The sequence below is a fragment of the Patagioenas fasciata genome, chromosome W, assembly GCF_037038585.1.
Source record: "Patagioenas fasciata isolate bPatFas1 chromosome W, bPatFas1.hap1, whole genome shotgun sequence".
Taxonomy (NCBI): domain Eukaryota; kingdom Metazoa; phylum Chordata; class Aves; order Columbiformes; family Columbidae; genus Patagioenas; species Patagioenas fasciata.
This window is the reverse complement of record NC_092559.1, coordinates 14,312,901-14,457,079: the sequence shown is the minus strand read 5'-3', so window position 1 is coordinate 14,457,079 and position 144,179 is coordinate 14,312,901.

Below are 144,179 nucleotides of genomic sequence, written 5' to 3'. Positions count from 1 at the left end.
AAGCATGTTTTCTATTCTCTCACGAGAAGCAGGGAATAGCCCTGGGTGTACTGGCACAGGATCTTGACCCGTACCAATGAGCAGCGGCCTATTTCTCCAAACAACTAGGCTCAACTGCAACGGGGTGGCCTGCATGCCTGCAGGCAGTTGCAACAGTTGCAACAGTGGTACCTAACATATAGGAGGCCCAAAAATTTTCCATGGGTCAGAAAATGATTGTGCTAGTATCCCACACGGTGTCTACAGTTCTACAAGAAAAAGGGGGACATAGGCTTCCCCACAAAAATTTCTCAAATATCAGGATAAATCATCGTCGCTAACATTGTCAGCCCAGTTTCTTTCCTCAGTGGTAATATTGGAAAACCAGCTCATCATAATTGCCTGGAAACCATCAAAGCAACATAATCCAGCCGACCAGATCTAAATGACAGTCCTATGGAGAACACTGAGAACTGCTTTATGGACGAAAGCAGCAATATCATGAACGGTGAAAGGCATTCTGCTTATGCTATAATTACTAACCTTGAAGTGATGGAATCTGGACCTCCGTCTAGAAGTACTTCAGCACAAAAGGCAGAAATAATCACCCTTTTTCATGCTCTGGAAGTAGCTCAGGGTAAAACTGTGAACTTTTAAACGCACTCTAAGTATGCTTTCAGGGTCGTGCATGCGCGCGGAGCAATTTGGAAAGAAAAAGGACTCTTGAACTCTTAAGGCAAACATATCAAACATGCAGAAGAAATATTGGCAGCTCAACTTCCTAAGAAGGTGGCAATCATGCATATCAAGGCACACCAGAAAGTGAGCTCGAAATTAGAAAAAGGAAATGATCTGGTGGAGAGAGAGGCAAAACTGGTGCCCAAGCAAAAGGTAAATGTAGAAAGTGCCCCAGTCCCCGATGGCCAGGTCTCTTTAGAAGGTGAGCCAGAATATACTAAGGAAGACCGGAAACTTATTATAGTTCTAGAGGGATCATATAATTAGGAAGGGTGGGCTCACACCCCACAGGGAACAGCTATTGTTATCTCCTATTTAGTTTGGCCTTTAGTAAGAAAAGAACACAGAAAGAGACATTGGGGAGCAGAAGCACAGCAATGAAATCTTTGCCTCCAGGCTAATCCGAAGAATATATCCAAGACAGAAATGGGTCAAATTGGGAAAGGAAATGGACCGGGGCAACATTGGCAAAATGATTTTTTGAAACTCCCAAGAAAAGGGGGGTGCTGATATATGTTGGTACTAACAAATGACTTTTCAGGTTAGCCAGAAGCATTCCCTACCAGAACAGCAAAAACTCAAGAGGTAACTAAAGCATTAGTACAATAAATAATACCAAGGTTTGGAGTTCCAGCTGTTATATCCTCTGATAAAGGGTCACATTTTATTTCAAAAGTTGTAGAGCAAATCAGTCAGCACTTGGGAATAGCCTGGCAACTACATACCCCTTATCGTCCTCAATCCAGTGGCCAGGTAGGAAAAAAAAAAAATCATGTAATTAAACAACTAATTGTAAAACTGGGGCAGGAGGCGAATTTGGCTTGGCCTCAATCTTTGCCTTTGGTCCTCTTGCGTATACAAACAAGGCCAAGGGCAAAGCAAGGGTTGAGTCATTTTGAAATCCTGTATGGGAGACCCTATAATGTACAGAAGGGGATGTCTGCACAAGTAGGGGACAAAATTATGACTTCTTATATGATAGCATTGGGTAAAAACTTAACAAAATTTGGAAATGTGTTTGGAACTTGGAGCAGAGATTTGTATGGGCCAGTATATGACATCCAATTGGGCAATTATGTGTATGTGAAGTCTCTTACAAAAAATACTTTGGAACCACAGTAGGAAGGTCCATTTCATGTCCTCCTGACATCTTTCACTGCTGTCAAGATTAAAGAACAGAATGCCTGGATTCATCATTCTAGAGTGAAGAAAGCCTGCAAAGCACCATGTAGGGTAATCCAGGTGCAACCTGGAAAATTGTATTTCTTATTGTCCTGGTTTTGTTAAAAACAAGACCGGTTCTCTTTTAGTGATTTTTTTCAGCTAAGTTCTTCTAGGGGGGCTGTACTTTTCTGAGTTTTAACCTGCATATTTTTCCTAGGATGCTCTCCTTGGTGCTCATAAGAGACCAACGGAATGCTGAAGAAGCTCGTGTTTAGATTTATTACTATGGTAGCTAAGAAGGGCTGGTAAGTTTTCCTACGTTCTGTTGTGAGTGGGGCGTTTTTGAGGAGGGGTGGATGGAACAGGTGACTAGAACTGACCAGCTGAGGATCAACGGAAGTATTCCATCCCATAATCGTCATGCCCCCTATATAAGAGGGTGATCACGAGGGTCACGCTCTCTTCAACCATGGCCAGCATCTAGAGAGGACCCTCTCTGTTTGCCTGTGATCTACAAGCCTCAGGCCCTGCATCCCTGCAACCAGGTTCGAGTTTGCTGTGAAGTCCCGTCCATGACTTCCGGGGGCCTGAGCTGCACCTCCTGGATCCGCCAGCTCCGCACATCCACCTCCTGCTGCTGGAGTGACACCAACTTGAGATTGGTTTTGTATATTTTGTATGTATATTCTGTATTTATTAGTAGCATTAGTAAACCCTTTAAAACTCTCCAACCTGAAGTCTAAGTGTCTCTTCCTTTCCCCTTATCTTTCTTATCATCTTTCCAATCTAAAGGAAGGGGTGGTGGGAGGTAAAGTGGCTAACAGGGAGCGTCTGTCACGGTTTATTGCCACCTTACCTTAAACCGTGACACTTATAATCATAACCTTAGCACACAGGTGGGATGAAAATTGACATGGGCAAGATCTGAATAAAACTGTAGGGGGACGCTTTAAATTGGTTCTTTAGAATCAAACCAATCTGACTATATATATCACATTGTCCACTTCTGCAGAATGGAGTTTTAAGTTGGTAGTAATTAAACAAAACCTTTATGAAATTCTATCAAAAAATTAGGTTATGTCCACCTTGACATGTTTTGGTCCTTTTGGTCCTTCTGGGTGACCGACCCGGGTGACACTTACTACCTCAACAAAACAAAAGCCAAAAGAGAAGACAAATGCTACAGTTGCAGTCAGCGGGGTCACCACGCCAAAGAATGCAAGCTCCCATGGCAGTCCAGAAGATGTCGTTGCTGCCGGAGCACCAGTCATATGGTTGTCAGCTGCCCCAAAATTGCTCAGCAGCGCAGCGGACAAACACTGGGAGCCTGACTTTGGCATTAACATTAAAAATCTGTTTAAGGATAGAGATGGGTTTTCTCAGGTAGAAGTAGCCTTCTTACCTGTGGCCAGAGAAAACATAGATAAAGAATCATCTCATTAGTAAAATAATTTACTAACCTATTAGAAAAGTGGGGAAAAGATACAGGGAATTAACAATTAACTAATTAACACTTAAAGAGCTGACACTATACTTTAAAGGCTAACTCTTAGAAAGCTAACCCTTTAATGCGCATCCCTATTGCTTAGCCTTGCTTAACTCTGTGTAACTTATTGTATGAGAAACAGGAGTTCGCTGACACCTTGCAAAGACAATAATCCTTGGGTGCATCCTTGGTGCATCCTTGGGTGAACTAGATAACAAGAAACTTGGGCACAGGACAGGAGGTTCACTAGTTTTAACCAACTCAGCAGTTTGAGACCTAACCAACTCATCACACTGGACCAAAGGTGACCGTTTACAGAGAAGAGGACCCGGGTTCACGATCACTGAGCAGCTGCAACCAGGAGGAGCCGGAGGTGAAGACTATGGAAATGGTGTCCCAGAACTCACTGTAATAAGAACCGCCTTCTCGGGGACAGGTTATGAATATGTATAGGCATTCCTAAAACTTTCATGAATATGTAACACTTTACTGCATTTAACCAAGCTCACAGCTACTGTAATTTTACACACGTATTAGGTGAAATGATTCCCCGTGTGTCCGGTGCTGTAAATAAATAAGCAAATACATACCTTCTTAACAATCTGAAGGGTTGTAAGGTCATTTACGCGCCTCAGTAGGGCCTGACAGAGGCCGACAAAACGTGACAGGCGCTGTCAGGATTTGTCGAATGCTGTTGAGCTGTGTTGGGCTCTGGCAGGCGCTGTCATGTTCAGTCAGGCCATGTTGGGCTATGTCAAGTTTTGTCAAGCTCTGTTCTGTTGGGGTCTGTCATACTCTGTCAGGCCCTGTCAGGGTCTATCAGGTTCTGTCAGGCCATTTGAGGATTTGTAGGGCTCTGTTGGGTTTTATCAGGCTCTGTTGGGTATTGTCAGGCTCTGTCAGACTCCACTGGGTGCTTTTGGACTCTTTCAAGCTTTGTTGGGCCCTGTTGGCCTCTGTAAGGTTCTGTCGGAATCTGTAAGGCTCTGTCAAGCTGTGTCAGGCCCTGTCAGGTTCTGTAATGTTTTGTTGAGCTCTTTTAGTCTCTCTCGTACTTTGTCATCCTCTATTATGTCTTACCGGGCTCTATCATTTGCTATCAGGCGCTGTCAAGTTTTATTGAACCTAAAGGAGCTTGACAGAGACCGACAGATCTCGACAAAGCCACACAGAGACCGACAGGGCCTGAAGGAGCCTGACAAACCTGACAAAGCATGACAGGGTTTTACAGAGGCTGAAAAAGCCTAGTAAGGCAGAAAGATCTCAAAAGAGCTTGACAGAGCACAACACAGCCTAACAAAGCCAAAAAGAGACCTACAGATGTAGACAAAGCCACACAGAAACCGACAGGTTGTGACACAGCTTGACAGAGCCTTACAGATCCCGACAGAACCTGACAGAGCCTGACAAGGCCTGACAGAGCATGACAGGTCTTTACAAAGCCTGAAAAAGCCTGGTAGGGCAGAAAGAGTCCCAAAAAGCTTGACAGAGTCTGACAGAGCCCGAGAGAGAAGGACAGAGCCCAACAGGCCCTGAAAGGGCCTGAGAAAACCTGACAGGGATTGACAGAGCCCTACAGAGCCTGACAGAGCCTGACAAACCCAGCAGTGCCTGACAGATTGTGACAAAGGCCTACAGAGTCCGAAATGAGCTTACAGAGCCCCACAGGTTTTGACAGAAGCCGTCAAAGCCCAACAGAGACCGACAAAGCCTGACAGAAATCAAAAAAGAACAATAAATCCCAACATTGCCCAGCAACGTTTGACAGGGCCTGACGGAGCCCAACGAAACCCAACAGAGCCCGAGCAGACCCCACAGAGTCAGACAGAAGCTGACTAAGCCAAATAGAGATGATCACAGCCCAAAAATGGGCTAGAGAGCCCGACATAGATAGACAGAGCCCGTCACGGCCTAAAAGACATGAACAGAGCTTGACAAGGCCTGACAGGGCATGATACAGATTGACAGTGCCCTACATGCCCCATAAAAGCCTGACAAAGCCTGATATGGCCTGACAGATCTTGACAGAGCTTGGCAAAGCCTGAGAAAGCCCAAGAGATTCTGAGAAATCTTGACAGAAACTGACAGAGCTCGCCAGGAACTGACAGAGTGCATAAGAACCACACAGAACTTGACAAAACCCAAGAGAGCCTGACAAAATCTGAAAGATCCCAACAGAATCTGAAAAAGCTTGACATAGCCCACCAGGGCATGACAGAGCCTGACAGACTTCGACAAACTTGACAGAGCCCACCAGAACCTGACAGAACCTGAGAAAGCCTGACAGATCCCGACACAGTCTCACAGGGCTTGACAAAGCCTGACAAATCCCAACAGGGCCTAAAAGAGCCCAACAGAACTCGACAGGGCCTGATAGAGTGCGACAGAACCCGACAGAGTCTGCCAGAGACTGATAAAGACTGACAGAGACTGACAAAACTTGACAGAGACCAACAGAGGTCGACAAAGCTTGACAGAGCCCACCAGGGCCTGACAGAGAACATCAGGGCCCACCAGAGCTGATCAGGTTTTGACAAATCCTGACAGCACCTGATAGCAAATGATAGAGCCCAGCAGGACCTGATAGAGGCTAACAAAATGCGACAGAGACTAAAAGAGCTCAACAAAGCATTACAGAGCCTGACACAGCTTTACAGTGCCTTGCAGATCTCGACAGAGCCAGACAGGCCATGACAGAGCCCAACAGACTTTGACAAAGCTTGACAGAACCCAGCAGAATCTGAGAAACTTTGAGTGAGCCCGACACAGTCTCACAGGTTCTGACAGAAGCCGACAGAACTCAACAGGGCCCGACTGTGAGAGATTTAAGGGATTTTCTTAAGGTTGTTTTGTGGATGGGTTTCTGTTAGATAGAGATTTATTTCTGAACTAGACAAAGCAACTCCAAGGCTGGCGCGAAGGCTGAAAAACAACACCTGTTATGAGAGTGAGGTAATTCTATAATAACAAGACCTGAACATGGACAATATCCGATCAGCCAATGCGTGTTTGGAACGTGAATGTGTGATCAAGAAATAACTGCATATATAAGGAGGCTTGTCTCTGTAATAAATGGCTTTGCTTGAATTCATATTGGATTGTGGGGAGTCCATGATTTTTCGCCCTCGCACCCGACAAATCCTGAGAGCACATATCAGCAAACTATAGAGTCCAGCAGGGCCTGACAGAGGCGGACAAAGTGCGAGAGAGCCTGAAGGAGCTCAAAAAAGCTTTACAGAGCAGAACAGAAGCTGACACAGCTTGAGAGAGCCTTACAGATCCTGATAGAACTTGACAGAGACCGAGAGAGCCCAACAAAGCTTGAAAGAGCCCAACAGCACCCAATGGAGCCTGAAAGAGCTTGACGATACCCAACAGAGCCCGACAAAACCCGACAGAGCCTGACAAATCCTCAATAAGGGCAAGAAAGCCTGACAGAGCCTGACAGAACCTGGTAAGGCATAAAGAACCCAAAGGAGCTTGACAGAGACTGACAGCACCTGACAGAGCCCGAGACAGACCGACAGATCTCAACAAAGCCACACAGAGACCGACAGGGCCAGAAAAAGCCTGAAAAAGCCTGACAAAACCTGACACAGCTTGACAGACCTATACAGATCTTGACAGAGCCCGACAGGGCCAGACAGAGCTTGAAAGAACCCAACAGAACCTGACAGGAATTTACAGAGCCCAAAAGAGCATGACAGGGCCTGAAAGAGCCTGATAGGGCCTGACAGAAACTAAAAGAAACTGAGTGAGGCCACCAGGGCATGACAGAGCCTGACAGAGCTTGACAGACTTCGACAAAGCTTGACAGAACCCAACAGAACCTGAGACAGCCTGAAAGAACCCGACGCAGTCTCACAGGGCCCAACAAAGCCCGACAGAGTCAAACAGGGCCTGACACAGCCCAACAGAACTTGACAGGTCTCGACAAATCCCCACAGCATCTGACAGCAAACTATAGATTCTAGAAGGGCCTGATGAGGCTGACAAAGCATGACGGAGCCTGAAAGAGTTCAACAAAAAATTACAGAGCACGACAGGGCCTGAATAATGGCAAGAAAGCCTGAAAAAGGTCTGACAAAGCCTGACAGGGCTTTACAGAGCCTGAAGAAGCCTGGTAGGGCAGAAAGAGCCCAAAGGAGCTGGACAGAGCCTGACAAATCATGACACAGATTGGCAGTGTCCTACACACCCCAAAAAAGCCTGACAAAGCCTGATATGGCCCGACAGATCATGACAGTGCCCGACAAATCCTGAGAAAATGAACACGACCTGATAGATCCTGGAGAGAACCCAACAGGGCCTGACAGAGCATGCCAGGGCCCAACAAAGCCTGAGAGAGCCCGACAGGACCTGACAGAGCATGACAGAACTTGACAGAACACACCAGGGACTGATAGAGTATGCCAGGGCCTAACAAAGTTTGACTCTGTTGGGCCTGCTCGTGCTGTGTCACGTTCTGTCCATATCTGTAAGGCTCTGTCAAGCTGTGTCAGGCCCTGTCTTGCTCTGCAGTGCTTTGTTGAGCTCCTTCAGGCTCTGTCACGTTTTGTCGGCCTCTGTCAGGCCCTACTGGACTCTATAGTTCGTTGTAAGGTACTGTCAAGATTTGTCTGGCCCTGTGGAGTTCTGTCGGGCTCTATCAGGCCCTGTTGGTCTCTGTTGGGCTTTGTCAGGCCCCACTGTACTCTATAGTTCGTTGTAAGGTACTGTCAAGATTTGTCTGGCCCTGTGGAGTTCTGTCGGGCTCTATCAGGCCCTGTTGGTCTCTGTTGGGCTTTGTCAGGCCCTACTGTACTCTATAGTTCGTTGTAAGGTACTGTCAAGATTTGTCTGGCCCTGTGGAGTTCTGTCGGGCTCTATCAGGCCCTGTTGGTCTCTGTTGGGCTTTGTCAGGCCCTGTGAGACTGTGTCAGGCTCTGTCAGGCTTTCTCCGGTTCTGTTGGTCTCTGTCAAGCTTTGACGAATCTGTCAGGCTCTGTCATTCCCTGGCAGGTTCTGTAAAGCTTTGTCGATCATCTGTTGGGCTCTGTCGAGATCTGTCAAAATCTGTCATGCCCTGTCGGGCTCTGTGGGGCTTTTTTGGGCCCTGTCATACTCTGTCAGACCCTGTTGGGTTCTGTCAGGATCTGTAAGGCTTTGTCAAACTGTGACAGACCGTGTCATGCTCTGTAATTTTTGGTTGAGCTTTTTCAGGCTCTATTGTCCTTTCTCAGGTTTGTCAGGCCCTGCTGGAGTCTATAGTTCATTGTCAAGTGCTGTCAGGAGTTGTCAGACCCCGTCGAGTTCCGTCCAGCACAGTCAGGTTCTGTTGGGCTCTGTTGAGCTGCATGAGACTGTGTCTGGCTCCGTCAGGCTTTCTCAGGTTCTGTTTGGCTCTGTCAAGCTTTGTCAAAGTCTGTCAGGTTGTGTCATACCCCTGCGGGCTATCTTTGTTTCTGGTAGGCTCTTTCAGACCCTGTCATGCTCTTTCAGGTTTTGTCATACTTTATCTAGCTCCGTTGGGTCTTTGCAGCTTTATCGGGCACTGTCAGGCTTCGTTGGGCTCTGTCAGTTGCTGTCAGGTTCTGTTGGGAACTTTCAAGTTCTGTCTGGCCCTATTGGGCTCTGTTGGGTTCTGTAAGGCTCTGTCAAGCCGTGTCAGGCCCTGTCAGGCTCTGCAATGCTTTCTTGAGCTCTTTTAGTCTCTGTTGCAGTTTTTCAGCCTCTGTCAGGTCCTGCTGAGCTCTATCATTCACTGTCAGGCACTGTCAGGATTTGTCAAACCCCGTTGAGCTGTGTTGGGATCTGACAGGCCTTGTCGTACTCTGTCAAGGCCTGGTGGGCTCTGTCATGCTTTGTTGAGCTCTGTTGGGCTCTGTCAGGTTTTGTCGGGCTCCGTCAGGCTCTGCTGGGCTTTCTTGGGTTCAATCAGTCTCTGTCAGGCAATGTCAGGATTTTGTAGGGCTCTGTCGGGTTCTGTCAGGCTCTGTTGGCCTTTCTCAGGCTGTCAGACTCTGTAGGGCTCTGTCAATCCCTGCCAGGTTTTGCCAGGCTCTTTCAGGCCGTGTTGGTCTCTCTGTGGCTTTGTTGAGATCTGTCGGTCTCTCTCGGGCTCTGTCAATCTCTGTCAGGCTCCACTGAGTTCTGTCAGACTTTGTCAGGCTTTCTTGCCCTTAGTCAGGCTTTGTGGTGCTCTGTCGGGTTTTCTCAGGGTCTATCAGGCTCTGTCAGGCCATGTCAAGATTTGTAGTGCTTTGTTAGGTTTTGTCCGGCTCCGTTGGGTATTTTTGAGCTCTGTCAGGCTCCCTTGGGTGCTTTTGGGCTCTTTCAAGCTTTGTTGGACTCTATCAGTCTCTGTCAGCTTCTGTCAGGATCTGTAAGGCTCTCTCAAGCTGTGTCAGGCCCTGTCATGCTCTGTAATGTGTTGCTGAGCTCTTTCAGGCTCTGTCACGCTTTGTCAACCTCTGTCAGGCCCTGTTGGGCTCTATCGTTTGCTATCAAGTGCTGTCAGGATTTGTCGAACCCTGTTGAGCTGTGTCAGTCTCTGTCAGGCCCTGGTGGGCTCTGTCAAGCTTTGTCGATCTCTGGTGGGCTCTGTCAGGCTGTGTCCAGCTCTCTCAGCCCCTATTGTGCTCTGTCAGGCCCTGTCAGGTTCTGTCAGGATCCTTTGGGCCTACCTGAAACTGAGAGAGTCTACCAGGGCATGATAGAGCCCAACAGATTAATACACAGAATCAAAGAATTGACTGGGTTGGAAAAGACCTCAGAGATCATCAAGTCCAACCCTTGGTCCAACTCCGGTCCATTTACTAGATTATGGCACTAAGTGCCATGTCCAATCTCAGTTTAAAAACCTCCAGAGATGGTGAGTCCACCATCTCTCTGGGTAGGCCATTGCAATGCCTGACCACTCTCTCTGGAAAGAATTTCTTTCTAATATCCAGCCTAAATTTCCCCTGACAGAGTTTAAGCCCATGCCCCCTTGTCCTATTGCTAACTGCCTGGGAGAAGAGACCAATCCCCACCTGGCTATAACTTCCCTTCAGGTAGTTATAGAGACTGATGAGGTCACCTCTAAGCCTCCTCTTCTCCAGACTAAACAACCCTAGCTCCCTCAGCCTCTCCCCATAGGTCTTGTGTTCAAGTCCCTCCCCAGTCTTGTTGCTCTTCTCTGGACCCGCTCCAGCACTTCAATGTCTTTCCTGAACTGAGGGGCCCAGAACTGAACACAATACTCCAGGTGTGGCCTCACCAATGCAGAGTACAGGGGAAGGATCACTTCCCTTGTCCTGCTGACCATGCTCTTTTTGATACAGGACAGGATATCATTGGCCTTCTTGGCCACCTGGGCACACTGTTGGTTCATGTTGAGCTTCCTGTCAATTAGTACCCCCAGGTCCCTTTCTGCCTGACTGCTCTCCAGCCACTCTGTGCTCAGTCTGTAGCGCTGCAGGGGGTTGTTGTGGCCAAAGTGCAGGACCCGGCACTTGGCCTCGTTGAATTTCATCCCATTGGAATCGGTCCATTTTTCCAGTCTATCCAGATCCCTTCCAGCAGGTCGACACTCCCTCCCAACTTGGTGTCATCAGCAAATTTGCTGATGATGGTCTCAATCCCTTCATCTAAATCATCAATAAAGCTGTTAAACAGGACTGGACCCAACACTGACCCCTGGGGAACACCACTAGTGACTGGCCGCCAGCTAGATGCAGCCCCATTCACCAGCACTGTCTGGGCCCAGCCCTCCAGCCAGTTCTTAACCCAGCAGAGAGTGCACTTGTCCAAGCCATGGGCTACCAGCTTTTGCAGGAGTATATTATGGGAGACAGTGTCAAAGACTTTGTTGAAGTCTAGATAGACCAGATCTACAGCTTTCCCCTCATCCACCAGGGGGTCACCTGATCGTAAAAGGAGATCAGGTTGGTCAGACAGGACATGCCCCTCCTAAACCCGTGCTGGCTGGGTCTGATCCCTTGTCCATCCTGAAGGTGCTGTGTGATTGCATTCAGGATGATCTGCTCCATAACCCTGCCAGGCACCGAGGTCAGGCTGACAGGCCTGTAGTTGCCAGGGTCAACTTTGCAGCCCTTTTTGTGGATTGGGGTAACATTCGCCAATTTCCAATTGTATGGGACCTCCTCAGTGAGCCAGGACTGTTGGAAGATGATGGAGAGCGGCTTGGCGAGCTCTTCTGTTAGCTCCCTCATCATCCTAGGATGGGTCCCGTCTGGTCCCATAGACTCGTGAGGATCCAGATGGCTCAGTAAGTCACAAAGCTTGACAGAGCTCAACAGAACCTGAGAACGCCTGACAGAGCCCAAAACAATCTTACAGCACCCAGCAAAGCCTGACAGAGCACAACAGGGCCTGACAGAGGCTGACAAAGCGCAACAGAGACTAAAAGAGCTCAACAAAGCATTACAGAGCTTGACAGGGCCTGACACATCTTGACAGAGCCTTACAGATCCCGACAGAACCTTACAAAGCCCGACAGGCCCCGACAAAGCTTGAAAGAGCCCAAAAGCACCAATGGCATCTGACAGAGGTCTACAATACTTAAGAGAGCCCAATAAAACTTAACAGAGCCCTACAAATCCTCTGTACAAGTCTTTCAGGCCATGACGGGCTCTATCTATCTATCTATGTCGGGTTCTCTGTGGCATTTTCGGGCTGTGATGTGCTCTATCGGGCTTAGTCGTCCTCTGTCTGATTCTGTGGGGCCTGTTCATGCTCTGTCGGGTTTTGTTGGGCTCTGCCAGGCCCTGTCAGGCATTGTTAGGCAGTGTTGGGCTTTGTTGGGCTTTTTTGAATTGCTGTCGGGCTTTCTTTGATTCTATCAGGTTTTGATGGCTTCTGTCAGGACCTGTGGGGCTCTGTAAGCTCCTTTTGGGCTCTGTAGGTCTCTGTCACAATCTGTCAAGCTCTGTTGGTCTTTGCCAGGCTCTGTCGGTCTCTGTAAGGCTCTGTAAATCCCTGTCAGGTTTTGTCAAGCTTTTTCATGCCCTGTCAGTCTCTGTGTGGTTTTGTCGAGATCTGTCCATCTCTCTCAGGCTCTGTTGAGCTTTTTTGGGCTCTTTCTGACCTACCAGACTTTTTCAGGTTCTGTAAAGCCCTGTCATGCTCTGTAAGGCCTTGTCAGACTCTGTTGCATTCTGTCGGGCTTTGTCAGGATTTTTTGATCCCTGTTGGGGTATTCTCGAGCTCTGTCAGGCTCCATTGGGTGCTTTTGGGCTCTTTCAAGCTTCGTTGGGCCCTGTCGGGCTCTGTCAGGTTCTCTCAGGATCTGTAAGGCTCTGTCAAGCTGTGTCAAGCCCTGTTGTGCACTGTAATGTTTTGTTGAGCTCTTTCAGGCTCTTACGCAGTTTGTCGGCCTCTGTAAGGCCCTGCTGGACTCTATAGTACGCTGTCAGGTGGTGTTGGGATTTGTCGGGACCTGTCGAGTTCTATTGGGCTCTGTCAGGCCCTCTTGGGCTCTGTCAGGCCCTGTCATGCTCTTGCAGGTCCTGTACGCGTTATCTGACTCTGTTGGTCCTTGTCAACATTTGTCAAGCGCTGTCGGGCTTCGTTGGCTCTGTCAATTCCTGTCAGGTTCTGTTGGACTCTTTCAAGTGCTGTCAGACTCTGACAAACTTTGTTGAGATCTCTAAGGCTCCATCAAGATGTGTCAGGCCCTGTCAGGCTCTGTCATTCTTTGTTTAGCTCTTTTAGTCTCTGTTGCACTTTGTCATCTGCTCTCAGGTCCTGCTGGGCTTTATTGTTCGCTATCAGGTGCTGTCAGGATTTATCGAACCCTGTTGAGCTGTGTTGGGCTCTGTCAGCCCTGGTGGGCTCTGTTTAGCTTTCATAGAATCATAGAATGCTAGGGACTGGAAGGGACCTCTAAAGATCATCTAGTCCAATCCCCCTGCTGGAGCAGGAACACCTAAATGAGGCTACACAGGAACATGTCCAAGCGGGTTTTGAATGTCTCCAGAGTAGGAGACTCCACAACCCCCTGGGCAGCTTGTTCCAGTGCTCTGTTACCCTCACTGAGAAGTTTCTTCTCAAGTTTAAGTGGAACCTCTTACGTTCCAACTTAAAACCATTACCTCTTGTCCTACCATTGTTTGTCACCGAGAAGAGCCTGACTCCATCCTCGTGACACTCACCCTTTGTATATTTGTAAACATTAATAAGGTCACCCCTCAGTCTCCTCTTCTCCAAACTAAGGAGACCCAGCTCCCACAGTCTTTCCTCATAAGGGAGGTGCTCCACTCCCTTAATCATCTTGGTTGCCCTATGCTGGACTCTTTCCAGCAGTTCTCTGTCCTTCTTGAACTGAGAGGCCCAGAACTGGACACAATATTCCATATGTGGTCTCACCAGGGCAGAGTAGAGGGGAAGGAGAACCTCTCTTGACCTACTAACTACCCCCTTTCTAATACACCCCAGGATGCCATTGGCCTTCTTGGCCACAAGGGCACAGTGCTGGCTCATGGTCATCCTGCTGTCCACCAGGAACTCCAGGTCCCTTTCCCCTGCGCTGCTCTCTAATAGATCATTCCCCAACTTATACTGGAACCTCGGGTTGTTCCTACTAAGATGCAAGACTCTACACTTGCCCTTGTTATATTTCATTAATTTTTTCCCCTCCCAGCTCTCTAGCCTGTCCAGGTCATGCTGGATGGCAGCACAGCCTTCTGGTGTGTCAGCCACTCCTCCCAGCTTGGTGTCATCAGCAAACTTGCTGATAGTACACTCTAGTCCCTCATCCAAGTCATTGATGAATATATTGAACAGTACTGGCCCCAGTACAGACCCTTGAGGCACTCCACTAGATACAGACCTCCAACCGGACTCTGCTCCATTGACCACGACTCTCTGGCTTCTTCCCTTCATCCAGTTCGCAGTCCACCTCACTACCCGATTGTCCAGACCACACTTCCTCAGTTTAGCTATGAGAATGCTGTGGGAGACTGTGTCAAATGCTTTACTGAAGTCAAGGTAGACCACATCCACCGCCCTGCCATCATCTATCCACCTCGTTATATCTTCATAAAAGGCTATGAGGTTGGTCAAGCACGACTTCCCCTTGGTGAAGCCATGTTGACTGCCCCTAATAACCCTCTTATCCTTGACATGCCTTGAGATGGCACCAAGAATAAGTCATTCCATTATTTTCCCAGGGATGGAGGTGAGGCTGACCAGTCTATAATTATCCGGGTCTTCCTTCTTGCCCTTTTTGAAGACTGGAGTGACATTAGCTTTTCTCCAGTCCTCAGGCACCTCTCCCATCTCCCAAGACTTGGTAAAGATGATGGAGAGTGGTCCAGCAACGACGTCAGTCAGCTCCCTCAGCTCCTGTGGGTGCATCCCATCTGGGCCCATGCATTTGTGGATGTTCAGATTGCCTAATTGTTCCTTAACCCAGTCCTCATAGCTTTGTCGAGCTCTGTTGGGGTCTCTTGGCTTTCGTCAGGCTCTATCAGGGTCTTGCAGGCTCTTTCAGTCCCTGGCGGGCTCTATCAGGTTCTGTCTAAATCTGCCAGACCCTGTAGGGCTCTGTCGGGCTTTGTTGGGCCCTGTTGTGCTCTGTAATGCGCTCTCAGGTTCTGTCAGCATCTGTCGAGATTTCTTGGGCCCTGTCATGCTCTGTCAGGCCCTGTCGGGTTCTGTCAGACTCTGTCGGGATCTGTTGGGCTTTCTCAGGTTTTGTTGTGCTCTGTTATGCCATATCAGGCTTTGTTGGTCTTTTTTGGGGCATGTAGGGCACTGTCAAACTGTGTCATGCCCTGTCGGGCTCTATCATGCATTTTCAAGCTCTGTCCAGGTCTTTTAGGCCATGACGGGCTCTGTCAGACCCTATCAGGCTTTTTCAGACCCTGTCATACTGTTTTGAGCACTGTCACACTTCATCTGGATCTGTTGGGCCTTTTCGAGCTTTGTCGGGCACTGTCAATTTCTGCAAGGTTATGTTGGGCTCTTTCAACCTCTGTCTGGCCCTGTCGGGCTCTGTCAGGCCCTGGTGGGCTCTGTCAAGCTTTGTCGAGCTCTGTTGGGCTCTCTCGGGTTTTGTCGGGCTCTATGTGGCTCTTGTACACTCTGTCAGTTCCTGGCGGGCTCTGTGGGGTTCTATTGGGAATTGTCAGGCCTTGTTAAGCTCTGTTGGGCTTTGTTGGGACCTGTCGTGCTCTTTGAGTCCTTGTCGGTTTCTGACAGGATCTGTCGAGATCTGTTGGGCTTTTTCAGGCTTTATCGGGCTCCGTCAGGACATATTAGGCTTTGTTAGGCTTTTTTGGGCATTCTTGCCCTTATTCAGGCTTTGTGAGGCTCTTTCAGGATTTCTGGGGGTCTATCAGGCTCTTTCAGGCCATGTCTGGGTTTGTAGGGCTCTGTCATGTTTTGTCAGGCTCTGTTGGGTATTGTCAAGCTCTGTCAGGTTCCACTGGGTGCTTTTTGGCTCTTTCACTCTACAGTTAGGTGTCAGGTGCTGTTTGGATTTGTTGGGCCCTTTCGAGTTCTGTTGGGCTCTGTCGGGTTTTGTCGGGCCCTGTGAGACTGTTGTGCTCTGTCAGACCCTGTCATGTTCTGTCAGGATCTGTCATGTTTTATTGGGCTCTGTCGTGCTCTGACAAAACCCAAGAGAGGCCAACAGAGCTTGACAAAGCTAGACAGAGCCCACCACGGCATGACAGAGACTGAGAGAACCTGAGAAAGCCTGACAGAGCCCGACACAGTCTCACAGGGCCCGACAAAGCCCGACAGAGACCAACCTGGCCTGACAGAGCCCGACAGAACTCCACAGGGCCTGACAGAGAATGCCAGGGCCCAACAAAGCCTGAGAGAGCCTGACAGGACCTGACAGAGCACGACAGAAAACAACAGAGCCCGCCAAGAACTGACAGAGCCTGCAAGAACCTGATAGAGCACGACAAAACTTGACAGAGCCCATCAGGGCCTGACAGAGCATGACAGGGCCCACCAGAGCCCAACACAGCTCAATAGGGTTCGACAAATCCTGCCAGCACCTCAGTAGGGTTTGACAAATCCTACCAGCACCTGATAGCAAATGATAGAGCCCGGCAGGACATTACAGAGATTGACAAAGAGCGACAGAACCTGAAAGAGCTCAACAAAGCATTATAGAGGCTGAGAGGACCTGACACAGCTTGACAGAGCCTTTGAGATCTCGACAAAGCCTGACAGGGTCCAACAAAGCTTTAAAGAGTGCAACAGTGCCCGATAGAGTCTGACAGAGCTTGACAATACCCAACAGAGCCTGGCAAAACCCAACAGAGCCCTACAAATCCTGACAAGGCCTGAGAGAGCCTAATAGGTCCCAACAAAGCCCGACAAACCTGATAAAGCCTGACAGAGCCTGACAGAGCCTTGTAGGGAAGAAAGATCCCAAAAGAAGCTTGACAGACTACACAGAGCCTGGCAGAGCCTGAGAGAGATAGACAGATCTCGACAAAGCCAAACAGAGACTAACAAAGCCTAGAGAGAGCCTTACAAAACCTGACAGGGATCAACAGAGCCCTACAGAGCCCGACAGAGCCTGAGAAAGGTCAACAGAGCCTGACAGAACCCGACAGAGCCCTACAAATCCTGACAAATCCCAGCAGAGCCTGATAGATCGCGACGGAGACTGACAAAGCCCGACAGGGATCAAAAAAGCACAGCAAAGCCCAACACTGCCCAAAAACGCTTGATAGGGTCTGACAGAGCCCAACAAAACTGGACAGAGCCTGAGCAGGCCTCACAGAGTCAGACAGAAGCCAACAAAGCTTGATAGAGCCCATCGCAGCCCAAAAATGTCCTAGAAAACTCGACATAGATTCATAGAGCCCGTCACGGCCTAAAAGACCTGGAAAGAGTTTGACAAGGCCCGACAAACCCTGACAGGGTATGACACAGATTAACAGTGCCCTACATACCCGAAAATAGCCCGACATAGACTGATATGATCTGAGAGATCACGACAGAGCCTGACAAAGCCTGAGAAAGCCCAGCAGATCCCGACAGATCCTGACAGAACCTGACAGGGCCTCACAGAGTACGACAGAGCCCAACAGGGTTCAACAAATCCTGACAGCACCTGATAGCAAATGATAGAGCCCGGGAGGACCTGACAGAGGCTGACGAAGTGCAACAGAGACTAAAAGAGCTCAGCAAAGCATTACAGAGCCTGACAGGGCCTGATACAGATTGACAGAGCCTGACAGGGCCAGGCAGAGCTTGAAAGATCCAAACAGCCTGACAGGAATGCACAGAGTCCAACTAAGCCCAAGAGAGCCCAACAAAGCTCGACAAGGCCCCACAAAGCCAGATAAAGCCTGACAGAGCCCGAAAGAGCATGACAGGGCCTGAAAGAGCACACTAGGACCTGACAGAGCACAACAGGTCCTGACAGAGCCTATCAGAAACTGAGAGAGATCGCCACAGCATGACAGATCCTGACTGAGCCCGACAGGGCCTGACAGATCCTGGAAGAACCCGATAGAGCGCAACAGAGCTTGAAAAACCTTGACAGAGCCCACCAGGGCCTGACAGAGCACGACAGGGCCTGACAGAGCTTGAAAGAACCCGTCAGAACATAACAGGAATTGACAGAGCCCAAGTAAGCCTGACGGTGCCCGACAAAGCTCGACGGGGCCCGACAAATCCTGATGGCACCTGACAGTGAACTCTCAATTATAGCAGGGCCTGACAAGTCTGACAAAGCATGACAGAAACTGAAAGAGCTCAACAAAATATTACAGAGCACAACAGGGCCTGACACACCTTGACAGAGCCTGACAGGGCCTGACAGATTTTGAAAGAACTCAACAGAGCCCAAAAGAGCTCAACAAAGCTTGACAGAGTCCGCCAGGGCATGACAGAGCCTCACAGACTTAACAAAGCTTGACAGAGCCCAACAGAAACTGACAGAACCTGAGAAAGCCTGACAGAGCCTGCCACAGTCTCACAGGGCCCGACAAAGCCTGACAGAGCCGAACATGGCCTGACATAGCCCAACAGAACTCGACAGGGCCCAACAAATCCCCACAGCACCTGACAGCAAACTATAGAGTCCAGCAGTGCCTGACAGAGGTGGACAAAGCGCGATAGAGCCTGAAAGAGCTCAACAAAGCATTACAGAGCCCTACAGAGCTTGAAAAAGCTTGAAAGAGACCAACAGTACCCAATGTAGCCTGAAAGACATCGAAAATACTCAATGGACCTTGACAAAACCTGACACATCCAGACAAAGCCTGAATAAGGGAAAAAAAGCATGAAAAAGCCTGACAAAGACTGACAGAGCCTGACAAGGCCTGACAAGGCTTTACAGAACCTGAAATAGCCTGGTAGGACAGAAAGAGCTTAAAAAAGCTCGACAGAGACCGACAGCGCCTGACAGAGCTTGTGACAGACCGACAGACTTCAGCAAAGCCACACAGAGACTGACAGGGCCTGAAAGAGTCCGAGAAAACTCAACAGAGCCCTGCAAATCCTGACATGGCCTGACAGAGCCTGATCGAACCCCAGAAAGCCCAGTATAGCCTGAGCGAACCTGATAGAGCCCAACAATATCTGACAAAGCCCGAAAGAGGTCGACAAAGCTTGACAGAGACCACCAGGCCTTGACAGAGCACGACAGGGCCTTCCAGAGCCCAACACAGTTCAAGAGGGTTTGCCAAATCCTAACAGACCCTGATGGTGAACGATAGAGCCCGGCAGGACCTGACAGGCTGACAATGTGTGACAGAGACTAAAAGAGCTCAACAAAGCATTACAGAGCCTGATAAGGCCTGATACAGCTTGACAGAGCCTTACAAATCTCGACAGAGCCTGACAGGGCCAGAGCGAGCTTGAAAGAGCCCAACAGAATCTGAAAGAAATTGACAGAGTCCAACTAAGCCTGATAGTGCTCGACAAAGCTTGAGAAGGACCAACAGAGCCAGATAAAGCACAACAGAGCCCGAAATAGCATGACAGGGCCTGAAAGAGCCTGATAAAGCCTGACAGAGCACAACAGGGCCTAACAGAGCCTACCAGAAACTGAGAGAGCCTGCCAGGTTATGACAGAGCCTGACAGACTTCGACTAAGCTTGACAGAGCCCAGCAGTACCTGAGAAAGCATGACACAGCATGACAGAGTCTCACAGGGCCTAACAGCACCTGACAGAACTCGACAGGGCCCAACAAATCCCGACAGCACTTGGCAGTGAACTATAGAGTCCAACCGTGTTACAGGGAATTAACAGTTATCTAATTAAGACTTAAAGAACTAACACTTAAAGACTTAAAGAGCTAACAGCCTTCTCAGGGATGGGTTATGAATATGTATAGGTGTTGTTCCTAAAACTTTCATGAATATGTAACACTTTACTGCATTTAACCAAGCTCACAACTACTTCAAATTTACACACATATTAGGTGAAATGATTCCCCGTGTGTCCGGCACTGTAAATAAGTAAATACATACCTTCCTTACAATCTCAAGGATTGTAAAGTCATTTCCGAACCTCATTTTGGTGAACCAGGCAGGAGGGTGTTCTGGTTGGCTATGTGAATAGGTGAGAACGGCCAGCTTTGGCGTGCCCCAAAGTTGTTTTTTTTTTCGGAAAGATCTCCATTTGCTTTGTTCATTGCAGGAGCAGACAAAAGACCTCCAACAAAAACAACGGATAAAGTATGTTGTAATAAACTTCCATTTAATTGCATTTGGCGGGGAGCCAGTAAGCCGTGGAGAGATGTCTCACGAGTTTCTGCAGTCTCTTTGTGGGCAGCAGCTAGCAATCTTGAGAGCAGATCGAGCAACTCTGAGATTTCTGTGTCTCAATTTCGATGGCCAGGATGGACTTTTGGTAATGACTAATCTTAGCAAGAGTGAAGGGTAATGCAGAAATCTCTCTTTTGCAGCTGCTGGAAAAGGTAAAAGTCAGTGAAAAAGGAATAATTGGTCTACAACTGCGTGGTATTTTTGTAAGTGCCTGACATACCATGCATTCCATTCCAAATCATTAAGTAACTCGTAAATCATAAAACCAACCAGCCGTGTCTCTGTGAACTGTCTGAGTGTGTGCTAATTACAGTAATTACTGTTTATGGTGGTATGCTTTAGCCTGTGATCTGTATAAAGCAGAAGATGAGCTTAAAACACCTTGATTTAAGTCACGTGGCATGAGTTAAATTACAGTGTGCGCGGTGTAAGAAAGTATATGCAGATATGTTTTTCACCCTCCAAAATCAGGGACATAACAAAAAAATGGGAACCTGTTCCATTAGAATACTGAAGTACCATCTTGCTCTCCTTAGGATGCATCCTTACACATTAGAGTAACTTAGTGGGGAATCCTGATAAAAGAAAGTTTGAAACAATATTGTACTCACTTTGAGGCACAGAATGACCTTACAGCCCTTGAGGTAAATAAGGAAGGTATGTATTTATTTACGACGCCGGACACGCAGGGAATCATTTCACCTAATACGTGTGTAAAATTACAGTAGCTGTGAACTTGGTTAAATGCAGTAAAGTGTTACATATTCATTAAAGTTTTAGGAACGCCTATACATATTCATAACCTTTCTACGAGAAGGCGGTTCTTATTACAATTACTTCCGGGAGACCATTTCCATAGTCTCCACCTCCGGCTCCTCCTGGTTGCAGCTGCGCAGTTGTTACCAATCAGGACACATAACCACGGACGTAGTTATATGCGGTGCTTTATTTCAGCGCTGGGAAACCAGGGGTTTGCACCCAAAGCTGGCTTCGAACAGGTGATTCAGACTACACCTTATTATACAAGTTAGTCACATACATATTCATTACAACCCCTGACAACCATTAGCATATTCCACACCTATTCTGACACAAACTTCCTATCTAAAAGATGCTATGTTTACCAGTTATTTTCTAAGGTACCAACTTTAAAAGAATATATCGTAAATCTCTGTCCACCTTAAGAATTAGGCTCGGTTACAGTTACCTGCCTTATAAGAATATACCATAAATCTATGTCAACTTTAAGAATAGAGTTTGGTTACTGAATACAAGAATTCCATGGTTACAAGGTTGGTTGCTATCTTAATGTTAATCCAACTGTAACAGATCCAGCGATATCCAGGGTAGAGCTAGCGAAGGCCCATCCTGACCTGTTCCAAAAGGGAACATGGAAGGAAACATCTTGTAAAGTTGATTCTCCTGTTCCATAAAGGAACATGGAAGGAAACATCTTGTAAAGTTGATTCTGTTACTAACATCTCCCCCCTTTGAAAATGCTTTTCTTTAGACAATGCATTTTCACTTCAATCAACTTCTTCAATTATTGATTTGATTGGTGATTTGGCAAATGTGACAGTTCATAAGCTGGAGGGCTAGCTGGAGGACTGTCAAATATAGGATTAACATAATTCCTACTCAGGACACTGAAAATGCAATTATTCTTAGCATTTGTTTGACTAATCACACGTTTAATACCTACATGTAATAAACAAAGAAGTATAATCACAATTGTAAGTACAACTACACTTTCTAATAGTGAATGTACCCATCCTCCCAAATTTAAACCAAATGAATCCAACAGAGCTCCTATCCAGCTCTGTTCTGCATCCTGCTTTTCCTTTTGCAGCTCCATCTCTGTTTGGGTGAGTTGAGAAATGTCCTTCTCGACCTCCGAAGTTACGTTTGGAATATGGATGCAGCAATGATCCATTCTGTCTTTCAAATATCCACAGACACCATTTTCTTTCAACAACATTATGTCGAGTGCCATTTTATTATGTAAGGTCATTTTGGTCGTAGCCTGTAATTGTATATTAAGTTCCCGAAAACCTTTCTTAGTTATTCTAGCCAATCGATCCATTTGCCCGATCAATTTATCAATCATTTCCCTGTTTCTGTATGCCGCAATTGGTGCAAAGAAAGATTCTAGTGCCCAACCGAATTTAACACTGCTTGATGGTTCATGCCACACATCGTCTTCATCTATTTCTCATTTGTGCCTAACATGTAGAAGTTCTTGCCCATTTTTCAAGGGAGACTTTTTCCAAATAGGACATAGGGTTGGCAGTCCCAAAGTAATTTCCCTTACTGGTCCTGCTATTGGTAAATGTGTTGTCCAGGTCCCATCACTTAAGGCCCAAACCAGATGTCCCACACTACCTATAACGCCTCTACAATCAATTCTATTTCCATCAATACCTATCTTGATTCCTTCCTTTAGATCCAATTGTTTCTGACAAATGCAACCTGCAATTACCGCAACTTTAACGATGGATATTGGTATCTCTTTCATATCTGTCTGGCAAGTTATTACTCGTGAACAATTCCACCATGGTACTGTTGTTCCTCCTGTTACATTGGACCACCGTACACACCATGGAAATGCTTCACTATATTGGTATTGTTGTACAATACTCAATGTCCACATGTTACTCCATGATTCAGTTATATTTTTGTTATCCTGATCTTTGCATTCCCAGTAAGTCTGTTCAACCATTTGGTTTACTACTTTGGTGGTCCATGTGTCATAATAACACCAACCTATATTTTTGAATGGTCTGGTCATTCCTATTTTAACCCATTTCACCTCAGGTAATTTTAAACAATCCTCCTTTGGCCCTGGTGTTTTCCATTTTCCTTGTTCTTTTACCCTTTGTTCTGTTGGGATGACTTCTTTTCTAGTGCGGGATTCACATGCTATTTTACCAGTTCTGTTTATTTCTGGTAAGGTGGTAGATATTATTCCCCACTGTATTGGGTCTTCGGCCGATTTTGGAATTGGAAGGCAAGCAGTGATGCTACTGGTATTCTGAGTCAGTGCGAAATCTCGAATTAATCCTATCATAAGATTCTCTGCCTGATACCACCTGTGGTATCTGGGTACTTTCGTTATTATCTACTGCTCTTCGTGGTCTAATTTGCAATTCCATTTGAATAGTCCCATTTTCCCACTGTTTATCAGAGGCCTTGTGGAATAGAGTGGCACTTCCCTCTCCAGTTTTCAAAAGTACAAACACTCTAACCAAAATCACAATTTGGTAATGCAAACCAGACATTACTGCGATATAATCTTGAGCGAGGTAGGACCCACTATCTGCGATTTCCAGAGTCTTGGGACTCTTTTCACTCGGGTATAGTGTATCCAGGAGTCTACTCCAGCAACTTTGACTGTGGTGAATGTAGTTAGGAGTACTTGATAGGGTCCGTCCCAACGCTCTTTTAAGGGTTCTTCATTCCAAGTTCTTAGATACACCGTGTCTCCAGGCTCTATATCATGTACTGGATTCTCGAGCGCTAGTGGGCGATTCCACACTAGTGCGGATCTGAGTCGATTCAATGTCCTGCCAAGAGACAACACATAATTGTACAAGTCCTGATTTCCTTTCACATGTACCTCTGGGTTTGGGTTTGGTGCTTCATATGGTTTGCCATACAAAATCTCGTATGGACTTACTGACATTCCACTCCTAGGTTTAATCCTAATATGCAACAATGCTATTGGCAAGGCCTGAGGCCATTGAATTTTTGCGTCCTGACAGATCTTGCTAAGTTGCCTTTTTAGGGTTTGATTCATTTTCTCCACTTGTCCACTAGACTGGGGTCTCCATGGGGTATGTAACTCCCACTTAATTCCCAAACATCTGCTGATTTCTTTTACCAATTGTGCAACAAAGTGTGGTCCCCTATCGGAGGATATCCCCAGTGGTACCCCAAATCTAGGGATTATTTCCTTTAGTAACTATTTTACAGTTTCTTTCGCCTGGTTGGTGCGACAAGGGAAAGCTTCCGGCCATCCTGAAAAGGTATCTACCCCAACTAGTATATACCTGAATCCTCGGGTTCTGGGGAGTTCCGCATAGTCTCTTTGCCAATAATCCCCAGGTTGTATGCCTGTCTTTATTTTCCCCATTTCTGTTTTTCTTTTTACTAAAGGATTATTTTTCAAGCAAATTTCACACTTAGCTGTGATAGAATTTGCCATTGTTAACATCTGGACCGAGATAATGTTTTCTTAAATAAGTTACCAATACTTCTGCACCCCAGTGACACTTCTGGTGTTCCGTCTGAAGTATTCCTCTCATAATAGTGGTTGGTACCACAACTTGTCCATTGGTGGTTACATACCACCCAGAATTATTCTTACTGGTTCTTACTAGACTTGCCAATTTTTCATCTTCTGTAGACTATTTAGGTGGTTCTGAAGGTAATAAATCAATTGCTCTTACCTTCTGGGAGATAAGACCCATCATTGTCCTCACTTGCCGTGCTACTGACCGAGTTGTTTGATCAGCAAGCCAATTTCCCTCTATGATTTTCGATGTTCCACTTTGATGAGCTTTACAGTGCATTACAACAACTTGCGATGGTTTTTGAACGGCATTAATCAGATTCAGTATTTCCTCCTGGTACTTAATGTTTGTTCCTTGTGAAGAGAGCAGTCCCCGCTCTTTCCAAAGGGCTCCATGCACATGAACAACTCCAAAAGCATATTTTGAGTCAGTCCATATGTTAACTTTCTTGTTTTCGCTGAGTTCCAATGCCCTAGTTAAGGCGATTAATTCCGCTTTTTGTGCTGAGGTGTTTGGCGGTAAGGGTTTAGCCTCAATTACTGTCTTGGCAGTACTAATCACATATCCTGCATACCGCATTCCGTTCTCCACAAAGCTACTGCCATCAGTAAAGAGTTCCCAGTCAGTTTCTGCCAGCGGAGCGTCTTTCAAATCAGGGCGACTTGCGTGGGTGTATTCGATGACTTCCATGCAATCATGTTCCAGGTCTCCTTCTTCAGTACCTGCATCCAAAAACTCAGCAGGATTCATTAGGTTAGTAGTTTTTAGAACAACATCATCTTGTTCTGTCAGAATTACCTGGTATTTCATCATTCTGCTTGGGGAAAGCCAATGACCCCCCTTTTGTTCCAGTACTGTTGTCACCATATGGGATACAAACACTTCTATCCTTTTTCCCGTAGTTAATTTTCGGACCTCCTGGATCAGTATTACTGTAGCAGCTACCGCCCGTAAGCACGCCGGCCACCCAGTACTTACCGGATCTAGCTGTTTAGAAAAATAGCCAACAGGTCTTTTCCAGGATCCCAGTTGTTGGGTTAATACCCCCAAGGCAAGTCTTTGTCGCTCGTGTACAAACAACTGGAAATCTTTGCTCAAGTCCAGCAGGCCCAAGGTAGGCGCCTGCATCAAAGCCTGTTTTAGCTTTTGGAAGGCTTCACGTTGTGGTTTTCCCCACATGAACGTCTTATTCCCTTGTGCTTCGTATAAAGGTTTGGCAATCAACCCATAGTCCATAATACAAAGTCTGCACCATCCTGTCATTCCTAAAAAGGATCTTAATTCATGTAAGTTTCGTGGTTCTGAAATAGCACAGATAGCATGCACACGGTTTGTACCTAATTTCCGCTGTCCTTGAGAAAGCTCGCATCCTAAATAAATCACAGTCTTGGATGCAATTTGAGCTTTACTTTTCGATACTTTGTACCCATTCATTCCCAATTGGTTCAGTATTTCAATCGTTACCTGGATGCAGAGTTCTCGTGTCTCAGTCGCGATCAAAATGTCGTCTACGTATTGTAGTAACAGGTACCATTGTCGAGGGATCACGATGTGGCCTTTCGTAGTCCATTCCTCGAGTTCTTTGGCCAACTGATTTCCAAAAATAGTTGGGCTATTTTTGAATCCTTGCGGAAGACGTGTCCAGGTTAACTGAGTTTTCCTTCCATTGTATGGATTTTCCCATTCAAAGGCAAATAGCTTTTTGCTTTCCAGGTCGAGGGGTATGCAGAAGAAGGCATCTTTTAAATCAAGTACAGTAAGCCATTTATATTTCTCCTTCACAAATGTTAACAAGGTGTATGGATTTGCAACTACCGGATAAATGTCCTTAGTGATCTGGTTTACAGCCCGCAAATCTTGGACTAATTGGTAATTACCATCGGACTTCTTTACTGGAAAAATTGGAGTATTATATTCTGTTTCACATTCCTCTAGAATTCCATATCTCAAGAATTTTCAATTAGAGGAACTATTCCTAACCTAGCTTCTAATTTCAGTGGGTACTGTCTCAACTGTACAGGCCTGGCATCTTCCTTTAATTCCACTTTTACAAGCTGGGCTGTTTTCAATTTCCCAGGTATGTCAGTCGCCCATACCGTGTGGATCATAGCCTCCTCCACAGCTTGTGGTATTTCCACTACCGGGTTTTCTCTTAATAACAGAATTTGTCCCACCTTAGATTCTGGAATTTTCATTACCAGGTTTCCATTCTCAAATGTTATTACAGCATCCAATTTGGTCAATAAATCCCGTCCTAAAAGGGAAACTGGACAATCTGGAACATATAAGAACTCATGGGTTAATTCCTTTTCTCCAAAACGCAGATCTAAGGGTTGCAGGAATGGCCGTACTTCTTCCTTCCCTGTGGCACCAACAATCGTTGTCGTTTTATGACCTATTGTTCCCTGTAAAGAATTTAGCACAGAATAAGTAGCCCCTGTATCCACTAAAAATCTCACATCCTGGTCCCCCACTTGTATTGTCACAAGGGGTTCCTTATTCTGGGTATCGGTTCTTGTGCTGCCATATAGTCAACTGTTATTATTATATTCCCCCAACACCATAGTTTGTATTGCATTCCCTGCTGCACTTGGTACCTGACTCGTGGAGCCCGGACGGTTCGGGCATTCATTTTTCCAGTGTCCTTCCTCCTTACAATAAGCACATTGATTTATACCAAGCTTTACAACAGGTCTTAAAGGAGTTCCCCGAACATTCCGAAAACCGCGCCCTCGGCCGCCTGTAGTTCCTCTGCCACGGACTTCCATTCCTATTCCCCTGCCTTGTCCTTGGACCAGGGCCAACAAGTCTTGCTGAGAACGCCTCGACTGTTCCTTTTCTCTATTATTATAAACTTTCCAGGCTGTTTCTAACATGACATCCAGATCTCGTAATTGTGCCCCCTCCAGTTTCTGTAATTTCTTCCGAATATCATCCTGAGACTGCCCCAAAAAGATTAAAGCCAACTGAACCCTTGCTTGTTCTGTTTCAATATCTAAATCCATATATCTCTTTGCAGTTTTCTTTAATCTTTCTAAAAAGGCTGAAGGGGATTCATTCTTTTCCTGCCTAACATTATACAATTTTGACCAATTCATTTGTTTTGGCATAGCAGTCTGAACACCGATCAATAACCAGTCCTGATACCTCCGGAGGCTAAGCTGACCACCTCCAGTATTATAATCCCATCTGGGATCCTCCTTTGGAAAATTTTCATCAACATTGCCACCCACTATTCCATTCTGAATATCCTCCCTTGCTTTATCTCTTGCTACCCGTATAACCATATCCTTTTCTGTAGAATCCATTAATGTGTCAAGAATCACTTGTAAATCATCCCAATCAGGATTCTGCATTTTAATTATCATTTTAATTATCCTTGCAACCTTGTCCGGGTTTTCCCGGTAAGGACCGGCTGATTGTTTCCAGATCATTAAATCTCCTGGCGAAAACGGGATTTTTACATAAACCGTCTCTCCCCCCACTCCTACCGCTTGTCTCAGGGGTGCTATTACATTTGGCAGTCCACCCCCCTTTTGGGCTTCCTTTTCTCTGTGCCTAGTCCTGTGGGATATTGGTGTAGTTGTTACTCCTTTTACACCGGTTGCTGCCCCCTCATCCCCACTGGAATTGATATCACTTTCAGTGAGACGCACAGGTGCCGAGGGTTTAAGGGGTTTAGGTGCAGAGGGTTCAGTTTCTGGAGGGGCAACATCAAGACACGGCAAATCTAATTTTAAGGCATTACCGCAGCTGTTTTCTATTGCCAAACACGTCATGTATTTCTTTTCTGCCGTACAACCCATACATTTATCATTAGTACCGCCCCTCCATACTAATATTAACCCACATTCCTTCCTCCAGTCCTGTTTTTGTACAAGATAGAAAAAGAGATCCACGTACTGTACCTCATCCCATTTACCTTCCCTTTGACAAAACCTCATTAATTCATTAATAGTTCCAGGTTCTAAAGTACCCTCCGGCGGCCACCGTATTTCATTAGGCAAGTCATATTCAGGCCAGCAGTGAGTACAATATTCAGTTAACTTCTTTTTACTCATTGATTGTCCAAATCCAGCCTCCTTCCAATGTTTCAACAAACAGTCTAATGGTGACATCTTTGTATCGCTCATATCAACACAAAAGGGTAACACACAGGCGATTAACACAGAAGGATAACACACAGATAACTTTACCAGAACAACAGTAAAGACGGATCAAATCACCAGTTTCAACAGCAAATACAGATCAAATTACCAAGGCTACAGACCAGGTGCTGAACAACATAGATAACCAGACCAGGTGCACGCAAATAACCAGACCAGACCAGGTGCCGAGCCTGTGGCTTAAATAACCAAACCAGATGCCAAACCTGCAGAGGTTTCCCTCTAACGGACGGCTGCCTAGGCAATACCTCAGGAGCTCCCTGCCCAACTGAGCATGGCTTTCGCTGTGTCTGATCGACAGGCTACCAGATGTCTGACCAGCAGGCTACCAGACCAGAACCAGACCAGATGGGTACCCAATAATCCATGTAAAGCAACAGATAAAGCACCTTCTTACCAATCAGAGGTCCATCGTGAGCAGCGGAGAGCTGGTCGCGTCCGATGCACTCCCCAAGAATACCTCGGTGCTAGCTGGAGCAGGATCGAGACACGATCTGTCTCAGCAATGCCCGCGAGGTCCCATCTGGGTCACCAAAATGTTAGCAATCAGGACACATAACCACGGACGTAGTTATATGCGGTGCTTTATTTCAGCGCTGGGAAACCAGGGGTTCGCACCCAAAGCTGGCTTCGAACAGGTGATTCAGACTACACCTTATTATACAAGTTAGTCACATACATATTCATTACAACCCCTGACAACCATTAGCATATTCCACACCTATTCTAACACAAACTTCCTATCTAAAAGATGCTATGTTTACCAGTTATTTTCTAAGGTACCAACTTTAAAAGAATATATCGTAAATCTCTGTCCACCTTAAGAATAAGGCTCGGTTACAGTTACCTGCCTTATAAGAATATACCATAAATCTATGTCAACTTTAAGAATAGAGTTTGGTTACTGAATACAAGAATTCCATGGTTACAAGGTTGGTTGCTATCTTAATGTTAATCCAACTGTAACAGATCCAGCGATATCCAGGGTAGAGCTAGTGAAGACCCATCCTGACCTGTTCCATAAGGGAACATGGAAGGAAACATCTTGTAAAGTTGATTCTGTTACTAACACAGTGATTGTGAACCTGGGTCCTCTTCTCTGTACATGGTCACCTTTAATCCAGTGTGATGAGATGGTTAGGTCTCAGACTGCTGAGTTGGTTAAAACTGGCATATCTCCTGTCCTGTGCCCAAGTTTCTGTTATCTAGTTCACCCAGGGATGCACCAAAGAATTATTACCTTTGCAATTATTATTATCTTTATTATCTTTATTATCTTTAAATCTTTAAGTGTTAGTTCTTTAAGTGTTCATTAGTTAATTGTTAAATCCCTGTGTCATTCCCCTGTGGGAAACTACAGCAGGTCTGTGGAATCCTTCACAGAGAGTATGGGAATAGAGATCAGCCTTGAAGATATTAAGGTTTAGCCTTGAGAATGATGGGACTAAAGGAGTATCCAGAGATATTTAGTTGTACCCATGAGAGAGAAGGGATATACCCTGAGAGAGAAGGGATGTACCCGTGAGAGAAAGGGAGTAGAAGAGTAACATGGATGATAGCAAAATTAGCCAATGGGATGTTACTGCTGTACCTTGTAACCAATAGTGAAGAGACACATGAATTGGTAGAAATGTATAAAAATGCACTTGTAGCAAGAAATGGCATCTACTACTTTCATCCTGGAAGAACTTGGTCTATGTCATTTGTCCATCTCAGCCATGACATTCCCCCTGTGGGGGACTACGGTGGGTCCGTGGATTCCCTGACCGAGGGCATGGGAACAGACATTAGCCTTGAAGATATGAAGGCCTACCTGTGAGAAAGATGGGAGTAAAGGAGTATCCAGAGAAGCTAAGGATGTACTCGTGATAGAGAAGGGAGTAGAAGAGTAACATTGATGATAGCAAAAGTAGCCAATGGGATGTTACTGCTGTAACTTGTAACGAATAGTGAAGAGACACATGAATTGGTAAAACTGTATAAAAATGCACTTGTGACAATAAATGGCATCTACTACTTTCATCCTGGAAGAACTTGGTCTGTGTCATTTGTCCGTCTCATCCACGACATCCCCCCTTTTCTAAGAGGTTAGCAAATTCTTTTACTAAGGTGATGATTCTTTATGTTTTTCCAATGCCGAGATCACTTTCTGATGTGCCTTGATATGCGTGATTGCCACCTTCTTAGGAAGTTCAGCTGCCAATATTTCTTCTGCATTTTTGATATGTTTGCCTTGAGAGTTCAAGAGTCCATTTTCCTTCCAAATAGTTCTGTGTGCAAGCACGATCCTGAAAGCATACTTAGAGTCCGTATAAAAGTCCACAGCTAGTTCCAGAGCACAAGTAAGGGCGATTATTACTGCCTTTTGTGCTGAGATACTTTTAGGCAGAGGTCCAGATTCCATTACTTCATGGCTACTAATTATAGCATAACCAGCATGCCTTTCACCGTTCAGGATATTGCTACTTTCATCCATAAAGCAGTTCTCAGTGTTCTCCATAGGATTGTCCTTTAGATCTTGTTGGCTGGAGTATTTTTCTTCATTGTTTTCCAGGCAATTATGATGAACTGGTTTTCCAATGTGACCACTGAGGAAAGAAGTCGGATTGACAATGTTAGTGACCATGATTTAGCCTGATATTTGAGAAATCTTTGTGGGGAAAGCCAATGTCCCCCTTTTCACCTAGAACTGTAGACACTGTATGGGATACTAGCACAGTCATTTTCTGTCCCATGGTATATTTCCGGGCCTCCTGTATGTTCAGTACCACTGCTGTAACTGCCTGTAGGAATCCAGGCCACCCTTTTGCTTTTGCGTCTAATTGTTTGAAGAAATAGGCTGCTGCTCATCGGTATGGGCCAAGATTCTGTGCCAGTATACCAAAGGCTATTCCCTGCTTCTCATGAGAGAATAGAAAAAATGGTTTACTCACATCTGGGAGTCCTAAAGCAGGCGCTGTCATCAAAGCCTTACCAAGTTCTTCAAAGGCTTGTGTAGCTCCTTTATTCCATTGCAGGTGTTCCTGATCTGTGGCTGCTAGTACAAACAATGGCTTGACAAGCAATCCATAATCATAAATCCACAACCGGCACCACCCTGTCATGCCCAAAAAGGGTCCGTCATTCTTTTTCAGTTTGAGGCTTCGGAGTTTGGCATATAGGCTCCTCTCGAGCCTGTCCCAGGGTCCTTTGCCCTGCACTAATTTCATAGTCCAAATAAGTTACTTGTTGCTGCATCATCTGGGCTTTCTTCTGTGATACCCAATATCCTTGGAGCCACAAAAAGTTCAGTAGACTTACAGTTCAGGTTATGCACGTCTTATTTGTTCGGGTAGCGATCAAAATGTTATCCCCATATTGTAGCATCTGTCCTTCATCAGATGGGGCTTCCCAAGATTCAAGATCTTTAGCAAGCTGATTTCCAAATATTGTCAGACTGTTCTTAAATCCTTGTGGCAACAAAATCCATGTGAGCTGGGTTTTACATAAATATTATCTGGCTGACTTCATGGAGAGAGAGTCAAAAAGGTATCTTTTAAATCTAAAACTGTAATCCAAATCAAATTAGAGTTAATACAGTCAGTAAGTTGTATGGGTTTACTACCACCGGGCAGAGGTCCTCTGTTATTCTGTTTATAACCCAATTTGTACGAATTTCTCTATTACCAGCTGTGGAGGGGTTTGGTTATATGGAGATATGTTGTTGAATTAGTCAGGCCCAAAGGAATCTCAAGGCCACTTGGAGAAATTGAGAACAGAATCTTCTGTGAGAAAGAGGGGCGTTTCTTCATTAACAGGGCCTCAGCATGGCGTCAGTCATCGGATCTATCATCGGTGTGGCTCCAGCATGTGGACTGCCTGTGATACTTATTTAACGAATCCATGCTTGGAGCGTGGATGCGTGATTAGAGAATAGTTGCGTATATAAGGAGGTTTGTTTCTGTAATAAATGGCTTTGTGTGATTCACATTGAATTGGAATGCTGAGTCCTTTATTGCTCCAACAACCGACTGAATTAGGGATCAGAGTTCAACAACTTAAATACTTTCCCGGTCTCAAAATTATTAGATAATAATAAAAGCAAATTAACTTAAAGTGCTGTATCAAATCCTATTTTCCAAGTTCTGTGGAACAACATTTAATTGCCACTCATTGATATAAACCCACATTCAAACCACAAGTTGATACAGGGAATTGACAATTAACTAATTAAAACGCAAAGAACTAACCCTTTAACCCACATCACTATTGTCTAGCCTTGCTTAACTCTGTGTAACTTACTGTACAAAAAACAGGACTTCACTGACGCCTTCACTGCATTTAAACAAGCTCACAGCTCCTGGAAATTTACACACGTATTAGGTGAAATGATTCCCTGTGTCTCCAGCGCCGTAAATAAATATGTAAATACATACCTTCCTAACAATTCAAGGGTTTTAAGGTCATTTCCGTGCCTCAGTAGGGTCTGATGGAAGCCAACAAAACGCAACAGAGCCTGAAAAAGCTGAACAAAGCATTACAGAGCACAACAGGGCCTGAGAAAGCTTGACAGCGCCTTACAGATTCCGACAGAACCTGACAAACCCCGACCGGGTCAAACAATTCTTGAAAGAGCCCAGAAGTGCCCAATGGAGCCTGACACAGCTCGACAAAACCCAACATAGCATGAAAAAACCCAACTGAGCCCTACAACTCCTGACAGACCCTGACAGGGATCAAAAAATCCTGACAAAGCTTGGCAGAACCTGGAAAATCCTGGTAGGGCAGAAAGAGCACAAAGGAGCTTGACAGAGCCTGACAGAGGCTGACAGGGCATGACACAGATTGATAGTGCACTACATGTTCCAAAAAAGCCCAACAAACCTGATATGGCCCGACAGACCACAACAGAGCCCGAGAAAGCCCAACAGATCCCGGCAGATCCTGAGAGAACCTGACAGGACCTGATAGAGCATGACAGGGCCCAACAAAGACCAACAGAGGTTGACAGGGCCTGACAGATCCTGACAGAACCTGACAGAGACTGCCAGGAACTGAAAGAGATTGATAGGGCCTGACAGAGCATGTCAGGGCCTAACAGAGCCTACCAGAAACTGAGAGAGCCCGCAAGGGCATGACAGAACCTGACAGACTTCGACAAAGCTTGACAGAGCCCAACAGCACCTGAGAAAGCCTGACAGAGCCCGACACAGTCTCACAGGGCCCAAAAAAAGCCCGACAGAACCCAACAGGGCCTGACAGAGCCCAACAGAACTCGACAGGGCCAGACAAATCCCAACAGCACCTTACAGCAAACTATAGTGTCCAGTAGGGCCTGACAGAGACTGACAAAATGGAACAGAGCCTGAATGAGCTCAACAAAGCATTACAGAGCACGACAGGGCCTGACACAGCTTGACAGAGCCTTACAGATCCCGACAGATCCCCACAGAGACAGACAGAAGCCGACAAAGCCCGATATTGCCCATCACAGCCCGAAAATGCTCTAGAGAGCCCGACTTAGATAGACAGAGCCAGTAACGATCTAAGAGACCTAGGCAAGGCTTGACAAGGCCCTACAGAGCCTGACAGGGCAAGAAACAGATTGACAGTGCCCTATATGCCCCAAAAAAGCACGATAAACCTTGATATGACCCAACAGACCACGATAGAGACCGAAAAAGCCTTATAAAGCCCGACAGAACCTGACAGAGCCTGACAAGGCCTGACAGAGCATGACAGGGCTTTACAGAGCCTGACAAAGCCTGGTAGGGCAGAAAGAGCCCAAAGGAGCTTGACAGAGACCGACAGCACCTCACAGAGCCTGAGACAAACCAACAGATCTCAACAAAACCTCACAGAGACCGACAGGGCCTGAAAGAGCCTGACAAAACCTGACAAAGACTGACAGAGCCCTACAGACCCTGACAGAGCCTGACAAAGTCCAACAGAGCCCGACAAAACTCAACAGAGTCCTACAAATCCTGACATTGCCTGACAGACCCTGATCAAACCCGAGAAAGCCTAGCAGAGCCTGATAGAGCCTGACAAAACCTGACAGAGCCCAAGAGAGCTCCATAAAGCTTGACAGAGCCCACCAGGCCTTGACACAGCATGATAGGGCCTGCCAGAGCCCAACACAGCTCAACAGGGTTCGACAAATCCTCTTAGCACCTGATAGTGAACTATAGAGCCCAGCAAGACATGACAGAGGCTGACAAAGTGCGACACGAACTAGAAGAGCTGAAGAAAGCATTACAGAGTGTGACAGGGCCTGAAACAGCTTGACAGAGCCTTACAGATCGCGACAGAGCCCAACAGGGCTAAACAGAACTTAAAAGAGCCAGACAGAGCCTAGCACATCTTGACAGAACCTTACAGATTGCGACAGAACCTGACAGAGCCCGAGAGAACCCAACAAAGCTTGAAAGAGCCAAAAAGCACCTAGTCATGCTCTGTCAGGCCCTGTCGGGTTCTGTCCGGATCTGTCAGGATCTGTAGGACTCTGTCATACTTTGTCAGGCCCTATCATGTTCTTTCACGATCTGTAGAGCTTTGTTAGGCCCTGTTGTGCTCTGTCAAGCAATGTCAGGATCTGTCAGGATCTGTCGGGTTCTGTTGGGCTTTCTGCAGCGTTGTCAGGCTCTGTTGTGATCTCTCGTGCCATATCAGCCTATGTCGGGCTATTTTGGGGTATATAGGGCACTGTTAATCTGTGTCATACCCTATCAGGCTCTGTCAGGCTTTGTCAAGCTCTGTCCAGGTCTTTTAGGCCATCACGGGCTCTATGTATCTATGTCGTGTTTTTCAGAGCATTTTTGGGCTGTGATTTGTTTTATCAGGCTTTGTCAGCTTCTGTCTAAGTCTGTGAGGCATGTTCAGGCTCTGCCAGGTTTTTTGGGCTCTGTCAGGCCCCATCAAGCGTTGTTGGGCAATGCTGATCTTTGTTGGGCTTTTTTGATCCCTGACGGGCTTTGTCAGTCTCTGTCAGGCTTTGACGACATCTGTCAGGACATGTGGGACTCTGTAAGCCCCTTTTGGGTTAAGTTGGTCTCTGTCACAATCTGTCAGGCTCTGCTTGGCTTTGTCAGGCTCTGTTTGGCTCTGTAGGTCTCTGTCAATCCCTGTCAGGTTTTGTCAGGCTCTTCCAGGCCCTGTCGGTCTCTGTGTGCCTTTGTCAAGAAACGTCGGACTCTGTCAGGCTCTGTCAGGCTCTGTATGTCTCTGTCAAGTTTTTTTGGGCTCTTTCTGCCCTACCAGTCTTTTTCAGGCTCTGTAAAGACCTGTCATGTTCTGTCAGGCCCTGTTGGGTTCTGTCGGTTTTGTCAGGTATTTCAAACCCTGTCCAGCTCTATCAGGCTTTTTCAGGCACTGTCGGGCTTTCCTGCTCTTATTCAGGCTTTGTTGGGCTCTGTTAGTCTTCCTCAAGGTCTATCAAGCTCTGTGAGGACATTTCAAGATTTGTAGGGCTCTGTTGTGTTTTGTCAGGCTCTATTGGGTATTGTCGAGCTCTGTCAGGCTCTATTGGGTGCTGTTGGGTACTTTCAAGCTTTGTTGGGCCCTGTCAGGCTCTATCAGATTCTGTTGGGATTTGTAAAGCTCTGTCAAGCTGTGTCAGGCCCTGTCGTGCTCTGTAATGCTTTGTTGAGCTATTTCAGTCTCTGTCACTCTTTCTCAGCCTGTCAGGTCCTGCTGGACTCTATAGTTCGCTGTCAGGTGTTGTCTGGATTTATAAGGTCCTGTTGACTACTGTCGGTCTCTGTCAGGTCCCGTTGTGCTCTGTCAAGCTTTCTTGGGCCCTGTAAGACTTTTTTAAGCTCTGTCAGGCTTTCTCAGTTTCTGTTTGGCCCTGTAAAGATTTGTCGAAGTCTGTCTGGCTCATTCAGGCTCTATCATGCCCTGGCGGTCACTCTCAGTTTCTGGTAAACTCTTTCATGCCCTGTCAAGCTATTTCAGGCTCTGTCACGCTTTATCTGACTCTATTGGGCCTTGTCGAGTTTGTTGTGCACTGTCAGGCTTCGTTGGACTATGTCAGTTCCTGTCAGGTTCTGTTGGGCTCTTTCAAGCTCTGTCTGGCCCTGTCGGGCTCTGTCTACATCTGTAAGGATCTGTCAAGCTGTGTCAGGACCTATCAGGCTCTGTAGCAATGCTTTGTTGAGTTCTTTAGTCTCTGTCACACTTTTTTAGCCTCTCTCAGGTCCTGACGGGCTCTATCATTCGCTATCAGGCGCTGTTAGGATTTGTCGAACCCTGTTGAGCTGTTTTGGACTCTGTCACGCCCTGGTGGGCTGTGTCTAGCTTTATCAAGCTCTGATGGGCTCTGTCAGGTTTTGTCAGGCCCTGTCAGTCTCTTGCAGGATCTTTCAGTGCTTGGCGGGCTCTGTGGGGTTTGGTCAGGATCTGTCAGGCCCTGTCGGGCTCTGTCAGGTTTTGTCGGGCTCTATCAGTCTCTTGCGGGCTCTGTAAGTCCCTGGAGGGCTCTGTCAGGTTCTGTCAGAATGTGTCAGGCCCTGTCGGGTTCTGTCAGGATCTGTCTAGCTTTTTTGGGCTCTGTCATCCTCTGTCAGGTCCTGTCAGGTTCTGTCAGGATCTCTCAGGATCTGTTGGGATTTCCCAGGATTTTTTGGGCTCTGTAGTGATCTGTCAGGCCTTATCAGGCTTTGTCAGTGTTTTTTGGGACAGGTGGGGCACTGTTAATCTGTGTCATACCCTGTCTGGCTCTGTCAGGCCTTGTCAAGCTCTGTCCAGGTCTTTTAGGCCATGACAGGCTCCGTCTATCTACGTGAGGATCTCTAGGTAATTTTCGAGCTGTGATGGTCTCTATCAGTCTTTGTTGGCTTCTGTCTGACTCTGTGGGTCCTACTCGGGCTCTGTCAGGTTTATTTGGGCTCTATCAGGACGTGTCAAGTGTTGTTGTGCAGTATTAAGGTTTGTTGGGCTTTTTTGATCCCGGTAGGGCCTGACAGAGACTGATAAAGCATGACAGAGTCTGAAAGAGCTCAGCAAAGCATTGCAGAGCATGACAGGGCTTGACACAGCTTGACAGAGCCTTACAGATCTCGACAGAACCTGATAGAACCCTAGCAGGCCCCAAAGAGTAATACTTTGTTGTGCCCTGTCGTGCTCTGTCAGGTCCTGTCAGGCTCTCTCAGGCTTTGTTAGGCCCTGGCATGCTCTGTCAGGCTCTGTCAGGTTCTGTTAGGGTCTATCAGGTTTTGTTTGTTTTTTTCAGTTTCTGTCAAGCGATGTCAGGGTCTATAGGGCTCTGTCAATCCCTCTCAGGTTTTGTCAGGCTCTTTCAGGCCCTGTCGGTCTCTGTGTGACTTTGTCGAGATCTGTCGGTCTCTCTTGGGCTCTGTCAAGCTCTGTCAGGCTCTGTCAAGCTTTTTTGGGCTTTTTTTGCTTGATCAGGCACTTTCAGACTCTGTAGAGCCCTGTCAGGCCTTGTCAGACTCTGTGGGGTTCTGTAGGGCTTTGTCAGGCTCTTTCAATCCCTGTCGGGGTCTGTTAGGCTTTGTTAGGCTTTTTAGCCCTTATTCAGGCTCTGTCAGGCCATGTCAGGATTTCTAGGACTCTGTCGGGATTTGTCAGGCACTGTTAGGTATTCTTGATCTCTGTCAGACTACATTGGGTGGTTTTGGGCTCTTTCAAGCTTTGTTGGGCCCTGTTGGTCTCTGTCAGATTCTGTCGGGATCTGTAATGCTCTGTCAAGATGTGTTAGGTTCAGTGGGGCTCTGTAATGCTTTGTTGAGCTCTTTAATCTCTCTTGCACTTCGTCAGCCTCTGTCAGGTCCTGCCGGGCTCTATCGTTATCTATCAGGTGCTGTCAGGATTTGTCAAACCCTGTTGAGCTTTGTTGGGCTCTGGCAGGCCCTGTCTTTGTCTGTCAGGTCCTGGAGGGCTCTGTCAAGCTTTGTCGAGTTCTGTTGGACTCTGTCGGTTTCTGTCAGGATCTGTCAGGTCCTGTCATGCTCTTTCCTGGTCTGTTATGCTTTATCTGTCTCTGTTGGTTCTTTTGACCTCTGTCGGGCACTGTAGGGCTTAGTTGGGATCTGTCAATTCCTGTCAGGCTCTGTTTGGCTCTTTCAAGTTCCGTTTCGTGTTTATTTGGGCTCTGTGTGGCTCTTGCACACTCTGTAAGTTTCTGGTAGGCTATGTCAGGGTCTGTCGGGGTCTGTCAGGATCTGTCAGGCCCTATAAGCTCTGTTGGTCTTTGTTGGGCCCTGTCATGCTCTCTCAGGCCCTGTCGAGTTCTTTCAGAATTTGTTGGGATCTTTTGGGTTTTCTCTGGCTTTGTTGGGCTCTGTCATTATCTGTCAGGCTACATCAGGCTTTGTTGGGCTTTTTTGATCCATGTTGGGCTTTGTCGGTCTCTGTCGGGCTTTGAAGGCTTCTGTCAGGACCTGTGAGGCTCTGTAAGCCCCTTTGGGGCTCTGTCGGTCTCTGTTGCTATCTGTCAGGCTCTGTTGGGCTTTGTCAGGCTCTGTTGGGCTTTGTCAGGCTCTTTCGGGCTCTGCTGGGCTCTGTAAATCCCCATCAGATTTTTTCGGGCTTTTACAGGCCCTTTCAGTCTCTGAGTGGCTTTGTCAAGATCTGTCCATCTCTCACCACAAAATGATCTTGGAATCCCGAGGAATGGGATGGAAATATTTGGAGTGAATCCTCAGTCTCCAATATTGAGTTTTAATTTGATCCTGACTTAAATGGCAGGGAGGTGGTGGGAGCACAGCCCCCCATACAAATGATGTGGCAGCGGGAACAAGCAGATGAGGAGGGGCAGATCACGTGTACTCACTCTCCGAGAAGCAGAAGAGTGGGGAAGGAATACTGGCACGGATTTTGCCAGCTTGGGAGAGTGGAGATGCGTCTATCCATTTATTAGCAGATGAAAAAGTTTTATTAAGCCCTATAGCCAATGATGATCTGATACGAGGATATGCTCAACTGCAAAATGTCAGAGGTCCTGACGGGCAAGATATTATTGCACCTACGCTATGTCAGTGTTTGTGTGCTGCAGTTTTAACAGCATATGTTGAACCTGTTGAATGTGTGTTGTCCTGTGGAAACTGGTGCACAATGGAGGATGGTATTAATTTAGTGTGGTGGATGGGGGTGGCATCTGCATTGATTATGGGATCCGATCTGGACAGGGTAGCAGTGACAAGAAGTATTAAAATGCAACTTCTTAGAGGACCGCCTGCCTCACTAATACCCGTGATTCTGCCAACAGTGACAAATGCTACGGGCAATGCAGGCACTCTAGTAAATGCCTTGAGGGGAATTGGGGCTGTAATTTCAGGACCCTCTGTTTGGGTGGTGAATAAAGGAAAGCCAGCAAAACTGAAAGGAGTTACAGCACGGGTGAGGCGGACACAAATATGGAATGATTTTGTACAAGCTGGTATCCCATGATTAGAAATAGGTGGGATCACACCATCAGAAATGTTTTGCCGCTTGCAAAAGTTAATGTTTATGCAAAAAAATCAACCAGCCCTAGTCCCACTGCCAACACTGCACCCACCCCCCACCCCGCCTGTCACCTCAATGCAAGACCAGTTTGCCTTTACCTGGCAACAAAAGCAATACACTTGCCGAGTGTTGTCTCAGAGATACAAATACAGTCCCTCCGTTTGCCATCAAATCATAGTAGCTAATATAGCATTATGGTTGGGTACCATTACTGATTGCCATTATATTGATGATCTGTTGATTATGGCAGTGTCACAACAAGAAACTGAAGCAGCTGCTGAATTTTTGAAGGTGTATTTACAGGACCAAGGCTGGGCAATTAATCTGACTAAAACACAGGACCCTAGTGCTACTGTACTATTTTTAGAAATAGTTTGGCATAGGCAGCTTCGAGAAATACCAGATAAGGTATATCACACAGTCCAGCAGTTTTCTGTACCAGCTGCAGTAAAACAATTACATGCCTTTTTAGGATTTTTAGGGCATTGGAGAACTTTTATCCCTAAATCATCTGTGGAGGAGGATTCCCCTTGTGAAGGATTAATAGAAGAGCACAATAAAGTTGATTCACTTGAGCCGCAAAACAGTAAGGAAGCAGATAATATGACCTCTGCTGAACTTCATGCTCAAGCTCTAAGTATGCATATAGCTTGTGGACATGGATCAGCTTATGCTGCACAGGCATGGGACATTGCTCATAATCAACCCGCTTTGCTATTATATACTTGTAAAACATGCTCACATCATTGTGCCACTTGTACAAAGTTAATTTAAGGGCATTATATAGGCCATGGGGAAAGATAAAACGTGGTCAATGGGCCTTGAATACCTGTCAGGTCGATTATATCAGCCCCCTACTCCCCTCTAGGGGGTGGCAATATGTATACACTTCTGTGGACACAGTGTCAGGGCTAACTACAGAGAAAATGGAATTATTCACATCAATGGATTGTGAAGTGGGACTGCAACCTATTGATCTAGATGCAAAAATTTATATAATTCCAGAGAATACTGTATGGTTTTGCACGTTGACTTCTCTTCTTATGTTACATCCTCTGCTAATATCAGATTCTCGAGTTCTTGTATTTCAGGTATCTTCAGTGAACACGTGTTTTATCTAGAGGAGACAGCATTGGAACAATGTTCTTGGTGTCACAGACCCAATATCAAAGTGAAGTCCAATCTGAAAACGTGCAGGCCACGACTTTTCAGTCTGCATGGGCAATTACCCCACACCAGGTTGTTAAACCCAGGTTGTTAAACTAAAGGAGCTGGAGCAACAGCATATGTATTACTGGAAGGTGACAACACTCCTATTGATTAACTTAGATTTATCCTGGTAAACTTAGATCTGTTCAGCCTCTACTGTAGCCTAATCATTTACCTTTAATATTTAGGAGAAATTAACGGTTGCAGATCTCTTAACAATGTGTTTCACTAGCATGACAACCCTTGTAGCTGTATTACAGAATTGTGCCATGCTAAGGGATTTTAACATTAATGTTTCTTCTTGTGGTTTCCTCTAAGTAGGTAGTGGCTGCAAATGCTGCTTATTTTGAAGGCATGTGGTGCTTCAACATAATGATGAACTAGTCAACATGGAAGAAGACATCTCACATCTTTGGGATTAATGCAGCAAGTGAAACAATCTACTGATAATGCCTGGCTGAATGACTAATTCCTTGACAAAGTGAATGGGACACCTAATTTAAAACATTATTGTAGAAATATGTTTTTTTCTTTTTCTATATGTGTTTATTGTATGCCCCTGTAAATTGCTCTGTGCTACACCTCACAAACCCAAATGAACAACTCTGGCTTTGCTGGTCCTAGCAGAAGCTGTCCCCTGAGCAAGGGGGTGGAATGTATGGAAATTGTGCAAGAATGGCAAGGAGGCTAGGCGGTAGGTTGAGGGAGGTGATTCTCCCCCTCTGCTCTTGTGAGACTCCACCTGGAGTTCAGCATTCAGCTCTGGGACCCCCAACATAAGAGGGACATAGACCTCTTGGAGCAAGTCCAGAGGAGGTCCACGAAGATGATCAGAGGGCTGGAGCACCTCTCCTATGAAGAAAGACTGAGAGAGTTGAGGTTGTTCAGCCTGGAGAAGAGAAGGCTCCGGGGAGACCTTATAGCAGCTTTCCAGTACCTAAAGGGGGCCTACAAGAAAGCTAGAGAGGGACTTTCTACAAGGGCATGTAGTGATAGGAAAAAGGGGTAATGGCTTTAAACTGAAAGAGGGTAGATTTAGATTAACTATAAGGAAGAAATTCTTCACCATGAGAGCGATGAGGCACTGGAACAGGTTGTCCAGAGAAGTTCCAGATGCCCCATCCCTGGAAGTGTTCAAGGGCAGGTTGTCTGGGGCTTTGAGCATCCTGATCTAGTGGAAGGTGTTCTTGCCCATGGCAGGGTGGTTGGAACTAGATGATCTTTAAGGTCCCTTCCAAACCATACAGTGGGAACAGCAGGATGTGAGGTTCCAACCACTTGGATGATAAAGGAAGATAAATACTAACATGACCATCGAGATGGTCAAAGAAGAAATAATACTAACATGATTAAATCACAGCAATTAGTCAAAATATAAAGGACCTTGGTAAGGTTATACAGAAGTATGTTTTTCATTATTATAAGGAGTGATAGTCCAGGCTCATGAGAATGGTATCTTGGGCCGGAACACCGGCCCCAAGGATGTGTGATGTGTAAATGTTGTCAGGCTGTCCTGGAAGGTGGCTGCTCCAGTTTACAAAAGGAGCAGAAGAGATTCTGATGCTCTTGAAGGAACCTCTAATTCACACCCAGAGACTGTGCAAAACAGGAATTAGAGGTGTCCTGCCTCCAGCCAGGTGGAGGAAAGGGATAACAGAGTTTATTGGACTGTACAAATACTATGGCCTGGTACAACACAACCCCAGGAGTACAAAGCTTTAGTGGACACTGGTGCTCAGTGCACAATAATTCCTTCTAATTATAAAGGAACGCAATCCATCAATATTGTTGGAGTGACTGGGGGATCCCGGGAGCTGACTGTTGTAGAGGCTGAAATGAGCCTAACTGGAAAAAACTGGCAAAAGCATCCCATTGTGACTGGTCCAGATGCTCCGTGCATCCTTGGTATAGACTACCTCAGGAGAGGGTATTTTAAGGACCCAAAAGGGTATAGGTGGGCATTTGGTATAGCAGCTGTGGACACTGAGAAAATTGAACAGCTGTCTGATTTGCCTGGTCTTTCAGATGACCCTTCTGTTGTAGGACTGCTGAGGGTTGACGATCAGCAGGTGCCAATTGCTACCACAACGGTGCATCGCCGACAATATCGCACCAATCGAGACTCTTTGACTCCTATCCAGTAGCTGATCCGTCAATTGGAAAGCCAGGGTGTGATCAGTAAGACTCGCTCACCTTTTAACAGCCCAATCTGGCCAGTGCGTAAGTCTAGTGACGAGTGGAGACTAACTGTAGACTGTCGTGACCTGAATGAAGTTACACCACCACTGAGTGCTGCTGTGCCTGACATGCTAGAACTGCAATTTGAACTGGAGTCAAAGGCAGCCAAGTGGTATGCTACAATTGACATTGCTAATGCATTTTTCTCTATTCCTGTAGCAGCAGAGTGCAGGCCGCAGTTTGCTTTCACTTGGAGGGGCATCCAGTATACATGGAATCGCTTGCACCAGGGGTGGAAACACAGTCCTACCATCTGCCATGGACTGATCCAGACCACGCTGGAGCAAGGTGAAGCTCCAGAACACTTGCAATATATTGATGACATCATCGTATGGGGCGACACAGCGAAAGAAGTCTTCGAGAAAGGTGAGAGAATAATTCATATTCTTTTGGATGCTGGTTTTGCCATAAAACGGAGCAAGGTCAAGGGACCTGCACGAGAGATCCAGTTTTTAGGAATAAAATGGCAAGATGGCCGTCGTCAGATCCCAATGGATGTGATCAACAAAATTGCAGCAATGTCTCCACTTACTAATAAAAAGGAGACACAGACTTTCTTGGGCGTTGTAGGTTTTTGGAGAATGCATATTCCTGACTACAGCCACATTGTGAGCCCTCTCTATCGAGTGACTTGTAAAAAGAACCAATTTGAGTGGGGCCCTGAACAACGACAAGCCTTTGAACAAATTAAGTGTGAGATAACTCATGCGGTGGCCCTTGGACCACTCCGAACTGGACTAGATGTTAAAAATGTGCTCTACACCGCAGCCGGAGATACTGGACTTACCTGGAGCCTCTGGCAGAAAGCACCGGGAGAAACCCGAGGTCGACCCTTAGGTTTTTGGAGTCGAGGATACAAAGGATCTGAGGCCAACTATACTCCAACTGAAAAGGAGATACTAGCAGCATCTGAAGGAGTTTGAGCTGCTTCAGAAGTGATCGGCACTGAAGCACAGCTCCTCCTGGCACCTCGACTGCCGGTGCTGAGCTGGATGTTCAAAGGGACGGTTCCCTCTCCACATCATGCAACCGAAGTTACATGGAGTAAATGGATTGCACTGATCACGCAACGAGCTCGAATTGGAAGTCCCAACCGTCCAGGTATATTAGAAGTGATTACAGACTGGCCAGAAAGCAAAGACTTTGGGATGTCTCCAGATGAGGATGAAGTAAAACGTGCTGAAGAAGCACCACCATATAATGCGCTTTCAGAGACTGATAAGCAGTATGCACTGTTCACAGATGGATCCTGTCGTCTTGTAGGAAAACATCGAAGGTGGAAAGCTGCTGTGTGGAGTCCCACACGACAAGTTACAGAAGCCACTGAAGGACAAGGTGAATCCAGTCAGTTTGCAGAAGTGAAAGCCATCCAGCTGGCTTTGGACATTGCTGAACGAGAGAAGTGGCCAATACTTTATCTCTATACTGACTCATGGATGGTAGCAAATGCCTTGTGGGGGTGGCTACAGCAATGGAAGAAAAGCAACTGGCAGCGCAGAGGTAAACCCATTTGGGCTGCCACACTGTGGCAAGACATTGCTGCTCGGCTAGAGAGGCTGCCTGTGAAAGTTCGTCATGTAGATGCTCATGTGCCTAAAAGTCGAGCCACCGAGGAACATCTAAACAACCAACAAGCGGATCAAGCTGCTAAGATTAATGTAGCTGAGGTGGACTTGGACTGGCAACATAAAGGTGAACTTTTCCTAGCTCGATGGGCCCATGATGCTTCAGGGCATCAAGGTAGAGATGCAACATACAAATGGGCTCGTGATCGAGGGGTGGATTTAACTATGGACACTATTTCACAGGTTATTCATGAATGTGAAACTTGCGCCGAAATCAAACAAGCAAAACGGTTAAAACCTGTATGGTATGGGGGGCGATGGTTAAAGTATAAGTATGGAGAAGCTTGGCAGATTGATTATATTACACTTCCACAAACACGTCAAGGTAAGCGTTATGTACTTACAATGGTGGAAGCAACCACTGGATGGTTGGAAACATATGCCGTACCTCATGCTACAGCCCAAAATACTATCTTGGGCCTTGAGAAGCAAGTCCTTTGGCGGCACGGTACGCCAGAAAGAATTGAATCAGACAATGGTACTCATTTCAAAAACAGTACTATAGACAATTGGGCCAAAGAACATGGTATTGAGTGGGTATATCATATTCCATATCATGCACCAGCCTCTGGGAAAATTGAAAGGTACAATGGTTTGTTAAAAACTACACTAAAGGCACTTGGTGGTGGAACCTTTAAAAACTGGGATTCACATTTAGCAAAAGCCACTTGGTTGGTCAACACTAGGGGATCAACCAATCGAGCCGGGCCTGCCCAATCAGAAATTCTACGGACTGTAGAAGGAGATAAAGTCCCTGTAGTACACATGAAAAATATCTTAGGAAAGGCAGTCTGGGTTACTCCTGCCTCAGGCAAAGGCAAACCTATTCGTGGGATTGTTTTTGCCCAGGGACCTGGCAGCACCTGGTGGGTGATGCTTAAGGATGGAGAAGTTCGGTGTGTACCTCAAGGGGATTTGATTTTAGGTGAAAATATGCAATGCTGAACTGTATGATGTGAATTGCCGCACTAACAATGTTTAATAAGTGTCTTACAGATCAAGACAATGGTGATGAAACTAGAGCTAGCTTCTTCGAGTGGCGCCCGACACCTTCTTCGAAGTGGTGTCCTTAACCCACAGTGTTCATGAGATGCACTTGTACCATTTTTCCTGCCCTGGGAGACTGTTGTGACAAAATGAACTTAATGAACTTTTCAAAGGATGGTCCACTGATTAATTACTCCTGTGTATATATGTACATATGTATATATATATATAGTAGTAGTGATTAATTAGATTGTATTGATAGATTGTATTGATAAGTATTCAGTGAATGTCATATTATAAGGGGTGGAATGTCCTGGTTTTGTTAAAAACAAGTTTCTCTTTTAGTGAATTTGCCTGTCAGCTAAAGCCTTCATGTTAGCTGCATTTTCCTGGAGAACCCAACACATGTTTTGGTTAAACCTAGCAATGGAATGCAAACTTATTGATAAGCACAGATGGACATCTCACGAGAGGGGCAACAAGAAACTGATGACCGAGAGACTGACCAACGGTGTATAACATTCCATTCACGTGAATACTTCATATAAAAGTGGGAGATCACGAGGATCTCATCCTTATGCCCTTTTTCCCTTTTTTCCTCATGGCTGACATTAGGAGAGGACCTTGCTGGTCGTCCCTGCGAACTGAGGCCTGGTGACAGACTGAATCCAGCTCCGGTTGGCTACAGAGTCTAATCCAGGACTTTGGGTGCTGGCTCTGCAGTTGCTGAGACTTACAAGATTGGTTTTGTATATTTTGTATTATTTTCTCTATTCTTATTAGTAGCATTAGTAAAACATCTTTAACTTTTCCAACTCTCTTCTCTCTGTCCTTCTTTCCCTACCGATCGCCTGTCCTGAGTGGGAAGGGGGGAGAGGGAGGGGCAAAAGGGGGAAGTGGGGGGGAGAGGAGGTTAACAATACATCTGCCAGGGTTTGATTGTCACCCCGCAATCTTAACCCTCGACACAGGCCTGGGCTGTGAATGAGTGGGAATGTGACTGAACACAGTCACAACATGAGTGTGGCGTGTTTGGAATAACAATTATTGAAAAAACATCCTGTCTAACGTCTTAGTCCAGGTCCCTATCTGTAAATCTATAAATTGAGAATGGTTAATAAAAAGAGCCTCAGCTTGACTCAGCTTAGCTCTGCCTTGCTCTTTGTTCCCTGCTGAACATGACCTCTGCCTGTGTGTGCACGTCTTTATCTGCGTCCACGTGTGCGTCGTTCTTCATCGCCACACATACCATTCTATGATGAGTCTATTATTATATCAAGTCAATTAACATGCAGCACACTGAACTTACTGAACAACTGTGCTGCTTCCTTCTTGCTGCTGGTGAGATGCAAAGAATGTGAGCAGTCTGAAGAAAACAGGTTTACATCTTTCTGTGCAAACCATACCAGGTTGGGTACTCTGGAGGATGGAGGGCCAAGTAGTTCTTCTGTCTCTTCATTTCATCCTAGACACCAGAATGGCTGCTGAGAGATGAGACAACAAATACGCAGCATATTACATATATTATGATGGCTATAACTGACTGTGATCACACTTGATTTCCTGTGGCATTAAATGGCATCTACTACTTTCATCCTGGAAGAACTTGGTCTATGTTGTTTGTCCGTCTCAACCACGACATACGGTGACCCCGACCTGATCCTGTATGAAGAAGGATCTCGCATGAAGAAGAGACAGCGGTGAAGCTGTGGTAGCCGAAGACAAGCTGTGGAGACGGAGCCCGGTACAGCTGATAGAGCAGCAGGGGGGAGCTGCCGAAGATCCGGATCCTTGAAAAGACACCACGCCAAGAGTTGGTGAGCTACCGGGAACAGGGGGGTGGAACTTATCTAAAGAAGAGGGTATTATATTATCTACATGGAAGTTGCTTCTGAAGAAGCAGGGTATTAGCCCTCTGGAATTGACTTTACGAAGGAAGGACTGTGTTACTATGGGGCAAAGCACTAGTGAAAGATGCAAAGAAACAACTGAACTGTTAACAACATGGCACTTGTTGCTAGAGACTTTGAGAGGATTAAAAGAGCAATGGGAACATGCAGAGACAGGGGAGGGGGGTGGCTTCCCTGGACTAGATTTGAAAAAAAAAAAAAAAGAAAAAGGCCAAACCCCCCTGTTACTAATGATTCTCCAGCACTGTTCAAGTCCACGTTATCTGATGACATGGATGAAGATGAGGGTTTGCAGCATATTCTTGAAAAGTTAAAAGGAGTATGTGTACGAGTTGCCCCAAGATCAGATAAAAACCATGAAAGACTCAAAGCAAAATTAGACCTATGCAACGTAACAGCAATAGATCATTTCAGACAGAACGATGGGGATTCATTGAAAGGGGCAGGTACCCCCCAACTCTTGGAAGAGACACTAATTGGCATACCGCAACTACAGGCACAATAAGTTTCTGAAATCCTGAGGCAGTCAAGAGACCTCACATATCAAGCTATGATAAAGGTGCCTGAAACTGACAAAGCAGCCAAATCATTTGCAACTATTAATCAGGGTCCCAACGAGAATTACATGCAATTTATTGACCGTCTTCAAGAGGTCATCAATAAGCAGGTTCAAAACTTAGAAGCTAAGGAAGAAATGGTGTTGTAATTAGCAGTAGAGGATGCTAATGTTTGCTATCAACATGTTATCTGCGAGTTTTACAGTACATATTATGTGTTTCTGTGTATTGCCTCTCTGAAAATCAAGCAGCTTGTCAGGAACGTGAGTTTTACTGGTTGTTGTCAGAATTGTTTCTTTGTGGTATAAGTGTGCCGTAAAACCTTCTCCCCACTTTTCCCACTTGCGCTGCAAGCAGCCCTGTGCTTTCCCCCCCTCCCTCCCTCTTCTCATGGTTTTTACTTAGGAGATGGGGTTGGAAACGACTGTTTTCAGTCGTGTTGTTAAGAAATCTGTATTGGGAGGTGTTTTAAAACATAGGAAAGCACTTGAAATATGAGGAACGAAAATCTTGTGAAATATTGTAATTAATGGTGGCTGCTGTGTAAGTTTAATGATTGGGAAAAGTGTCCGGAGAATAGAACCTTGAAGTATAACACTTCGTTGTTTCTAAAGCGAGAAGAGCAGGAGAAAAATAAAACTCTACAAAGATCATTGAATCATTTCAGTTTTACAGGCAGGGCGGTTTGAACTTCAACAAACTGAGAGAGAGTTAACTGATAACACACAGGTCACAGTAAACTTGCTGAAGTCTGCAAGATGCTTTCTTCATTAACCTTCTTTGTGGGTATCTGTTTAAGCATGTTGCAGTTTTAGTAGCTCTTTGTTGTGTGGTGCAGTGATTTCACAGACTGTTAAATCATGAGAATCCATGGACTCAAAATGTGCATTTTGTGATAATACAGAAGATCATGAGTAATTTAGTTCTTTACTGCGTGAATGTGATGGTAAAATTTTGTGTGTAGTAGCTGTTATTTCTCTTTCTAGCATGCTAGCTTTATTCCGGCATTCAGACTTGCACAACTCTGTGATGGGCTGTGTTTCATCACTATGTACTAAATTTGGCTCTTGTGTGTCCACACCAAGTAAAGAACCCTGGTTTTGGGATAACAGTTGTAGCACCCCAGATGAGACGCTATTAAAAGCCTTGCCCGATCCAGCTTGCTGCAGTGGCGGGGGGGGCCGGTGCCGATGGGGCTCCAGCGCACACTGACCTGTTTTGTCAGGGAGACCCAGCGGCACCGCTACCTGGCTGAGCAGTAAGCAGTTCAAAGGTGCAATGCTAAAATCGAGATATTGTCTTCAGTAAGTATAACTGTGATCCATCTGCATATTTGAACTTGGTATTTGGTTTTCATATCTGAACTCAGTATTTTAGTTTGCGTATATATATGTTTGGTACCAAAAGAATTTTGTTTGGGGAGATAACTACAAAATGGGAATCGGTTCCACTGCTAAAATTCCACCTTGTTCCCCCTTAGGAAATATTCTGAAAAAATAAAACTTGAAATGATACTGTACTAAAATGTGGCTTAAATGTGGAATTCAGGGTTTCAGTGCTGTATTGCAATTAATTTGGTTTGCAGAACTTTGGAAAAAATTTGGTGAAGTATGGTACTGTAAGTTAATTTGCCATTTTTGAGACCAGAAAAGAATTTAAATTGTTACATTCTGATTCACATAGAAAAGAAAAGAAAAGAAAAGAAAAGAAAAGAAAAGAAAAGAAAAGAAAAGAAAAGAGAAGAGAAGAGAAGAGAAGAGAAGAAAAGAAAAGAAAAGAAAAGAAAAGAAAAGAAAAGAAAAGAGAAAATAACTAAATGCTATGATGGATGTGGCCTTGGTATTGTATGAGGTTGTATTTAAAAGTTGCTAGAATATGAACTAATTTGGATCTAGAGAAATGGAATAATGGATTGATGTTTAATATGCTGGTTTTTGACATCTGTAAATTTCAAAAGGTAAATGGGGCTGAGGAATGTAACTATTACTGAGCTACTTGGAATTGCGTATAAAGTGCATTATGGTTGGAATGAAATGGGAAAACAAAAAAGCAAAATATCCCAGGCCTGTGTCGAGTTGCGAGATAAACTCAGCTCATTGTAACTGAGGAGTTTTCCAGAGCCTCCCACTTCGTACCAGCGAATACGCCAGCTGCGTGGCCTTGGCTACATCTGAACTGTAGCAAGAAGAGAAAGAAGAAAAAAAGAAAAAAAAAAGGAAAAAACCCGTTTTCCCACTGCTAAGCGGAGAAAGGGGGGCTTTACTCCCCCCGCTCTGTTTTTTTTCTCTGGAGTATTGTCATCCATCCTTGTTGTGGCACTGTGTTGCTTCTCGGCTTTGAATCAGGGGTTGTTGGTGATGTTTCTTTTTGCTTCTATCTTGTCTCCTAGGTTTTGGCACATCTGGGGAGAGAGCTCATCCTTTTACCTCCTTGCTGAAGTCAGTCTTTTCACACTGGTCAGCTTTGGGGAGGTCAGAATGCTCAGTGCTTCTCTGGGTCAGAGTGGTACTGATTTGAGTGCAGACAGGTTGGTTTGATGTGGAGTTCGAACTGATTTGTTTTCATGCTAGACTGGAGATCCTGCCATCCCAGATGGGGGCGAGAGGTTTTATTCCGTCCCCCAGTAATGTTACTGCTAGAGAACTGTAATACTGCATGAAGGAGTCTGAGGGTTGAAATTTAAAGGCATTGCCAGTGGGTCCATAGTTCTAATGAAGCTGGGAAATTAAACCAAATTTTTTTTTTAATAGACTTATTTTGTGGTAACTGGTTGTAAGAGACTTCTTAGTAAATTCACCGTGTTAGTTTTTGAGGTCATGGGAGAGAATGAAAGAAAGGCCGTTTTGTGAGACCAATAGAATGCCAAATTTGGAACAAAGTTTTAATACATGAATTCTTGTAGTTGCCAGAAAGCCCTATACCTCTCTTGGATCAAGACTTGTTAAGTAAATTGTAAGCTCAAATAATGTTTTCTGAGAATCCTGTTCAGTTGCATGTCTTACAAGAAGCTGCTTGGATGGTGCAGATCTGCTTGCTGCAAGTGAGAAATCTCCAAGGAAATTTCAAATGCTGTATTTCCACTGATATTAACAGCCAATGTTTTGATAAAGCAAATACTACACTGATAGATCTGAAACAGGACTTCGATCCGGTAGAGGGAAAACAATATCCAATAAATATGACAGCTAAAATGGAGTTGGAAACTTTGAGGACTAAATTTATGACAACCTTGCAGGTTGACTGCATTCGATTGGACTTGCAGATTTGTCTGTTTATAGCTACAACATAGAAAAAACCTGTGGTTGTTGTGGGACAGTATGATGAGATTGCTAACAGACTGATATACTGATTGTTACTCTGATCAAGAAATGCAGGGAATGAATTTAAGTCTCAATAGACCATAATCCTTTTGTCATACATGTACCAGTTGTGAAATTTAATTTTGATGTTTTTATTTGCAATCTATGTCCTTGCAAATTGCACTAGCTGATTTTCTTAACAGCACAGCTTTTGGCATGCATAAATGTAAAATGTAAATTGCTGCAGAACCTGCAAGTCTCTAACATCAGGTCACAGACCATACTTGTATCTGGTCTGATCCTACATACTTGCACAGTTTTTGTTGATGGTTCTGGGAAGTCTCATAAAGCTGTAGTGGTCTGGCATGAAGATAACAATTGGCATCATTCTGTAAAAATTATTGAAGGTTCAACCCAATTAGCAGAACTTGGCACAGCTTTACATTACTTAGAGCTTTTTAAGGAGGAACCTCTAAATTTGATTTGTGATTTTGAGTACATAGTCAAGGTCCAGTGCACATATCTGATTCTTAACTGGTTTTTTGTTTTTGTTTTTTCTCTTTTTTTTAAACAAAAAGGGGGGAGAAGTAGGGAAAACACCACAAAACCAATTGTCAAAAGTATTGTATGTGATGAATCACTTATATCTAAGTGGTGCAGCCCAAATTTACCCTGTGATGAAACACTTTGCATGTGTGACCCAAAAAACATGCTAAATCAGAAAGAACCTACATTAGTGTGGCAGAATGCAAACCCCCCTTTCTTCCCCTCCCTCCTTCATCATGGAAGGAGTAGGCACATCTCCCTCTCTCTCTGAGGCTAACAGCTTCTTTTGTTTGGCCCCAGAGCACCCTGGCCAGGGCCATTAGGAGAAGGGATTGCCAAGGCGCCAGTGAGCCGCTGGGCACCTGTGACCAGTGTGGGGGATGTTTGGAGGCTTCAGGGGCACCCCACACACGGTGTGGGGGTGCAGAGAAGCTTCTAGAATGCCTACAGTCAGGTCTGATCAGCCAGTATAAAAACGGGACTCTCTCGTCGAGACGCGGCCCATTGTCACCGGTCTCTCGGAGCGCGAGCTGAAGATGCTGCCGCCGAGAGCCCCCCCTCCCCAGGATGGAGACTCCGCTTGCCTTGCAGCCACGTGTGTGAGTAAAACTTCTCGCAAGATTGCGAGTATGTTTATCCTTTCCGTGCATAACTTGTTACTTGGGAGAAGAGACTGACACCCACCTTGCTACAACCTCCTTTCAGGCAGTTGTAGACAGCAATAAGGTCTCCCCTCAGCCTCCTTTACTCAACAGCCCCAGTTCCCTCAGCTGCTCCTCATAAGACTTGCTCTCTAGACCACTCACCAGCTTCATTGAACCCTTTTCTGAACTACCTCCAGTACCTCAATGTCTTCCTTGTAGTGAGGGGCCCAAAACTGAATACAGTATTCAAGGTGCAGCCTCACCAGTGCCGAGTACAGGGGACAATCACTTCTCCAGTCCGGCTGGCCACACTGTTCCTGATACAAACCAGGATGCTGTTGGTCTTTTTGGCCACCTGGGCACACCGCTGGCTCATGTTCAGTCAACTGTGGATCAACAAAGAATCACAAAATAGCTGGGGTCAACACCCTCAGGTCCCTTTCTGCCGTTCAGCTTTCCAGCCACTCTTCCTGTAGTGTTGCATGGGGCTGTTGTGACCCAAATGCAGGACCCAGCACTTGGCCTTGTTAAACCTCATACAATTCGCCTCAGCCCATCAATACAGCTGGTCCAGATCCCTCTGTAGAGCCTTCCTACCCTCAAGCAGATCAACACTCCCACCCAATTTGGTGTCATCTGCAAACTTACTAAGGGTGCACTCAATGCCCTTGTCCAGATCATTGATAAAGAGATTCAACAGAACTGGCCCCAATACTGAGCCCTGGGGAACACCACTCGTGAGTGGCTGTCAACTGGATTTGGCTCTGTTCACCACAACTCTTTGGGCCCAGCCCTCCAGACAGTTCTTTACTCAGAAAGAGTACGCCCATCCAAGCCATGAACTGGCAGTTTCTCAAGGAGAATGCTGTTGGAAACAGTGTCAAAGGCTTTACTAAAGTCTAGGTACAGAACATCCACAGCCTTTCCCTCATCCACTAAGCAGATCACCTGGTCAAAAAAGAAGATCGGGTTGATCAAGCAAGATCTGCCTTTCATAAACCTGTTTTGACTGGGCCTGATCATATGGTTCTCTTGTAAGTGCCGTGTGATGTTACTCAAGATCATCTGCTCCATGACCTCGCCCAGCACCGAGGTTAGACTGACAGGTCTGTAGTTCCCTGGATTGTCCTTCCGGCCCTTCTTGTAGATGGGTGTCACATTTGTCAACTTCCAGTCAACTGGGACCTCCCCGGTTAGCCAGGACTTCAGATAAATAATTGAAAGTGGCACGATGAGCATTTCTGCCAACTCCCTCAGTACCCTTGGATGGATTCCATCTGGCCCCATAGACTTGAGTGTGTCTAAGTGGTGTAGCAGGTTGCTAACCATTTCCCCTTGGATCCAAGGGAGCTTCATTCTTCTCCCGCTTACTGTCTTCTGGCTCAGGGTGCTTTGCACCTGGACCACAACTGGTTGTACTATTAAAGACCGAGGCAAAGAAGGCATTAAGTACCTCAGCCTTTCCCTCATCCTCTGTCACTATGTTTCCCGATGCGTCCACTACAGGGCGCAGATTCTCTTTAGCCCTCCTTTTGTTGCCAATGTATTTATAGAAACATTTTTTGTTCCCTTTTACAGCAGAAGCCAGGCCCAGCTCTAGTTGGGCTTTGGCCCTTCTAATGTTCCCCCTGCATAAATTCACAGCGTCCTTGTTACCTGTCCCTTCTTCCGAAGGTCAGAAATTCTCCTTTTATTCCTGAGTTCTAGATGAAGCTCTCTGTTCAGCAGGGCTGGTCTTCATCCCCATCGGCTCATCTTTCAGCACATGGGGACAGCCTGCTCTCATGCCTTTAAGACTTCCTACTTGAAGAGCTACCAGCTTTCCTGGACTCCTTTACCTTTAAGAACAACCCCCCAAGGGGCTCCTAAACAGGTCAAAGTCTGCCCTTCAGAACTCCAGGGTAGTAGTTCTGCTGATCCCCCTCCTTACTTCTCCAAGAATAGAAAACTCAATCATTTCATGGTGACTATGCCCAAGATGACCTCTGACCATCACATCACCCACAAATCCTTCTCTGTTTGCAAACAGGTGGGGTGCCTTCCCCAGTTGGCTCACTGACCAGCTGTATCAGGAATTTGGACACTCCAGGAGTCTCCTAGACTGTTTCTTCTCTGCTGTGTATTTCCATCAGACATCTGGTAAGTTGAAGTCCCCAGTGAGAACAAGGGGTAGTGATCACGAGACTTCCCCCAGCTGCCTGCAGAATATTTTGTCTGCTTCTTAATCCTGGTTCGGTGGTCTGTAAGAGACTCCCACCAGGATATCTGCCTTGTTGGTCTTCCCCCTGATTCTTACCCATAAATGCTCAACCCTATTGTCACCATCATTAAGCTCTAGACAATCAAAACACTCCCTAACATACATGGCTACCCCACCTCCTCTCCTTCCTTGCCTATCCCTTCTGAAGAGTTTATAGCCATCCAATGTAGCACTACAACTGTGGGAGTCATCCCACCATGTTTCTGTGATGGCAACTACATTGTAGTTTTTCTGCCGCATGATGACTTCCAGCTCCTCCTGTTTGTTGCCCATGCTGTGTGCATTCATATAGATGCAGTTCAGCTAGGCTACTGATCCCACCAACTTTTTGCACTGAGAAGCCCTAATTCCTTTTTGATCCTTCTCAGGCTCTTCTGTGGTTTCTAACATCAATAACCCTTGTGCCTTTGCTACCACATGGCCCTCCATCCCCTGCCTCCAATGAGAGGGCAGACAAAAGGGCCTTGCTAGCACCCCATCCCTCACACTTTGGTATGGTACCCTTGGGTTTGTCTCTGTTGTGCCCAGTTTTCTCCTTTTCCCCTGTTACGATCCATTTGGTGATGGACTTGTGATGGTTCGTTTACCTTGATCTCGAAGCACAAAATTGAGGTAACCAAAATGCCAAGGGGTTATAATTGAATCAAACAGTGTTACTTTATTATTTTGCCCGTAAAGTAGCATGCAATAGAGAGAGAGTAGAGAAAAAGGGAAAGAAAAAAAGAAAAAAAAGGGAAAAAGAGGATTTTAATTACCACCACCGAGTCCCAAAGGTGTCCCTCTGGTCTTCGGTCCCGTAGAGTCCTGCCGGTCCTGCGTCGTGATCCGGGATCCTCTGGTGGGAAGATCTTAACCATGTCCAGTCGGGAGTCATCTTTTATGCTTCTTCACCCCCCCTCATTCCCATTGTTTGAGGCCAATCTCCACCTTTGTTTCACAATCCAGGCTTAATTGCGCAGGCCCAAAAAGTCCCCGCTTTGCTTGCCAGGACCCATCTGCGCCTGCGTTGCCTCGCATTCAGGGTGACCTCAGGATCCTTGGCGAGCTTCTGGGCATGCTCTTCTTCGTTGTCCTTAGTAACAGGGAGGCGGTGGGGGGCAAGTTTGGCTGAAGCAGCAGGTGAAAATCCATCTTCTGGACAACGGCTATTGTCCCCGGGTCGGAGAGACCTGTATAACACAGTTCCTTTTAGGAGGTGGGGACAAGCTTGGCTGAGGCAGCAGGTGAAGTCCACACAGCAGCTATTGTTACCAGTAGCCCCCGAGTTGGAGAGACCTGTGCAACACAATTATTCTCCTCGGGCCTCTCTCCAAGTCATTGTCCATCTGTTCTTGATGGTGATGTTCAGACAAATCTTCAGATCGACTCTTACACCACCCCGTGACTGAACATTGTTATCAGGAGCTCGTGGCAGCAACATGATCCTCAAAGAGAGACAGAAAGTATAGAGGAAGAAAAAGGAAAGGAAAAGTGGTTTATATGCACGCAATCCGCTTTGTATGAATGGTTTTATGGATGTCTCCATTGGAGGGCACACTAAACAAATTGTGTGCATTAAGTATAGATGTCAAATGTGTCAAACGCTTTAGCATTTTGCAATTCAAAACATACAATACCGCAGAGAGAACAAAACCTATCAAAACTAATACCAAGAGAACAACAATGGGGTGACACAACTTGTTCAGGATGCCTGTAGCAGTAGGTGACCACCTGAAAAGTATGTCCCACCACTTATATTCTGTGTCTTTTTCTACTCTTCTCAACACACTGTGAATTTCTTCAGCATTGTGGTGAACAGTTATCAAGGTTTTCTGTCCATTTACTCAAACTTCTTCAAAGATCTTGATCAAGTCTTGGTGTTGCAACAATTGCTTTACCAATGTGAGATTCATCCTGATAGATGTAGGCAGTAATTCATAAATCAGTGTGTAATTAGATTGCATAAGTTGATGAGATATGACTGGTGTTAAATAAGAAAAATCACATCCAGTAATTTTAACAAAATTACAAACACAAAAATTTGAATTATTTCTAATATTTACCATCACTCTATCTACTAATATAGAGTTACAAGTAGTCCTCAAGCACACACAACCTTTGCCAATATACACTAATACTTTGAGAGGCGGAGGAACACGCAGGTCGACTCAATATGAGTGATAAAGCATAGTTTGATTTATTAGCCCAAATAGCATATACTTATACAGTTCACGATAATTATGCATACCTGTGACCTACTAATTGGCTTAAGCTCTAACAGTCACATTTGCATGGTCCTCCTACTTGCAGCTGCTAGCTATGCTTATTCTACATTCTTGTGCTGTTGAAAGCTGTTTGTGAAACTCTGCGAAGGTCTCAGTGACCTTGCTGATTTTACTGAAACAGTCAGCGGTTCTCACTGCGGCCTAGTCTTGCTACTTATGCTAAGACCTTCAGAATAGGCTCTGCTCGCACAACTGCTTCGTAGACCCACATCCCCCATTTCCAAGCCATTCTCCAACATTTCCCCCTTTTTCTTTTTGTACAAGCAGAGCCTGATTCACTATTTGCTCAAACATTCTTTTAAAGCAAGAGAGAGCACAGCTTAAACACAATAACCCTATAGCTACTATAACTAAGATAAGCAACACACTTTGTAAAAAGCTCTTAAACCACCCTTCTAACCCTAGCCAGTTTGTTAACCCCTCCAAGCCGAAAAGCCCTATATCTTCTTGAATCTTCTGGGTGTAGTCCATAAGCTGTTGAATTTCCTTATGGATTGACTTCGATTTATCTTCCAGGTCTGTGAGCATTTATAACACTGAATTAGGATCCATGGTTTACATCTGAAACAGTCCTCACAGCTTATCTCCCTCCTGTCCATCTGCATCCATTGAATCTTTGTTGTCTTTATTTAGTCATGGCTTGACCCACTTCGCGGGAATCCACTTCGATCCTTGGCCTGTAATGACACAAACATAACGTTTCCCCAGGTTATCAATTGATGTGACCTTTTCCATTGACTAGTGATTTGACCATAACTAATGTAGGTTCTTTCTGATTTAGCATGGTTTTGGGTCATACTTGCAAAGTATTTCATCACATACAATGATTTTGACAATTGGTTTTGTGGTGTTTCCCGTACTTCCCCCCACCTTTTTAAAAAAAAAAAAAAACAAGAAACAAACAAACAAAAGTTCAGAATCAGATACGTGCGTTGGACCTTGACTATGTACTCAAAATCACAAATCAAATTTAGAGGTTCCTCCTTAAAAAGCTCTAAGTAATTTAAAGCTGTACTAAGTTCTGCTAATTGGGTTGAACCTTCAATAGTTTTTACAGAATGATGCCAATCGTTATCTTCACACCAAACTACTACAGCTTTATGAGACTTTCCTGAACCATAAACAAAAACTGTGCAAGTATGTAGGATCAGACCAGATACAAGTATGGTCTGTGACCTGATGTTAGAGACTTGCAGGTTCTGCAGCAATTTACATTTATGCATGCTAAAAGTTGTGCTGTTAAGAAAACCAGCTAGTGCAATTTACAAAGACATAGATTACAAATGAAAAAAAAATCAGAATTAAATTTCACAACTGGTACATATATGACAAAAGGATCATGGCCTATTAAGACTTAAATTCATTCCCTACATTTTCTTGATCAGAGTGACAATTGGTATACAACAGTCGGTATATCAATCTGCTAGCAATCTCATCATACTGTCCCACAATAGACACAGGTTATTTCGTAGACAAATCTGCAAATCTAACTGAATGCAGTCAGCCTGTAAGGTTGTCATAAATTTATTCTTCAAAGTTTCTAACTCCATTTTGTCTGTCATATTTATTGGATATTGATGTCCCTTACTGGATCGAAGTTCTGTTTCAGAAGTGTAGTATTTGCTTTATCGAAACATTGGCTGCTAATACTAGTGGAAATACAGCATTCGAAATTTCCTTGTAGATTTCTCACTTGCACAAGCAGATCTGCACCATCCAAGCAGCTTCTTGTAGGACATGCAACTAAACAGAATTCTCAGAAAACGTTATTTGAGCTTACAATTTGCTTAACAAATCTTAACCCAAGAGAGGTATAGGAATGTGACAAAATCTAGACTCTACTCACACAACTGCTCCGTAGACCCACGTCCCCCATTTCCAAACCATTCTCCAACATAATACCATTTCTCGATTGTCAGGACGAACCTCAAAATGACAAACATTCTGCTCAGAGTCCAGACAAATGTCTTGAGAACTAATTGTATTACTTTCACAGATGAATCCTTGCTGTTCCCGCACAATACAAGATTCTAAATTGACAGTTTGCCATTTTTCATCCACTTTTCAGGCCCATACTCTGTGCTCGAAAGGATAGAGTACAGCTCTGTTGTGGTTCAATCCTAATGCAATGATAGCGTAAATTACGTATATTGAAGTATTGTGTATGGTTAACACAAAGGTCGTGGCAGTGTTTGTGATGGGGTTATAAGTGAAGTTTACCAAAGTCCACCAGGACTGCAGTTCTTTCTCAAATTCATTGGCACTGTCCCAAACAATTTTCCGAATTTCAGTAGGGAAAGCACCTTCTTCACCTTCTCTTATGATCAAGGTGTGATTGCATCCACAGTTGTGCCTGAATACAACTGATTGCCAAAGAAAGGTTATTTTGGACCACACCAAGTGCATCTATTATCAATTCATGGTCTTTTACATTTACTTTTTCCCATTTTGGTAACACTTTTTATAACAGTCACTGGTTAGTTCCCAAAGCCAATAGGGAAGACCTCAAGGGCAGTTGCAATTTTGCCAAATCACTAGTTGTAGTAGTCAATTTATTCATTAATATCTCTGAATCAATACCAGTTAGAACTTCCAATCCTGTCACCAACACACCAGTTAGGTCTCTCGGTGTTCTATTAGGAATTTGTTTCCTCAGTCAGGTTGTTCACCCTTTGAAAGAGGTCCTTAAGAAAGGAGAGTAGGCTGGCTGAATCTCAGAAACCTTATTTTGCATTAACACCTCAACACGCTTAAGAGACCATTCTGGATTGAACAACATTTGTTATTGGCCTATATTTTTGATCACATATGGTCCAATTTCAAAAATTTTCGGATCGGGTACAGCTATTGGTTGGGTGGTAGGTGTCACGACCTCTATCCTGAGTTCCCTCCAATGTTTGGTATTATTTTTACCACACATTACTTTATGAGTATATTGTATTGCAGTCAAGTTTTGTTGGAACGATAAAGGACTCAGCACTCCGATGTGAATCACGCAAAGCCGTTTATTACAGAAACAAGCCTCCTTATATATGCAACTATTTTCTGATCACGCATCCACGCTCCAATCATGCATTCGCTAATTGGATATTGTCTATGTTCACGAGCTGGAATCTCACTGCTGATAGGTCCATTGATTTACATCTTGTTGAGTCCCTGTTATTGTAGAAATGCCTCACTCCCACAGCAGGTCCTGTTTTCAGCTTTTCGAAGTGGCCTTGAGATTCCTTTGGGTCTGACTAATTCAACAATAAATCTCCATCTAACAGAAACCCCTCCACAAAGTTTAGCCAACAATTTTGGCTTTGTTTTTCACATGATAGAGTAGAGCCATGTAGTCCAATTCTATAGCTGTTTACTGGTTCAGTGAGGGATTCAGTAATCAGTCTACATTGCATGGAGAAGTTGACACCCTGGACCACCATAAAAGAGCGTGAAGCTTTATTTTTGTCATTGTGTGAAAACGCTGTCTTTGTTGTGATAGGTGACTATTGCAACAAATGTCACTGGAGGTTTGGCGACAGCATTTATTTTAAATTTGAATTTTAGGCCTAGTAGTTCTGATCGGTTGGCGTGATTGTTTCGCCAATTACACACCACCCGGATGGTCCTTGTTAAAGTGAAGTTGCACCAACAATCAGTTTCTGCATCCTTGCAGGATTTAGTAATCTCCACATTGTTGGTACTTGGGTCCAAGGTGGTATAGTTGCCGATGTACTTTTGGCGACAACACGAGATGAGAGAATTTTGTTTATTACATTTCCACTCTGCAGTGGCACAGAGTTTCGCTGAGATGTTAGGGTGAATTTTGGTTGTCGAATTTAGATCTAAAAGGTTTCCAGTAACTGTAATTGAAGAGGCTTTCTCATGGTTAGATCCTTCCACCTTTCTGCATCCTATTTTAATTTTTTCTCCATTTGTACCATTCAGGACTCTAACCCAATCCTTCCTATCCCACTTCCATTCATATGGGCAATACACTTTATCATCAGGTATTACTATAGTAGCTAAACTTGGAAAGTGGTCTTCAGGATACAGTCCTAGAGAACTAGTGTATATAACAGTAGCTTTGGACCAAGGCCATTTAGTGTATTTTTGGTTATGGGTAGGTGAGAAGATGCAGAAAAGTATTAGTAGTCTAATTATACTATTGGTCATTTTGACAAATTAAGCCTTCAGATTTGATTCTTGAATGATTCGTGATATTCTCTGTGTCCCTCGGAGTTCTCCTGCAAAAGGAAAACAAACAGGGCTTGCCTCCTCGAGGCAAAAATAATTAAAATTATGGAATTATCCAGTGGGTATTTATCTGGTGTTCCTTACCCGGGGCATGAGAGGCTACCCATGCATTTGCATTTAAAGGGGTTTTCAATGCTAGTGATACGCTTTCCACAGTAGGGAGTTCCACCAGGACTCGTTGTCCTGGGAAATGGGCTGGATCTTTGGAATCATTCGGTCCCTTTAAAGAGGGAATCAAGGAAGGGGCTTTTGGGCAGAAAGCAGTGATTTTGGGGCATCCATTTACCCCCCACCTGTCATTTACGCTTGTGATAACTTGCCACAGACGAGTATCCCAGTTACCCTCATGAGGTTTCAAAAGCCGTTTCAAGAGGCTGTCAGTTCTTTCTACAGTTCCATTAGCTGGTGGGTAATATGGGGTGTGAAAAGTCCATTTAATCCCTTCACTTTGTGCCCAATCTTGTACAACTTTGGCGATGAAATGGGAACCGTTGTCAGACTGTATTTCTTGTGACTTTGGAAAAGTTCCAAACCATTCTCACAATGCTTTCACAGTGTTTTCACCTGTAGCTTTGCCAAAAGCTTCAGCTTGGACTAATCCTGATGTTATTTCCACCCCCACCAGTACAAAATGTTTACCTCCTGATTTCTTAAAGGGGCCAATATAATACACCTGCCAGGCATCCCAGAAACCTTTACCCTCCCTTAAATGTAGAGGGTTATCTTCTAAAGGGTGCCTTTCAAGCTGTCTCCAACATTGTTCACAGACCGATATGCAGGTTTTACACATTTCTTTGGTGACGGGCCAACCTCGGGCCAGAGCTTCACCATACAAGTCCTTAGCTCTGGTGTGTTTGCATTTTACATGTAACCATTCTAACAAGCATTCCCAGTCTTCTGAAATTTGGTCCTTTTGTACAGGGGCCAGTCTTGGTAATTCATCAGCTTGGTTATTCCATTCTCCTGCAGATCCCCCATCTACCTGATGAGAAGCTACCCAGTCCACAGCAAAGTTTCCCTTTCTAGCAATAAAGATTTCTTGCCATTTTTCTTTTTGCCACACTGGAATCCTATTAATTTCCCATCCGTTCTGTTCCCAGAAAGGAAGCCACTTGGTACACCCCTTAAACACAGCATAAGAGTCAGTATAAATGTGGACAGGAGAAGTAGTTTATGCTTCATGTTGGAAAACACTCCATACTGCAATTAATTCACCTACTTGTGCACTACCCTCTCCCTCTGTTATAATGTGTTCATCGGAAGAGGTATGGAGTGCTACTGCCCTGTATTTCCACACCTTTCCTTCTCTTTTAGCAGAAGCATCAGTAAACCAAGCACTAGCTGACCAATCATGCGAAAAGGGAGGTGCGACTTGGATTACTGAGGCAGGTTTATCTTGGTCATCGTCCAAGCTCTCCATTTCTTGTATAGCCAGATTTTTTAAAGCTCCTTCAGATACCGAGAAAATGTTACAATAGTGTTCAATCTGAGCATACCACTTTCATACTGAGGCCTTCTGGGCCACCCTGTCGGGGGGAGGGGTCCCAGAAGTGACTTCTTTTATGACTTTAAATGGGCCTCTTAATACGATTGGCTGCTGTCATGCAATCTTCTCTACTTCTACCAGAGCCAGACTAACAACAAACAAACCTTTCTCCCAAGCAGTGTCTCTCTTTTTGGCATCCCTAAAACCACCGGAGAAAAATCCCACAGGTCGGGTTGGACCTTCAGGACCTCTCTGCCATATATGAACTGATAAGCCTGATAAAGCAAACCCCCATTCAACCTGAAAAGGGTCTGTAGGGTGAATAGGACCAAGGACTTGATGAGCTGTTGCTTCAAAAATTAGTAATCACATAGCTTCTTCCTGAGAAGCTGTCCATTCCCATTTGACCTCCTTTCTTAGAAAATCATAAAGAGGTCTAGCAATGATGGAAAAATTTGAGATGTGTTTCCTCCGAAAGATCAACAGCCCTAAAACATGCTGCAAACCCTTTTTTGACTCAGGCATTTTGATCTGAACTAAGGAAGCAAGGGTGTCCGGCGGGATGCAGGTCATCCTTCCTTTCCACCAGATTCCCAGAAATTTTACTTCTTGTGAGGGCTTTTGGACCTTTTCAGGGGGAATTTGCAAACCCAGATTTTCTAAATGTGAAATTATATCCTGTTGGGTTGCCCCCACTTTCATTATTTCATTTCCTCCTACAAGAATATCATCAATGTACTGATAAACAGTTATGCCTTTGGGTTTGGGTATTTTTTCTAGCTCTTGGGCTAAAGCATGATGAGCTAATGTGGGAGAATGTTTGTACCCCTGGGGAAGTTGGGTGAAAGTGTATTGTTTTCTTTCCCAGGTGAACGCAAAATAATCTCTGTCTTCTGGTCACAATGGTATCATAAAAAACATGTCTTTAACATCTGTTGTTGCCATGATTGGATGAGCTTTTTCTTGTATCATGGTTATTAGTTCAGCCAGATCGGAGACTGCGGCGATTAAAGGATCGGTGTTGGCATTCAGCCGCTGAAAATCTATTGTAAGTCGCCACGTCCCATTGGGTTTTCTAACTGGCCACACTGGAGAGTTAAAAGGAGAATGGGTATTTATTACCACTCCTTGTTCTTGCATTTCTTGTATAACCAGTTTGATACCTTCTTTGGCACCCAGGGGAAGGGGGTATTGCTTAACGTTTGTGACCTGGCTATATGGGCGTGCAGGTGCAGTTTGCAGTAGTCTGACATGTAGCTGCAGCATTCCGAAAGTCCACAACAATCCTTCTGAATCTTCCCACTGTCTGCCTTTGAGGGTATCCATACCTAGCAAACTGTTTGGAATGTCTCCAATCACCATCTCAATAATGACTGTGCTCTCATTCCCCAGCAATAACAATTTTACTCAAACAACTTTCATAACTTCTGTCGACCCTAAAGCGTTAAGGACGCAAAAACGTCACCTCAAGGGAGAAACTCCACACCTTCCAGCATCTACTTCGCTTAGAGCAGAAATCTGTGCACTGGTGTCAATCAAAAAGGTTACAGGTGCACGCTTAGGACCCACTATAGCCGTGATCAATAAATCTCCCCCTCTAGTATGTGTGAGCTGTCAGATATAAATCCATCCTCCATTCCTCCGCTCACTACTAGGGAATGGAGGTTCTAGTTTTCCTGTTTCTGGGAGAGACTTTCATCCTCGGTGGGGGAGGGAGCTGAAGGTATAACAGGTAGGACTTCTTTCACGGTCTGTGAATGTTCTTTTGGATTTTGCCACCTTGATACTAGTTTACTAAGTTTATCAAGGGGTAAGCCCTCCATTATATCTCTGGGAACTCCCTTTTTAATTCCCAAAAATCACCATTGTTGTCAGTTCTTTGGTTGTTCTCCCTTTCCTGTTTTAATGTACGGATGCTCCTTTCTTGGGGCACCGATAGCAGCAGCAGTACTGGTAGAGAGGGGCAGATTCTTGACTTCAGTATGACGGATTCCTCTCAACGGTTCTTCTAGGATTTTTACTGGGCCATATTTCCCACTATAATCTATCAGTTCTTGTGCTACTTCCCCTCATGTCCACACCTTTTGAGTATTTGGTTGGTTGGGGGAAGTCGGGGCAGGGGTGAAGGGGGAATCTATGCTAGTATTAGCTCCATCTCTCTGGTTCCCATTTCTGTTACCCTGGCTTCTAATCACACCTTCCAACCTTTCTACTGGGCTCATTAATGTGATTGTCATTTGAAGGTTAATCCCAGTAGATTTAAGTGACTCTGGAAGTCCCCTTATCAAGGGAGTCATCAGTCATCATGTCTGGATTCACTGGCAACATCATTGGGAATTCACATTTGGGAATTAATTTCTTTTTATGTATCATTTGTAAGCAGGCTGATTTGTGTACACTTTCTAACAATTGATCAGGTGTGCCAGTGATTGCCAAGGGCTTTCCCCCGTCTAAAGGGTTTAGCCCTCCAGCCCAATAAGCAGCTTGATGGGTTAGGGACCATGGGGCATGTCACCACTTGTTAAGAAAACTCCGTGCCCCCAGTAACCATTAGCTTCTTGTTCACTTAACTGAATTTGGTCTCCCCCAGTTAGGGATACATGCCACATGTATTCAGTTTCAGATTATTTAGGAAGGTGGCTGTACTCTTTCTTTAGTTTGGCCAGCTCAGTGGCAGTGTAAGGTGTTTGCTTAGTTGTAATGTGAGGGTCAGCATCCCCCTCATTTGCATGAAAATATTCTGTTTTCACTAAGGGACTCACGTGTGGATATTCGTCATAACGTTTTCCCATCTCCTCCAATTCTTTCTGAGGGTAAATTTGATTTATTTGTTGGATACTTTTCTCCTCTAACTCCTGCTGCCTCAGCACTCCTGTGTTTTTTAAACATTCTTCCTTTAGAGTAGCTTTTAATGAGTGGTTTTCTTTCCTCTCTTTTTCTAAATGTTGAAAACAATTTTCTACTTGTTGTCCTAAACTGGAGGTTGTTTTTTGCAAAACCTGCACTAGATTTTCAAGGGATTCTATAATTTTGCTTTCATTACTACATCACCTGAGGCGATCTTCAATCGCTGCTACTAGGCTAGCTCCTAGGACAGCACAGACTACAGCTTTATCTTTATTTGATCTAAACTTAGACTTAGTCTGTAAAGAAATCACTCGGTCTACTACACTCTGTAAATCAGCCCAATTACCACGAGCCCAGTCTTCTCCAGGTACGGAGGGTCGAGTCCTATACTTTGCTAAAAGTGTGTAGAACGAGTCTTGATCTTTCACTAACCAAAAATCTTGATTATCAGCTTTTTCGATCATTCTTATTATGAAGGGGCGGAACCTACTTCAGGAAGGCACAACTTAGTTACAAAAACCGCAGCAACTGGTGTGTCACCCTTCTCTTACCCAAGTGGTTGAAGGGGCCAAAAAATCTGCTATGGGAAGGTTCAACTTAGTTACACAAGATTGACCCTTCACTCTCCCTAGCAGACAATTCTCATCAACATGAGAGCAACACCCCTTTTGCACTTTGAGATCTTTTGGTTTGATTCCAAGAGACAGAGCCCTCTACACTACCTGCACTCCTCTATTTCCCAGAATCCTATCCGTGATGCCAATTTAATGGCACGGTCCATTCGGTGATGGACTCGTGATGGTTCGTTTACTTTGATCTCGAAGCGCAAAATTAAGGCAATCAAAATGCCAAGGGGTTATAATTGAATCAAACAGTGTTACTTTATCATTTTGCCTGTAAAGCAGCACGCAATAGAGTAGAGAAAAAGGGAAAGAAAAAAAAGGGAAAAGAGGATTTTAATTACCACCAATGACTCCCAAAGGCGTCCCTCTGGTCTCCGGTCCCGTAGAATCCTGCCAGTCCTGTGTTGTGATCCGGGATCCTCTGGTGGGAAGATCTTAACAATGTCCAGTCGGGAGTCATCTTTTATGCTTCTTCACCGCCCCTCATTCCCATTGTTTGAGGTCAATCTCCACCTTTGTTTCACAATCCAGGCTTAACTGCACAGGCCCAAAAAGTCCCTGCTTTACTTGCCAGGACCCATCTGTGCCTGCGTCACCTTGCGTTCAGGGGTCTCTTTCTGGTCCATTGGGTGACCTCAGGACCCTTGGCGAGCTTCTGGGCATGCTCTTCTTCATTGTCCTTAGTAACAGGGAGGAGGTGGGGGGCAAGTTTGGCTGAAGCAGCAGGTGAAAATCCATCTTCTGGACAGCAGCTATTGTCCCCGGGTTGGAGAGACCCGTATAACACAATTCCTTTTAGGAGATGGGGGCAAGTTTGGTTGAGGCAGCAGGTGAAGTCCACACAGCAGCTATTGTTACCGATAGCCCCTGGGTCAGAGACACCTGTGCAACACAATTATTGGCTCTGGAGCAATTCCCCTTGGCTTTTTTAGGGGTTCCTTGCCTGTGTAGAGACAGCGACTGCAGTCAGTCCAACCTGTTTGAGTTATACAGATTATGTTTATGTGTATGATGTGCATGACTGTTATTCTAGTGGTGGCTATTTATGTATTGTCACCGTTTACTGCAGGGTGACAATAAACCATGGCAGATGCTCTCTGTTACCCCACCACCACCACCCTCCCCACTAAGGAAAGGGAAGAGGAGGAAAAGGGAGAGACTTGCCAGTTGGAAAAAGTTAAAAATGCTTTACTAATGCTACTAATAAACAGATAAAATGATACAAAATATACAAAACCAATCTTGAATTTCCCGGGGCAGTATAGCATTGCCCGCAGCGGAGCCAGCACGGCTCCAGCAGCTGCAGGGCAGGCACCTGGAAGTCCTGGGCTAGACTCCGCAGCAAACCGGAACTGGATTCAGGGATGCAGGGTCTGGAACCAGGCCTCGGATCGCAGGCACGACAGGCAGGGTGCTCCTCAGATGCCAACCATGGTCAAAGAAGAGCGAGACCCTTGTGATCTCTCATTTTTATAGGGTGTATGACGTGTATGGGATGGAATACTCGGTCAGTTTTAGTCATCTGTTCTGTTTGCCCCTCCTTGCAAATATGACCCTTTCACTTATGGAATGTGCAAAATTTATCAGTAACCTTGGCTACCATAGCAATAAGTCTAAACCTGGGACTCTTCTGCATACCATTGCTACTGTTATCAGCTCCAGAGTGGACATTGTCTGAAAAAACATGCAGCTAAATTCAGAAAAGTGCAGTTACTTAGAAAAACTTAGTTGAAAGGAAAATACACTAAAAGAGAAACTGGTCTTGTTTTTAACAAAACCAGGGCATGTATATAAAGTCAGTTGACCTTATAACTGAGATTTAAGTGTAAATAATTCAATAAAACCTTGTCTACAGAAGAATCTTGCTGAGAAGTAAATGCTGCTTGTGACCTGAATAAGGCAACCAACATATATTTTCTTCCTCTTGGCTACAAACCTAATAACTTGAACAATATGCTTAGGCTTCCTCAATTCAGAAAGACCCAGGATTTCCTTGTTCAAGATTCTGGCATCAGTTCTTTCCTATTTCATGGGTTTTTAACTGTTACAAGTGATCTTTTATCAATAACACATGATGTTGAAGTATCCACAAAAGGTCTCATCCCTTTTGTGTTAAAAATGGTAAACAAACATAGCATATCATCTGCATTTTAAATACAAGGCTGAGACTCTACATAAATCTAATGTCACTCTGTTTCCAAACGGCTGTAAATCCTCTCGATGTGACTTTCAGAGGCGGCCATGGAAAAAATTTAGACCCTCGCTATCCCTTGGCATGCACCAGACCAGTAATGTAGTTGCAAGTGCCATCAGGGATCCCTCTTGTCCTTGCCCACATACTCCTGAATTTTCCTGCCATAAGGATGTGGAGAGTTTTTGGAAGAAAGAGGACATGGGCTGTGTGCTGTGAACAAGCCAGAGTTTGATGTGGCTGTGGTGCAGGCTAGGACCTACACGGAAGGTTTTTCTGGAGACACCAAAGACAGAATGGAAGTAAACAGAAGCTGGTCTATCCTCGACCCAGGCTGCAGGAGGGGCGCTGTCATCACTGCGCATGAACAGTTCATGGACAGTGCCCTGCAGCTAATCACCATAGCGGGAGGGGAAGAGTGACTGCAGAGAGTAACCAATCGTAGCCTGCACTTGCCACATGGCCACTGGGTAAAAACTATATAAGGGTTTCAAAAACGTGCACTGGCAGACATTGATATTCAGTGTTGTTAAAGGTTCATTAAAGGGCATTGATGTTAAACTCATATTGAGCCCGATTCTTTGTCTTCGCCAGTCCGCCCGTTGCACTCAAAGAGTTCTACAAGTTTTTCATTCTCCAGCATCTGGTAGCAGAGGATGGTTGTTAGCAAAAGTAGGATCTCCGGAGTGCCATTTACTGCGGCAAGCAGCATTCATTAAACGACGGAGCCAAACCGGGTTGTAGGAGAGTGTGCTTTGTCCGGTAACAAAAGACAAGCACCAGACAAGCTGGTCACTCGCCTCGTACTTAAGACCACACTGATTTGATAATGGAACTTGAGACAGCTGTGGCACTGTTGATGCATATTCTCTCTAAGAGAGGTATCGAATCGTCACAGGAAAACTTAATCACATTGATTACATTAGTCCAGAAATTGGGACACTTTGGAGAAATTCCACTTTTGTTTTCCCCAATGGAATGGAGATTATTGGGGGACACTATGTGGGATAAGACTCTCAGAGGGGAAGAAGAGAAAGAAATTAAAGCTCTGAGAGATTTGTGGAGAACCGTGTTAGAATCATTGGAAGTAATGAAGTCAGAACAACGCACTGCCCTGGGAGCTGCGAAGGCGCTTGCCCCAGAACAAACCTGGACTGATAAAAGTTGTCAGCCAAAAGAGAAGAGGGACCTGTGGGCTACTCTGTGGGGTCTGCCTGCTGTTCGGGGTGGTCGAGGGGTCCCGGCTCAGCCAATACTCTCGCAATCCGATCTGCGGCGGGAGTTGGAAACTTTACCCTCCTCAAACAAAGAACCGGAAGTTTCCCCGTCTGAGTCTCTGGGGCAATGTGAGAAGAAAGCGGAAGTGCAACTAGGGGACTGTCCGGATGTGGGAGGCCCTGAGTGCCGCCCTCCTCCTACAGCTCCGCCTCTGCCCTATCCCGAGTCAGACACGCCCCCCTCTGAGACTATCGCGTCAGCCAGGCTGGGCCCGACCGGGCCACGGCACCAGGGGCCACCCCCCAAAAGAACCTCCAAAAATACATGTGGAGGGATCCTGTGAGCCTCCTTCTACATCATTGGGCTCATCACAAGGAGTAGAGCAGTTACTGCAAGTCATTACCAGTAAGCTTGAACAACTTGACTTGCGAATGTCAGATGTAGAGAAAAATAAGAGACAAATCGAGTATCAAAAACCAGGTTGCCTTCCGCAAACAATGCAACCAAAGGTACCCATAGAACCTACTGACCGGCCACCACCCCGATCTGGCAGATGGTCAGGGGTCATCAAAGATGCCATTCTAGAAGGTGATTGGTCTCCAGCAAAATTAGCCCTACCGGTAATTCAAAATATGAACACCCAGACAGCGGTATGGGAACCACATTAATGGAAAATTTTACAGCAAGCCAAACAAACAATCACGAACTATGGGATACATTCAGAAGCTACCAGACAAATACTGCATTGGATTTTTACTGCTGACTTATTGTGTCCCATGGACTGCCAAAATTTAATGTGCTTATTACTAACTCCAGCACAATTCCTCCTGTGGGAATCGGCCTGGTATCAACGAGCGCAGCAAGAAACAGCCAAACACACCAGTCCAAATGACCCATTAACCAATGTGGTACCCGACACCTATACGGGTCGCGGACAGTACGCTACAATAGAAGTTCAACTGCGATTTATTGCTGAAGTTCACCGGAAAGCTGCACAACTTGCCCTAGATGCTTTCTTAACTTTACCAGGACCCTTAGCTCCCTCATTCAGCGGAATACGCCAAGGCACTACAGAAAATTTCACGCATTTTATTGACTGGCTACATGAAGGAATAATGCAAAACCCAGATTTATCAGAAGAAATGAAAAATCAAATGTTTCGGTTGCTGGCTTTCGATAATGCAAATTCAAAGACTAAACAAATACTAGCAACCCTGCCACCAGGATCTTCAGTAGAAGAAATGCTGACACGAGTAGCCAGGACAGAAGAACAGTGAAATGCAGAAGTGATGCCTGTCGCTTTCGAAGGGGTCATGCAGAGATCTCTTCAACAAGTTAGCCAGCAAGTCTCATCTACAATCCAACCAGTAGTGGTAGCAGTTCAGCGACCCCACCACTAGAATGTGGAAGGGACCGGCACCTGTTATTGTTAATGGTAGAGGGTATGTGTGTCTCTCCACAGATCAAGGTCCGTTGTGGGTTCCAAGCCAAGCAGTAAAGCCGGAGTTGAAGCAAATTCAACCGAATCAACTTCCTGCAACAGAACCTTTGGAGGACACAGAGTGAGGTGTAACCTTCGCATTAATTTAGCTGTGACATGTATGTGTAATATAGTTATATAACTAGGTCTTAATGATAAAGTGTTAAGCATGTGGAAAGTTTGTATCTTTTTCATTCTCTTGAGAAGCAGTCTAGTTCCTGGGTTTTTGTTAAGAACTGCTTTTGATCCTCGACAAAATGTATGGTAATGTTAGGAAGGTCTTTAAACACCACTACCTTCTGGGCAGGTTGATCAACACCCAGCACACTGTTTGTTACATGTTGAGTAGGAGTACCATTAAATAAAAGTTCTTGGAATTTGTTTAATCAATCCATTGCAATATTAAAACAGCAATGGAGTACCTCAAGTTTACTAAGAGGAAAAATATTAGCGCATGGTTTGACAACTATGACAATTGTGATGATCGCCTTCCCGTAGGGCCAGAGCCGTAGGAAATCGAACCAACTGATTTTTTTGTTTAGAAAGTTTAACAAATTGACTTGACCTAAGGGGGTGGATTAAGGGTTTATTGCAAAGTGCATTGTTTATGTTGATTGTTGTTGTAATTGATATGTTATGTATAAGTTGTTCTTCATCACGTATCAAAGATGGGTTAGAACGCATAGATAATCAAGCCTGGCTTGTCCAAAAAGAAAAAAGGAGGAACTGTGGAGAGTTTTTGGAAGAAAGAGGACATGGGCTGTGTGCTGTGAACAAGCCAGAGTTTGATGTGGCTGTGGTGCAGGCTAGGACCTACACGGAAGGTTTTTCTGGAGACACCAAAGACAGAACGGAAGTAAACAGAAGCTGGTCTATCCTCGACCCAGGCTGCAGGAGGGGCGCTGTCGTCACTGCGCATGAACAGTTCGTGGACAGTGACCTGCAGCTAATCACCATAGCGGGGGGGGGGAAGAGTGACTGCAGAGAGTAATCAATCATAGCCTGCACTTGCCACGTGACCACTGGGTAAAGACTATATAAGGGTTTCAAAAACGTGCACTGGCAGACATTGATATTCAGTGTTGTTAAAGGTTCATTAAAGGGCATTGATGTTAAACTCATATTGAGCCCGATTCTTTGTCTTCGCCAGTCCGCCCGTCGCACTCAAAGAGTTCTACAAGTTTTTCATTCTCCAACATAAGGATAGATTGGATTTGTTGGTGGCCTGATCTCAAGGTACCTTTATAGTAGATGGATCACAGTATGTATCACAGTATGTTTGGGATTGGAAGGGACCTCAAAAGATCATCTAGTCCAATCCCCCTGCTGGAGCAGGAACGCCTACGTGAGATCACACAGGAACATGTCCAGGCGGGTTTTGAATGTCTCCAGAGTAGGAGACTCCACAACCTCCCTGGGCAGCCTGTTCCAGGGCTCTGTCACCCTCACTGAGAAGTTTTTTTCTCAAATTTAAGTGGAACCTCTTGTGTTCCAGCTTGATTCCATTATCCCTTGTCCTATCATTGTTTGCCACTGAGAAGAGCCTGGCTCCATCCTCATGGCACTCACCCTTTATATATTTATAAACATTAATGAGGTCACCCCTCAGTCTCCTCTTCTCCAAACTAAAGAGACCCAGCTCCCTCAGCCTTTCTTCATAAGGGAGGTGCTCCACTCCCTTAATCATCTTTGTTGCCCTACGCTGGACCCTCTCCAGCAGTTCCCTGTCCTTCTTGAACTGAGGGGCCCAGAACTGGACACAATATTCCAGATGGGGTCTCACCAGGGCGGAGTAGAGGGGAAGGAGAACCTCTCTCGATCTACTGACCACCCCCCTTGTAATACACCCGAGGATGCCATTGGCCTTCCTGGCCACAAGGGCACAGTGCTGGCTCATGGTCATCCTGTTGTCCACCAGGACCCCCAGGTCCCTTTCCCCTACACTGCTCTCTAATCGGTCGTTCCCCAACTTATACTGGAACCTGGGATTCTTCCTGCCCAGATGCAGGACTCTACACTTTCCCTTGTTAAATTTCATCAGGTTATTCCCCGCCCAACTCTCCAGCCTGTCCAGGTCCCGCTGGATGGCAGCACAGCCTTCTGGCGTGTCAGCCACTCCTCCCAGCTTAGTGTCATCAGCAAACTTGCTGATAGTACACTCCATTCCCTCGTCCAAATCGTTAATGAATATATTGAATAATATTGGCCCCAGTACTGACCCCTGAGGCACTCCACTAGATACTGGCCTCCAACTAGACTCCGCACCATTGACTACCACTCTCTGGCTTCTCTCCTTAAGCCAGTTTGCAACCCACCTCACTACTCTATTGTCTAGACCACACCTCCTCAACTTAGCTGTGAGGATGCTGTGGGAGACTGTGTCAAAGACTTTACTGAAGTCAAGGTAGACCACATCCACCGCTCTGCCATCATCCATCCACCTTGTTGCATTCTCATAAAAGGCTATGAGGTTGGTCAAGCATGACTTACCCTTGGTAAAGCCATGTTGACTGCCCCTAATAACCCTCTTATCCTTGATATGCCTTGAGGTGGCACCAAGATGGATGCTGGTAGCTAAGTCAGAGACATCCTATGAAAGCAATTTGTGCATGCACGAGTGTGTGTATGTGTACATAGAGCTGAGTTGGCAAAGTGACACGCTCTAGCCTGCTTCCTCAAGATACTGTACAGATACAACCTGATCCAGTCAGCTTTCAGTTCAACTTTTTGATGAGAGATATCAGACAGATCAGGCAGGTGGTGTCAAGATAACTTCTGGGTGTGCAAGAGATAGCCATGTGATCATTTTTTTTGCTATACTGAAAACATGACAGAGATGGATTTTAATGTCTATGGTAAACAAAATGGTGATCTTAGTTTAGTTCCTTATGGCTGTCACGGAGGCACCCCAAAGTCAGTTTTAGGTGGACAACAAGTTCCAAAACAGATTTTATTCTGGCTGGAAAAGTGCAGCCAATAAACTGATCAAAACAGGGTTTATACAATTAGTTAGCACTCTGACAACATAAAATACAGGTTCATATATCAGTTGAAGAGATTATTGGGGTGCAGCAAAATAAGAGTAATGAGGATCCACAGCGTGCATGCACACACTCACAAGAAACAAACCAGAGCCCTCCGACTCCAGGGTACCCACAAGAAATAATCACTCGCCTGGGTTAGGCAAGGACTCATTTAAGGATATATCCAGTAAATAACCACTCACCCAAACGAGGAGGTGAGGCACTCTCAATTCCAAGAAGTCTCTGTGCTGCCACCCGGGTCCACCCATCCCATTTCACGCCCGTAGGTGACTAAATTGTGCAGGATTTCAGCCCAGGTTAATACATGTGCAGGCAGATTTCCAGGGTTCTGCTTGTTACAGTCAATAGCCTCCTGAATTCTCTCCCTGAGGGACTGGACATGTATCTTTAAAGCGTCCGGCAGCCCTCTGATAAGCAGCCGAAGGTGGGTCAGGTTTACTGGTGCAGCCATGGCAATTCCTTGCCGCCCTCTTTCGTACATTGTCTGTATACAAGCAGCCTTTTGAACGCCCTCAACCAGCTCCAGCAAGCCTCTTATCCTAATGGTGATGGGCTCCCCACGTTCCTTGGGATCCACACCACCAGCCCAGTAAGCCACACAAGATGTTATGGGCTGATCACCATTCGGACCATCACTTGAAAACACACCAGGTCCCCAAAAGCCTGCAGCTTCCTCATTACTCAATAGTATCCGATCACACCCCGTAAGGGAAAGATATTCAGTTTCTGTTTCGCCCGGCTAACGTGAGAATTTAGATTGCAAGTCGCCAAGTTCAGGTCCCGTCCATGGGGTAGTACAAACAGCAGTACAGGAGTTTCCACCCTGTGGACCTGTACATGTCTCAGTTTTAATGAGAGGGCCTACATCCTTTGTCTCTACCTCCTCTTCATCAACACTGTTTTCAGAATCTCCCCAGATATCTCCATCCCAGTCCTCAGGTTCTGTGTCCACAATCAATTTCCGAATTTGGGCAATACTAGGGGAAATTTTGCTTGGGTTAACATGAGTTCAATCCTTTGTCCTAAAAATGCACTCACTTTCTCTCTCACCGTAACTCTGCTTTCAAACAATATATTTCCAGCTCTTTTCTAGAATCATGCCTCTCCAACTGGCTACAGCATTTGTGCTGGTCTCGGGCTTGCTTTAAGCAGGTGCACAGAACAACACCAAGAACAGCATCGACAGCAACACAAACAGAAGCACAGAAAACAGCACACGCAGCTACGGTCACTCTGGGACCACATCAGCTTGCTTCTGCCCGATGTGTGCAGGTTGCCACAGAAGGATTATTACAGCTGTAGCCCCATAATAATTTCTCCATTTCTGATATCCTGCCGACTACACCATTTTAAATGTCATGGAGGTACCCCAAAGTCAGTTTTAGGTGGACAACGAGTTCCAAAACAGACTTTATTCTGGCTGGAAAAGTGCAACCAATAAACTGACCAAAACAGGGTTTATACAATTAGTTAGCACTCTGACAACATAAAATACAGGTTCGGATATCAGTTGAGATTATTGGGGTGCAGCAAAATAAGAATAATGAGGATCCACAGCATGCATGCACACACTCACAAGAAACCAACCAGAGCCCTCCGACTCCAGGGTACCCACAAGAAATAATCACTTGCCTGGGTTAGGCAAGGACTCATTCAAGGATGTATCCAGTAAATAACCACTCACCCAAACAACGAGGTGAGGCACTCTCAATCCTGGGAAGTCTCCTTAGACGGCATCCCAGTCTAAGGAGAGGGTTCCAGTTCACAGACCCGCTACTCCAAGGCCACTCCAAAGAGGGTCTTCAGTGGGAGCCCCATTTATAGTCTGGTCAGATCTGGCTGTGGGCATTGAAACACGGTCCAGAAGCTTTGCAGCTACTCTGGGCACCTCCTCTGCTAACGACCCTGTCAACTGACTCAGGGTCCCATTAAGGTGCTAAAAGAGCCATTAACTGCCCCATTGAAGGATCCAGATCTCAGGGGGATGTGCAACTGCCACAATGGCCAAAGCTATCAATAAGAACTAGTGCTTTTGGTTGTAATTCCAGAAGTGAAATGGAGACCTAAAAGGAAGTGACACTTTGGAGATTAGACTTAAAGAACTTTGTTTGATCAGTTTGCACTTATGCTATATGTCCTGTGTATAGTGGTTATGTACTTTTTTTAGATAGAGTCAATCTGATGCAGTTAGAAAACATTAATTCAGTGTTTGAACAATGTTGTCAAAGAGTAAGGATTGCATATTTACCCTGGGCTAGTGCCAAAGATGTTGAGATTTGAAAGGTAGATGCTACAGTGCCCTGCATCTTTGTCTTACTAAGCCCTCTACCACACTAGTTTCAAAAGGAGAAGATGAAAATCTACTGGTCAGCCTGGTAGTGAAAGAAAAATATGCACTGAAGTGCAACCTGTGTTCCATCAGTTCCACTAACCTGTTCTCTGCTGATTTAGATGTGTTGCTTCCCCATACAGTGCCTTGTAAACTAACCTCCTAGGTGCAAAGGGAACTCATTAAAGGTAGCCAGTAACTAACTGACAACCAGGCATGTTTTCAGCTTGTCTCTTCTCCAGATCTTGAGGCAGTAAGCAGGAAACTATCCATTTGAGATCTACAGCTCAAAGCCTCTCAAGAATGGGCCAGGGAAGTAGGGTCCACTTTTCTCTTCCTAACCTGTTTTTTCCCAAAGTGTGTGAGCCAACGCAGGCACATTGCTAGAAGCAACCAGAGGCCATAAACGCAATTGCAAAGAGCAAATTTATTATAGTTACCTCACTTCCAGGGGATATCCAAAGCAGCACCTAAGCTCCTGGGCAGAGGCGACACAAGTAGAGATGCAGACACTGCAGAATTCAACCCTGGTAGAAGATCACGGGCCTGCTGCATTTGCCTGTATTTCAAGGTTTCAAGCAGGCACAGCCTTGCACTCTTTCTCACAACAAAGCAGGAATCTCAGGCATAATGATAAGGTGCCTTAAGAGTTTCTCACAGGCCTATGTTTTTTAACACAGAGGTTCTACCTGTCAAGCACAGAAGGTCAGTAAAACAATTAGTGTGATGTATGTGCTTTTTCTACATCCCAGGTGCAGTTGCTTGAGCGTATTTACAATGAGCCTTCTTGCCATTCTTGCACAATTCCCATACACAAAGCATACCAGACCTGCTGTTTCCATCAGTCAGGAGAATCCTCTTTTTTTTTTGAAAGTCTGCCTCTATGCAATAAAGTCAATGTCTGGGGTATTTCCCACAGAAGGAAGAAACTTGTTTTCTAACTCTTGATCTGTATCTATGTGATGCCTGAAGAGAGTTTAATGCAAAATGGCCATTAGAGTGCCCAAAATCTGGGTCTTCCTTGTCTCCCTAGAATATTCTAAATACCTGGCTGTGGAGCTAGGTTACTTCTTCCTCACTCTCTTTGTATTTTGAACTCCTTGTTGGGTAACAGCAGAGATTCAGTTGTGAAGATAAAGTGTGTCCCGCTGACAGCAAACAGAAGGAGATGCTCTTGGGACACGTATATTTGTCTCCCATCTGACTGAGGTGATAATCTTGCTTTCTTGATTCTTGGATTAATGCTTTAGCTTTACAGATGTTTTATCAAAGAATCAGGGCAGAGGACAAGTACTGCTGCTGCATTTGGAAAGAAAGCTGAAATAACTGCATTTTATCAGAGCCTGAGCCTACTTGCACATGAAATAAACTAAGAACAAAACCTACCAAATTCGGTTCTCTGGGAGACACAAGCTAGTTTTTAAATTTCACTCAGGTTCAGGTGAGAGAGGTGGAAAAACAGGACTTGGGTAGAAACACTACATCCAAAAGTAATGTGCTTTGTTCACCTAAGCTCATTACCCACTGCCCTACTCAACTCAGTGCCAAGACCCCCATTCTGTAACACGTGCTTAAAACGTGCTATGCAAAAGCTACCTACCACTTACTCAAGCAGCAAATTCATAAAAAACTGTACTTCATTGTCAATAGTTGCTGCGTGCCACTTTGTTTTTCAAAAAGACTAAGATTGTTCTTCTACACTATAGAACATGGATAATCTGTAAGTACAAAGTGTAGTTACTATCCACTGCAGGTATAATTCATCGTGCCATGCATAAAGCAAAAAAGTTGAATAATTATTGATCACACTTTATTTAAGAATCCAAATAGGCCATCTAGGAACTATATATCATAGTGTTTCATTTCTACTAAAAACTCTATACTGTGCTGGAATTTCTAGTGCTGTGTGATTCAATAGTATATGTGAAAGACAGGGCCACATAGATCTCTATCTCAGATAGCTAGACTAGGAAAGTGCTTACCCACCTCTGCTGTTCTACAAAGTCTCACACAGAGTAAAATTCAGCAGGTTTTAGTGATGGCATTGAACCAGCTTGCTCTAGTTATGTGTTGGTCTAAGTGTCAAATTATGAACGAAAACAAAAAGTTCCACATTTGTCATGGTTCTCTGGAGTTAACTACAAACAATTAGTTATGCCCCACAAGTTAATAAGTATTCTAGTAACTGTGGTTTCTGAAAAGTGGTTTCTGTAAATTCTTTGCATTCCTGTTTTTGAAAAGACTGAGTAACTTAGGATTTTGATTGTCATTTCACATTTTTGACAGTTTAAATGCTCGTCATGAGTTTACTTCCCTGAAGTAGGTACACCAAATACCATGTTTCTGCTGAGCCTGTTGTGAATCAAATTAGTAACCTTCACTTCTTAATCTTCACATGGTCCTTCAATTCTTTTTGTCACAGAGATTATTGAAGTTCAGCCATGAAATTATGTTAACAAGTATACTTTTTTCAGCTTAAAACAAAGATTTTTGGACAATGATTTATTCAGAAAGCAGCCTACTCCTCTGCCCTTTATCCAGTCTCTTTTACGCACAGCACTTATTTCTAAATGGTTTAAAACCAAAGTAACAAGAAAAAGTCCTCAGATTCTTCCTGCAGACACAGATGTAGAGATACGAAAATAAAATCTCACCACTGTACTAAGTACTGAGGTGGTCATAATGCCTCTCTGTTATCAAGTCAGTCACGTTCATATATCACAAAAATCTGCAAACTCAAAGTGTTTGTCAAAACAGTTTTATTAGTTATATCTGCCCATATTGAAGAAAAATAACATAAAATTCTATGAATCTCAGTAGAAAAATGGGTCATTTCTAAAATAACCTTGAGCAGAGAGTCCTATTTGTGTTTGGATGTAAATAAGTTTGATTCAGAAGCCCTTGCCTGGAAAACTCTTATTACTGAAAGAGAACAGAAACTGGCAAGATTTGAGTGATAATTCTGGGTTTCTGTGGATGCAACTGTAGGACAGATTTGGAAGGGAAACAATTTAGCACTGTATGTTTTTCAAAATATGAATGGCAACATGCTGAAAGCAGTCAATTTTTTTTTCTTCCTCTGCACTTGCTTCATGCAGAGTAGAGGAAAGGTGTTGCCACTGGTTAGGAATGCTGTTTTGCAGAGGAATTTTTGCTGATCTGCATGCCCTAGAGAAATCATACTTTTAAACAAAACAAGCATTGCTGAAAAATAGGTAAACTTATTTATCTGGATTCACCGCTGTTGATTTTAGCTAGGTTGGATAAAAAACCCTGCCTTTTACTTGAGGAGGTGTTTGCCATAAATACCAGATGATAAGGTTCCTATGCTACGATCATGCTTTAAAACTGAGATGTTGCTATGCAATTTTCTGTATGAAACAACATGACAACTGTGAGCCTTCACTCTTTGTTTTCACTTAGTCATTAGTAGTGTTAAAGTTAGTAGTGTTAAAAATGCTGCTTTGATACCACTGCAACTCCCAGTCTTTAGCTGAGGGTTGCTTGAGGGTTAGGCTATGATTTAAAGTGTTATGCACTGTTACTGCTTGATTCAGTTTACTCCCAGCTGGCAGAGATCAGCCTTTAGAGTGCTTTGAGGTTCTGAAGTGCTAGCAGAAATTGCTCGTATTCTTGCAAAGCAGCCTACTGAAATGAGAAGCTGCATGGCTTAAGCCTGATTCTGTGATGTTTGGCTTTTATACCTTGGTTTTGGTTCTCAGCCCTTCCATGACACAAGCAAACATGGGTATAGAGGTATCTCGTTCATTTCCGGGACATACCTAAAGTTAACTCTGTGTTTCACTGTAAATTTGCCTGAGTTCAGTTAGCCACAATGAATGATAGATTAAAAATACATATTGTCAGGAAGTAAATGCCTTGACATGTATTTGAACAGTTAGAAAAAAGTTGATACCTGAGACACCTGAGTCTTTGAAAAGAAGGGGGTTCATAGCTGTGTTGCTTTCCCATGGGCCATGAATAGTCTAGACCAGGAGTTTCAAACTCATTTTCACTGGAGGGGGGCACATCAGCCTCGTGGTTGCCTTCAAAGGGCAAAATGCAATTTTAGGACTGGATAAATGTAACTACTCCTACATTTACCCAGTCCTAAAATTACATTCGGCCCTTTGAAGGTAATGGCAAGGCTGATGTGGCCTGCGATGAAAATGAGCTTGACACCTCTGCTCTAGATGGAGTGGTGACCTCGTGGTTAAAAAAAAAAAAAAGGCAACAACAAAGAAATAGTCAATATATGTGGGAATTTCAGAAGATTCTTTCTGTTTTTCTTTTTACTTTCTACTTCCATATTCTGACTCTTTTCCTTTTCTTGACTCTTGTGTTATATCCGCAGTTACTTTCTCAGTACAAATGCAAAAGCTGATGATTTCAAAGAATAATATATTAAATTTCTAATACAAATGTGTATATAACATTTCTGACACATTTGGCTTCCTAGCATAGAAAAAATGACAAAATATACTATTTTAAACTTGAATATGGCAGACATGAGAGACCCAATCTGAAACATAGCCTGTCTTCAGGCACTCTGTCTCTGCAAGTCTGTACCAAAAATGATCTGAAGAGATTTAACTTCCATAAGTACAAAATAGCACTTAACCTCCAGGTTTTTTCCCAGTCTTTTTTTCTAGGATATCAGAAATTACTGATTCTCTTTCCCTCTGCTTTGCACCACTGAGATGTGTACAGGACCAAGTGAGAAATAAACAGTTTGTAAACTTTATAAATATTTATGACATACATGTATACTGGCTGGAGGGCTAGGCCCAAAGAGTTGTGGTGAATGGAGTCAAATCCAGTTGGCAGCCGGTCATGAGTGGTGTTCCCCAGGGCTCAGTATTTGGGCCAGTTCTGTTTAATCTCTTTATCAATGATCTGGATGAAGGGATTGAGTGCACCCTTAGTAAGTTTGCAGATGACACCAAATTGGGTGGGAGTGTTGATCTGCTGGAGGGTAGAAAGGCCATACAGAGGAATCTGGACCAGCTGTATCGTTGGGCTGAGGCCAATTGTATGAGGTATAATAAGGCCACGTGCCGGGTCCTGTACTTGGATCATAACAAGCCCAGGCAGCGCTACTGACTTAGGAAAGAGTGGCTGGAAAGCTCCCTGGCAGAGAGTGATCTGGGCGTGTTGAATGACAGCCAGCTGAATATGACCCAGCAGTGTGCCCAGGTGGCCAAAAAGGCCAACAGCATCTGTGGGGGACTACGGTGGGTCTGTGGATTCCCTGACGGAGGGCATAGGAACAGAAATTAGCCTTGAAGATACGAAGGCCTACCCGTGAGAATGATGGGAGTAAAGGAGTATCCGGAGAAGTTAAGGATGTACCCGTGAGAGAGAAGGAAGTAGAAGAGTAAAATTAGCCAATGAGATGTTACTGCTGTACCTTGTAACCAATAGTGAAGACACACATGAATTGGTAAAACTGTATAAAAATGCACTTGTGGCAATAAATGGCATCTACTACTTTCATCTTGGAAGAACTTGGTCTATGTCGTTTGTCCGTCTCAACCATGACAAGCATCCTGGTTTGTATCAGGAATAGTGTGGCCAACAGGACTAGAGAAGTGATTGTGCCACTGTACTCGGCGCTAGTGAGGCCACTGTGTACACATACACAGGTACGTTGCAAGAAGAGCCAGAAGCCACAAATACATTGCAAAGAACAAATTTTATTTTAGTTACCTCTCTACTGGGGAATCTCCAAAGTCGCACCTAAGCTCCCAGGCAGAGATGACACAAGCGAGGATGCAGGCACTGGTAAGTTCAGCCCTGCTGGAAGATCACTGGGCCTACTGAGCTCGCCTGTATTTCAAGGTTTCAAGCAGGCACAGCCTTGCACTCTTTCTCACAACAAAGCAGAAATCTCAGACTTAGTGATAAGGTGCCTAGAGTTTCTCACAGGCCTATGTTATCTAACACAGAGGTTCTACTCATCAAGCACACAAGGTCAGTAAAACAATTAGTGTGATGTATGTGCTTTTTGTACAGACAGTTGCAAGTCACTTGAGCGGATTTACATTTAAACAACCTCCTCACCAAATCTTCCACTACATTCCCATACAGCTGCACCTTGAATACTATGTTCAGTTTTGGACCCCTCATCATAAGAAGAACATTGAAATACTAGAGTGAGTGCAGAGGAGGGTGACAAAGCTGGTGAGGGGCTTGGAGCACAAGTCTTATGAGGAGCAGTTGAGGGGACTGGGGCTGTTTAGCCATGAGAAAAGTAGGCTGAGGGGAGACCTTATCACTGACTACAACTACCTGAAAGGAAGTTGTAGCATGGAGGGTGTTGGCCTCTTCTCCCAAGTAGCAAGTGATAGGACAAGAAGAAATGGCCTCAAGTTGTGCCAGGGGAGGTTTAGATTGGATATTAGGAAAAAATTCTTCACGGAAAGGGTTGTCAGGCATTGGAACAGGCTGCCCAGGGAAGTGGTAGAGTCATCATCCCTGGAGGTGTTTAAAAGGTGTTTCGACGAGGTTCTTAGGGACATGGTTTAGTGCTAGAGTTACGTTAGGTTATGGTTGGACTCAATGATCATGAGGGTCTCTTCCAACCGAAACGATTCTCTCATTCTATGATTCGAAGTCATGCAAAAGAAAGACTTTCCCTTGGTTGAGAAAGAACAGGTTAGAGATCATTTACAGAAACTGGACATCCACAAATCCATGAGCCCCGATGGGATGCACCCACAAGTGCTGAGAGAGTTGGCAAATGTTACTGCAAAGCCACTCTCCATCATCTTTGAAAGGTCTTGGAGAACAGGAGAGGTGCTGGAGGACTGGAAGAAAGCCAGTGTCACTCCAGTCTTCAAAAAAGGCAAGAAGGATGACCCAGGAAACTACAGGCTAGTCACCCTCACCTCCATCGCTGAAAAGGTGATGGAACAGCTCATTCTGGATGTCATCTCTAAGCATGTGGAGGAAAAGAAGGTTATCAGGAGTAATCGGCACGGGTTCACCAAAGGGAAATAATGTTTGACAAATCTGATAGCTTCTGTGATGGTATGACTGGCTGGGTAGATGAGGGAAGAGCAGTGAATATCGTCTACTTTGACTTCAGCAAGGCTTTTGAGACCATCTCTCACAACCTCCTCATAGGTGAGCTCAAGAAGTGTGGGCTGGATGAATGCACGGTGAGATGGATCATGAACTGGCTGTATGGGCAGGGCTCAGAAGGTTGTGATCAATGGTGCAAAGTCTGGTTGGAAACCTGCAGTTAGTGGGGTTCCCCAGGGGTCAGTGTTAGGTCCAGTCTTGTTCAACCTGTTCATCAGTGACCTGGATGAAGAGACTGAGTGCACCCTCAGCAAGTTTGCTGGTGATACCACACTGGGTGGAAGGGCTGACACACCAGAAGGCTGTGCTACCATTCAGCGAGGCCTGGACAGGCTGGAGGACTGGGCAGAGAAGAACCTAATGAAGTTTAACAAGGGCAAGTGTAGGGTCTCGCACCTGGGGAGGAATATCCCCCGGCACCAGTAAAGGTTGGGGACGGACTTGCTGTAAAGCAACACTGCAGAAAAGGACTTGGGAGTTCTGGTCGACAACAGGTTGACCATGAGTCAACAATGTGCCCTTATGGCCAAGAAGGTCAATGGTACCTGGGGTGCATTAAGAAGAGCGTGACCAGCAGGTCGAGGGTTATCCTCCTCTACTCTGCCCTGGTGAGGATGCATCTGGAGTACTACGTCCAGATCTGGGCTTCCCAGTTTAAGAAGGATAAGGAATTACTGGAGGGAGTCCAGCGATGGACTATGGAGATGATATGAGGCCTAGAGCACTTTTCTTATGAGGAGAGACTGAGAGAGCTGGGTCTGTTCAGCCTGGAGAAGAGAAGGCTGAGAGGCAATCTCATCAATATTTCTAAATATCTGAAGGGTGGATGTCAAGAGGATGGGACCAGACTACTTTCAGTGGTGCCCAACAATAGGATGAGGGGCAATGGGCACAGGCTGACGCATAGAAGGTTCCATCTGAATATGAGGAGAACCTTTTTTCCTTTGAGGGTGACAGAGCACTGGAACAGGTTGCCCAGAGAGGTTGTGGAGTCTCCTCTGGAGACATTCAAGACCTGCCTAGACACATTCCTGTGCAATCTGCTCTAGGTGTACCTGCTTTAGAAAGTGGGTTGAACTAGATGATCTCCAGAGGTCCCTTCCAACTGCAACCATTCTGTGATTCTGTGAGTTTGCATTATCTGGGCTACTGTAAGAGTTGGTCTGAAGATGGAGCAGTATTTACTTGAAACATAGTCATCAGGAACTGAGAGAACTGAGGCCCTGACAGAAAGAACGCATGGACAATGACTTGGAGAGAGCCCTGAGGAGAAGAACTGTGTTGCACAGGTCTCTCCGACCCGGAGGGCTACTGCTAACAATGGCTGCTGTATGGACTTCGCCTGCTGCCTCAGCCAAGCTAGCCCCTGCTTCCTAAAAGGGATTGTTATGTGGGTCTCTCTGACCCAGGGACAATAGCTGCCATCCAGAAGATGGATTCTCACCTGCAGCCTCAGTCACACCTGTCCGCCACCTCCTCCCTCAAACAAAGGCCAATGAAGAAGAGCATGCCCAGAACCTCACCAAGGGTCCTGAGGTCACTCAATGGACCAGAAAGAGACCCCTGAACTTGAGGCCATGCAAGCACAGATGGGTCCTGGCAAGAGAAGCGAGGACTTTTCAAGCCTGTGCAGTTTAAGCCTGGGTTGCAAAACAAAGGCGGAGTCTGGCCTTGAACGATGGGAGCGACGGGGGGTGAAGAAGCAGAAGAGATGACTCCCAAATGGACATTGTTAAGATCTTCCCACCAGAGGATCCTGAACCACAACAGAGGACCGGCAAAACTCTACAGGACCGGAGACCAGAGGGACACCTTTGGAACTCATCTGGTGGTAAACAAATCCTCATTCCCATCTTCTTATTTTTCTTTCCCTTTTTTCTTTTTTTTTCCTTTCCCTTTTTCTTACTCTCTCGCTATCGCATGCCGCTTTATGGGCAAAATAATTAAGTAACACTGTTTGATTGAATTATAACCCCTCGGCATTTTGGTTGCCATAATTTTGCATTTCAAGATCAAGGTAAACGAACCATCATGAGTCCATCACCGAATGCACCGTGACAGCTACATATAAAGATAATGGTGGCTTAATAGCAGGATAATTTCCTTGTGGAAAATAATTATGACTTTGACCCTCCTGGAGTCAGAATAAAATGCTGCAGGGGTAAGACAACTTATTATTGTTATTTCCTAAATCTTACCGTAACAGATGAAATACCTTATATGCCTTGGGTAAATTTTTCATTCAACAAATTACCATGGCACAGATTTTAGAGATACATACATATTATCCTTTCCAAGACTTCTTTAGCTTTTATGTCATTGCAATTTTTTTTTTCCACTGGATCAAGAATTTAGTAATTTTATTTGTTTGGAATTTCATTTTAGAAGTCTTTACTAAATCCATCAGAACCCAAAACTGTGTTAGAATGATTTAATACCCTTATAAAGTTCCCCTATACTTGCTAACAGTTCTAATTATCACATTAAAAGCACTGCAATGGTAGAAAAAAAATGTAACACATTAAAATCACAGAATCACAGAATCGACTGGGTTGGAAAAGACCTCAGAGATCATCAAGTCCAACCCTTGGTCCAACTTCAGTCCATTTACTAGATCATGGCACTAAGTGCCATGTCCAATCTCAGCTTAAAAACCTCCAGGGACGGTGAGTCCACCACCTCCCTGGGCAGTCCATTCCAATGCTTGATCACTCTCTCCATAAAGAATTTCTTTCTAATATCCAGCCTAAATTTCCCCTGGCAGAGTTTAAACCCATGCCCCCTTGTCCTATTGCTAACTGCCTGGGAGAAGAGACCAATCCCCACCTGGCTATAACTTCCCTTCAGGTAGTTATAGAGACTGATGAGGTCACCTCTAAGCCTCCTCTTCTCCAGACTAAACAACCCCAGCTCCCTCAGCCTCTCCCCATAGGTCTTGTGTTCAAGTCCCTTCACCAGTCTTGTTACTCTTCTCTGGACCTGCTCCAGCACTTCAATCTCTTTCCTGAGGGGAAGACATTTCCTGAGGGGCCCAGAACTGAACACAATACTCCAGGTGTGGCCTCACCAATGCAGAGTACAGGGGAAGGATCACTTCCCTTGTCCTGCTGACCATGCTCTTTTTGATACAGGACAGGATACCATTGGCCTTCTTGGCCACCTGGGCACACTGTTGGTTCATGTTGAGCTTCCTGTCAATTAGTACCCCCAGGTCCCTTTCTGCCTGACTGCTCTCCAGCCACTCTGTGCCCAGCTTGTAGCGCTGCAGGGGGTTGTTGTGGCCAAAGTGCAGGACCTGGCACTTGGCCTCGTTGAATTTCATCCCATTGGAATCGGTCCATTTTTCCAGTCTATCCAGATCCCTCTGCAGAGCCCTCCTGCCTTCCAGCAGGTCGACACTCCCTCCCAACTTTGCTGATGATGGTCTCAATCCCTTCATCTAAATCATCAATAAAGCTGTTAAACAGGACTGGACCCAACACTGACCCCTGGGGGACACCACTAGTGACTGGCCACCAGCTAGATGCAGCCCCATTCACCAGCACTCTCTGGGCCCAGCCCTCCAGCCAGTTCTTAACCCAGCAGAGAGTACACTTGTCCAAGCCATGGGCTACCAGCTTTTGCAGGAGTATATTATGGGAGACAGTGTCAAAGGCTTTGTTGAAGTCTAGATAGACCATGTCTACAGCTTTCCCCTCATCCACCAGGGGGTCACCTGATCATAAAAGGAGATCAGGTTGGTCAGACAGGACCTGCCCCTCCTAAACCCATGCTGGCTGGGTCTGATCCCTTGTCCATCCTGAAGGTGCTTTGAAAACTGGAAAACATTCTTTTTGAAAGGGGAAAGTGTGGCTGTTGAAAGAACCTTTTAAATTCCTATTTAAGAAGCTATTTAATCTCTTTTTGTTCAGTTGTTGATTGCATTATTGGAAATAACTGCTTATTTTTGTTTTAAAGGGATGGTTAAAACAGATTACTCACTTTAGCATCTCATAAGCTTACTTCAGAATATATTGTGTTGTATACCTACAATGTTAGAAGGACTTTAAAATCACTAAATAAAGTAATTAATTTTGAATAGGTTGGAATAATGATTTCCTGAGTAACTGTATGCAATCATATGCATTATGATAGTATTAAAAAACAGACTCATGTTATAGGTTACATGTGAAGTCCTCTTTGAGTGGATATCTTTTTTATATTTCTTTATATTCAGTTGCCTCATGGGTGACCTCAGGCCTGACATACCTCATAAAACCCAGTCTTTATAATGAACATAGAATTATTAATTTTTGCCTTCTGTTTTCTGTGACATTCATTGCAGTAATACAAGAGTGTTTTGTAAATGAATTAATTGCTTACTGCAACAGTTCTGTGAGGGAAATAGAGTTTATTCGGGAAGAACAGGAGTTTCAACTTCTAGAGACACACTGATTTGGTGAGTTTTGATGAAGATGCAACAGGCAAATTTTTCAAAGTGCTTGGGAAGGCTTATTTAAAATTTTCCAGTGGATTTTTCCAATTAAATTCCTTTTTAACAGTATTGATTGAAATTAAACTTTGTCTTTGGGAAAGAAAAAAAAAAAAAGACTATCCTGACATTTCTCCAGGGTATTCTGATTCAGTTTTTAATTTTGCAATTACTTTGTTTCGAGGTATCTTTTTAAAGTTGTATTTGAATTGTTTTTAAATACCTTCATGGTATTAAAGCATAGTAATAAAGCAAAGTATAGATTTTTATAGTTTAAGTAACACAAAGCAGTCAAGGAGCAGAAAGCTCCATATTTACATTTTAATTGTTGCATGGGAATTTCTGTTCTTTTCCTTCTGCATGGTTGCAGTTCTTGCCCAGCTCTAAGAGTTTTAATTAGACAGCTTTAGTGACTGCTTGCTTTCTGTCTAGCACACTTTTTCGCAGTCCACTTATCATTCAGTAAACATTTTCCAGCTTCTGTTACAGTTCCAAGACACCTATGTGATTGTCTCATTCCCCACCCAAATCCAATTAATTCCTGGATTATTGTCTTGCAGTGCATTGAATGGGGCTGAGTCTTTTTGAAAAGACCGGATATGTAAGATTTTTGGGACTGCCAAAAAGGGAAGGGTTGTGAAGCAGTGGAACAGGCTGCCCAGGGAAGTGGTTGAGTCACCATTCCTGGAGGTGTTTAAAAGATGTATATATGAGGTTCTTAGGGACATGGTTCAGTGCTAGAGTTAGGTTATGGTTGGACTCAATGTTCTTAAAAGTCTCTTCCAAACAAAGTGATTCTATGATTCTATGTTGAATACATCCTTAAAGATCACAGTAAAGCACACGCATACTGACAGAGGCAAGCTAAGGTTACCAGGGAAATCTCAACTTAGATATTTCCTAAATTTGGGATGCTTAACTATGCAACCATACTGCTCTTCTGTACAGGTTGCATTGTAGAAAACCAACACAACCTGCACCTGCCATGAAAACCTTGCTTTCTCCCTTTTCAACCTCCATCTCAATGGCTTCTTGTTGAGCTACTTTGCCCATTGTCACGCTCCACAATACAGTCTTCACTCACTTGAATTCATATGGTAACTAAAACCAGTAGGGTACTGAGTGTGGGTGGCACAGGGTTGGTAGCAGAGGGCTGCAGGGGTGGTGTCAGTGAGAGGAGGCTGCAGCTGCTCTGTGCCAAAACCAGCTGATTCCAGCCGGCTCCACACCACAAGACACAACTGAGCCCACCAGCCGTGCTGGTGGTGCCTCTGGGAAAAGGTACTTAAGAAAGGGTAGAAAATGCTATATAGGCAAAGGAGGAGGAAAAATAGAGTGAGAAACAGCAGAAGGAACACAGAGGTCAGAGGAGGAAGAAATGTGTTTTCCCCTAGTGTTTTAATGTTTGCTTCATTACTCTTTTTGTTTCCCAATACCCAAATCAGTAATTAACTATTTATATTAATTGGCAATAAATTAAATTACCCAAAGTGGGGTCTATTTTGCCCATGACAGCAATTGGCAAAGTGATCTCCTTGCCTGCATCTTGACCCACAAGCTTTTTCCTATTCTTTCTGTTTTCTTTCCTGTCCTGCTGTGAGGAAGGAAGGGGGAAGCTAGCTGCCAGCCAGGGCCAACCTACCACAAGCATGTTACCTTTTATGTGAATGAACCACTAGCAGGGAAGAAATGTACTCCTTACACAAAGGATTTGCTACAGCTGTTTGGTCTCAACCCAATTGTAAGGTTTCACACCAATTATTTGACAGAATTATTAACAGAGAGTGGGAGATTTTGGGCTTGCCTGCAGGTGCCAGTGCAGTTTACGCCCAATGGAGTCTCAATTCCCCTGTCCTTGTCTCCTATGGCCTGTAGCATTTTTGACCTAGTACTTCTCTTCTTGCCTGACATCCTGTTTTTCCTTCTTTCCAATAGTTTCTGCACATATTCATTGCACCTGCCACACTTACTTCCATGTTTTTGCTCTGACCCACTTTCTACTCTTCTCCTTCCTGTTTCTGGTGTCTCATCTCCATTCTTCCTGTGCTCCTGCTCTTCTCGCTTCACTCCAGTTTGGCTCTTCATGCCCCTTGCTATGCAGATTCAGCAGCAAAGGCAATGAAAGAACAGGAAAGACAACCTGCAACAATTTTTGGAATTTTAAAAAGCAATGTCAGTAAAAGCCTCTCTCAGGCTTTGTGACTCTCTTATACATGGGTGAATAGCAGACAAATGATGATTTATCTGTCATACACAAAGATGTTTCTAATGGTCTGTATGAACTAAGAGAGGTCTATCATCAAACTTGGCTAGATTCTCATAGAGATGGTAAAATCACATCCCTGACAGCAAGGTGATCCTTCCATCAAATTTTGGTTCTGGTTCTAAAGCATAAAAACACAAGATATTTGTATTGAATGGCTCTGAGAATTTTATAGTGAATGAACAGTGTATTTACTCTGATGTTATTCTTGGAAATGGCTGAATTGTTTTGGTTGAAAATTCCACAAATTAAAAAAAAAAGGGGAGGGAGGGGCATAATAAAATAGCCACAACAATAACAACAGAAAAAAAACCCAAACCAAAATAAAACATATGGGTGATCATAACCTCATCTAAATTCTCATCATAGAAAACTTTGGTCTGAATGGGTGAAATTGTGCATAATTATAAGCAGCCCAACATGGAAAGTGTCCACTACCACATTTTGATCTCATATGAAGAGTGGATCACACTTTCAATACATGTCCTTAACTTTGATATACTTCTTAAATTGTTTGTGTTGGCAAAGCCTAGGCTGAGACAGCGATTCATACAGGCAGCTTTTCTATTAATGTGTATGACTATATTTTTCAATCTGAATATTTTTACCGTATCTCTGAGGTCTGGGAATCAGTGCATCCCCTATCATACTCATTAGTTACAACAGAGAAAAGCTATCATTGGAGCAGTATAATCTCTCTACACTTAATAAATGAAGACGTTTGCTTAAGCACTTGAACTTTATTACATTGTTGCCATAAGCAGGATAAAAAAATGAAATGTCACATGCAAAGACAATTTGGAACATAAAAAACCAATATTTAGAAAGAGTTGCTTAGAAAAGAGAGTAAGACATTGAGAAGGTGCAAATTTGTTCTGCTGAATTATGAAATTAACTATAGAAAATTGCGTTTATATATAAAAATCTTATATTATTTCAGAATACTTTTAAAATTCTTGTTATTAATCTCATTTTGAAGCTCTTGTTCATTTTTGCCTGGGAGAAAAAACTTGTTTCCTTAATGCATTTGACAGCCTGTGTGTATTTCCAGAATCTAGAATGATCTCCTTGGCTAGGAAGCCATCTAGCACTTGCCCTTAATCTTTTCCACAATTCATATTGGCCAAATGAGCAACAATTTCTAATAGTTTCACATCTAGTTGCCTCAAATTAGCTCCCTACACAAAATTAACCTGGTTTCAGATTTCTAAGTGGCCTTTAAGCATCCTTTGTAGGTGTTTAGGAATCTGACTTTAAGTATATCCTTTTTAAAGTATTGATCGTTACTTTCAATCTGAAACATAAAAATGAAATGTTTGAATTGTAAACATGCAGTATTTGGATAAGTTGAGAGTTTCCTACATCCCTGTTAAGTGGAGTTTTTCTTTTAAACTGGCAGTTACCAATATAAATAGTACTGAAATTTTGGCAGTAAGTGAATCTAATATCTATTTGTCAACTTCAGCTCCCAAAACTATACTTTAAAATACTTATTTTTAGAACTAACTGTCCTAATATGAAACTGCCAAGCAGGCAAATACAACAAAGACTAAAAGCTGAAAAATATATGCTTCAGGTAATATTTTCAGCAAACTATGCTAATGATCACAGCATAGTACTAGATTTTGATCTAGAATCTACTGAGTTAGTACTTACTGTTATCTCATGCCATGCATAAAGCCTGGGCAAAGATACACAAGATCTGGAGACCAAGCATCCCTCTTGACAGGAACAAGTTTCCAGTGGAGATAAGGTAAATGGAGAATTCAATTATTTTTAGATAACCATCCTCTCACAGAAGTGTTTATATCATAGTGAGAATGATGGTTACAACAAGTAATTTCCTTCCTGCTCTGTCTCCCCATGGAAATATATAACTCAGTTTTGAATATGGTAGGACACAGATATAATCAACCAAAAATAAGAATAATAGAATAAAGAAAACGAAATCCCTGTGTCATATAGTTTAATTTGAAAATGGGAAGTAGGCCACAAAGGACGTCATTTTTGCTATTAAGATCTTAGGGAGAAAAAAAAAAGTAAAGCAATACTTTGAAAAAAACAAACAAACAAAACAACAAAAAGCCAACAGCAACAAAAAAACCCTACCTGCTTTCTAATTCTGTTAGACCGAACAAGTAAAAATTAGCTTTTAAATATTTTACTTTATGTATAAAGTATATACACCAAAAGTTGAATACATCTTCTTAAGCATGTAATATCTTCCTAGCTTTAGAGTCATGACATTTTGAGTTTGAAAGAAGATTACCCTAGTTATTAATGGGAAAGAGAACAGAACAGACTGAAACTCAGAATATTCATCCTATGTACATGTACAATGAGGACTTAGTTTTTACTATTTCTATGAGCAAGAATGCTTGAACAAACAAAACCATAGTGTGTACATACCATGGCACCATTTTTAGGGCTCCCACACAATGGTTGATTTCTCAGAGAAAATCACAGCTTTTCCCCAAACACTCTGCCGGTTCTATTTAGGAATTGTGAGGTCTGGGATGAGGGCAGGCAGAGCTTACAAAAACCTTGGGGGCTGACTAAAGATGTTTTGGCCTCAGTTATTGCCATGGATCTTTGGAGAGTTTGACAAATCAGGGCAATCACTGAATCTTATATTTGTTCCCCACTTTCCTGTTGTTTTTCAGAGAGGCTCTGGCTAAACATTTGCTGAGGATAAGTTCTCTCCACAAACTTCACAGCCTATACAAACACTGTCAGCTAAGGCCTTGACATTTAAGGAAGGGATGCTGTGTAGCCAACTGACGACATCTAAACCTGCCCTGGGAATTCTACCACACCCCGGAGCCTGGAAAAAAATGTAGCATTTCTCAGGTTGCAGGTGTAAATTTGGTTTATTTTATCAAGCTAAAGCTTAAAACATAGAATCATAGACTCATTTCAGTTGGAAAAGACCCTCAGGATTATCAAGTCCAACCATAACCTAACTTTAGCACTAAACCATGTCCCTAAGAACCTCATCTAAATGCGTTTTAAACACCTCCAGAGATGGTGATTCCACCACTTCCCTGGGCAGACTTTTCCGATGCCTGACAATCCTTTCCATGAAGACTTTTTTCCTAATGTCCAATCTAAACCTCCCCTGGCACAACTTGAGGCCATTTCCTTTTGTTCTATCACTTACTACTTGGGAGAAGAGGCCAACACCCTCCATGCTACAACCTCCTTTCAGGTAGTTGTACAGAGTGATAAGGTCTTACCTCAGCCTACTTTTCTCATGGCTGAACAGCCCCAGTCCCCTCAACTGCTCCTCATAAGACTTGTGCTCCAGGCCCCTCACCAGCTTTGTCACCCTCCTCTTCACTCTCTCTAGTACTTCAATGACCTTCTTATGATGAGGGGCCCAAAACTGAACACAGTATTCAAGGTGCGGTCTCACAAGTGCCGAGTACAGGGGACAATCACTTCTCTAGTCCTGCTGGCCACACTATTCCTGATAAAAGCCAGGATGCTGTTGGCCTTTTTGGCCACCTGGGCACACTGCTGGGTCATATTCAGCTGACTGTCATTCAACACGCCCAGATCACTCTCTGCCAGGTAGCTTTCCAGCCACTCTTCTCTGAGCCTGTAGTGTTGCCTGGGCTTGTTATGACCCAAGTGCAGGACCCGGCATTTGGTCTTGTTAAACTTCATACAGTTGGCCTCAGTCCAACGATCCAGCTGGTCCAGAACCCTCTGTATGGCCATCCTACCCTCCAGCAGATCAACACTCCCACCCAATTTGGTGTCATCTGCAAACTTACTCAATACCTTCATCCAGATCATTGATAAAGAGATTAAACAGAACTGGCCCCAGTACTGAGCCCTGGGAGACACCACTCATGACCGGCTGCCAACTGGATTTGGCTCCATTGACCACAACTCTTTGGGCCTGGCCCTCCAGCCAGTTCTTTATTCATTGCAGAATATACCCATCCAGGCCACGAGCTGCCAACTTCTCCAGGAGAATGCTGTGGGATACAGTGTCAAAGGCCTTACAGAAGTCTGAGTACACAACATTCACAGCCTTTCCCTCATCTACTAGTTGGGTCACCTTGTCATAGAAGGAGATCAGGTTGGTCAAACAGGACCTGCCTTTCATAAACCCATGTTGACTGGACCTGATAATACGGTTCTCTTGAATGTGCCATGTGATATCACTCAGTATCATCTGCTCCATGACCTCACCCAGCACTGAGGTAAGACTGACAGGTCTGTAGTTCCCCAGATCGTCCTTCCGGCCCTTCTTGTAGATGGGTGTCACGTTTGCCAACTTCCAGTCAACCAGGACTTCCCCAGTTAGCTAAGATTGCTGACCGAAAATGGAAAGTGGTTTAGTGATCACCTCCACCAGCTCCCTCAGACCCTTTGGATGGATCCCATCTGACCCAATAGACTTGTGCATGTCCAAGTGGTGTAGCAGGTTTCTAACCATTTCCCCTTGGATTAATGGGGCTTCATTCTGCTCCCCATCCCTTTCTTCTGTCTCAGGGGGCTGGGTACCTGGAGCACAACTGTTCTGACTATTAAAGACTGAGGCAAAGAAGGCATTTAATACCTTAGCCTTTCCCTCATCTTCTGTCACTATATTTCCCTCTGCATCCATCAGGGGATGGAGATTCTCCTTAACCCTCCTCTTGTTGCTAATATATTTATAGAAACATTTCTTATTGCCTTTCACAGCAGTAGCCAGGTTCAGCTCTAGTTCATCTTTGGCCCTCCTATTTTTCTCCCTGCACAACCTCACAGAATTCTTGTATTCCTCTTGAGTGGCCTGCCCCTCCTTCCAAAGGTTATAAATTCTCTTTTTATTCCTATGTTCCAGACACAGCTCTCTATTCAGCCAGGCCGGCCTTCTTCCTTGCTGGCTTGCCTTCCGGCACATGGGGATGGTCTGCTCCTGAACCTCTAAGATTACCTTCTTGAAGAGAGACCAGCCTTCCTGGACTCCTTTGTCCTTCAGGACTGCCTCCCAAGGGACTCTGCCAACCAGCCTTCTGAAGAGGTCAAAGTCTGCCCTTCAGAAGTCCAAAGTGGCAGTTCTGCTGACCACCCTCCTAACTTCTCCAAGGATAGTGAACTCAATCATTTCATGATCACTATACCCAAGGCAATCTCCAACTGACACATTTCCCATGAGTCCTTTTCTGTTAACAAAAAACAGATCCATTGGGGTTCCATCCCTGGTAGGCTCACTAACCAGCTGTGTCAGGAAGTTGTCTTCCATGCACTGAAGGAACCTCCTAGACTGCTTCCTCTCTGCTGCGTTGTATTTCCAGCAGACATCTGGTAGGTTGAAGTCCCCCATAAGAACAAGGGCTAGTGATCAGGAGACTTCTCCCAGCTGCCTGCAAAATATTTCATCTGCCTCTTCATCCTGGTTGGGTGGTCTGTAACAGACCCCAACCAGGATGTCCGCCTTGTTGCCCTTCCCCTTGATTCTCACCCATAGACACTCAACCCTATAATTACCCTCTTCAAATTCCACACAGTCAAAACCTTTCCTAACACACATGGCTACCCCATCTCTTCTCCTTCCTTGCCTATCCCTTCTGAAGAGTTTATAGCCATCCACTGCAGTGCTCCAGTTATGAGAGTCATCGCACCATGTTTCACAGTTTTTCTGCCTCACAAGGGCTTCCAGTTCCTCCTGCTTGTTGCCCATGCTGCGTGCATTTGTATAGATGCACTTCAGCTGAGCCATTGATTCCAGACCAAAGGGCCCCGTTAGCACTACCCTCAGATGCCAGCCTGTCACCCTTGGATGTGTCTCTGCCACACCTGGTTTCCTCCCCCTTCAAAGCTAGTTTGAAGCCCTCTCAATAGTTCCTGCTAACTCCTGCTCCAGGATCTTTTTCCCTTTTGAGACAGGTCCATCCCATTTGTTGCTAGCAGATCAGGTGCTATGTAAGCCGGCCCATGATTTGGAAACTCTGAACACAGTGAGCGGAATACACCACAGGATGCAGCCATGGAGGTCTAGATTATATTTAGCAGTCCATAGCTGACTATGTGTCACGGTTTGATTGCAGGGGGAAAATAAACTGTGGCAGATGCTTTGTTAACCCCCTCTTCTTCCCCCCAGCCCCCTTAGCCCTCCCTCCCCACTAAATACAGGCGACTGGAAGGCAAAGAAGGACAGAGAGAGAGAGAGTTGGAAAAAATTAAAAGTGTTTTACTAATGCTGCTTAATAAAACAGATAAAATAATACAAAATATACAAAACTGATCTTGAAAATCCTGGCAAAGAACTGCTCCGGCAGCAGCAGCAGGCACCCGGAAGTCCTGGGCTGGTCTCTGCAGCAAACTGGAACTGGATTCAGTCTGTCACTAGGCCTCAGTTCACAGGGACAACTCGCAGGGTCCTTCCCAAATGCCGGCCATAATCAAAGAGCGAAAAAAGGGACGAGATCCTTGTGATCTCCCACTTTTATATAAAGTATCACGTGAATGGGATGGAATATTTAATTGGTCAGTTTTAGTCACCTGTTCAGTTCCCTCCTTCTTGCCCCTCTCACTTACGGGACGTGCATCCTTATTAGTGACCTTGCATTCCATTGCTATGTCTACCAAAACATGTATCCTACTTTAGAAAAGTTCAGTTACTAAGAAGACTTTAGCTGAAAGGAAAATTCACTAAAAGAGAAACTTGTCTTGTTTTTAAAAAAAACAGGACACTATGCCTTCCAGCAAGATCATGACACTGGCTACATAAACACAGCACAGGAAGGGTCTCAAGAGCTCTTCTCCCTGCTGAGGCGATTAGGGACAACGCATACTGGGATGCAGACAGAGATGCATGTACAGTCAGAGATCTTGTTCAGGAAGGAGCGCAGAGCCGGGTCAAGCAGAGAGCTGAGCCAGGCTGAGACCCTCTCTTTATTAGCCACTGACAATTAATAGGATTTACAGATAGGGGCCTGGACTAAGATGTTACATGTTTTTCCAGTAATTGTTATTAAAAACACACCACACTCATGTTATCTTTGTTTCAGTTATGTTCCCACTCATTCACAGACCAGGCCCAAGGACATTCACACATCACATACACTTGGGGGCGGTTATCCGGCCTGAGATACCATTCTTGCAAGTCTGGGCTATAACTTTTTATAATTATGAGAAACTCACTTCAAAATAATCTGTCCAAGGCCCTTTATATATTATTATGTTAGTATTATGCCTTTGACCATCCAGATGGTCATGTTAGTGTTGCTCTTCCTTTATCATACAGGTGGCTGGAACCACACATCTTGCTTTCTCACATTTTACTTTCCAACATTTCCCCCTTTTTTGTTTTAAACATCAGGTTCTCAATGAGCACAGTAAGGACCCGGCTTTGTTCTTCTTTGCATTCTGTATCATTCTCCAGATTATTTGAAGGACTACAAGAAAAAACATCACACAAGCATATCCAGTTCCCACAGAAACCCATATATGCAGATTGAGAGCTGAAAATGAAGTTTTAGGATCTAATCACTTTATGCTATTAGATAATGTTAGCCATTTTGTCTTACAGTCCTAATTCTTACAAACTGTGTAATTATTTTGCAGGGTACTGGCTAAATCCTAAATCAGGCCTTGCACATTAGCTAAGACTGTTATTTTACTTCATATCACTCATAAACACCATAATTCAATTTCAGTGGTGTTGAGGGTTAGATTGCGGGGTGACAATAAAACCCTGGCAGATGTATTTTTAGCCTCCTCTCCCCCCCACTTCCCCATTTTGCCCCTCCCTCTCCCCCCTTCCCAGTAAGGACAGGTGATCGGGAGGGAAAGAAGGACAGAGAGAAGAGAGTTGGAAAAATTAAAAAGGTTTTACTAACGCTACTAATAAGAATAGAGAAAATAATACAAAATATACAAAAGCAATCTTGAAAGTCTCAGCAACTGCAGAGCCAGCATCCGAAGTCCTGGATTGGACTCTGCAGCCAACCGGAGCTGGATTCAGTCTCTCACTAGGCCTCAGTTCGCAGGGACAACTAGCAAGGTCCTCTCCTAATGTCGGTCATAAGCAGAAGGGAAAAGGAAAAGAGGGACAAGATCCTCCTGATCTCCCACTTTATATGACGTATTCACGTGAATGGAATGTTATACATAGTTGGTCAGTTTCTTGGTCACCGGTTTCTCGTTGCCCCTCTCACGAGATGTTCATCCGTGCTTATCAATAAGTTTGCATTCCATTGCTAGGTTTACCAAAACATGTATCTGGTTCTCCAGGAAAATGCAGCTAATATGAAGGCTTTAGCTGCCAGGCAAAATTCACTAAAAGAGAAACTTGTTTTTTAACAATACCAGGACAAATGGTATTAGACATATTTAGCACTCCGATAACAGAAAATACACATTCAGATATCAGCTAAGGAGATTATTTAAATACAATATCATAAGAATAATGAGGATCCACAACGTGCATGTAGTCACTCACAAGAAACAAAACTAGAAGCCTTTTACTTCAGGGTACTCACAAGAAATAGTCACTCACTCAAATAAAGAAGTGAGGTGTCATTAATCCCAGGAAGTTTCCTTAGATGGTGTTCCTGTCTAAGGAAAGCACTCCAGTTTACAGACCAGCAGCTCTGAGAAGACCACTCAAAGGGGGTCTTCGGCGTTTCATTGTTTGGCCAGATGTGGCTGTGGGCATTACAACATAATCCAGAAGCTTCTCAGCTAGTCTGGGCACCTCCTTTGTTAAGGACCCTGTCAACTGACTGAAGGTCCCACCCCTCCTGACCCACCAGTTGGTAGAGGTGAATCTGATTGACAACACCTTGGTACCATTCTAGGTGTATATATGTGGGGACAGGCACAGTGGGGCACAGAAGGTACTAAAGAGCCATCAATCTCCTCATTGAAAGCTCCAGATTTCAGGGGAATGTGTACTGCCTCACAATCCAGCCTGTGACCACAGTCATCTGACAAACTACTCTGGAGTGGTGGTGCAGTCACCCCTTGTCTCCAAAGTCAAAAGGGGGCATTCTGTTGGTGAGTTCGAATGCCCACTGTGGATCATCATACCTAATGTGTCATTTATGTGTCATTTTCCTGTTATACATTATCATTACAAATCAACCTACAATAGAACAGAATAATACAAATTACAGCAATTACAGTTATTAACAAATATTGGAGAAAGTTGGTTAGCCATACTAATAAGGAAAACAAATGCATTGAAATTTTTTTCACCAGTTAGTCCCTAGTCCAAATAATGTAAATCTGTATCATTCTGATATGCTAGTGACTCTTCCTTTGGTCTCTTCTGTTTCTTTGTTGCCCTCTGCTGCAGGGACAGATGCTGCATCTTTGGTACTGAGTCCTGCATCATGTTTGTCCAACTCATAGAAAGGTTTAACATAGTTCGCAGGAAACCACTTTGGTCCTGTTGGAAGAAGAACACAAGCATACCCCCTCCCCCAGGTGATTAGTTCTACAGGCCCTTGCCACTGACTGTTGTGCAGGGGATCCCGGTATAAAACCTTTGGTCTCTGAGACAGTGAATCTGGAACACGGAAATGTTTTTCCACTGCTGTGATAGAGGAGGGAGGCACTGTACAAATCAAAAAATTTAAAGCATATATTGCATTGTCTAATTGTTCCTGAGGCATCATATTCCCCCTTTTTGGTTTTAATAACATCTGTTTCAGTGTGGAATGTACTCGTTCAATGACAGTCTGTCCAGTGGGAGAATGTGAAATACCTGTGACATGCGAAATACCCCATTGCTGTAAAAAATATTGCGTGGATCTAGCAGTGTATCCAGGACCGTTGTCAGTTTTAATCTGTTGTGGCACTCCCAGCATAGCAAAATAGTGGGTCCAGTGACACTGAACATCTCTGCTTTACTCACTTGTATGCGCAGATGCACAAAGCATACCTGAAACATATACATATTTCAAACGGCCAAAGGATGAAACGTGTAACATCAGACTGCCAAATGTCATTAGCTGAGAGTCCGTGAGGGATAACTCCAAGGGAGGGCGAGCTTGTAATCACGCCTTGACATTCCGGGCAAGAGCGCACTATGTCTCTCACTTGCTCGAGAGTGAGACCAAACATCTTTTTTAAGGCAGCAGCATTCTGATGGAAGAAAGCATGTGAAACCCTGGCAGACTGGAAACAGCCTGTAGCTACAGTATAAGAATCTGCAACTGTGGAGGGGTTTCTGTTAGACGGAGATTGATTACTGAACTAGCCAGGCCTAAAGGAATTTCAAGGTCAACTTGGAAAGCTGAAAACAGGACCTGCTGTGGGAGAGAATCAGTTCTACAATAACAAGGCCTCAACATGACGTAAATCAATGGACCTATCAGCAGTGAGACTTCGGTGCGTGGACAGCTCGTGAACATAGATGCTTGGAGCGTGGACGCGCGATCAGAGAATAGTTGCATATATAAGGAGGCTTGTTTCTGTAACAAATGGCTTTGCGTGATTCACATTGAATCGGAATGCTGAGTCCGTTATCACTCCAACCAATGGTGACCCTGACATGATACTCTGAACGGCGTATCAGTACGATTGGGGAAAAGCCTGGAGTGGCCCAGCTGGAGGCGGATCAGCTGGACTGAGAACCGGGTGGAGGCGTATGGACGTTCCGCAGACAATTTTGTCGAAGAAATCACCGGAAAAGGTGAGCAGCTGGGGCAGGAGGAGGGAAGAGTGAAGCTCCTCCTGATATTTTCTCTGTGAGAGAACTTAAATATGAAGAAAGTAACATACGTAGACTGTTAGTTTGGTGTAGAACTAACGGCTACCTGGCAGAAACCAAGAAGGCTTTTAAACTTGAACTTTGGGACGATATAGGGCAGAAATTATGGGATATGGTCAGCAATGGAGATAAAGAAGCTAAATCATTAGTAACTACATGGAAGCTTATAATTACCACCTTAAAAGATCTTAAGCCTGAATGCTCTGTTGCTGCTGGAATTTTTGTAGCGTTCCAGCCTGATAAGAATCCTGAAAATCGCTGTGAAGTTTACCCAGTTTGTGTCTTTGATACCTTCCCTACTCCAGCCCCTGCTGTGCCTTCAGCACCCCCGAGGGTTCAGCAGTCCGGGGCAGGGGGAGGAAAAATGCCGAGCGGGTGTCCTGCTACACTATTACCCAACTCTGATGAGAATAGCAAGGATTGGAGTCACACAACTTGCCTAAAGAACCTGTGAAAGCTGAGAATGCTAAACTCATAAACAAGTGTACTATCAGTCCTTTTACCAATTTGTATCCGCCTTTACCAGCTTTTAACCCTCCAGCTTCCATGAGAGAGCAGAAGGAGTCGCCGGATAAGAACTGGGCAAAAGAACTGCGTGAAGGATTAGATCAGCTAACAGTGAGTGAATCCAGTAGTCGGCAATGTGATGATGCTGTTCACGACGGGAAAGGGGATGCACCTGGGGACTCAGGTTATACTAATAATTATGATGCTAGAAACTATTGGCGAGAATGTGCACTGTTCTGAACGCCCCTGTTACTAATGTTTCTCCAGCACCATTCTAGTCCACATTATCTGATGACTTGGATGAGAATGGGGGTTTGCAGCATTTTCTTCAAAAGTTAACAGGAAAAGGAGTATGTGTACATGTTGCCCTGTGATCAGATAAAAACCATGAAAGACTCAAGCAAAATTAGACCTATGCAATGTAACAGCTATAGATCATTTAGGTCAGAAAGATGGGGATCCGTTGAAAGCGGCGGGTATCCCCCAGCTCTTGGAAGAGACACTAATTGGCGCACCGCAATTACAGGTGTGATTAGTTTCTGAAATCCTGAGGCAGTCAGCAGACCTTGCTTATTAAGCTATGATAAAGATGCCTGAAACCAACAAAGCAGCCAAATCATTTCCAACTATTAATCAGGGTCCCAATGAGAATTACATGCAATTTATTGACCATCTTCAAGAGACCATCAATAAGCAGGTTGAAAACTTAGAAGTTAAGGAAGCACTGGTGTTGAAATTAGCAGTAGAGAATGCTAATGTTTGCTATCAGCATGTTATTTGCGAGTTTTACAGTACATATTATGTGCTCCTGTGTATTGCCTCTCTGAAAATCAAGCAGCTTGTCAGGAATGTGAGTTAATTGTTTTACTAGTTGTTTTTAAGTGCGCCACAAAACCTTCTCCCCGCTTTTCCCACTCATGCTGCAAGCAGCCCTCTGCTTCCCCCCTCACTCCTCTTCTCAAGGTTTTTACTTGCAAGATGGGATCAGGAATGATCGTTTTCAGTTGTGTTCCTAAGAAATCAGTATTGGGAGGTGTTTTAAAACATAGGAAAGCACTCTGACAATAAATCATTAAATCTTTTCAGACAGTTTTACAGGCAGGGCGATTTGAACTTCAACAAGCTGAGAGAGACTTAACTGATAACACACAGGTCAGAAAACTTGTTAAAGTCTGCAAGATGCTTTCCTTATTAACCTGTTTTCTTTGTGGGTATCTGTTTAAGCATGTTGCAATTTTAGTAGGTCTTTGTTATATTGTACTATAAGTTCACAGTCTGTTAAATCATGAGAATCCATGGACTCAAAAAGTGCGTTTTGTGATAATACAGAAGATCGTGAGTCATTTAGTTCATTACTGCGTGAATGTGATGGTAAAATTTTGAGTGTAGTAGCTGTTATTTCTCTTTCTAGCACGCTAGCTTTATTTCGGTATCCAGACTTGCGCAACTCTGTGATAGGCTCTGTCTCATCTCAATGTGCTGGATTTGGCTCTTTTGTATGCACACCAAGTAAAGAATCCTGATTTTGGGATAACAGTTGTAGCGCACCAGATGAGACACTAATAAAAGCCTTGCCCGATCCAGCTTGCTGCGGCAGCGGGGGTGCAGGTGCCGATGGGGCTCCAGCGCGCACTGACCTGTTTTGTCAGGGAGACCCAGTGGTGCCTCCACCTGGCTGAGCAGTAAGCAGTTCAAAGGTGCAATGCAAAAATTGAGAGATTGTCTTAAATTAGTGTAACTGTGATCCACCTGCATATTTGAACTTGGTATTTGGTTTTCATATCTGAGCTCAGTATTTTAATTTGCATATTTGTATTTGGTACCAAACAAATTTTGTTTGGGGAGATAATTACAAAATGGGAACCCGTTCCACTGCTAAAATGTCACTGCTGAAATTCCAAATTGCTCCCCCTTAGGATGCATCCTTGCGCATTAGAGTAATTGCTTATATTGTCATCTAGTAATTTTGAGACCAGAAAATAATTTAAAATGTTAAACTCTGCTTTGCACTGAAAAAAAAAAAAAAAGAAACAAACAAACACCTAAATGCTATGAGGGATGTGAACTTGGTATTTTATGAAGTTGTATTTAAAAGTTGCTGGAATGTGAACTGATTTGGATCTAGGAAAATGGAATAATGGATTGATGTTTAATATACTGTATTTGACATCTGTAAATTGTGGAAGGTAAATGGGGCTGAGGAATGTAACAACTGTTGAGCTAATTGGAATGGTATATAAAACTCAGCTCATTGTAACCGAGGAGTTTGCCAGAGCCTCCCACTTCGTACCAGCAGTTACGCCAGCTGCGTGGCCTTGGCTATATCTGAACTGCAGCAAGAAGAGAAAGAAGAAAAAAAAAATGGAAAAACCTGGTTGCCCGCTGCTAAGTGGAGAAAGGGGGGCTTTATTCCCCCTGCTCTGTCTTTTTTTTTCCTGGAGTATTGTCATCCATCCTTGTTGTGGCACTGTGTTGCTTTCTCAGCTTTGAATCAGGGGTTGCTGGTGATGTTTCTTTTTCCTTCTGTCTTGTTCCTAGGTTTTGGCACATCTGGGGAAAGAGCTCATAATTTTACCTCCTTGCTGAAGTCAGTCTTTTCATACTGGTCAGCTTTTGGAGGTCAGAGTGCTCAATGCTTCTCTGGGTCAGACTGGTACTGATTTGGGTGTGGAGTGCAGCCAGGTTGGTTTAATGTGGAGTTCGAACCGATCTGTTTTCATGCTGGGCTGGATGTCTTGTCATCCCAGATGGGGGCGAGAGGGAGGTTTTATTCTCCCTCCAAGCAATGCTATTGCTAGAGAACTGTAATACTGCATCAAGGAGTCTGAGGGATGAAATTTAAAGGCATTGCCAGTGGGTCCATAGTTCTAATGAAGCTGGGAAATTAAACAAATTTTTTTTTTTTTTAATACACTTATTCTGTGGTAACTGGTTGTAAGAGACTTCTTAGTAAATTCACCATGCTAGTTTTTGAGATCATGGAAGAGAATGAAAGAGAGGCTGTTTTTTGAAATCAATAGAATGCCAAATTTGGAACAAAGTTTTAATACATGAATTCTTGTATTTGCCATAAAGCTCTATACCTCTCTTGGGTCAGGATTTGTTAAGTAAATTGTAAGCTCAAATAACGTTTTCTGAGAACTCTGTTTAGTTGCATGTCCCACAAGAAGCTGCTTGTATGGCGCAGATCTGCTTGCTGCAAGTGAGAAATCTCCAAGGAAATTTCAAATGCTGTATTTCCACTAGTATTAACAGCCAATGTTTCGATAAAGCAAATACTACACTGATAGATCTGAAACAGGACTTCGATCCGGTAAGGGAAAACAATATCCAATAAAGATGACAGCCAAAATGGAGTTAGAAACTTTGAGGAATAAATTTATGAAAACCTTACAGGCTGACTGCATTCGATTGGACTTGCAGATTTGTCTATTTATAGCTACAACATAGAAACAACCTGTGGCTAGTATGAGACAGTATGATGAGATTGCTAACAGGCTGATATATCAATTGTCACTCTGATCAAGAAAATGCAGGGAATGAATTTAAGTCTTAATAGGCCATGATCCTTTTGTCATATATGTACCAGTTGTGAAATATAATTATGATTTTTTTTTTATTTGTAATCTATGTCTTTGTAAATTGCACTAGCTGATTTTCTTAACAGCACGGCTTTTGGCATGCATAAATGTAAATTTTTGCAGAACCTGCAAGTCTTTAACATCAGGTCATAGGCCATATTTGTATTTGGTCTGATCCTACATACTTGCACAGTTTTTGTTGATGGTTCTGGGAAGTCTCATAAAGCTGTAGTAGTTTGGTGTGAAGATAACGATTGGCATCATTCTGTAAAAACTATTGAAGGTTCAACCCAATTAGCAGAACTTGGCACAGCTTTACATTACTTAGAGCTTTTTAAGGAGGAACCTCTAAATTTGATTTGTGATTTTGAGTACGTAGTCAAGATGCAATGCACGTATGTGATTCCAAACTTTCTTTCTTTGTTGGTTTTAAAAAAAAGGGGGGGAAAGTAGGGGAAACACCACAAAACCAGTTGTCAAAACCATTGTATGTGATGAAATACTTTGCAAGTATGACCCAAAACCGTGCTAAATCAGAAAGAACCTACATTAGTTATGGTCAAATCACTAGTCAGTGGAAAAAGCCACATCAATTGATAACCTGGGGAAAAGGTTATGTTTGTGTCATTACAGGCCAAGAACTGAAGTGGATTCCCACGAAATGGGTCAAGCCATGGCTGAACAAAGACAACAAAGATTCAGTGGATGCAGCTGGACAGGAGGGAGATAAGTTGTGAGGACTGTTTCAGATGTAAACCATGGATCCTAATTCAGTGTTATAGATGCTCACAGACCTGGTGGTCTAGAAGCCTATTAGCAAGCAGGTGCTGTACCTTCTGTGGAGAATGGCAATTTGAACAATCAGCAGGAGAGCCAAAAGGGTGATATTATACTTAAATAGTCAATGCAAAAATGAGGTAAAATTATGAGACATTCCTACAAAATCCACAAAACACGCAGTTACAAATATTCTACTTTTAACATTAGGATTAGGGACAGTCAGCATGGCTTTACCAAGGGTAAGTCATGCTTGACCAACCTCATAGCCTTTTATGAGAATGTAACAAGGTGGATGGATGATGGCAGAGCGGTGGATGTGGTCTACCTTGACTTCAGTAAAGCCTTTGACACAGTCCCTCACAGCATCCTCACAGCTAAATTGAGGAGGTGTGGTCTAGACAATAGAGTAGTGAGGTGGGTTGGAAACCGGCTTAAAGAGAGAAGCCAGAGAGTGGTGGTCAATGGTGCGGAGTCCAGTTGGAGGCCAGTATCTAGTGGAGTGCCTCAGGGGTCAGTACTGGGGCCAATATTATTCAATATATTCATTAATTATTTAGACGAGGGAATTGAGTGTACTATCAGCAAGTTTGCTGATGACACTAAACTGGGAGGAGTGGCTGACACGCCAAAAGGCTGTGCTGCCATCCAGCGGGACCTGGACAGGCTGGAGAGTTGGGCGGGGGATAACCTGATGGAATTTAACAAGGGAAAGTGTAGAGTCCTGCATCTGGGCAGGAACAATCCCAAGTTCCAGTATAGGTTGGGGAATGACCTATTAGAGAGCAGTGTAGGGGAAAGGGACCTGGGGGTCCTGGTGGACAACAGGATGACCATGAGCCAGCACTGTGCCCTTGTGGCCAGGAAGGCTAATGGCATCCTTGGGTGTATTACAAGGGGGGTGGTCAGTAGATCGAGAGAGGTCCTCCTTCCCCTCTACTCCACCCTGTTGAGACCCCATCTGGAATATTGTGTCCAGTTCTGGGCCCCTCAGTTCAAGAAGGACAGGGAACTGCTGGAGAGGGTCCAGCGTAGGGCTACAAAGATGATTAAGGGAGTGGAGCACCTCCCTTATGAAGAAAGGCTGAGGGAGTTGGGTCTCTTTAGTTTGGAGAAGAGGAGACTGAGGGGTGACCTTATTAATGTTTATAAATATATAAAGGGTGAGTGCCACGAGGATGGAGCCAGGCTCTTCTCAGTGGCAAACAATGATAGGACAAGGGGCAATGGGATCAAGCTGGAACACAAGCGGTTCCACTTAAATTTGAGAAAGAACTTCTTCTCAGTGAGGGTAACAGAGCACTGGAACAGGCTGCCCAGGGAGGTTGTGGAGTCTCCTTCCCTGGAGACATTCAAAGCCCGCCTGGAGACATTCCTGTGCGACCTCACCTAGGCGTTCCTGCTCCAGCAGGGCGATTGGACTAGATGATCTTTTGAGGTCCCTTCCAATCCCAAACATACTGTGATACTGTGATACTGTGATACTGTGATTATGGTTGTGTTGTATTAACTTGTTTGATTGTTCTGAATCTATTAATAAGTGGTTTAGGCAAACTAGAACAGTACATTAATAAGATTGCCATGGTAAAGTTAAGGTTTGACATTGTCCTGGTTTTGTTAAAAAACAAGTTTCTCTTTTAGTGAATTTTTGCCTGTCAGCTAAAGCCTTCACGTTAGCTGCATTTTCCTGGAGAACCCAACACATGTTTTGGTTAAACCTAGCAATGGAATGCAAACTTATTGATAAGCACGGATGGACATCTCGCGAGAGGGACAACGAGAAACTGATGTCCGAGAGACTGACCAACGGTGTATAACATTCCATTCACGTGAATACTTCATATAAAAGTGGGAGATCACGAGGATCTCGTCCCTTTTTGCCTTTTTCCCTTTTTTTTCCTCATGGCTGACATTAGGAGAGGACCTTGCTGGTCATCCCTGCGAACTGACGCCTAGTGAGAGACTGAATCCAGCTCCGGTTGGCTACAGAGTCTAATCCAGGACTTTGGGTGCTGGCTCTGCAGTTGCTGAGACTTTCAAGATTGGTTTTGTATATTTTGTATTATTTTCTCTATTCTTATCAGTAGCGTTAGTAAAACATCTTTAACTTTTCCAACTCTCTTCTCTCTGTCCTTCTTTCCCTCCCGATCGCCTGTCCTGAGTGGGAAGGGGGGAGAGGGAGGGGCAAAAGGGGGAAGTGGGGGGGAGAGGAGGTTAACAATACATCTGCCAGGGTTTGATTGTCACCCCGCAATCTTAACCCTCGACAGATAATTGGCGCCCAACGTGGGGCAAGAGAAAGGGGTAAATTTGGAGATTTTTGGCTTTTCTACTGCTCTGACATACCTTTCAATTTTCTTGGCACGGTGCCAACTCATAGAGTTGTGATACTCGCGCGTCTGTTTGCTTCAGATATTATTTAGTGGTATTAAGGCAAAGTGAATTACATTGATTTAAAGATGTTATGGCAAAAGTTGTATCAGTTATTTTCTACATTGTGCTCGCTGATCCCATATCTGTGTTGGTGTTTCTTTCTGAATCGAAGTATTCATTATATAACAACAAGAAACTGGACAGCGGTCATGATGATTCTGTGTGGTTTGGCATTGGTTTATTTCATTATACTGCAGCTGCTAATGAATTTCTACTCGATTTTGCTTTACCTTGAAAAACCTCCAGGAGAGATTAAAGAGCAGAATGGCTCTATATTTGCTAATTGGTCAAGCGAATCTTTAGAAAGGCTGACTAACAATACTTTTGTGATTTCACTAGGACAGTTTGCAAATGTTTTAGAGAACTTTGAATATCCTTGGAGCTTTGATAGAACTGTGATGGTGTTATCTGGTTTGCTGAATGTGTGTCAGTTTGTGTTACTGTTAAGAGAAATGAGGTTCAATAGGAGGTTTGCGTCTCTTCTTAGTCCTGAGATTTGCAGTGCGTCTTCGGAAGCTTTAGCAAAAAGCACTCCTAGCCGCTCGAGAAAAGGCAAAACAGCCAAAGCTGCTGCTGCAGCCACTGCCCCCCCAGCCGCGGCTTCACAGGCTGAAGATACAGCTCCTCCGCAGAGCTCCTCTGCCAAGGTCGCTGCAGATAACGTTACTTCTCCAGCCTCAAAGGCTAACAAGGCAGCCCCCACGTCTTGACACACTGGGCACTGTTGCTGCTGTAACCACAGCAAACACTGTGACAGTCATTCAGACTCTGAAAATGAATCAAATGATGGTGAACCCATATCAGCATCAGTTGCTGGTTGTAAGAAAGTCACTAGAAAGACTACCCGTGCAGCAGGTGATGGCACAGGGCCAACATCAACCCAAGAGGCATCATCATCAGGACAGGGTGGAGATGAAGTGACCACCACTCGGTCCTTTTCTCCAGGTGAGCTGAGAGATCTGCGAAAAGACTTTAGTCGTCGTGAAGGCGAGAATATTTTAACCTGGCTGCTGCGATGCTGGGACAATGGGGCAGAAACAATTGAATTAGAAGGTGGTGAAGCCAGGCAGCTGGGATCTCTGTCAAAAGATTCCACCATTGATAGGGCAATTTCAAGAGAGTCTAATGCCGCTACTCTCTGGACCCGACTCCTGGCAGCTATGAAAGTCAGATTTCCCTACAAGGAAGATTGTATATCCAAGTTAGGGAAATGGAATACTATGGAGAGAGGTATCCAGTTCCTGAGAGAATTAGCTGTGTGAGAGATCATCTATCTAGGACCAAACAGCCAAGAGGGGACAGACCCAGATAGAATCAATTGTACAAAATCTATGTGGCGCAGATTTGTACAAAGTGCACCACCTGCATATGCTAAGTCATTGGCAGGAATGGTCTGGTCAGCTAGAGGTATACAAGAAATTAATGAAGTGATTGAGCAGCTCCGGTACTTTGAGGACAGCCTTGCTGGTTCTCTACGGGCTTGTGTATCCGCTGTGGAGAAACTGTGTGAAAAATCTGATGACCGGTTTGAAAAGCTGTTGCAAGAAATCAAAGAGCTCAGAGAAGACTCGTACCGTTCACGACCTGCACAAACCTATGTTTCAGCTGTTAGGAGAAGGTGTTTCCAATCTCGAGAGAGAGGGCAGAGACAGCCCACAAAAAGAGGTTCACTGTGGTTCTTCCTACATGAGCAGGGAGAAAACATGAATAAGTGGCATGGAAGGCCTACCTCAGAACTTCAGGAACGAGTACGTGAGATAAAAGGAAAAACTCCTAGGAAGGTGGCTGCTCCAGTTTACAAAAGGAGCAGAAGAGATTCTGATGCTCTTGAAGGAACCTCTAATTCACACCCAGAGACTGTGCAAAACAGGAATTAGAGGTGCCCTGCCTCCAACCAGGTGGAGGAAAGGGATAACAGAGTTTATTGGACTGTACAAATACTATGGCCTGGTACAACACAACCCCAGGAGTACAAAGCTTTAGTGGACACTGGTGCTCAGTGCACAATAATTCCTTCTAATTATAAAGGGACGCAATCCATCAATATTGTTGGAGTGACTGGGGGATCCCAGGAGCTGACTGTTGTAGAGGCTGAAATGAGCCTAACTGGAAAAAACTGGCAAAAGCATCCCATTGTGACTGGTCCAGATGCTCCGTGCATCCTTGGTATAGACTACCTCAGGAGAGGGTATTTTAAGGACCCAAAAGGGTATAGGTGGGCATTTGGTATAGCAGCTGTGGACACTGAGAAAATTGAACAGCTGTCTGATTTGCCTGGTCTTTCAGATGACCCTTCTGTTGTAGGACTGCTGATGGTTGACGATCAGCAGGTGCCAATTGCTACCACGACGGTGCATCGCCGGCAATATCGCACCAATCGAGACTCTTTGATTCCTATCCAGAAGCTGATCCGTCAATTGGAAAGCCAGGGTGTGATCAGTAAGACTCGCTCACCTTTTAACAGCCCAATCTGGCCAGTGCGTAAGTCTAGTGACGAGTGGAGACTAACTGTAGACTGTCGTGGCCTGAATGAAGTTACACCACCACTGAGTGCTGCTGTGCCTGACATGCTAGAACTGCAATTTGAACTGGAGTCAAAGGCAGCCAAGTGGTATGCTACAATTGACATTGCTAATGCATTTTTCTCTATTCCTGTAGCAGCAGAGTGCAGGGCGCAGTTTGCTTTCACCTGGAGGGGCATCCAGTATACATGGAATCGCTTGCCCCAGGGGTGGAAACACAGTCCTATCATCTACCATGGACTGATCCAGACCACGCTGGAGCAAGGTGAAGCTCCAGAACACTTGCAATATATTGATGACATCATCGTATGGGGCGACACAGCGAAAGAAGTCTTCGAGAAAGGTGAGAGAATAATTCATATTCTTTTGGATGCTGGTTTTGCCATAAAACGGAGCAAGGTCAAGGGACCTGCACGAGAGATCCAGTTTTTAGGAATAAAATGGCAAGATGGCCGTCGTCAGATCCCAATGGATGTGATCAACAAAATTGCAGCAATGTCTCCACCTACTCATAAAAAGGAGACACAGACTTTCTTGGGCGTTGTAGGTTTTTGGAGAATGCATATTCCTGACTACAGCCACATTGTGAGTGACTCGTAAAAAGAAGCAATTCGAGTGGGGCCCTGAACAACGACAAGCCTTTGAACAAATTAAGCGTGAGATAACTCATGCGGTGGCCCTTGGACCAGTCCGAACTGGACTAGATGTTAAAAATGTGCTCTACACCGCAGCCGGAGATAATGGACTTACCTGTAGCCTCTGGCAGAAAGCACCAGGAGAAACCCGAGGTCGACCCTTAGGTTTTTGGAGTCGAGGATACAAAGGATCTGAGGCCAACTATACTCCAACTGAAAAGGAGATACTAGCAGCATATGAAGGAGTTTGAGCTGCTTCAGAAGTGATCGGCACTGAAGCACAGCTCCTCCTGGCACCTCGACTGCCGGTGCTGAGCTGGATGTTCAAAGGGACGGTTCCCTCTCCACATCATGCAACCGAAGTTACGTGGAGTAAATGGATTGCACTGATCACGCAACGAGCTCGAATTGGAAGTCCCAACCGTCCAGGGATATTAGAAGTTATTACAGACTGGCCAGAAAGTAAAGACTTTGGGATGTCTCCAGATGAGGAGGAAGTAAAACGTGCTGAAGAAGCACCACCGTATAATACGCTTTCAGAGACTGATAAGCAGTATGCACTGTTCACAGATGGATCCTGTCGTCTTGTAGGAAAACATCGAAGGTGGAAAGCTGCTGTGTGGAGTCCCACACGACAAGTTACAGAAGCCACTGAAGGACAAGGTGAATCCAGTCAGTTTGCAGAAGTGAAAGCCATCCAGCTGGCTTTGGACATTGCTGAACGAGAGAAGTGGCCAATACTTTATACTGACTCACGGATGGTAGCAAATGCCTTGTGGGGGTGGCTACAGCAATGGAAGAAAAGCAACTGGCAGCGCAGAGGTAAACCCATTTGGGCTGCCACACTGTGGCAAGACATTGCTGCTCAGCTAGAGAGCCTGCCTGTGAAAGTTCGGCATGTAGATGCTCATGTACCTAAACGTCGAGCCACCGAGGAACATCTAAACAACCAACAAGTGGATCAAGCTGCTAAGATTAAAGTAGCTGAGGTGGACTTGGACTGGCAACATAAAGGTGAACTTTTCCTAGCTCGGGGGGCCCATGATGCTTCAGGGCATCAAGGTAGAGATGCAACATACAAATGGGCTCGTGATCGAGGGGTGGATTTAACTATGGACACTATTTCACAGGTTATTCATGAATGTGAAACTTGCGTCGAAATCAAACAAGCGAAACGGTTAAAGCCTGTATGGTATGGGGGGCGATGGTTAAAGTATAAGTATGGAGAAGCTTGGCAGATTGATTATATTACACTTCCACAAACACGTCAAGGTAAGCGTTATGTACTTACAATGGTGGAAGCAACCACTGGATGGTTGGAAACATATGCCGTACCTCATGCTACAGCCCGACATATAGCTTATAAGTTTTGGAATAAGTGGGTATTTGTTTGATCTTAATTACATTATATGTAATTGTAATTATGTTGTTAATCACGTGTTCTATGTTGCAGTATATTTCAAAGACGATTCAGCATGCTGTTTAAGGGGTCTGACTAATTCAAGAACAAAAAGGGGGAATTGTGGAGTGGTTTTGTTAGATGGAGATATGTTGTTGAATTAGTCAGGTCCAAAGGAATCTCAAGGCCACTTCGAGAAGCTGAGAACAGAATCTGCTGTGAGAAAGAGGGGCGTTTCTTCATTAACAGGGCCTCAGCATGGCGTGAGTCGTCGGACCTATCATCGGTGGGGTTCCAGCGTGTGGACTGCCCATGATACTCATTTAGCGAATCCATGCTTGGAGCGTGGATGCGTGATTAGAGAATAGTTGCGTATATAAGGAGGCTTGTTTCTGTAATAAATGGCTTTGCGTGATTCACATTGAATCAGAATGCTGAGTCCTTTATCGCTCCAACACCAAAAGAATTTTGTTTGGGGGAGATAATTAAAAAATGGGAAACGGTTCCATTGCTAAAATACCACCTTTCTCCCCCTTAGGATGCATCCTTATACATTAGAGTAATTGCTCTTATTGTTATCTAATAATTTTGAGATGAGAAAATAACTGAAGTTGTTAAACTCTGATTCGCATTGAATTTATGTGTTTGTTGGAGGTATGGGAACTAAAACTAAATGCAATGATAGATGTGAATTTGGAAGAGGTTGTATTTAAAAGTTGCTAGAATATGAACTGATTTGGATTTAGGAAAATGGAATAATGGATTGATGTTTAATATGCTGGTTTTTGACATATGTAAATTTTTAAAGGTAAATGGAGCTAAGGAATGTAACTATTGCTGAGCTACTTGGAATTGCGTAAGAAGTGTATTATGGTTGTAATGAAATGGTAAAACAAAAAAGCAAAATATCCCAGGCCTGTATTTGAACATAAATGTCAGGCCTGTGTCAAGCTGCAAGATAAACTCAGCTCATTGTAACTGAGGAGTTTGCCAAAGCCTCCTACTTCATACCAGTGATTATGCTAGCTGCATGGCCTTCGCCATATCTAAACCGTAGCAAGAAGAGAAAGGAAAAAAAAAAAGGAAAAACCTGGCTGCCCGCTTTCAGGGCTGTGAAAGGGAGGTTTTCTGTCCCCCCCACTGCAGTGATGTTGTAATACTGAATAGAGCAGTCTGGAGGGTGAAGTTTAAAGGCATCCTTAGCAGATCCACAGTTCTAATGAAACTGGGAAATTAAACTAAAAAAAAAATATTTTTTTTTTTTTAACAGACTTATTCTGTGGTAACTTGTTGTGAAAGACTTCTTAGTAAATTCACTGTGATAGTCTTTGAGATCATGGGAGAGAATGAAAGAAAGGCCATTTTTTGAGACAAATGGAATGTCAAATTTGGAACAAAGTTTTACCATATGAATTCTTGTACTTGACAGAAAGCCCTATACCTCTCTTGGGTCAAGGTTTGTTAAGTAATTGTAACCTCAAATAACGTTTTCTGAGAATTCTGTTTAGTTGCATGTCCTACAAGAAGCTGCTTGGATGGTGCAGATCTGCTTGCTTCAAGTGAGAAAGCTCCAAGGAAATTTTGAATGCTGTATTTCCACTAGTATTAACAGCCAATGTTTCGATAAATCAAACACTACACTGATAGAACTGAAACAGGACTTCGATCCGGTAAGGGAAAACAATATCCAATAAATATGACAGCCAAAATGGAGTTAGAAACTTCGATGAATAAATTTATGACAGCCTTACAAGCTAACTACATTCGATTGGACTTGCGATTTGTCTATTTATAGCTACAACATAGAAACAACTTGTGGCTATTGTGGGACAGTATAATGAGAATGCAAACAGACAGATATACTTGGAATGGATTTTTTTGCCCAATTCTTTTCGTAAAACTATTACTGCGCCCCTGGAATTGATTGTTACTCTGATCAAAAAAGGCAGAGAACGGATTCAGGCTTTAGTAGGTCGCGATCTGTCTGTCATATAAGTACCTTTTGTGAAAGCAGATTTTGATTTTTTTATTCACAATCTCTGTCCTTGCAAATTGCACTAGCTGATTTTCTTAACAGCATAGCTTTTGGCATGCCTAAATGTAAATTGCTTCAAAATCTGCATGTCTTTGATATCAGACCATAGACCGTACTTGTATTCGGTCTTATTCAAAATGCTCACACAGTTTTTGTTGATGGTTGTTGATGAACCAAATTTAGAGGTTCCTCCCTAAAAAACTCTAAGGCATGCAAAACTGTGCCAAGTTCCACTAATTGGGTTGAACCTTCAACAATTTTAACAAAATGATGCCAATTGTTATCTTCACACCAGACCACTACAGCTTTATGAGACTTTCCTGAACCATCAATAAAAACTGTGCAAGTATGTAGGATCAGACCAAATACAAGTATGGCCTATGACCTGATGTTAAAGACTTGCAGGTTCTGCAGAAATTTACATTTATGCGTGCCAAAAGTTGTGCTATTAAGAAAATCAGCTAGTGCAAATTACAAGGATATAGATTGCAGATAAAAAAATATCAGAATTAATTTGACAAATGGTACATATATGACAAAAGGATCATGGCCTATTAAGACTTAAATTCATTCCCTGCATTTTCTTGATCAGAGTAACAGTTGGTATATCAGTCTAGTAGCATTCTCATCATACTGTCCAACCATAGCCACAGGTTATTTCTATGTTGTAGCTTTCCTGGTTGATCTGTTTTTGCTGGTTTCCACATCTTTACAAGCAGCTGTAAATTGGGGAGGGGCAAACCATCCATCAGTTCTCGGGGAATACCTTTATCCAGACCTAATTTCCAACACTGATGCCTTTAACCTACCCCTGTAAAATTCTTAGATCGGGGGCAAGGGAATTTTGCCTCTACTTCAGTTCGGCACACTGCTACTTGAGACTTAACGTCTTTACCGACGAACCCCATACGCTGGCCATAATTAATCAACTCCCGTGCAATCTCTCCCCAAGAGAGACCCGGTCCAGCCTGAGGCCCCCCTGCTGTGGTGGCTCTCAGACGATCTTGGATTTGTATGGCATAGACTTTTAACGAGTCAGGTAACCCTCTAATTAAGGGGGTCATCCTGTCAGGGTCAGCAAACAGCAACATTGGAGAGGGCTGGTGAGGAACCAAATGCCTATCATGCATCAGCTGAAGACAAGCTGCTTTCTGAATGCTCTCAGTAAGCTGGCTTACCCCAGAGGTAGGAATAGCAAGTGGGTCTCCCCTCTCCAAAGGGTCTAAACCACCGGCCCAATACACAGCTCTCTGGGTCAGGGACCAAGGCTCCCTGTCATCTTCTACTGTTAGAAATACGCCAGGACCCCAATATCCTCGAGATTCTTCCTCAGAAAGCCTTATTCTGCCACCACCAGTCAGAGAAACTCTCCACACGTATTCCGTCTCAGTCTCCGTAGCCAGCCTGCTATATTTTTCCTGTAACTTTACTAGCTCAGTGACTGTATACGGTATTTCTTTAGTGACAATGGTGGGCTCGGCTTCCCCACCGTCATGTACAATTTCAGTTTTAACAAGTGGCCGAAGCTTGGGAGTAGGATCGCATTTTGACACAACCTCCAATTCTCTCCACGGGTAAAGAGGAGCTACATCCCTTGCTGTAAGAGAAGTTTCTTTTACTGGGTTGGAAAACCCCGGATCACTTTCCAAATCTTCATAATTAGCCAATTTCAAGCTTATCTGCCTTTCTCTTGAAAAGGCATCTCGTTAATTGTTCTGCAAATTTTCTATGATTCGTTTGTTATCAGCCAACTCTTTTTCTGCTTGTTGCCACTTAGAACACTCTACTGCCAATTCTGTCTGCAATGACTTAATCACCGCCTGGTCAGTTTCTTTATCTTTCTGACCAGCTATCAATGCTGCACCTAATACAGCACACACAATTGCTTTACCTTTTCCGAGCTTAAACCTATTTTCTTTTGCCAAGTTCCTTATTCGCTGAGTTACAATATCTGGACACGACCAGAATCCAGAGGCCCACTTAAGACCCTCAGGACTCGGGCAAGCCTTATAATCTTTTAGTAAATTCAACAACAGGGAACAATCCAGGTATGGGTTCTTATCACACTTCTGACACCAAATAAGGGTACCAACGGTATGCAGAAGAGGCCCAGGTTTAGATTTATTGCTATAGCAGCTAAGGTTAGTGATAAAATTTTGCATGTCCTGTGAGAGGGGAATGGCAGGGGTGATATTATTGTGGGTGTCTATTACAGGCCACCAGATCAGGGTGAGGAAGTTGATGAGGCATTCTACAGGCAGCTGAGAACAGCCTCACAATTAGAGGTCCTGGTTGTTGCAGGGGATTTTAACTACCCTGATGTTTGCTGGAAGGACTACTCGGCCAGCCAGCCACAGTCCAGGAGGTTCCTCCAGTGCATCGATGATAATTTCCTGATGCAAATGGTGGATGAGCCAACTAGGAGAGGAGTGCTACTGGACCTCATCCTCACTAACAAGGAGGGTTTGGTTGAAGCAGTAAAGGTTGAGGGCTGCCTTGGCTGCAGCAACCATGAGATGGTGGAGTTCAGGATCTCATGTGGCAGGAACAGAATAGCAAGCAGAATTGCAACCCTGGACTTCAGCAGGGCAAACTTTGGCCTTTTCAAACAATTGCTAGGAGAAATCCCATGGGCAAGGCTGCTTGAAGGTAAAGGGGCCCAAGATAGTCGGTTAGCATTCAGGAACTGCTTCTACCAAACTCAAGATCAGAGCATCCTGACAGGTAGGAAGTCAAGGAAGGGAGCCAGGAGACATGCTTGGTTAAACAGGGAATTGCTGGGCAAACTGAAGTGGAAGAGAAGAGTTTACAGATCATGGAAGGAGGGGCTGGCCACTTGGGAAGAATATAAGGCTGTTGTCAGAGGATGTAGGGAAGCAACAAGAAATGCTAAGGCCTCCTTAGAATTAAACCTTACAAGAGCAGTCAAGGACAACAGAAAGAGCTTCTTCAAATACATGGGAGATAAAACTAACACCAAAGGCAATGTAGGCCCACTGATGAATGAGGTGGGTGCCCTGGTGACAGAAGATACAGAGAAGGCAGAGTTACTGAATGCCTTCTTTGTTTCTGTTTACACTGCTGGAGGCTGTCCTGCGGAGCCCCGTACCCCTGAGGCCCCAGAGGAAGTCAGGACAATGGAGGAGTCTGCCTTAGTTGTTGAGGACTCGGTTAGGGAGCAGTTAAGCAATCTGGACATTCATAAATCCATGGGTCCAGATGGGGTGCACCCACGGGTGCTGAGGGAGGTGGCTGAGGTCATTGCTAGGTCACTCTCAATCATCATTGCCAAGTCTTGGGAAATGGGAGAGGTGTCTGAGGACTGGAGGAAAGCCTCACCTCCATCTCTGGGAAAGTGATGGAACGACTTATCCTTGGTGCCATCTCAAGGCATATCAAGAATAAGAGAGTCATTAGGGCCAGTCAACATGGCTTCACCAAGGGAAAGTCATACTTGACCAACCTGATAGACTTTTATGAGGACATAACGAGGTGGCTAGATGATGGCAAAGCAGTGGATGTGGTCTGTCTTGATTTCAGCAAAATATTTGACACAGTCTCCCACAGCATCCTCGCTGCTAAACTGAGGAAGTGTGGACTGGATGATCAAGTTGTGAGGTGGACTGGGAACTGGCTGAAGGAAAGAAGCCAGAGACTCGTGGTCAATGGGGCGGAGTCTAGCTGGAGGCCTGTATCTAGTGGAGTGCCTCAAGGGTCAGTACTGGGAACAGTACTATTCAATATATTAATCAATGACTTGGTTGAGGAACTAGAGTGTACTATCAGCAAGTTTGCTGATGACACCAAACTGGGAGGAATAGCTGACACGCCAGAAGGCTGTGCTGCCATCCAGAGAGACCTGGACAGGCTGGAGAGTTGGGTGGGGAAAAATTTAATGAAATATAACAAGGGCAAGTGTAGAGTCTTGCATCTGAGTTGGAACAATCCCAGGTTCCAGTATAAGTTGGGGAACGACCGATTAGAGAACAGTGTAGAGGAAAGGGACCTGGGGGTCCTGGTGGAGAGCAGGATGACCATGAGCCAGCACTGTGCCCTTGTGGCCAGGAAGGTCAACAGCATCCTGGGGTGTATTAGAAGGGGGGTGGTTAGTAGGTTGAGAGAGGTTCTCCTTCCCCTCTGCTCTGCCCTGGTGAGAGCACATCTGGAATATTGTGTCCAGTTCTGAGCCCCTCAGTTCATGAAGGACAGGGAACTGCTTGAAAGAGTCCAGCACAGAGCCAGAAAGATGATTAAGGGAGTGGAGCATCTCCCTTATAAGGAAAGGCGGAAGGAGCTGGGGTCTCTTTAGCTTGGAGGAGACTGAGGGGCGACCTTATTAATGTTTACAAATATACAACGAGTGAGTGTCACAAGGATGGAGCCAGGCTCTTCTTGGTGACAACCAATGATAGGACAAGGGGTAATGGGTTCAAACTGGAACACAAGAGGTTCCACTTAGATTTGAGAAGAAACTTCTTCACAGTGAGGGTGACAGAGCACTGGAACAGGCTGCTCAGGGAGGTTGTGGAGTCTCCTTCTCTGGAAACATTCAAAACCCACCTGGACGCCTTCCTGTGTAACCTCATCTAGGTGTTCCTGCTCTGGCAGGGGGATTGGACTAGATGATCTTGCGGGATCCCTTCCAGTTCCTAACATTCTGTGATTCTGTATTTGCAAAGAGGGGCAAACAGGGCAGGTGACTAAAATCGACCAACTGAGTATTCCATCCCATACACGTCATACACCCTGTATAAGTGGGAGATCACAAGGGTCTCGCTCTCTTCGACCATGGCTGGCATCTGAAGAGGACCCTGCCTTTCACACCTGTGATCCAAGGCCTGATTCCAGACCTTGCATTCCTGAATCTCGTTCTGGTTTACTGTGGATTCCAGCCCAGGACTTCTGGGTGCCTGTCCTGCAGCCGCTGGAGCCACACCAGCTCCACCATGGGCAATGCTGCACTACCCTGGGAAATTCAAGATTGGTTTTGTATATTTTGTATTAGTAAAGCATTTAAAACATTTCCAACTTGTAAGTCTCTCTCCCTTTTCCTCCCGTTACCTTTCCTTAGAAGGGAGGGCAGGGGGTTAACAGAGAGCATCTGCCATGGTTTATTGTCACCCTGCAGTAAATGGTGATACTGAGCATGCTTAAAATTGCACTGGAGGTAGGTATCCTTTGAGATGGAGGTGTGTTTTGGTATTGTAGTGAGATTATAATGAGCAAAGTTCATCCACCAGACAAATTTTTCGCTCAGTAACTAGCACTTTGGATGAACATTTATTCTTTTTAACTGACAGCAGCTATACCTTATCTTAAAAATTGGCAGCAGCTATACCATCTGGTTCCTGTACCTGCCTTTTTACACAGGCTGCAGTATCTTCACACCAATCCACTCCCCCATACTTCTTAACTGCCAGTACATTGGGCTTCCCCATGCACTACCATCTAAGAATGCAGGCCAGGTGGGGGAGTGAAACCATACAGAGCAGATTTATTTCTTCCCTGCCGTGCAGCTGCCTTATATGCTGAAGATGTGGATATAACTTCTCAATAAGTGGATCCTTCATAATTAGTTTCTGTAATTTACTCCCTCAGTAATTATTCCACAACCTGTAAGAGCTCTAAGTTCAGATGATCAAAAATCATGGAAGATCAGACTTTCAGGAAAACCATACCCGTATTTACTAAGTTCATCTATCCAGGGAGAAGTCAGGATGATGTTGGTCTTTTTGGCCACCTGGGAACACTGCTGGCTTATATTCAGCCTGCTGTCAATCAACATCCCCAGATCCCTTTCTGCCAAGTAGCTTTCCAGCCACTCTTCCCCGAGACTGTAGCGTTGCATGGGGTTGTTGTGACCCAAGTGCAGGATCTGGCACTTGGCCTTGTTAAACTTCATAAAACTGGCCTCAGCCCAATGATCCAGCTGGTCCAGATCCCTCTGTAGAGCCTTCCTACCATCCAACAGATCAACACTCCCACCCAACCTGGTGTCATCTGCAAACTTAGCAAGGGTGCACTCAATACCCTCATCCAGATCACTGATAAAGAGATTAAACAGAACTGGCCCCATTAATAAGCCCTGGGGAACACCACTTGTGATTGGCCACCAACTGGATTTGACTCCATTCACAACAGCTCTTTGGGTCTGGTCCTCCAACCAGTTCTTTACCCATCAAAGAGTGCACCCATCCAGGCCATCCAGGCCAGCTTCTCCAGGAGAATGCTGTGGGATACGGTGTCAAAGGCCTTACAGAAGCCTGAGTACACAACATTCACAGCCTTTCCCTCATCTACTAGTTGGGTCACCTTGTCATAGAAGGAGATCAGATTGGTCAAACAGGACCTGCCTTTCATAAACCCATGTTGACTGGACCTGATAATATGGTTCTCTTGTATGTGCCATGTGATGCCCCTCAGGATGATCTGCTCCAGGACCTTCCCTGGCACCGAGGTTAGACTGACAGGTCTCCAGTTGCCCAGATCCTCCTTTCGACCCTTCTTGTAGATAGGCATCACGTTTGCCAACTTCTAGTCAACTGGGACCTCCTCAGTTAGCCAAGATTGCTGACCGAAAATGGAAAGTGGTTTAGTGATCACCTCCACCAGCTCCCTCAGCACCCTTGGGTGTATCCCATCTGGCCCCATAGACTTGTGCGTGTCCAAGTGGTGTAGCTGGTCGCTAACAATTTCCTCTTTAATTATTAGGGCTTCATCTTACTACCCATCCCTGTCTTCTGGCTCAGGGGGCTGGGTACCTGAAGCACAACTGTTCTGACTGTTAAAGACTGAGGCAAAGAAGGTATTTAGTACCTCAGCCTTTCACTCATCCTCTGTCACTGTTTCCCTCTGCATCCATCAGGGGATGGAGATTCTCCTTAGCCCTCTTCTTGTTCACAGAAACACAGAATGTTAGGAATTGGAAGGGACCTCAAAAGATCATCTAGTCCAATGCCCCTGCTGGAGCAGGAACACTTACATGAAGCTACACAGGAATGTGTCCAGGCGGGTTTTGAATGTCTCCAGAGTAGGAGACTCCACAACCTCCCTGGGCAGCCTGTTCCAGTGTTCTGCTACCCTCACTGTGAAGAAGTTTCTTCTCAAATTTAAGTGGAACCTCTTGTGTTCCAGTTTGAACCCATTACCCCTTGTCTTACCATTGGTTGTCACTGAGAAGAGCCTGGGTCCACCCTCATGACACTCACCCTTTATATATCTGTAAACATTAATAAGGTCACCCCTCAGTCTCCTCTTCTCCAAGCTAAAGAGACCCAGTTCCCTCAGCCTTTCCTCATAAAGGAGATGTTCCACTCCCTTTGTGGGACTACGGTGGGTCCTTGGATTCCCTGACGGAGGGCATGGGAACAGAAATTAGCCTTGAAGATATTAAGGCCTACCCGTGAGAAAGATGGGAGTAAAGGAGTATCCGGAGATGTTAAGGATGTACCCTTGAGAGAGAAGGGAGTAGAAGAGTAACATGGATGATAGCAAAATTAGCCAATGAGATGTTACTGCTGTACCTTGTAACCAATAGTGAAGAGACACATGACTTGGTAAAACTGTATAAAAATGCACTTGTGGCAATAAATGGTATCTTCTACTTTCATCCTGGAAGAAACTGGTCTATGTCATTTGTCCATCTCAGCCGTGACATCCCTTAATCATCTTTGTTGCCCTGCGCTGGACTCTCTCCAGCAGTTCCCTGTCCTTCTTGAACTGAGGGGCCCAGAACTGGACACAATATTCCACGTGTGGTCTCACCAAGGCAGAGTAGAGGTGAAGGAGAACCTCTCCCGACCTAATGAATTTATAGAAACATTTCTTGTTGCCTTTCACAGTGGTGGCCAGGCTTAGCTCTAGTTGGGCTTTGGCCCTTCTGATTTTCTCCCTGCATAGCCTCACAGAATTCTTGTATTCCTCTTGAGTGGCCCGCCCCTCCTTCCAAAGGTCATAAATTCTCTTTTTATTCCTAAGTTCCAGACGCAGCTCTCTATTCAGCCAGATTGACCTCCTTCCCCACCGGCTTGCCTTCCAGCACACTGGGACTATCTGCTCCTGAGCCTCTAAGATTACCTTCTTGAAGGGAGATCAGACTTCCTGGAGTCCTTTGTCCTTCAGGACTGTCTCCCAAGGGACTCTGTCAACCAGCCTTCTGAAGAGGTCGAAGTCTGCCCTTCGGAAGCCTAAAGTAGCAGTTCTGCTAACTACCCTTCTAACTCCTCCAAGGATAACTAACTCAATCATTTCACGATCACTGTGCCTAAGGTGACCTCCAACCAACATGTTGCCCACGAACCCTTCTCTATTTACAAACAAGAGATCCAGTGGGGCTCCTTCCCTAGTTGGCTCACTAACCAGCTCTGTCAGGAAGTTGTCTTCCATGCACTGCAGGAGCCTCCTAGACTGCTTCCTCTCTGCTGTGTTTTTTTTCCAGCAGACATCTGGTAGGTTGATCTCCCCCATAAGAACAAGGGCTAGTGATCAGGAGACTTCTCCCAGCTGCCTGCAAAATATTTTGTCTGCCTCTTTATCCTGGTCTGTAAGAGACCCCCACCAGGATGTCTGCCTTGTTGCCCTTCCCCTTTATTCTCACCCATAGACACTCAACCCTATAATCACCCTCCTCAAGTTCCAGACAATCAAAACCCTCCCTAACATACATGGCTACCCCACCTCCTCTCCTTCCTCGCCTACCCCTTCTGAAGAGTTTATAGCCATCCACTGCAGTGCTCCTGTTATGAGACTCATCCCACTATGTTTCTGAGATGTCAATTAAATCATAGTTTCTCTGCCTCACAAGGGCTTCCAGTTCTTCCTGTTTGTTGCCCATGCTGTGTGCATTCATATAGATGCAGTTCAGCTGAGCCATTGATTCCACGGGGTCAGCAGACCCAAGGGCCTCATTAGCACTACCCTCAGATGCTGGCATGTCACCCTTGGGTTTGCCTCTGCCACACCTGGTTTCCTCCCCCTTCAAATCTAGTTTAAAGCCCTCTCAATAAGTCCTGCTAACTCCTGCCCCAGGATCCTTTTCCCCTTTTGAGACAAGTGCATCCCATTTGTCATTTGCAGGCCAGGTGCCATGTAAGCTGGCCCATGATCAAAAAACCCAAAATTCTGTCAGTGACACCAGTCCTGTAGCCAGGTATTAATCTGCTGTCTCTTCCTGTATCTTTCCTTGATGTACCCTGCAAGCTGGCCCATGATCAAAAAACCCAAAATTCTGTCAGTGACACCAGTCCTGTAGCCAGGTATTAATCTGCTGTCTCTTCCTGTATCTTTCCTTGTTGTACCCTGCAACTGTTGGGACAGTGCTCCTGATACCTTGACCAGTCATCCCAAGGCCCTGAAGTCTCTCTTGATTGTCTTTAGTTTTCATCACTGCCTACCTGAAAAATTATTAATGGATAGTAGTCTGAGGGCCTAACCAGGGCAGGAAGTTTCCTTTTTACATCTTTGACCCTGGCCCCAGGGAGACAGCAGACTTTCCTAAGAAGTGGGCCTGCATATAGGACATCTCCTACAACCACAACCCACCTTTTTTTCTTTGTGGGAGCTGTTTTAATGGAGGGTGCAGGGTGACTTATCCTCTGCAGCACCTCCAACTTAATGGAACCACCTCCCTCAATGTTGTTGTTTAGTTCCACTTACAAGGCCTCATACCTGCTTTGCAAGGGAACCTGGAGGGGTGGAGTGGTCACAGTAGGAACCCTCCTCTTTCTGCCCCGGGGCAGGAACTCACTGCTATTTCCCCTTATTCCTCATGTTGCTGCATTCCACATCCTGAGCCTCATGCCTGTTGGACAGCAGCACCTAGGAAGGTGGGGAGGGTGTTTTTCCTGCCACCCTGTGTGTGGACTTTCTTCCATTCATCCCTTTCCCTTGACCTGCTTTCTTCAGTCAGGCAAGGGGAGGACACAGGAATCCCTTGATCTTTGTTTCTTGCTGGTGGTCTTACCCGCCCCTGGGCAGCCAGGGCTTGATCCCACCGGTCAATTTTCTTTTTCAGCTCCCTGATACTTCTCAACCTTTCCACCTCTTCTCTCAGCTCCACTACCAGACTGAGCAGGTCATCCACCTGCTCACACCTCACACAACTGTTTTCTGTATTACCACTCCATACCAGTGAAAGGCTCTGGCATTCTCTGCAGCCTGAGATCTGGGTAGCTGCATGTTCCCATAGCAGCTCTGTCTGAGTTGCTGCCTCTTTCCTGTTGAGTGCAGAGTACTCACCTTTGCCCCAAGTGGATACCATAGTCAGCTCCTTCTGTGAGGGTGACAACAACCAAGTGAGATAAATCACTTGAGCTTGCCTTGCCTGCTTAAACTGCCTGCACGAACTGCTTCTGCCCTGTTCACTAGACCTGGTTACCTGTGCTCCCTAGGAGGACATTTAAATCTTCCCCGGTTGCTCTTGGCAACGCCCCTTCCGGGTCAGCCCCTCTCTCGAGATCAGCACTTTCACTGCGACTCTTTTGGCAGGATCGGAATCTCCCCCTCCTCTCTCCAATCCATGCCCAGCCTCAGTTCTTACCATAGCCACTGCTGTGCACGTCGGTTCACCGCGTTTAAACCTCCCGTGGTTCCTCTGCAGTCACTGCTGTGCTCATCACTTGCTGGAGACTATCGTCTTTGTGGGTTCCTTGACCAGTGCTGTTATGTTACCGCTTATTTGTTCTTTCTTTTCTCCTTGCTGCCTGATTAAACCCACGAGTTTTTTGCCTTTATTGCTTTTTTTTTTTTAAATCCTCCTCTCCATCCCACTGGGGGCAGGGGAGGGGTGAGTGAGCAGCATGTGGTTCTAGCTGCTGGCTGGGAAAACCAGGGCTAAACAATGACATACAGGCACGCAGCATTTCCCACCTTCCCTAGTCTCAACAACCAGTTCATTTCTGCACACCACTTTTATTTGAAATTAATACTCCCAGAAAATGCTTTTATTGCCTCTTTGCCTGATAATAAAGAAAATGGTTATGTGTCATTTTTTGGCAGGTGACAGTTTTTTCTAGTTATCTCTACAAACACGTTCACTTCTATTTCATTGATCTTTCTCCTCCTCAACTGCATGATCACATATGCATACCAAAATAAAGTGTGAACTAACTGTCTTCACTTTATATTGTATACAAGTTAAAAGTTGGTTTACCAAATCACTGTTTCTGTAGAGACTGACCACAAAATGAAATAACTCAACCCCCTGTTTCCCAGTTCAGGAGAAAGTCTTTTACTATTGCTAACATTATAGTCTCACACATGCAGATGCCTTCTGTCCTGGTTTTGTTTAAACCAAGACCAGTTCTCTTTCAGTGAATTTTCCTTTTGGCTAAGTTCTTCTAAGTAACTGCACTTTTCTGAAGTTGGCTGCATGTTTTCCAGACACTGTTTGCTCCAGACCTGATAATGGTAACAATGGTATGCAGAAGAGGTCCAGCCAAGGTTGCTGATAATTTTTGCACGTTCCATAAATGAGAGGGGTGTACCTGCAAGGAGGGGCAGACAGAACAGGTGACCGGCATCTGAAGAGGACCCTGCCTGTCATGACTGTGATCCTAGCCCTAGTGTGGGGGACTACGGTGGGTACGTGGATTCCCTGACGGAGGGCATGGTAAGAGAAATTAGCCTTGAAGATATGAAGGCCTACCCATGAGAAAGATGGGAGTAAAGGAGTATCCGGAGATATTAAGGATGTACCCGTGAGAGAGAAGGGGATAGAAGAGTAACACTGATGATAGCAAAATTAGCCAATGAGATGTTACTGCTGTAACTTGTAAACAATAGTGAAGAGACACATGAATTGGTAAAACTGTATAAAAATGCACTTGTGGCAATAAATGGCATCTGCTACTTTCATCCTGGAAGAACTTGGTCTATGTCGTTTGTCCGTCTCAGCCGTGACATATGGTGACCCCTACGTGATCCTGTATGAAGAAGGATCTCGCATGAAGAAGAGACAGCGGTGAAGCTGTGACAGCTGAAGACGAGCTGTGGAGACGGAGCCCGGTACAGCTGATAGAGCAGCCGAGGAGAGCTACCGAAGATCCTATATTATCTACATGAAAGTTGCTTCTGAAGAAGCAGGGTATTAGCCCTCTGGAACTGACTTTACGAAGGAAGGACTGTGTTACTATGGGGCAAAGCACTAGTGAAAGATGCAAAGAAACAACTGAACTGTTAACAACATGTCACTTGTTGCTAGAGACTTTCAGAGGATTAAAAGAGCAACGGAAACATGCAGAGACAGTGGGGAGGGATGGTCTTCCTGGCTCTCCTGGGCCAGATTCGGAGGAAAAGGCGAGATTAAGTACTACTCCGACCCCCCCTGTTACTAAAGGTTCGTCAACACCGCCCAAGTCCATATGATCTGATACGGATAAGGATCCGCGACACTTTCTTGGAAAGTTAAAAGGAATAGAGGAGGAGCGTACGTATGTGTGGCCCCGAAATCAGATAAAAGCTATGAAAGACTCACATGAAAAAACAGCGTTGGGTTATATACGATCTCGGGAGGGGCCCCCGGAGCACCGGTCAGAGCAGTGCGTTCAACCGACTGCTCCGCTGTCATCAATCACGGCTCAAACGTCTGCTCCACCATCATCAGTCGCGGTTCCGCCATCTGCGTCACCACCATTAATCACAGTTCAACCTTCTGCCCCGCCGCTATCAGTCGCAGAAGGAAAAAGTGGACATTTTTTTTTCCTATCCCCCCTTGCCTGGAGATTTAGGTGGGGAGGATCCTCCTGTGGTGAGCCAGACTGAGCTAAATAACGTAATTCCTATAAATTTAGGTCCCCCCAGTCTGCCCCCGCCCCCCTCCCACGCTGCTGCAGAGCAAATTCCTGAGGGTGGGGGTAGAGTTTCAGAGCGTAAACCGAACTTACCAAAAAGCTGGGATTTACCCCCCAGCTCTTGGAAGAGACACTAATTGGCACACCACAACTACAGGCACGATAAATTCCTGAAATCCTGAGGCAGTCAAGAGACCTCGCATATCAAGCTATGATAAAGGTGCCTGAAAGCGACAAAGCAGCCAAATCATTTGCAACTTGGTCTATGTCGTTTGTCCGTCTCAACCGCAACACACTCATGTCTCTCTCCCTGCTACAGAAGTTGAATCTGGTTTGACTTCATTAAAAAAATGGTATTTATTTAAATTCCACCTGAAGTTCACTATGTAAGCAGACCTTGTATTAGAGATTTACAACATATTCTTTAGGAACAGGATCCAGTCTTTAGAAGGAGGACCTGAAACAGGATGATAAAGTAATAATTAATTAGAAAAAAACACAGGTGTGGCTCAAATAATAGCTTATATAAGTAGGTATATACTGCACTTGATCGAGGAGTTGCCAACGAGGAGAGGTCATTTGCCAGACACGATGGGAAGACCCTTGAAGAGGAAAATGCGACCAGGCTGTAAGAGTCTGCAATACAAGCTGAAGAATGCTAGATGGCAGCAAAGACCGCAAAATAACTAGATGTTTATGTAATCATTTCTTGGTATAGGTGCACTCTATGTTAAAAATTTCCAAGAACTGTAATGAATATGTAATTTTTCTGTCAATATAAGCAAAGCAAAAATGATCAGTTGTTGGTGCACTCATGGTGGAATATCCCCAGTGGGGTCCCAGTGTGGAATAAAGGAATGCTACTTTTAAAACCTTAAAAGTGGTTTTAAGAGTTATTAATTTGCTGAGTTTACAATATCACCTCAGTCAGTGTGGAGGGTAAGTTCAACTCTTGAAGATGGGGAAAATAAGAGTCTGCCAGCTGACACATTAAAAGACTTAAAATTATGAATCTTGCCACGTGGTGGTGGAATATTATAATATGCATTTACTTAGCTAAATGATTTATATGAAATTTATATGGAGCTCATCCAGTGATCTGTGAGTAGTAAAATATCATCTCCATACAGCCACACTTGTTGAGCAGAGAGAGCTCAAAGTAGGCTGACCCAGGCTGTTATATTTATGGAATAAAGTGGTTGGCTCGTAGTCAAATTGCATACAGTGGGAAAGACTCCTTGCACCCATAACTTACTGGTGTTCACTATGTCATTCTGTTCCTTTGTGGGTTTCCTCAAAGGAATTCTTGGCCTAGTTGCAGCTCAGGCCTTTACCTCCTTTGGAGCCTGTAGCAAACTGCTGCTGGTTTGGTTGGGGGAGGGTCAAGTGCATCTGTCACATTCCACCCCCTGACTACAGTGAATCCACTTTATCAGCTCATAGAGTGGTAGTGCAGTTACCTCTTGCCTCTGTGTCATAAATATGCAGTGTGTTGTAGATCAGCGGTTTAAGTGTTAAATTAATATTATATATATGCAATGATAATGTGTGCAAGCTTTTTTTAAGCAAATAGCTTTAGTAATATTAAATGTCATTGCAGCATTGAAGAATTCCTCGTGATGAACAGGGAGTATTTTTTTAGTCATGTACCAGACTCTTATACATAAAATGTTCTTAACTCTCTCACTTGTGCATTCCCTTCACCTTCTTCTATTACTTGTTCACCAGTGGTAATACTGAATGCAGCAGCCTTGTATTGCCATTTACCATTTATCCTTTTTGCTGAGGCATTGGTAAACCAAACGCCTTCTGTTGGTGTTTCTTCAGTGAGTGGGGGCACATTCAAAACTGGTGAGGGTTTGAAAGTTTGTTGTAATGCTAATGGATCTGCATTTACATGCATTTGTAATTTGGAAACTGTAGCCTGTAACAAACTGCTGCTGGTTTGGTTGGGGGGAGGTCAAGTGCATCCATCACACAGTAGCCCAGGAGGAAGCTAAATGCTCCAAGGAGAACTGTGCCAGCCCCCAGCCTGCACTGGCTTTGCCCAGCTGTGTCCCTGCGGTACTGCTGCTGGCTGCAGGTGCTTATCAAAAGCTGCAGGGAGCCCCCTGGCACATCCGGTCTCCCACATTCAGCCAGAAGCATCTCTTCACCCAGAAAGAGAATCACAGACTCACAGAATCACAGAATGTTAGGGACTGAAAGAGACCTCGAAAGATCATCTAGTTCAATCTCCCTGCCAGAGCAGGAACACCTAGATGAGGATACACAGGAAGGCATCCAGACAGGTCTTGAATGTCTCCAGAGAAGGAGACTCTACAACTTCCCTGGGCAGCCTGTTCCAGTGCTCTGTCACCTTCACGGTGAAAAAATTCCTTCTCATATTTGAGTGGAACCTCCTGTGTTCCAGTTTGTACCCACTGCCCCTTGTCCTATCATTGATTGTCATCGAGAAGAGCCTGGCTCCATCCTCATGACACTCACCCTTTACATATTTATAAACATTAATGAGGTCACCCTTCAGTCTTCTTCTCTTCTCTTCTCTTCTCTTCTCTTCTCTTCTCTTCTCTTCTCTTCTCTTCTCTTCTCTTCTCTTCTCTTCTCTTCTCTTCTCTTCTCTTCTCTTCTCTTCTCTTCTCTTCTCTTCTCTTCTCTTCTCTTCTCTTCTCTTCTCTTCTCTTCTCTTCTCTTCTCTTCTCTTCTCTTCTCAAGCTAGAGAGACCCAGCTCCCTCAGCCTTTCCTCATAAGGGAGATGCTCCACTCCCTTAAACATCTTTGTGGCTCTGCGCTGGACTCTCTCAAGCAGTTCCCTGTCCTTCTTGAACTGAGGACTCCAGAACTGGACACAATATTCCACATGTGGTCTCACCAGGGCAGAGTAGAGGGGGAGGAGAACCTCTCTCGATCTACTAACCACACCCCTTCTAATACACCCCAGGATGCCATTGGCCTTCCTGGCCACAAGGGCACAGTGCTGGCTTATGATCATCCTGCTGTCCACCAGGACCCCCAGGTCCCTTTTCCCTACACTGCTCTCTAACAGGTCGTTTCCCAACTTATACTGGAACCTGGGGTTGTTCCTGCCCAGATGCAAGACTCTACACTTGCCCTTGTTATATTTCATTAAATTTTTTCCTGCCCAACTCTCCAGACTGTTCAGGTCTCGCTGGATGGCAGCACAGCCTTCTGGCGTGTCAACCACTCCTCCCAGTTTAGTGTCATCAGCAAATTTGCTGACAGTGCACTCTATTCCTTCATCCAAGTCGTTGATGCATATATTGAATAATACAGGCCCCAGTATTAACCCTTGAGGTACTCCACTAGATACTGGCCTCCAACTAGACTCCGCCCCATTGGCCACAACTCTCTGGCTTCTTTCCTTCAGCCAGTTCACAGTCCACCTCACTACCTGATTGTCCAGATCACACTTCCTCAGTTTAGCTGTGAGGATGCTGTGAGAGACTGTGTCAAAGGCTTTACTGAAGTCAAGGTAGACCACATCCACTGCTCTGCCATCATCTATCCATCTCATTATGTCCTCATAAAAGGCTATGAGGTTGGTTAAGCATGACTTCCCCTTGGTGAAGCCATGTTGACTGCCCCTTATGACCCTCTATCCTCTATATGCCTTGAGATGGCACCAAGGATAAGTTGTTCCATCGCCTTTCCAGGGATGGAGGTGAGGCTGACCGGTCTATAGTTCCCCGGGTCCTCCTTCTTGCCCTTTTTGAAGACTGGAGTGACATTTGCTTTCCTCCAGTCCTCAGGCACCTCTGGGGGTGCCAGTGATCTCCAGCACCCTGCACAGGCAGGCATGCTAGCGGCTGCGCCAGACCGTGCAGGAAGGGGGTTGCATCCAGTGCTGGGAGCCCCCAGCCCTGCCACAGACCCCGGAGCTGGCAGGGGGTCCGGTCCCCCTGAGCACCTGTCTGACGGCAGCCTGGTTCAGGGACTGGAGGCAGTGGTGGGAAGAAAAGACGAGCTTCAACCTGGCTCAGAGGCAGTGGGCGCTGCAGGAGAGGCAGCAGAAGCAAGCCCGGGGTCGTCACAGCCTTTCAGCCAGCTTCACCCCCTCCCTCACCCACCAGTCCGAGTTGTTGGAGCTGAGCTGTCACCGCCGCTCTTCCCCGGCCAGACCCCATGTTCTCCCGGGAAGGTTCTCCGCGGGCGCGGGGCGAGGCAGTCCCCCGGCATTGCTGGCACCCGACGAAGCTCTGTTCTCCTCCCAGAGCCTGCGCTGAGCGGCAGAAGGCACTGCGGGACTACCTGGTAGTGGGGGCCGAATTTCACCCCCCCCGGCAGCCAGGCTAGCCAGCTCTCCATCCTCTCCTCCCAGAGTCAGCTCTTCTCCGCTTCCCAGCCCCGCCACAAACGTCCCTGCATGGGCTTCTGAAGCACCCAATAAACCCCGTCTGGCCCAGCCTTCGCCCCAGGGTCTTTGAGGGGGCACTGGCGGCGGGGAGGGTCGAGTGGGAACTCGAGCTCGGCGAGTTCCTCTCCGGCAGAGGTTCAGCGGGCCGGTGCGTAGGTGATGCCTACATAGTGCTCAGAGGTGTCGACCCTGGGGGCGTGCGGACCCTTTAAGGCGCCGAGGGTCCAGGCATGGGAGTGACAGAGGCGAATAGGTGGTGAGGTGGGCAGGCGCGTGGCTGGGCGATGCGGGGGACTCTGCGTGCAGGGAAGCCGGGGGTTTGGTCGTGCCTTTGCCCTGTGTCTCACTCGCCGCTGCTCTCACCTCGGGGCAAGGTCTGCGGCGGGCATGAGCCCTGCAGTGAGCACCCACACGGCACTGCACTGGGCCTCTGAGCACCCGTGTGTGTCCACCCTCACCTCCACGTGCATCCCCCATAACTCCCATGCATATCACCTCCATGTAAATCGCCCCCATGTGCCTACTGCACCCCACATCACCCTGGCCTGTGTATCTCCCTGTGCCTCCCGCATTCCCCCACCACCCTAGGCCACAGGGTCCACATCCCTATGGGGGGAGGTCGTAAGGCCCGCGTGCCCCTCCGCCTCAGTGGTGCTTAGCGGTGCCCAGCGGGCAGGACGAGGAGGTGGGCAAGGCGCAGCAGGCAGCAGCATGCCTGCCAGAATCCTCTATGACAGGGGTGTCAAACTCATTTTCACTGGGGACCACATCAGCCTTGCGGTTGCCTACAAAGGGCCGAATGTAATTTTAGGACTGTATAGATGTACTCCTGTAGGAGTCCCCGGTGAAAATGAGTTTGACACCCTTGCTCTATGAAGTCGACAAGATAACCAGGACAGCAGAGCACGTGTCTGTACGGGGGAGAGGGGGGGGGTGGGCAACACCCATGGGTGCGGGGCTCACCCTGCTCCCCCCAGCAGTGCCTGGTCTTCTGCGACGTGGCTCCTCAAAACCCCGTCCACTTCCTGGTGATCCCCAAGCACCCCATCTCCCGGATCAGTTGAATGGATACCCAGGATGCCGAGGTGAGTCCAGAGTTGTCTCTGGGACGTGGAGGAGATGCACGGTGCTGACCCTCCTGCTCTCTCCCCCCAGCTCCTTGGGCAATTGCTGGTTGTTGGTGGCATGCATGGTACAAGCGGAGGGGCTGGCCAATGGCTACTGCCTCAGTGAGTTGGTGTCCCCTCCACTACTCTGCCATGCTGTGGGATAGGACCCTCACTGGTGGTCCCGCAGGAGCAGAGCTGTGGGGGTTTGTTGGAGTGAATAAAGGACTCAGCATTCCAATTCAACGTGAATCACGCAAAGCCATTTATTACAGAAACAAGCCTCCTTATATATGCAACTATTCTCTGATCATGCGTCCACGCTCCAATCATGCATTCACTAATTGGATATCATCTATGTTCATGAGCTGTCCACACGCTGGAGTCTCACTGCTCATAGGTCCGTTGATTTACATCACATTGAGGTCTTGTTATTGTAGAGCTGCTTCTCTCCCACGGCAGGTCCTGCTCTCAGCTTTTGAGTTGGCCTTGAAATTCCTGGCTGGTTCAGTAACAAATCTCCATCTAACAGAAACCCCTCCACAATTCCCCTCTTTTTGTTCTTGAACCAGCCAGACCCCATTTACAGCGCGCTGAATCATCTTTGAAATACACTGCAATATACAGCACATGATTAACACAACAATCACAGTTACATATAATGCAACTAAGCCTTATTTAATAAGATCAAACAACTACCCACTTATTCCAAAACATTTAAGCTATGTGTCAAACCTTAATTTTACTACGGCAATCTTATTAATGTACTGTTCTACTTTGTCTAAAGCACTTATTAATAGATCCAGAATAATCAAACAAGTTAATACAGCACAACCAGAATCCTGATGTTAAAAGCAGAAAACCTATAACTGCGTGATTTTGTAGAGCAACATGTCCAATACCATCAACATCTATTATTAATTGAGTTAGTACTTCAGAAGTTAGATTAACCTATTTAAAAGACCAATAGCTTAACTTTGATATGTCTCCTAAGGTTTTACCAGCTGCTAGATCAGTGAGAAAGAGTGCATTGACTATCTAAGCGTAATATTGCCTTTTTGACTCTCCTGCTGTTTGTTCAAATTGTCATTCTCCACAGAAGGCACACCACGAGCTTGCTAATAGGCTTCTAGATCACCAGGTCTGTGAGCATCCACAACACCGAACCAGGATTCATGGTCTACATCTGAAACAGTCCTCACAACTTATCTCCCTCCTGTCCATTCGCATTCACCGAATCCTTGCCATCTCCACTCAGCCACGGCCCGACCCACCTCGCAGGAATCCACCCCGATCCCCGCCCTGCAATGCCACAAACACAACCCCCTCCCCAGGCCTTCAATCGATGTGGCCCTCTCCATTGACCAGCAACCTGACCACAACCAATGTAGGTTCCCTCTGACCTACCATGGCCTTGGGTCATACTTGCAAATTATTTCATCACATACAATGACTCCGACAACTGGCCCTGTGGTGGTGTTTCCCCTACTTCTCCTCCCCCCCCCCTTTTTTTTTTTGTTTTGTTTGTTTGTTTGTTTTTTGTTTGTTTGTTTTTAAATAAACAAGCAAACAGCTTCGGAATCAGATACATGCGTTGGACCTTGACTACGTACTCAAAATCACAAATCAAATATAGAGGTTCCTCCTTAAAAAGCTCTAAGTAATTTAAAGCTGTGCCAAGTTCTGCTAATTGGGTTGAACCTTCAATAATTTTTACAGAATAATGCCAATTTTTATCTTCATGCCAGACCACTACAGCTTTATGAGACTTCTCAAAACCATCAACAAAAACTTTGCAAGTATGTAGGATCAGACCAAAACCAAGTATGGCCTGTGACCTGATGTTAAAGACTTGAAGGTTCTGCAGCAATTTACATTTATGAATGCCAACAGCTGTGCTGTTAAGAAAACCAGCTAGTTCAATTTACAAGGACATAGATTACAAATAAAAAAAATCAGAATTAAATTTCACAAATGGTACGTATATAATAAAAGGATCATGGCCTATTAAGACTTAAATTCATTCCCTGCATTTTCTTGATCAGAGTGACAATTGATCTATCAGTCTGTTAGCAATCTCATCATACTGTCCCATAATAGCCACAGGTTGTTTCTTAGACAAATCTGCAAGTCCAATCGAATGCAGTTAGCTTCTAAGGTTGTCAGAAATTTATTCATCAAAGTCTCTAATTCCATTTTGGTTGTCATATTTATTGGATATTGTTTTCCCTTACCGGATTGAAGTCCTGTTTCAGTTCTATCAGTGTAGTGTTTTCTTTATCAAAACATTGGCTGTTAATACTAGTGGAAATACAGCATTCCAAATTTCCTTGGACATGTCTCACTTGCAGCAAGCATATCTTCACCATCCAAGTAGCTTCTTGTGGGCCATGCAACTAAACAGAATTCTCAGAAAATGTTATTTGAACTTACAATTTACTTAACAAATCTTGACCCAAGAGATGTACAGGGCTTTCTGGCAGCTACAAGAATTCATATGGTAAAACTTTGTTTCAAATTTGGCATTCCATTGGTCTCAAAAAAAAAAAAAAAGGTCTTTCTTTCTTTCTTTCCCACAATCTCAAAAACTATCATGGTGAATTTACGAAGAAGTCTTTCACAATTAGTTACCACAGAATAAGTCTATTAACAAATTTTTGGTTTAATTTCCCAGTTTCATTAGAACTACAGATCTGCTAGGGATGCCTTTAAATTTCACCCCCAGACTGCTCCATTCAGTATTACATCGCTGCAGTGGGGGGGAGAGAAAACCCCCCTTTCACCGCCTTGAAAGTGGGCAGCCAGGTTTTTCCAATTTTTTTTTTTTTTTTCTCTCTCTTCTTGCTGCAGTTCAGATGTACCAAGGCCACGCAGCTGGCATAATTGCTGGTACGAAGTAGGAGGCCCTGGCAAAATCCTCAGTTACAATGAGCTGAGTTTATCTTGCAACTTGACACAGACCTGGGATATTTTGCTTTTTTTGTTTTCCCATTTCATTCCAACCATAATACACTTTATATGCAATTCCGAGTAGCTCAGCAATAGTTACATTACTTAGCTCCATTTACCTTTTACAATTTACAGATGTCAAAAAACAGTATAATAAACACAAATCCATTATTCTGTTTTCCTAGATCCAAATCAGTCCATATTCTAGCAACTTTTAAATACAACCTCTTCCAAATTCACATCTATCATAGCATTTAGTTTTAGTTCCCATACCTCCAACAAATGCATAAATTCAATGCGAATCAAAGTTTAACAACTTAAATTCTTTTCTGGTCTCAAAATTATTAGGTAACAACATAAGCAATTACTCTAATTTGTAAGGATACATCCTAAGGGGGAGCAAGGTAGTACTTGAGTAGCAGAATCGGTTCCCATTTTGTAATTATCTCCCCAAATAAAATTATTTTGGTACTAAATATATATATATCTGCAAATTAAAATACTGAGCTCAGATATAAAAACCAAATACCAAGTTCAAATATGCAGATGGATCACAGTTACACTAATTCAAGACAATATCTCAATTTTTGCATTGCACCTTTGAACTTGTCCTGGTTTTGTTGAAAAACAAGTTTCTCTTTTAGTGAATTTTGCCTGTCAGCTAAAGCCTTCATATTAGCTGCATTTTCCTGGAGAACCAGACACATGTTTTGGTAAACCTAGCAACTGAATGCAAACTTATTGATAAGCACGGATGGACATCTCGTGAGAGGGGCAACGAGAAACTGGTGACCCAGAGACTGACCAGTGGTGTATAACATTCCATTCACGTGAATACTTCATATAAAAGTGGGAGATCACAAGGATCTCACCCTTTTCCTTTTCCCTTCTGCTTATGGTTGACATTAGGAGAGGACCTTGCTAGTCGTCCCTGCGAACTGAGACCTAGTGAGAGACTGAATCCAGCTCCGGTTGGCTACAGAGTCTAATCCAGGACTTTGGGTGCTGGCTCTGCAGTTGCTGAGACTTACAAGATTGGTTTTGTATATTTTGTATTATTTTCTCTATTCTTATTAGTAGCATTAGTAAAACATCTTTAATTTTTCCAACTCTCTTCTCTCTGTCCTTCTTTCCCTCCCGATCGCCTGTCCTTAGTGGGAAGGGGGGAGAGGGAGGGGCAAAAGGGGGAAGTGGGGGGGAGAGGAGGTTAACAATACATCTGCCAGGGTTTTTGTTGTCACCCTGCAATCTAAACCCTCGACAGAACTGCTTACTACTCAGCCAGATGGAGGTACCTCTGGGTCTCCCTGACAAAACAGGGCAGTGCACGCTGGCGCCCAATTGGCACCCGCTCCCCCGCCGCCGCAGCAAGCTGGACTGGGCAAGGCTTTTATTAGTGTCTCATCTGGTACGCTACAACTGTTATCCCAAAACCAGGATTCTTTACATGGTGCGCATACAAAAGAGCCAAATCAAGCACATCGAGATGAGACACAGCCTATCATAGAGTTGTGCAAGTCTGGATACTGGAATAAAGCTAGCATGCTAGAAAGAAAAATAACAGTTGCTACACACGAAAATTTTACCATCACATTCACTCAGTAAAGAACTAAATTACTCATGGTCTTCTGTATTATCACAAAACGCACATTTTGAGTCAACAGATTCTCATGATTTAACAGTTTGTGAACTCATCGTACCATATAACAAAGACCTACCAAAACTGCATCATGGTTAAACAGATACCCACAAAGAAAACAGGTTAATAAGGAAATCATCTTGCAGACTTTAACAAGTTTACTGTGACCTGTGTGTTGTCAGTTAATTCTCTCTCAGCTTGTTGAAGTTCAAATCGCTCCGCCTGTAAAACTGTCTGAAATGATTTAATGATCTCTTGTAGAGTTTTTTTTTGTCCTGCTCTTCTCGCCTTAAAAACAACATTAATTGCAACACAGAGTTTTACTTCAAGATTCTATTCTCTGGGCGCTTTTCCCATTCATCTAACTTACACAGCAGTTAACACTAATTTCAATACTTAACAAGATCCTATTTTCTCCTATTTCCAAGTGCTTTCCTATGTTGTAAAACACCTCCCAATACCGATTTCTTAGGAACACAACTGAAAACAGTAATTTCTGACCCCATCTTGTAAGTAAAGACCTTGAGAAGAGGGAGGGAGGGAGGGAAACACAGGGCTGCTTGCAGCGTGAGTCGGAAAAATGGGGAGAAGGTTTTACGGCACAAAACAATTAACTCACATTCCTGACAAGCTGCTTGATTTTCAGAGAGGCAATACACAGAAGCATGTAATATGTACTGTAAAACTCGCAAATAACATGTTGATAGCAAACATTAGTATTCTCTACTGCTAATTTCAAGGCCAGTGCTTCCTTAGCTTCTAAGTTTTCAACCTGCTTATTGATGACATCTTGAAGGTGGTCAATAAATTGCATGTAATTCTCATTGGGACCCTGATTAATATCTGTAAATAATTTGGCTGCTTTGTTGGTTTCAGGCACCTCTGTCATAGCTTGATATGCGAGGTCTGCTGACTGCCTCAGGATTTCAGAAACTAATCACGCCTGTTATTGTGATGTGTCAATTAGTGTCTCTTCCAAGAGTTGGGGGATACCCGCCCCTTTCAACGAATCCCCATCGTTCCATCCTAAATGATCTATAGCTGTTACATTACATAGGTCTAATTTTGCTTTAGTCTTTCATGGTTTTTATCTGATCTCGGGGAAACATGTACACATACTCTTTTTCCTGTTAACTTTTCAAAAAAAAAAAATGCTGCAAACCCTCATCTTCATCCAAGTCATCAGATAACGCGGACTTGAATGGTGCTGTAGAATCATTACTAACAGGGGGGTTCGGAAGAGTGCACATTCTCGCCAGTAGTTTCTAGAATCATAATTATTCGTAAAACCTGAGTCCCCAGGCACATCCCCTTTCCCATCACGATCACCATGACCGCATTGCCGACTGCTGGATTCACTCGCTATTAGCTGATCTAATCTTCCACACAGTTCTTTTGCCCAGTTCTTATCCGGCAACTCCTTCTGCTCTCTCGTGGAAGTTGGAGGGTTAAAAGACAATAAAGGCAGATACAAATTGGTAAAAGGATTGATAGTACACTTGTTTACAACTTTAGCATTCTCACCTTTCACAGGTTCTTTGGGCAAAGTTGTCTGACTCCAATCCTTTGGACTTGCTATTCTCATCAGGGTTGGGTAATAGTGTAGGAGACCACCTGCTCGGCATTTTTCCTCCCCCCTGCCCTGGACTGCTGAGCTATAGGGGATGCCAAAAGCACAGTAGGGGATGGAATAGGGACGGTATCAAAGACATGAACCGGGTAAACTTCACAGCGACTTTCAGGATTCTTATCAGGCTGCAACGCTACAAAAATTCCAGCAGCAGCAGACCATTCAACCTTAAGATCTTTTAAGGTGGTAATTATAAACTTCGATGTAGTTACTAATGATTTAGCTTCTTTATCTCCATTGCTGACCTTATCCCATAATTTCTGCCCTATATCGTCCCAAAGTTCAAGTTTAAAAGCCTTCTCGGTTTCTCCCAGGTAGCCGTTAGTTCTACACCAAACTAACAGTCTATGTATGTTACTTTCTTAATATTTAAGTCCTCTCACAGAGAGAATATCAGGAGGAGCTTCACTCTTCCCTCCTCCTGCCCCAGCCGCTCACCTTTTCCGGCGATTTCTTTGACAAATTTGTCTGCGGAATGTCCGTACGCCTCCTCCCGGTTCTCAGTCCAGCTGATCCACCTCCAGCTGGACCACTCCAGGCTTTTCCCCGATCGTAGTGATACACCGTTCAGAGTATCACGTCGGGGTCACCATTTGTTGGAGTGAATAAAGGACTCAGCATTCCAATTCAATGTGAATCACGCAAAGCCATTTATTACAGAAACAAACCTCCTTATATATGCAACTATTCTCTGATCACCCGTCCACGCTCCGATCATGCATTCACTGATTGGATATCATCTATGTTCACGAAATGTCCATGCACTGGAGTCTCACCGCTGATAGGTCCATTGATTTACGTCACGTTGAGGCCTTGTTATTGTAGAGCTGCCTCTCTCAGCAGGTCCTGCTCTCAACTTTTGAGCTGCCCTTGAAATTCCTGGCTGGTTCAGTAACAAATCTCCATCTAACAGAAACCCCTCCACAGGGGTTGGCCTGATCTCTGTCCCTCTCCCAGCAGTGATGAATGATGGTGATACCAAAAATCTGAAATTAGTAATAAAATAATTTAATAAAATTAAGGTTCATATATGTTAGGTGTTAGGCACTTACTAGGCATTAAGTAAAAAGAATGGTATTCATTAAGATAAGCAGGAGAAGGCTACCCTGTTTCCCCAAAAATAAGACAGGGTCTTATATTAATTTTTGCTCCAAAACTTATTACTTTTTTATATGTATAGCTACCTAGACACTATTTAAATTGACATTTTTTAATGAACTGTAACTAGGGCTTATTTTTGGCGTAGGGCTTATATTTCAAGCATCCTCAAAAATCCTGAAAAATCATGCTAGCGTTTATTTTCTGGGTAGGTCTTATTTTGGGGGAAACAGGGTAAGACACAATGCGCTTGCTCTTAGAAGACAAGGTGATGAGACCAGCACAAGGACCAGTTCAGACTGTCTTTGCGGTTACAAGCCAAATAACAAAGGAACTGTGCCTGCCCAGGACTTGAGGTCAAACAGCAGGGCGGCTGAGAAAGACTTACTTCCTCCCAGGACTCTCGCAAGACCCCTGACTCATTGAACTGCGCATGTGCTGGGGACATTTACATATAGAATCATATAATCATTTCATTTGCAAGAGATCCTCAGGTTCACTGAGTCCAACAATAACGTAACTCTAGCACTAAACCATATGTGAAGTGGTTCCAAGAAATGTAATGCATATGTAAAGGATTTCCTGGAAATGTAATGAATATGCATGATTGTGGCAGATGCACTCGACCCCCCCTCAGCCAAACCAGCAGCAGTTTGGTCCAGGCTCCAGAGGAGGTAAGGGCCTGAGCCATAGCCAGGCCAAGAACTCCTTCCAGGAGACCCACAAGGAAGCAGGATGGCACACTGAATGCCAGTAACTTGTGAGCGCAGTGAGTCTTTTGCATACTTTTCCTACTGCATGCAATTTGACTACGAGTCAACCACTTCATTCTATGAATATGACAGCCTAGATGAGCCCACTTTGAGCTCTCCCTGCTAAATAAGTGAGCTGTATGGCAATGGTTTTACTACTCACAGGTCAGTGGATGAGCCCAATTCAAGTTCAGTATTAATCATTTAGTTTAAGTAGATGCACACCAAATGTAATGAATCATTTAGCGGTATAAAGTAGTATGTTTTTTAATATACTCTTTTCTTTATGTTACTTGGTAAGCTGGATTTGCTAAAATTTTAAGCTGTAAAGTTGAAGAGAAACTGCCAAATTCATGTATACCGTGATTAAGTTACAAAAGATGTACCCATCATTAACCAATTGACGTGATAAATGCTTTCTGACCATCTGCAAAACGAGGGGATATTTTTCAAGTTTTAGATCCTTCTGCATGACAAGAGAGAGACAGGAGATTAAGTAATACATTGATTAGAAGCAGAGTTTATATTTAAATAATAATTAATAGATGTATTGTAAGAAACTAAACAATTATAACTAACTTCATCAGTTATTTTTTAGTATAGATGTATGTCAAAATTTTCAAAAATTGTAATACATATGTAATAATTATGTGAATATAAGCAATGCAAGAGCATCCAGTCTTTGGAGCACTTATGGAGGATGATCCCCAGTGTTCCCCAGCACTGATAAAATAAAAGAATGCTGCTTAACAGTATAACTGACTCTGTCGTTAAGTTTATTTCTCCATTTCAAAGTTCTGCTCATATTTACCAAAAGCAACTACAGACTACACTGAACACTTGAAAGATAAGGTCTAGTTTGCACTTTGCTTGGAAAAACAGAACTAATGGGAAAAACGACGATCCAAGGCTAACACGGAGACATTACAGACATCTGCAAAACAGGGCCTATTTTGCACTTTGCTGAGAAGAAAGGATTTATTCAGACAAAACAGTACCTGCAAGGCTATGGACCATAAATAATGTCTAAGCTGAACAAAATAAAGGCCGACATGGAATCAGAGAAAAAGATCCAATGAGAAGCAAGAAGACCTCAAAATGAAATATTGCTATTGGACTGAATCATGGTACGAATGATTTGCAAAGATATAAAAGTCTATGGTTTTCTATGCTCAGGTCGGAACCTCTGTGCAGGTACCCAGCTTGAGCCAGTCCTCCTGCTATTCTACTCCATTAAATTTTTTTTTTCTGAGAATTTGTTTCCTGAAAGCCTGCTCTGCATACGGTTATCAGACCTCGCCTGAAAGTTTGCCTCTGGAGTTCTAAAATACAGACTCCGGAGTGAACGGTTATCAGGGAGAGAAGAATCTTAAGAATTTTAAACTCAAATAACATTTTCTGAGAACTCTGTTCAGCTGCATATCCCACAAGAAAATGCTTGGAAAGCACAGATCTGCTTGCTGCAATCAGAACAGCAAAGTGAGCAAGAAATCTCCAAGGAAATTTTGGATACTGTATTTTCACTAGTATGGGCAGCTAAAGTACCTGGTAAAGCCAACACTACACTAACAGAACTGAGACAGAACTGAAACAGGACTTCAATTCGGTAAGGAAAAACAACATCCAATAAACATGGAAGCCAAAGTGGGGTTAGAGACTTTGATTAACAAGTTTATGCACTATGGACTTTTGCAGGAATGTCAATCAGAATATGTATGTATGTATGTATGTATGTATGTATGTCTGTCTGTCTGTTTGGGATTGGAAGGGACCTCAAAAGATCATCTAGTCCAATCCCCCTGCTGGAGCAGGAACGCCTAGGTGAGGTCGCACAGGAATGTGTCCAGGCAGGCTTTGAATGTCTCCAGGGAAGGAGACTCCACAACCTCCCTGGGTAGCCTGTTCCAGTGCTCTGTTACCCTCACTGAGAAGAAGTTCTTTCTCAAATTTAAGTGGAACCTCTTGTGTTCCAGCTTGATCCCATTGCCCCTTGTCCTATCATTGTTTGCCACTGAGAAGAGCCTGACTCCATCCTCGTGGCACTCACCCTTTATATATTTATAAACATTAATAAGGTTACCCCTCAGTCTCCTCTTCTCCAAACTAAAGAGACCCAGCTCCCTCAGCCTTTCTTCATAAGGGAGAAATAATACTCATAAGGGAGAAATAATACTCCAATTTTGCCAGTAAAGAAACCACATTCTATGGAATACTGGTTGATACAATATTTGAGAGCCATTAATCCTATTGTGATAAATGTGCACCTGGTAGTGCCAAAGCCCATACACTCTTCGACTAATATAGCAGGAAATAACATTTATTTTACTGTTTTAGACTTGAAAGATGCATTTTCTGTATACGATGGGATTTAGAGAGCCAGAAGCTTTTCACCTTTGAATGGGAAAGACCTA